Source organism: Silene latifolia, chromosome 5 (assembly GCF_048544455.1).
Source record: "Silene latifolia isolate original U9 population chromosome 5, ASM4854445v1, whole genome shotgun sequence".
Lineage (NCBI taxonomy): Eukaryota > Viridiplantae > Streptophyta > Magnoliopsida > Caryophyllales > Caryophyllaceae > Silene > Silene latifolia.
In genome coordinates this window covers 1,715,324-1,857,426 of record NC_133530.1, presented here as the reverse complement: position 1 = coordinate 1,857,426, position 142,103 = coordinate 1,715,324, and the positions used below count along the sequence as shown (strand labels likewise).

The 142,103-nt window shown below is 37.4% G+C and overlaps 14 protein-coding genes, 2 long non-coding RNA genes and 1 other non-coding gene across 23 annotated transcripts in view; 7 read left to right on the top strand and 10 right to left on the bottom strand.

Moving 5' to 3' along the window:
- LOC141656341 (rRNA-processing protein fcf2-like) overlaps window positions 1-4,164 on the bottom strand; it is a 5,055-nt gene extending 891 nt beyond the window's left edge. The window contains exons 1-5 of one of the 2 annotated variants that reach the window (XM_074463198.1): window positions 4,026-4,164; window positions 1,923-2,156; window positions 1,359-1,419; window positions 176-253; window positions 1-86 (exon numbers count right to left, since the gene is read on the bottom strand). The exon at window positions 1-86 is cut by the window's left edge and continues 30 nt beyond it. In XM_074463198.1, the coding sequence (XP_074319299.1) occupies window positions 1-86; window positions 176-253; window positions 1,359-1,419; window positions 1,923-2,152 (455 nt within the window). In that variant the 5' untranslated portion in view covers window positions 2,153-2,156; window positions 4,026-4,164. Of the gene's footprint in view, window positions 87-175; window positions 254-1,358; window positions 1,420-1,922; window positions 2,157-4,021 lie in introns of both variants that reach the window. The other variant, XM_074463199.1, reaches the window with a different exon arrangement.
- Window positions 4,165-21,110: 16,946 nt separating this feature from the next.
- LOC141656340 (phosphoenolpyruvate carboxylase 2) lies at window positions 21,111-29,061 on the top strand. Of its 3 annotated transcripts, none has more exons than XM_074463195.1 (12): window positions 21,111-21,160; window positions 21,348-21,566; window positions 22,423-22,643; window positions 23,386-23,780; window positions 23,897-23,981; window positions 25,250-25,472; window positions 25,799-25,902; window positions 26,018-26,105; window positions 26,295-26,449; window positions 26,756-27,754; window positions 27,888-28,274; window positions 28,542-29,061. In XM_074463195.1, exons 3-12 carry the CDS (start codon window positions 22,479-22,481, stop codon window positions 28,839-28,841), a joined length of 2,901 nt encoding a protein of 966 aa, XP_074319296.1. In that variant the 5' UTR covers window positions 21,111-21,160; window positions 21,348-21,566; window positions 22,423-22,478; the 3' UTR covers window positions 28,842-29,061. The 3 variants fall into 3 exon arrangements, with proteins under 3 accessions (XP_074319296.1, XP_074319297.1, XP_074319298.1); XM_074463196.1 differs by having other exon boundaries at window positions 21,119-21,151; window positions 21,344-21,566; XM_074463197.1 differs by lacking the exons at window positions 21,111-21,160; window positions 21,348-21,566 and adding an exon at window positions 21,641-21,745.
- Window positions 29,062-29,655: 594 nt separating this feature from the next.
- LOC141657935 (putative F-box protein At4g09190) lies at window positions 29,656-30,894 on the bottom strand. The gene has a single exon (XM_074465327.1). It carries the CDS (start codon window positions 30,892-30,894, stop codon window positions 29,656-29,658), a length of 1,239 nt encoding a protein of 412 aa, XP_074321428.1.
- A 2,563-nt stretch (window positions 30,895-33,457) lies between these two features.
- On the bottom strand, window positions 33,458-34,696 carry LOC141657934 (F-box protein At5g49610-like). Its single transcript, XM_074465326.1, has one exon. It carries the CDS (start codon window positions 34,694-34,696, stop codon window positions 33,458-33,460), a length of 1,239 nt encoding a protein of 412 aa, XP_074321427.1.
- A 3,213-nt stretch (window positions 34,697-37,909) lies between these two features.
- LOC141657933 (uncharacterized) lies at window positions 37,910-39,127 on the bottom strand. Its single transcript, XM_074465325.1, has one exon. It carries the CDS (start codon window positions 39,125-39,127, stop codon window positions 37,910-37,912), a length of 1,218 nt encoding a protein of 405 aa, XP_074321426.1.
- Window positions 39,128-42,419: 3,292 nt separating this feature from the next.
- Window positions 42,420-43,342, bottom strand: LOC141657932 (F-box protein At5g49610-like). The gene is made up of 2 exons (XM_074465324.1): window positions 42,706-43,342; window positions 42,420-42,532 (listed from the first exon to the last, which is right to left on the bottom strand). The coding sequence occupies exons 1-2, from the start codon at window positions 43,340-43,342 to the stop codon at window positions 42,420-42,422; spliced, it is 750 nt and encodes a 249-aa protein (XP_074321425.1).
- Window positions 43,343-45,906: 2,564 nt separating this feature from the next.
- Window positions 45,907-47,782, bottom strand: LOC141656339 (uncharacterized). The gene is made up of 2 exons (XM_074463194.1): window positions 47,560-47,782; window positions 45,907-46,773 (listed from the first exon to the last, which is right to left on the bottom strand). Exons 1-2 carry the CDS (start codon window positions 47,663-47,665, stop codon window positions 46,058-46,060), a joined length of 822 nt encoding a protein of 273 aa, XP_074319295.1. The 5' UTR covers window positions 47,666-47,782; the 3' UTR covers window positions 45,907-46,057.
- A 6,148-nt stretch (window positions 47,783-53,930) lies between these two features.
- Window positions 53,931-54,967, top strand: LOC141655783 (protein LIGHT-DEPENDENT SHORT HYPOCOTYLS 10-like). Its single transcript, XM_074462837.1, has one exon. It carries the CDS (start codon window positions 54,193-54,195, stop codon window positions 54,730-54,732), a length of 540 nt encoding a protein of 179 aa, XP_074318938.1. The 5' UTR covers window positions 53,931-54,192; the 3' UTR covers window positions 54,733-54,967.
- Window positions 54,968-57,822: 2,855 nt separating this feature from the next.
- On the top strand, window positions 57,823-57,901 carry TRNAF-GAA (transfer RNA phenylalanine (anticodon GAA)). The gene has a single exon. It is a non-coding gene; the product is annotated as a tRNA-Phe (tRNA).
- A 599-nt stretch (window positions 57,902-58,500) lies between these two features.
- LOC141656338 (peptide-N4-(N-acetyl-beta-glucosaminyl)asparagine amidase A) lies at window positions 58,501-61,081 on the bottom strand. Its single transcript, XM_074463193.1, has one exon. It carries the CDS (start codon window positions 61,039-61,041, stop codon window positions 58,765-58,767), a length of 2,277 nt encoding a protein of 758 aa, XP_074319294.1. The 5' UTR covers window positions 61,042-61,081; the 3' UTR covers window positions 58,501-58,764.
- Window positions 61,082-76,831: 15,750 nt separating this feature from the next.
- LOC141655782 (uncharacterized) lies at window positions 76,832-77,327 on the top strand. The gene is made up of 3 exons (XR_012548178.1): window positions 76,832-76,859; window positions 76,987-77,110; window positions 77,208-77,327. It is a non-coding gene; the product is annotated as an uncharacterized LOC141655782 (long non-coding RNA).
- Window positions 77,328-85,456: 8,129 nt separating this feature from the next.
- LOC141655781 (uncharacterized) lies at window positions 85,457-88,900 on the bottom strand. Its single transcript, XR_012548177.1, has 3 exons — window positions 88,763-88,900; window positions 88,554-88,686; window positions 85,457-85,865 (listed from the first exon to the last, which is right to left on the bottom strand). It is a non-coding gene; the product is annotated as an uncharacterized LOC141655781 (long non-coding RNA).
- A 2,743-nt stretch (window positions 88,901-91,643) lies between these two features.
- On the top strand, window positions 91,644-95,775 carry LOC141656336 (uncharacterized). The gene is made up of 2 exons (XM_074463191.1): window positions 91,644-91,793; window positions 93,390-95,775. Exon 2 carries the CDS (start codon window positions 93,508-93,510, stop codon window positions 95,350-95,352), a length of 1,845 nt encoding a protein of 614 aa, XP_074319292.1. The 5' UTR covers window positions 91,644-91,793; window positions 93,390-93,507; the 3' UTR covers window positions 95,353-95,775.
- An 83-nt stretch (window positions 95,776-95,858) lies between these two features.
- Window positions 95,859-104,011, bottom strand: LOC141656337 (polynucleotide 3'-phosphatase ZDP). Its single transcript, XM_074463192.1, has 17 exons — window positions 103,596-104,011; window positions 103,441-103,488; window positions 102,320-102,391; window positions 101,777-101,833; window positions 101,499-101,567; window positions 101,191-101,403; window positions 101,014-101,061; window positions 99,887-99,958; window positions 99,349-99,405; window positions 99,106-99,174; window positions 98,885-98,941; window positions 98,633-98,709; window positions 97,729-97,810; window positions 97,479-97,595; window positions 97,111-97,232; window positions 96,936-97,005; window positions 95,859-96,186 (listed from the first exon to the last, which is right to left on the bottom strand). Exons 1-17 carry the CDS (start codon window positions 103,947-103,949, stop codon window positions 96,133-96,135), a joined length of 1,638 nt encoding a protein of 545 aa, XP_074319293.1. The 5' UTR covers window positions 103,950-104,011; the 3' UTR covers window positions 95,859-96,132.
- A 1,522-nt stretch (window positions 104,012-105,533) lies between these two features.
- Window positions 105,534-112,068, top strand: LOC141656335 (uncharacterized). 2 transcript variants are annotated; one of them, XM_074463189.1, is made up of 6 exons: window positions 105,535-106,530; window positions 107,730-107,903; window positions 109,519-109,692; window positions 110,290-110,460; window positions 111,563-111,655; window positions 111,754-112,068. In XM_074463189.1, the coding sequence occupies exons 1-6, from the start codon at window positions 105,622-105,624 to the stop codon at window positions 111,826-111,828; spliced, it is 1,596 nt and encodes a 531-aa protein (XP_074319290.1). In that variant the 5' UTR covers window positions 105,535-105,621; the 3' UTR covers window positions 111,829-112,068. The 2 variants fall into 2 exon arrangements, with proteins under 2 accessions (XP_074319291.1, XP_074319290.1); XM_074463190.1 differs by lacking the exon at window positions 111,754-112,068 and having other exon boundaries at window positions 105,534-106,530; window positions 111,523-111,598.
- A 5,416-nt stretch (window positions 112,069-117,484) lies between these two features.
- LOC141657931 (disease resistance protein RGA2-like) lies at window positions 117,485-120,319 on the bottom strand. The gene is made up of 3 exons (XM_074465323.1): window positions 119,666-120,319; window positions 118,592-119,549; window positions 117,485-118,383 (listed from the first exon to the last, which is right to left on the bottom strand). Exons 1-3 carry the CDS (start codon window positions 120,317-120,319, stop codon window positions 117,485-117,487), a joined length of 2,511 nt encoding a protein of 836 aa, XP_074321424.1.
- Window positions 120,320-125,688: 5,369 nt separating this feature from the next.
- On the top strand, window positions 125,689-131,808 carry LOC141656334 (protein MALE DISCOVERER 1-like). Of its 3 annotated transcripts, XM_074463188.1 has the most exons (13): window positions 125,689-126,619; window positions 126,865-126,997; window positions 127,105-127,176; window positions 127,981-128,124; window positions 128,209-128,349; window positions 128,708-128,761; window positions 128,864-128,931; window positions 129,123-129,500; window positions 129,774-129,964; window positions 130,062-130,194; window positions 130,298-130,455; window positions 130,546-130,718; window positions 131,304-131,808. In XM_074463188.1, the coding sequence occupies exons 1-13, from the start codon at window positions 126,520-126,522 to the stop codon at window positions 131,317-131,319; spliced, it is 1,761 nt and encodes a 586-aa protein (XP_074319289.1). In that variant the 5' UTR covers window positions 125,689-126,519; the 3' UTR covers window positions 131,320-131,808. The 3 variants fall into 3 exon arrangements, with proteins under 3 accessions (XP_074319289.1, XP_074319288.1, XP_074319287.1); XM_074463187.1 differs by lacking the exon at window positions 131,304-131,808 and having other exon boundaries at window positions 125,792-126,619; window positions 130,546-130,842; XM_074463186.1 differs by lacking the exon at window positions 131,304-131,808 and having other exon boundaries at window positions 125,847-126,619; window positions 127,096-127,176; window positions 130,546-130,843.
- The last annotated feature ends 10,295 nt before the right edge of the window (window positions 131,809-142,103 follow it).

Below are 142,103 nucleotides of genomic sequence, written 5' to 3'. Positions count from 1 at the left end.
AGCTCCTCTGCCAGAGTGCTCTTCCTCTCCTTTTTAGTGAGCCTAGAAGAGAAATATTCCGATGCGGGTTCCACAACAGTGCCCATCTACAATAAGGAACAAATAGGCATCAGGTAATGGATCAGAAAGCGCGCAAGCAGAGTAAATCATAGCATTCAGAGGAACGCAAAATTACTTGGAAATATTTAGGCAATGTCTTCAACTTAGTATCACTCTTTTTGTAGTGTCTTTTTGGATCCATGACACTCCTCAACTGCAAAGATAAGTAAACAAAGTCAATACATCAACTCGCCTATCATACCGAAAAGTTACATATAGATTCCTACAAGACAACACATTTTCAACAGACCAAAGACTCATTAACCTTTTTTCTTGAGATATGATGCAAATAAAATAAAATGCCTCACCAACCTCATAATGCTACGTGTATCGTGAAGTAGCACATTGGCAATGTATTTTACAAAGCAATTTTCATTAAGATCATCCGTAGACAATTTCTCTACGACCGAACCCCCTTTACCTAGCCACAGGCAGCGTCACCCAAACTACTCCAATCCTATCCATATATTGAACTAGACCATTACCAAAAATCCTCATATTTTGGCTTAAATGAAGTGTCCAAGTGTTCAGTGTTGGATAAAGCCATAAAGGTATGCGACATACAACAAAAAGTCGAAGTAGCTTTGGCCACAACCGAGAGCAGTTGAAAAGGAACTAGGGTAGTTGTTGTCTTGAAGGGAACACGTCCTACACCTTGATGCACTGACAAACATTCGAGTAAGATCATGTACGGGCTGCGGCTCCCATCAAGGTAGTGACAAGTACAATTCAAAAACTAGGTATCACGCTCCACCAAAGTTCTGAGACTATTCACCTTCAATGACTTCAAAAAGGGTTTCAATAAGGCTGTGCAGAAAGTTATTAACTTTCTCAGCGACAGCCATCACTTACAGTCGCTCAGAAAATCTATCAGATTGTTTCCAGCAAATCAACACCCTAAATACACTTCTGAAAGTTATCAAACTTTGACTATTTAGTGCAAAGAGAACTGGCACATGACAACCAGTGAGACCTGGTGAGAAATAGTATTTACTATGTTGTTATTAAATTAGTAATAGCACTCAGAGACTCGTAGTAGTAACGATATCAGTCCCACACTATTGGCTCCGAGAATATGGAGAAGACAGTAACAAACAGCTATGTGTAAAATGGACAAAAAAGCACTTCCAAGGCTCCAACCATTCTTCCAGTTTAACCCTAGTTTTCCTCCTTTAGGTTGGCCATCAGCCAGACTCACCGAGAAACAATTCTCTATAAACACAATGAACCCTATCACTCTATAAGCATACAAGATGTACCTTTAATAGCTGTAGATCTTGTTTCATTTGCGGTGTCATGACTGGGGCAGGCATGTCAAACCTATATTTAAGTCACAATAAATCCACATCAGTGTGCAGATATTTCCATCAAACAAAGCTTCTTTAGACAAACTACAGGAGAGGAAACCAATACCAAAACACTAAGGGTGTGTTTGGATAGAGTGATTTGGAGGGAAAAGAAAGGGAGGGGGAGTAGGGAATTTAAAATCCCTTGTTTGGATAACAAATGAGGGTGGAGGGAAATAGAGGGGGAGAGATTTGGAGGGATCCAATTTCCCTCCTCCAAGCCTAATCAAAATCTCTCCACAATAGGTAAGATTTGGAGAGAAATTGTATCCAAACACCCACACTCCGTCCCCCCTCCCCTTCCCTTCTCTCCCTTTCCCTTCTCTCCTTCCCCCTCCCCTCCCTTTCCCTCCATTTTTGCTATCCAAACACACCCTAAAAGAAACGTTGATCCAATCATCCAAACACGAAAAATGAAGGAAAAGATAGCAGGGAAGCAAAAACAGAATATGGATGCCAGTCAACACGAATACATACCAACTTTTACCAGCAGTGTCTTTGATTTGTTTCTTGCGCATTATGTTGACCTTTCGTGGATTATTTGGAGGAACATACAAACCATCAACGAGCTCTGAAGTGGGCATATACAGCCCACTGCTCTCCTGAGAGATGTTGCCTTTACTTTTTGTGGATGAAGAAGAGGCCTTGCTGAAAGTTGGAAGTTTTGGCTCCCAGGTCAAGCCGATCATTGGTTTAACTTCAGGCATTTTGCTACAAGTGTGTAAAACATTCAGCAGCTTAGATATATCAAGGAACTAGCTGATTTTTTTTAAGATGTGGTATCACAAGTTGATAATGAGAAGATGTGAAAGGTAAATATGAGAATTCGTAGAAGTGTACAACAGAAACAGAGTCCCGAAATGTTATGGGGTGGTCAACTAACATGAACAATCAAATTGGAAAATTATTAATGTCTACAAGATGTGACAATTTTTCTATGGTCACCTCTTTTATCGGAGTTTGAGAGCAGCAGTGAATCGCATAAACTGGAAATTGCAGGTGGAGTTTGTATGTAACATAATTATATAACAAAATGAGCTTAAAAGGGCAATTAGAATATGGAATACAGATAAAAAGTACATTGTTCAATGGAATTTAACAACCCAGTAAAAACAATTCAGTTTCTAACTTTGTATAACTAAACTATACAAAGGCTAGACGAGAAACAAATGTTAACCAACACAGCACCTAATACTCCTCTTGAAGTGCCAAACTCACCGTTAATATAAAATTTGAAATAAGCAAACACTCGCAAACTTTACCCAAAGGCTCTGATGTTGAACCATCATATTAACTGTTAGCACACGTACGACCTCCAACCTATTACTATAGTCTCATTTGACTTTGGTGGTCGAAAGATCTCGACTTTGGCCAATATTTTCTCAAAATATATACAAAAATCACAATTTAAATTGTATGTCTAGCTATATTTGGAGAAATTAATGGTCAAAGTTGACATCAATTAACCAAAGTTAAATGGCGACAATGAATCTGGGACGGAACTTGGAAATGGCTTATCTTAGGCTCCCTAGCCTAAAATAAAATTAGAAAAAGGGACGGATAACCTAACATCTCGCATTTCATTTCCCTACCATTTCTCTAGGTAGACGTCATTGAATCAATTTGCTAGTGATAAAATCAAACCCTGTTTGACTATACTCACATAATGGACAAGTAGAATGAGCATCGGCTAAACCCATTTGCCAAAAGTGAACTTTCCCCCTTCACAAAAATTGCACTCCCTCGATCGCATTTATATCATCCCCATTTCTCTCACAAATAAGGATAATATAATGTGATGTTGGATGTATAAAAAAAGGCATATCAAAATTAATACTCCCTCCGTCCTAATTATTTGTTTACCTTTTATTAAAATCTCTCTCACAAAGAAAAATAAAGGTAACAAATATGATTAGGATGGAGGGAGTACCATGTATCACACAAGGGTAGGCTACATTAACAATCAAACGGTACCACCACTAACTATCAATCTCCTATTTCATACCGAGTAATTGTTACTAGGGTAATAAAACTCAAATAAACAAGAAAATTGAGGAAATTGACTATGGTAGAAGCTACAAACTACGACGAGAGGGTAATAATTATCCCATAATGATGAGAACAGTTACCCACCTCCCCCGGTAATCCTCCATATCGAATTAATACTTCCCCACAACCTCGTCTCTCCACTACCACCACTAACCATCAATCGCCTCCTATTTCTTCTAATTTTACGCTCTATTACTCCCGTAACGATTACCTCCGTCTCAAGCGAACCCTAAATCATAAAATTCCGGGTCTACTTAGGGGCATCAATGAACTAACAACTTTAGATTTTCAACACTCTCAACACAGCTACAGCCAAAAAACCAATTGAGCAAAATAAAACGCCCTCCGTCTCAATCGTTTATTTAAAATTGAATGAAATACCTCTCGCAAAAAGGAAAACAAATAATCGGGACGGACTAGTTTAATGTAAAATTACTAGAACTACACTTCGCAATAAAATAATACGGAGTATAATGATAAAATTAAATGTAAAGTAGCAGAAAAACAAAGAAAAATTAAAGAGATACCTACATGAACAAGAGGGAGCAGAGAAATCGGAGCTAGAGAGGGAAGAGAGAGACAGTTGCGATGGAAAATTGAAGGAGTGATTGTTTAGGGATTGTAAAATTTTGAGCCCAATTTCAATTGTGATTTTGGGTTTTAGGGTTTTAGGCTTTGGTATAGGAAAAATTTAAACTTAAAACGGTTCGGTGACGGTTTCCTATTTAGCCCATGTTCTTTTGGACTGAAATTGTCTGGAATTGAATTAAACTTTAACTGAACTGAGCTGAGATGAAGTAAAAGTTAAAATTTGTGAAGAGGAAAGTTGAATTGAACTGAACAGAACTGAATGAAACTGAACTGAATAGAGCGGAACTGAACTAAAATAAGGTGAAATTAAGTTCAAAAGAACAGGGCCTAATCGAATCGATTAATCGGTTTATTTTTTGGTTTAATTGGTAGAGGTTGTCTTACATGATAAGACAATTTTATTTTGTAATTGATATTGATAGAATTAAAGGACATTCAAGTAACTCAACCCATTAGGGTTGCATCTGACTCTTGTTAAATGGAAAGTATATGGTTGTAAATGAATAGAGTTAGCTCACAGAGCCTTTAGAATCGGCTTAGTCAAAGCTCAACATTACTTGTAAGCGAAGTCAAACTGAGCTCGACAAGGCTCAAATCGATAGCTTGTCATGGCTTGGTTTTAGTTTTTAGTTTTTAGTCAGCATAAATTTTATTATTAATTAGTATATTTAAAAATGAGTTAATGAAATGACTACAATGATAACTTGAGCTTTGAGCTTCAAAACATTGAACTCAACAACACCAAGTCGAGCTCGAGCTCAAAATTTTGAGCCTATCCTAAGCCCATTCGTGCTCAAATCAGTTTTTTTATACCCCTAAATAAGTACACTATGTTTCGGTTAAGAAGGTTGATTCATCGGAATTATTCTCCATCCTAGATAGAATACGTGTGAATTATCAATTTTCTCTTTGTTTAATGTAAACTAAGGTGTAATTGCAATTTTAAGTTTCAATATTAGGTTTAAAATGTAACAACGTTATGTAACAACTAGTTTTAAACCCGTGTAAAATTGCACGGGTATGTATTTGGGCCGGTATTAATGTTGTTCCGGGTGTAATTCCGGAGCAGGATTTGTTACCACGTAAGCTTGGTGAATGATGTCTTTGCTTGACTCTTCCTTTCGGCCTCTCCTGAAACAATGAACAAACTGAGGGCTCGGCTTGGTACCGAGCGTACTCACTCCGACGCTCAAGTCAGTAAACTTAAAGAGATTAAGTTGTGTGTTACTTGGCAAAGTATATTGTAGAGAGATAAGGGAGTTTATACCAGATGTTTAGTGAGATGAATTGTGGATTCTTTTGGATCGTTTTCTCAATGAGGATTGAGGAGTATTTATAAACTTTCACCTTTTGTCACGTAGTGGCCAAGTGGCAGAGCAGGTGGAAAGACTGTTCTACCCTCGGCCGAGGGACCCATGGCGGGCCGGCTGGCCTTGTTGACTCCATGCCGAGGGGTCTTGGATATGAGTACGCGGATATGTCTCCCGTGGGGTTTGCCTAGCCGAGACCCAGTGACAGCCGAAGCCGAGAGTCGGTTAGGTTGTCTAATACGTTGACTTGCTGTGGATGTCTTTGACCTTGCTCAATATGTTGACTCGGTCAGCGGGTGCAGAATATGCCCCATCAATTTGCCCCCAGCGTAGTCTATGCCGTGGTATGGACCTTCGATGAGTGTTGAGCATATTCTGCGCAAGTTGAATTTCTTCCCCGGCTTCTTCTTCCTCGGCTTGGTTCTGCTCAGGCCGTATCATATCCCCCCTCCACATGGATGTGTAATAGACATCAAATGTGGAAAAGAAAATGGCGCTGGCTGAGACCGAGGTTGAGAGTGCCGTGTGCTTTGATTGCCCCGGCGGTCTTTGCCAAGCTTGGTTGAACAGCGGGCCGTTTGGCAAGTAGATACCAAGGAGCGTGTTGAAGAAGATACGTCGATTGGCATTCTGTCAAGGAGCGTGTTGAAGAAGATACGTCGATTGGCATTCTGTGGCTGCATGCTTGACACGTGGCTCGGTGTTGATTGGTTGACGCTTCATGGGCTTTGCCCTGATTGGTCCGTTTCATGGGCTTTGCTCTATAAATAGAGCAGTTAGCCCCTGATTTTGGCCACCAAAAATTCATTTTCTCAAAAAAAATTATTCTCTCTAGCTTTCTTCGAAGAAACTTCTCTCTAGTCTTCAAAGCGTTACTCGGCGTAACACTTTTTCCAAGGTAAACAAACAAATTTTTCAACTTTTATTTGTCAAGTTTTTGTTGTCATTATGTCTTCTGCTGATGCTGGACCTAGTACCTCTGCGCCGGGGGGCGAACCGTCGCGTCCTGATGAAGAGGAGGCACTGGTTGTCACCCCGATAGGGTTTGGGGGTCCCAAGTCGCCTTCTCCTGAGGTTAATCCCAAATTTTTGGAGGGTTTTGAGGATGATGATGATGATGATGAGGCGACCCCTTCTGTCGTAAGGAGGCCGCTTATTTCGGGGCACGGTGATGCCTGCTCGATCAGTCCTGGCCGTGCCTGGACGAACAAGTTCGCCAGTTGTTCCGGTTCTGAACTTTTTGAACACCATTACTCCTTCGGCAGGGGGTATAGAATTGTTATCCCTGAGGAGGGTCAGGCCATCTGTTGCCCTCCCGAGGGTTGTATCGGCGTATACATCAGACACCTGGAGTATGGGCTCCGGTTTCCTCTGAACGAATACGTTGCTGCTATTATTAAAGTCATGAATGTCGCCGTGGCCCAACTGCATCCGTTGGGTATCAGGACGATCGTTGGTTTTATATGGTTGTGTCTTTTCAAAGGGGAGTCCCCAACGGTGAACCTCTTCCGCCGGCTCCACCATCTTAAACAGACTACCCTAATTGGCTCGGGGTGGTACAGCATACAGACCGAGCCGGGCTTCGTCACCGTTTCCAAGCTGACGTCTTGTAAGGACTGGAAGGGGCGGTGGGTATACGTTGAGGTTCCGGAGGACTACTCGCTGCCCCGGTCCTTTCAGAGCCGCGTCAATTTGCGGTGTGAGAACCAAGGGGGGCATGACAAATATGTCTCCCGGAATAAGCTTAAGATGGACGCCTTGGCAGGTCTATCTTAATGAGGACGAACAACGGGCAATGAGGCTGTTTGAGGTGAGAAGGATGGGACGCCGAAGGGATGGATGCCCCACGCAGATCGTTCTTCGGGATGAGCCGCTTTCTCTGCCACGTCGGCCTCATACCGGCCCTCGAACGGGGTGAGTGGGGTCGGTGTGAGGCCCATCTTTGCTTTTTATGTTTTCGTATTTTGAATCTTGGTTTATTTCTCTTGTTTAACTCCTGCTTTGTTTCTTTTGCGAGACCGATTTGGCCGGAATCGTCTGTCTCCGTTCTCCGAGGTTGGGACTTGACGAGAACGGAGAGTTGTTAAGCCGCATCCTAAGGCCCGATCACGTGATCGCCGACCGCTCCTAACGAACTCATGGACCAGCGATTGAAGGCACTTTGGATGTGACGGCGGGTCGGCGCAGATTGTCGGTAACGTGCCGCGCCGCAAAACCAAAGACAACGTCTACGGCGGCGACGACGTCAATTCCGGCTCAGTCTTCAATCCCTGTGGTCTAAAAGCAGCAGGTGGTCATCGATGTTGAGGAGGAGGTCACTGTTGCGGAGGCTCCTCCTTCTTTAAATAAGAGAAAAGAGACTGAGTCTGTCGCCGCTGCTGTTACCGAGGTCATTAAAGAGAAGGGGCCTCCAACCAAAAGGCCAAGGCTGGTACGGATCTAACCTGTGGCTCAGATTTAGCTGGTTCATTAGGCATTCCTGATGACAGGCTTTCTGACATGTCAATGAATGTTGACATGGATGCTTTGTCCGAATTTTTTGTAGATCAACCGCTGTCGGCTGTCCCTCTCACCGAACGGCAATTGGAGAAGCGGCTCGTGCAGACGGGCAATCAGAATGTCACCGTCGACTCCTCATCCCTGAAGGTTTCCCCCGCTCAGATTGTGGCGGAGGGCGGAAGGTTGTCCAGGAAGCTGGCCAAGTGGACTGAAATAGCCGGCGCCCACATTATGGAGCAAGAAAAGCTCATGGTTGAGGCTGCCCCTGCGCTTGAACGGCTTAGGCTTGAGCTTGCTGCTTCTAAGGAAGAGGTCGAGAAGGCGAAGAAGGGCTTTGTAGCCGTCAGGGAGAACCTCCTCACTCAGCGAAAGCTTAAGGAGGAAGCTGAGAAGCGGGTCCTAGCCGAGAGAGCCAAGGCTGAGGCTGCGTTGGCCGACGCTGCTAAGCTGCGGGAGGAGAGAGCGAAGCTTCAGGGCGGTTACGATGCTATGGTTAATCAGAGGGAAGAATGGAAGTCTCTGTATTCGGCTCAGGCGAAGGGGCACAAGGACACAAAGGCCATCCTTGCTCAGAGGGAGAAGGACATTAAGACGCTCCAAACCGTCATCATCCCTAACATGTGTGCTCAGTACCGGGACCAGGCTGAGGATGCTACCAGGGATGTAATCAAAGAGCTCTTTCCTGAAGGCTCCTTCCCGTGGCAAAAATTTGAGCAGCTGCTTGATGATAAGGCGGCTGCTGCGGAGGTAAAGGCTGCGGAGGAGGCAGAGGCGAAGAAGGCCGCTGAGGAGGCTGCGGCCAAGGCGGCCCATGCCGAAAAGGTGAAGGCGGCCAGGAAGGAAGCTGAGAGGGCGAAGGCAGGTGAAGCTGCCAAGTCGGCTTTTGGGTCGCCCACTGACGGTGATGCTGCTACTGCTGCCGGTGGCGAGCAGAAACAAGCATAGGGAGACGGGCGGTCGTCACCGGATTCACCCGGCATCTCGGACAGTTTCAGCTGTTCGGGGGCCAACTACTGAGCCTTTCCTCCCTGCCATCTTTTGGCGCTTCATGTCTTTATGCCTGTAACCTTTTGTTGTTCCTTCTCTTTTTTGTAAACTTTGGGTAGGTTGTGTTTAGGCTATCCCTATGGGGATGGCCGTCGACTTCTTTCTTTGTATTACCTGTAAATATTTCAATAAGAGTTTGTTTATTTTGCCTCCGGCTTGGCCGAGGTCTTTATCTCATTCTCATCTGAGTTGTCTTCTTTCGTTATTAATTGAGCGCTTTTTCTTTCGTTTTTACCTTCGGCTTGGCCGAGGCAGTTAGAATGCGTATCTCAACTGTACTTAACGTTTTTAAACATGTTGGCATGTCGGTCGCTTCCTCCTTCACTCTCGGTCTGGCCGAGGCGTTAGATTTGCGCTTCCCAACCGCCGTTGTGAACATGTTAGCGTATCGTCGTTGTGTCCCCGTCACTCTCGGTCTGGCCGAGGCAATCGGGGTTACGGCTCGACAGCGTTCGTATCTGTAGACGTGTTGATCGCTTCCTCTTTCACTCTCGGTCTGGCCGAGGCGTCCGATTTGCGTTTCTCAACCGTACTTATACGTTCCTAAGCATGTTGGTCGTTGTGGCGAGTATCAACTGCTGTTGGCAAATCGCGTTTCCCTCGTCACTCTCGGCTTTGGCCGAGGCAACCGAGTTTACGTTTTGACTGCTTTCCGTATCTATAGACATATTGATCGCTTCCTCTGCCACTCCCGGATTGGCCGGGGCAGTCAGATTTGCGTCTCAACAGTGCTTATACGCTTTTATACTTCGGTAGTGACTGCGGCGTCTACTTTGTCATGACTATGGAGGGGACAAGTATTTTGATGGAAAACTTGGACCACTTTTCATAAGGTATAATCACACGTTGGGGTGTCCACAACGGTCTCGGACACCTCCGCCGCTATATGAAATATTTCCTTAGGTTGTCTGTGTTCCAGTGGCTCATTAGAGGCACTCCCTCCATGTCTGTCGGCAGATGCACCCTACTCATTTCTTCAACCACTTTGTAGGGTCCTTCCCAGTTGGCCGTCATTTTACCATGGATGTTTCCTTTGTTGGTTGCGGCTGACTTTCTTAGGACTAGATCTCCTACTCTTAAGTCCCTTTTGTGGACCCTACGGTTGTATGCTCTTCTCATCCGGTTTTGATATACTGCCAAGTTAAGCCGTGCCGTGTCTCGACTTTCTTCGACCAGGTCTAGGGAGGCTCTTAGGCCTTCCTCATTTTCGACTGGGTCAAAGGTTTGCGTTCACGAATGTCGGCACCGCCGCTTCAATTGGCGGGACGGCCTCGAACCCATAGACAAGGTGGAATGGACTGTATCCCGTTGCTTCTTTCTCCGTGGTTCTAAGGGACCACAGGACGCCGGGTAGTTCATCAGCCCACCTTCCCTTTAGATCTTCAACCTTCTTTTTCAGCCCGTTTAGGATTGTTTTATTAGCTGCTTCCGCCTGCCCGTTGCTCTGAGGGTGGCAGACGGACGAGTATGCAAACTTGATACCAAGCTCTTCTAGCCAGTTCATCACCATGTCACTCCAAAACTCTCGGCCGTGGTCAAATACCATGACTTGGGGTAACCCAAAACGAGTTATGATGTTCTCCCAGATTACCTTTCTTACGGCCGCCGTGGTCTTGGCAGGTACCGCGACAGCTTCGACCCATTTGGTGAAGTAGTCAACGGCGACGACCAGGTACTTCCTTCCTCCGGAGGCCGTCGGAAAGGGTCCTAGTAAATCCATCCCCCATTGTGCAAATGGCAGGGGACTAAGCACCGGTTGCAGGTCTCGGGAAGGTGCATGTATCACCGGAGCATGCATCTGACAATTCTTGCACTTCTTGGTCTTAGCTCTGGAATCCTCAAGTATGGTAGGCCAGAAGTAGCCGGCTCGGAGAGCTTTGTGGGCTAGCGTTCTTGCCCCCATGTGATGTCCACAGATGCCTTCGTGAATCTCTGTTAGTATTAGCTCCGCGTCGGCTGGGCCGACACATTTCAAAAGTGGTCTTATCACCAGAGACGAAGCTACCCTTTGGCCAAATGGGCCATGGCCCGGGTGAGCTTTGAAAGATATATATTATATAAATGGATAATTTATCAATATTCTGCAAGTGGCGTAGTGGTTACAAGTTGTTCATTAGTGAGATACTAACATGCCATGGGATCTTGTGTTCGACCCTCGGATTGCTCTCATTTTAAACCTTTTTTTTTAAAAAAAAATTGTTTCCACTTTTCATTTATGCTCCATCTCGATTTTCACAAAGTGATTATTATAATTTTTTAACATTCATTTCCATCAACAATTTTTCCTATAGAGCGGGAAACCGTTTACCGTTATAAGTACTTCTTGTTTAGTGAATAATTTTACGACTTTAAGACGTTTCGCCTTAAAAAAAACTTATCTTATATAAGGCCTGTTTGTTTCTAATTATTTTTCACCGTATAATAAAACTATTGTATGTTTAAATATTGCAGAAGAAAACGATGTATAATAAAATAAATATTTAGTTGTATGTTTAATACAAAATATAATACTCTAAATACCATACTCGAACTTGCTTTGGTCCTATTTTTTTTTTAAAAAAAATAACTCTCACAAAGAATATAAAAAGTGAATAATCGGAAGAAAAATTTATCGACAATACTAAATAATGGTGTCACGATCTATGATAAATGAGAACAAACATCAACAAACTTGATCAAATCGGCCCGGGTAGCTATTTTGTCTTAGCTTCGTCCCTGCTTATCACGGACCTTCTGTATAGTTCTCCTTCGAACACCAAGTACCTTGCGGCGATCCTTCTTATCTTATGGGAGAGACTGCGGTCCTCCGGTAACTCTTTTGTTAGTTTGTATTTCATTATCGGAGTCATCCACGTCGTCTCGGCTTCTATGTCGCCCACCATGCCGACGGTCTCAGTGATGCTTTTAGCATTCCCGATATCCACCAAAGACGGTTCGGTGACATTCTTGATGGTTGAACTGCAAGTTTTGAGAGAGCGTCGTCGGCTCGGTTGTTCTCGGACACAGGGATGCATTGGATTTGGAAAGATTTCAATTTAGCGGTGTCAGCTTTTACCCTTTCCAGGTATCTTACCATCCCGTCGTCTCGAGCCTCATATTCTCCTCTGATCTGATTAGTGACTAAGAGTGAATCTGTTTTCACCACAACATGCTCCGCCCCGGCAGCTCTAGCTAGCTCGACTCCAGTTATCACCGCCCCGTATTCGGATTCATTGTTTGAGGCCGAGAAGGTAAATTTCAAGGCGTACTCAAACTCGTCCCCGTTTGGGCTGATGATAAGGATGCCGGCTCCTGAGTTGTTCGCCGTGGAGGACCCGTCGGTGTATACTTCCCACACTCCGGGATTGGGTTCTTCTTGATATGTGCACTCGGCCGGGAAGTCCGCAAGTGCACGCCCCTTATCGAGGGCCTCGGCTTGTATTGAATGCCGAAGCCGGATAGCTCTACTGCCCATTTGATGAGCCTGCCGGATTTTTCGAATTTTTCCAATGCTTTCTCCAATGGTTGGTTGGTTAGAACCGTCACGGGGTGTGCGTCGAAGTAAGGTTTCAATTTCCTTGCGGCAACGACGACAACAAAGGCTGCTTTTTCGATCAGTGGGTAATTTCTTTCGGCGGCCAGGCGGTGTATGGGCGATAAAGTAGATTGGGTGTTCTTTGCTTGTCTTCTTCTCTCGACGATTACGGCGACCGTGGCGAGGTAATCTGCTATGTATAGATATAGCGTCTCCCCCATCGGCGGCACAGACGGGGTCGGGAGAGTTTGAAGATGAGCTTTCGATTCTTGCACGAAAGGCGTGCTCTGTTCCTCCCCCCAGCTGAAGTCTTTATTCCCCTTCAACACTTTGAAGAATGGGGTGCTCTTGTCGGCTGACCGAGAGATGAAACGGGCGAGATCCGCCATCCTCCCGGTCAACATCATAACCTCCTTTCGATTCCTCGGCTCCGGTAGGTCCAGTATTGCTTGGACTTTCTCTGGATTGACATCAATTCCCCTGGCGGTGACAAGCACGCCGAAGAACTTACCTGCCCGAACACCGAAGTTGCATTTAATTGGGTTAAGTTTCATCTTGTATTTCCTTAGTGAACAAAATGTTTCGCTCAAGTCGGCCAAGTGATCGCTGTCAGACTTGCTTTTTACAATAGTATCGTCGACGTAAGCCTCGATGTTTCGCCCTTTTTTATCTTGAAACACTTTGTCCACCAGCCTAGTGTAAGTTGCGCCAGCGTTTTTCAAACCGAACGGCATCATTTTATACATGTATGTGCCGTGTATGGTGATGAATGCGCACTTAGGCATGTCTTCTTCGGCCATGAATACCTGATGTTACCCTGAGAAGGCGTCTAGCAGGCTTAACATAGTGTAGCCTGCTGTTACGTCAATTAAACTATCTATTCGAGGCAAGGGATAGCAATCTTTGGGGCATGCTTTATTAAGATTTGTAAAATCAACACACATCCTCCACCCCCCTGATGACTTCTTCACCATTACAACATTTGCTAGCCACTCACGGTAAGTACAAGGCATGATAAAGCCCGCCTCTAATAGTTTGTCTACCTCGGCCTTGATGGTCTCATCTTTCTCAGCCGAGGAGTTCCTCATCTTCGCGCTGACAGGGCGGCGTTGGAGAGTACGTTCAGCTTGTGAACGATCACCTCTCGGCTCACGCCTGGCATCTCGGCGGCCGAGTACGCGAAGACGTCTTTGTTCTTTCTCGGCAGTCTAGGAGATCGGCTCGAATTTTGGCTCCCGGTGACACACCGACGATTCACGGTGCGTCCCGGGTCAATTTCTATTTCTTCGGTCTCGGCTCCCTCGACCATGCCGACGGTGTTCATCGGATCACCCTCCTGTTGTAAGGATGGGCTCTTCCCCTTCTCTGATTTCTTCGCCACTTTGAGGGATTGCATGTTACACCCTTTGGCAGATATTTGGACATTGACAATTTCGTCTCTCTCGTCCTTTGAGACGATCTTTTGTGCCTCCCCCCGGTCCGAGACATACATCAATGTTAGGGCCCGGATGGACATTACAGCATCGGCCTCGCTCAAAGTGACCCGGCCTATTAGGACATTGTAGGCGGACGAACCATCAATAACCACGAACTCAGACCAAACATTTTTGGCCGCATCTGCTTGGCCAAACATCACCAAAGAACTGATTGACCCCGGGGTACCAGTAGGCCCCCGAGAAGTCGTATAGTGGGTTGGTGCAGGGGCTCAGGTCCTCAATCTTCAGACCGAGATTGAGTAAGCATTCCCTGAACATGATGTTCGTGTAGGCCCCTGTATCAATTAGGCACCTCTTAACCAAGTGGTTGGCTATGCCCAGGTGGACTACTAGCGGGTCGCTGTGCGGGGCTACGACTCCTTCGTAATCTTTCTTTCTGATGGTTATATCGGGGACGGTGGAAGCGGGGATCGCTGTGGTGGGCACAAAGTTGATGGCTTGGTAAAGCTCATTTAGGTGCCGTTTGTGCCCATTAGCTGACCCTCCGTTCTCGTTTCCTCCGATAACCACCTGGATCACTCCCATCCTCTGGAATACTGATTTCCTATTCGCCCCGTCGGAGCTCGTTTCCGGGGTCCCAACTACATACTTGCTGAGGGCCCCCTTTCGGATCAGCTCCTCGATGGCGTTCTTCAGATGCCGACAATTGTCGGTCTTATGGCCGGGCTGGCCGTGGTAATCGCAAAATTGGCTTGCGTCGCCTTCCGCCCTCGTCTTGGGGGGTCTTGCCCACTTCTGCCCTTCATTCTTGTTCAGGGCAAAGACCTCGGCCGGAGATTTGACCGGGGGGGTGAGACCGCTTGTCCGCTTACGGGTGTATGGTCCCGAACTCCCCGCGCCCGCCGAGTTCATTTCTGTTAAATCTCTCGGCCGTGACCGATTCATGTCACGGCGACCTTCATCGACATTGTCCCGGCGGCTCCTCCTTCTTCGGGTGCCCACTTCACCGTGGCCTACCCGGGTCTTGTGGTAGTCCTCCACCTTTACGGCTCGGTCGGCCATCTTTCGCGGAGTCCGGGTTGAGGTCCTCGCACTTGATCGGCTCATTTTTGAGCTCGCCTTTTGGGAGGCCTTTCATCGGTCGAAGGCCGCCGGTTCGGTGTTCGGCTCACGGATCTGCTGAGCTTTTGCGTCGAACCTCTTCACATAGCTTCGTAGAGACTCGTCCTCCCCCTGTCGGATAGTGAGGAGATCCGATGTCTCCACGGCCCTTCTCTTGTTACAGGCGTACTGGGCTACGAAGTTATCCCTTAGGTCGGCGTAGCAGTATACCGAACCATTAGGTAGCCCCTTGTACCAACTCTGGGCCATCCCATACAGGGTTGTTGGGAAGACGCGGCACCACACCTCATCAGGCTGCTCCCATACCGACATGTAAGACTCGAAAGCCTCGGCGTGGTCGGTTGGGTCAATGTCCCCTTTGTATGATAGGGACGGCAGCTTCAGTTTGGTCGGCACGGAGACGTCGAGGACATTGGCACTGAGGGGCTGTCTGACCACGTGTCTAATGACACGTGGCGATCGGCTCCTCGCAATCCTAGTCCGGCTTCTCTCCCCGTGGCGGGAAGGGCTTCTTGTTGTCCGACTTTGGAGAGTCGGACTTCTTTCTTCACTTCTTCGGGGGTGGCCTCGTTGGTGCCGCGGCGACGCTGTCCTCCCGCGAGGTGGGGAAAGACTTTGGTCTGCCACTGACACCACGTGCACCGCCGGCGTCCTTGTATGCCCAGCTCCTTGTATTGCTCCTGTCAAGTTGATCGGAGTCACTTTATGGGCCTTGGTCACCTGCGGGTGTGCTGCCGTCACCGTCGTTGCGGCGGGGGTGATCGGCGTATTACCCATCAGGTCCAGGAATAGCTTCAGTTTGGCTGCATCGACCACATGTCCCATGACAGTGACTTGACTTGGCCGTGACGGTAACGGTGTTTCAGTAGTATCGGCATCCCGTACGCCGGTTGAATTACTCGGCCGGTGGGGGACTGCCCGATCTCAGAATTAGGGATTGTGTCATCCTGGTAGAATGCAGTTTCGTCGCTCACCATTACTTCTTGTTGTTTTGACATCTTAGCTCTTTGAATGGTTTTTTTGGTTGTTTTTTTTTTTGTAAGGGAGGTGACTAGCTTTTAGTATCTATTTCCCCACAGACGGCGCCAATTGTTCCGGGTGTAATTCCGGAGCAGGATTTGTTACCACGTAAGCTTGGTGAATGATGTCTTTGCTTGACTCTTCCTTTCGGCCTCTCCTGAAACAATGAACAAACTGAGGGCTCGGCTTGGTACCGAGCGTACTCACTCCGACGCTCAAGTCAGTAAATTTAAAGAGATTAAGTTGTGTGTTACTTGGCAAAGTATATTGTAGAGAGATCAGGGAGTTTATACCAGATGTTTAGTGAGATGAATTGTGGATTCTTTTGGATCGTTTTCTCAATGAGGATTGAGGAGTATTTATAGACTTTCACCTTTTGTCACGTAGTGGCCAAGTGGCCAAGTGGCAGAGCAGGTGGAAAGACTGTTCTACCCTCGGCTGAGGGACCCATGGCGGGCCGGCTGGCCTTGTTGACTCCATGCCGAGGGGTCTTGGATATGAGTACGCGGATATGTCTCCGTGGTGGTTTGCCTAGCCGAGACCCAGTGAATGATAGACAGTTTGAGTCGGTTAAAGTATTCTAATACGTTGACTTGCTGTGGATGTCTTTGACCTTGCTCAATATGTTGACTCGGTCAGCGGGTGCAGAATATGCCCCATCAAATGTTTTTGGATGTATTTTTTTTTTTGGCATTTCTATTGTACTTATCTAGTTGGTCTAAATCAGTGATCTACATAATTAATGTTTAAACTTGTTACAAATACGTGTTCACATGCAATGGTTTAAGAGGAAATAACAAAGGATATTTTTTTAAAAAAAATATATCGTACTATCTAGTTTTTAAAAACTATGCATGTAATTTATTCGCATTATATGTAATTCAATCCCGTAATTAAATGTAATTCCTTCTCGTAATTATGTAATTTTATTATTATTTAATTTGTTTTTTAAAATTATGCAATTCATTTATTTGTAATTAGTTTCATTTATTCTGATTTGTAATTTATTCCGCTTATATGTCATTAATTTCATTTATTCGGAATGTATAAAATTATTTCATAGTATTTGTTCTAAGACGGAATTTGTCGCATGTTTGTATAAATGAAATTGCAAGAAAAAAAATACATTCTTGACACTAACGGCCCCACCATAACATGTATTTCCAAAAAAAAAAAAAACTGAATTAATGACGTGGTATGCCCTGGATTGAGTATTGTCTTCTGCATTAATAAAGATAAGATTCTAGATAATGAGCGTTATAAAGGTTTTTATTTTATTTTGTGTACTAAGAAGGTGTTTACGATAAGTTATTATATCATAAATTGCATAAAATCTAACTTTAGACGGATACTATCTGTCTTAAGTTTAAGACGGGTCAAATAGATACCGCTTTAGATAAGACAAAAACAATATGCCTAGATATTAGCAAAAGACTTGTGTTTTTATATGTAAGTAGTATGTTTTTGACCCGTTTTAATCTTAAGACGGATATACCCGTCTTAAGAGATAGACTTATTAATTATCACAATTATTTGGGATATTAATCAAAGTTCCTTTGGTTAAAAATCACATGCACGCATGATTTCATGATCCCGGCCTTCGTCATGACTCATAACAAGAGGACACCTGCATGGACATTACCTTCCCCTGTTGTTGTCAAGCATGCTTGGCTGCTTGCATATTGCCTCCACTCTTTTATATTGTTATCCTTAACTTTCAATAATATACATTGACGGATATATCTGTAAACCATAAAATTTTGAACCTGCGATAATAAATAAGGAGGAATAAAAAAACAATATAGAAACAAGATTTTTATTTTATAACTGAAAGATGGAGGGTTACAATTTCCGTAACTCTCTTGATTCCATCTCTAAGGGATTTAGGGTTTTGATAGTACTACGAGGGTCTAATCGACTTATTCTCGTAGGGAGATGATGGAGTCGTTTTGTGACTTATTCCATCCTACCTACAATTTGGTAGTAGGAAGACGGGGTCGTTTGACTTAATCCATCTGCTCTCCTCTTAAACCCTAAACACAAGAGCTGTATTTATAGTCTAGTAGCTTGGAGGTCAAGACGGCAAATTCTAGAATATTCTAAGATATTATCACATTATTTTCTGATAATTATCTCTAAAATACAAAAGATATTATAAAATAAATAGATACCAAAATATAAAATTTCGGTGTCTACAATATCCGTCATAAATTTATGACGGGTTAAATATCATCATATAGTGAGTAGATATAAGTCAAAAATAGTGTGTCTAGAGTCACAAATCATGTAATGTAAATTTTATTTGACCCGTTATAACTTATAAGTTTATGACAATATTGTCCGTCACCAATGAGAATTTGTGTTCAGCAAATGTGTAATATATTTTGGTGTCCAAATACGTATACAAACACCCTTTTGATTTATAAGAGATTGTCTCAAAAATTTTGAAATTTACATAAGCATTATGCTACGCAATATAACTGTTTAAAAATGAGTATAACTCATTGACTATTATTATTATCGATATTTATAAAATAACGCAAATTCATGTCTATGAAGTCATCTTACATAGGACTACGTACGATTTCATCGTGAACGGACCTTGATATTTTTTTTTTTTTTTTTTTTTTGACGAGATAAGGAAATTAGGTTGAAAAATTTCAACCTATATCATCCTTTCGGAAGAGAATAGCAACGAAAATCAAAGACTTTCGAATTACCACGAACATGAAATAGTCTCGGATGCCACATACCCGAGTAAATTTAACATGAAATAGTCTCGGATGCCACATACCCGAGTAAATTTCCTCATACAAACTTTGGTCTTGTTGCCTAAACTCGACATTTAAATAATTCGAACAGTTTAGAAAACAATAAAAAGAGAAAAATAAAGAAAAATAAATTTGTAATACAATTCAATCAGCCTTCAATTTTTTTTTCAAGAACATATATATGTTCACAATGCATTACTCCACTTTAGGGTTATTCACTTATTCCATATTATTTCTCCGGTCACCACCCCTCAAGTCAACTCATATACGAAGTAACCTATCGTTATTTAATGAAGATAATTGACCCTATTTGACAAACAACAAAAGCAAGTTTATAATACAAAGGCCCTGTTCTTTTGGACTGAAATTGTCTGAATTGAGCTGAACTGAACTGAATTGAATGGAGCTGAACTGAACTGAACTAAACTTAATGGAGCTGAACTGAACTGAACTGAACTGAACTGAACTGAACTGAACTGAACTGAATTGAACTGAAATAATAATAAAAAGATTATATTATTATTATTATTAAATATTATAATAAAAATAATACCAATAATAATAATAAATATTATTATAATATTATTCACTAATAATAATAATAATATATTAATATAATATAATAATAATAATCTAATAAGATATATTAAAAATAAAATATTAATATAATAATAAATAAAGTAATAATAATAATAATAATATATTAGTAATATAAATGATATCATTATTAATAATAATATAATATATTAATAATAATAATAACTAAAAAATAAATAATATAATAATAATAGGTCTAATATAACAACTTATTAACATAATAATATTAAATATAATAATAATAATAATAATAATAATAAATATGTGATTAATAATATTAATAATGAGTATATTAATAAAATAATAAATATTAATTAATAACTTATTAATATAATAATATTAAATATAATAATAATAATAAATATGTTTTGAATAATATTAATAATAATAAATATATTAATAAAATAATAAGTATAATATAATAATAATAATAATAATAATAATAAATGTATTAAATATAAATATAATAATATAAACAATACGAATTAATTATTAATAAATATAATAGTAATATAATAAATATAAAAATAATAATAATATAATAATAATAATAATAATAATAGTAAATATATTAACATAAAAATAATAATAAGAATATCAATAAGAATAATAATAGTAATGTTGAAATAAACTTGAACGAATCAATCAATCAATCAATCAATCGATTCAATCAATCAATCAATCAATCAATCGAATCGAATCAATTGAATTGAATGAATCAATCGAATCAATGAATGGAGTGAATCAATCGAATCGATTAGAATCGAAATTAAGTCCAAAAGAATAGGGCCAAAGCCCTGTTTGGTAAACAACGGATTAATATTAGCAGAAGCAGATTTAGAAAGCAGATTTGACTAGCATAATGATTTAGCGGGTTTGACTAGCAAATTTATTTACCAGAATTGTTTTAGAGGTGTTTGGTAATTGACAGTTTTAGATTAGCAGATTGTTTAGATTTTTTGTAAAATGACAAATAAGGATATGAATAAACTATTTATTAAATATATAAAAGGAAGGTTAGTATTTTTTAAGGGGGTAAATAAGACAATATTTTTTCTTTTTAATCCGCTAACCTAATATGCTAGTAGGAGCAGCATATTGCAAAATAGCATATTGGACCCCAATATGCTATTTCAATATGCCATTAACCAAACGTTCTAAATAACATATTCGTAAGTCAAACATGCTAAACCCTTCCTATATGCTGAAATTTGGCCAATATACCATTTACCAAATAGAGCCGTTCTAGTAGCATATAAGTTAGCATATTTTAGTAACAGATTTAATTATCAATTTAAGTTAGCAGAATCAGGAAATGATATTTGTTAATTAACAGATTTATAGGATAATTAGATTGATTTCATATTTAAATTGAATATGCCAATAGAATATGCCGAAAAAAGAGTAGATTCTGACCAATATGTTATCCGAATATGTCAATCAATCTACCAGTTAGATAAGAATATACTAATTTCACTCAATATACACTGTTTACCAAACGATTTTGTTACGGTTTTCTAAAATTGAAATTGAAATAAAAATATATACTCAACATTGCCATTTTAGCGAAGAAATCTTTAAAATATTACCTTATATAACTTCTTATCATATACTTTAGGCATACGTTTGAAAAACTGTTTAAATTAAAGACGGTTTTAGCAAGATCAACAAGAGAGGTGGATAGGGAATATACCCTCCGATTCTTCAATAAGTATAAACTGAAAAAACGGATCTTTTATTATTGCAAAGCGTCTTGCTTGTGACGGGCTAATCCCGTCACAAGCTGAAGACCTCTCACAAAAAGGGAGAGGGGACAAGGTGGGGCATCCCCCATGTGCTTCCCCACTTGCCTCTCATGGGTATTTTGTGAGAGGAAATGGTATCCGTCTTCAGCTTGTGACGGATATCGCCGTCTTCAATGAGATTTTGTGTTATTATTGAGGTAGAGCTTTTACCCAATGAGATTCCGAATCTCATTGTCAACAGTATATGATTTGACTTCAAACTGTTCAATTATTTTGATTATATTATGATTTTTTTTTTTTAACATATATTTTCTCACCAACTATCAATCAAACTCTATATAACTTCGTCCATTGTTAACAAACTCTCCACTTCTGTCTCCTTGTTCTTTGTTTATTGTTCCCCATCTCTTCATTATTCAGGTACCCTTTTGTCTAAATCTATGTTATATAACACAGTTTAACTGTCAATTTTAATCACATGAAACTATAATTAATTGCATGGAACATATTTAAATTACTCTGAAATTGTTCAAATCATTAGTTAGTCTTGTGTAAGACGATTTTATTGTTCACATAACCATGTTTTACAATAAATTTGTGTAAGACCGCTTTATACAACTATTTGTGTGTAATCATTTATTTATGTGTACTTTTTATGTGGGTGTTGATCAATTTTTTGTGGGTCAATACTGATTTCTCTGATTTATGTGTCTGATTTTGTTTTTTTGGATCTATCACATGAAAGTATTAATCTTTATAATGATTCAATAAATTTGCATGGAACTTATATAAATTACTCTGAATTTGGTGTTTAAATCATTATTAGTCTTGTGTAAGACGGTTTTATACAATCATAACCATATTGTTATACAATAAGTTTGTGTAAGGCCGCGTTATACAAGTATTTGTGTTGAATCATTTAGTTATGTCTAGTTTTTATGTGGGTGTTGATCAATTTTTTGTGGGTCAATACTGATTTCTCTGATTTATGTGTGTGATTGTCTTTTTGGGTCAAATCAAATGAAAGTATGAATCTTTATAATTGTTCTTATATAAATTACTCTGAATTTGGTCTTTTAATCATCGGCTAGTCTTGTTTAAGACGGTTTTACACAATAATAGTGTCATCATATTGCTTTACAGTAAGTCCATGTAAAGCCGCTTTATACAAGTATTTGTGTCGAATCATTTTTTCATGTGTAGTATTTATGTGGGTGTTGATCAAATTTTTGTAGGTCAATACTGATTTTTCTGATACTTGTGTGTAATTTTGTAGGGTTTGATTTGATAGGTTGAATCTTTGAGGAAAAGTGGGATTTGATTGAGTGAAAGATGGCTAGAAACATAGAAAAAATGGCATCAATTGATGCACAATTGAGGCTTTTGGTTCCTAAAAAAGTTTCTGAGGATGATAAGTTGATTGAGTATGATGCTCTTTTGCTCGATCGATTCCTTGACATTCTTCAGGATCTACATGGGGAAGAAATTCGTGAAACTGTATGTTGTTGCTTCTTTTTTATGTTTAGTTTTGTTATTTTGTTTTATGTATGAAAGATGTAATCTTTTTTTTGTGGTTTCGGTTTAAGACGGAAATATGTGATCATCCCGACCAAAAGTTTAAGCTATATGTGTTTGATAGTGTATTAGTGTGGCTTGGTAGCACTAGATTTGGTAGTCAGGTTTCTGGTGTTACTTAGTCGAATAACTTACTCTGTAACATTTGGAATAATGTAAGTTATTCATTGCTTGTTGTCAAAAAAAAAAAAAAAAAAAAAAAGATAGTGTATTAGTGTGAGATGAGTCAGATGACACTAATTTTATATTTTGTTATGATTATGTACAAAAGATGTAATCTTTTTTTTTTTGTTTTTGGCTAAATATGGGAATATATGATAATCTCGACCAAAAGTCTAAGCTGTATGCGATTGATAAGGGGGGTACACTAATTGGTGTTTTGGCTAAAGATGTGTGATATGATCATGATTCATGAATTTAGACCCCGGAAAATTACCCCGTAGCTACAAGAACATAAATGGTCTAGACTATCGAAGATTATCTAATTTGAAATCGCCTGAAAACGTAGGGATAAGGTTTCATACATCTGACTCTCTTTACCTAGTCATTAGCAAGAGTCATTGTGGCACTAGGATAATGCTGTTGTCGTGGCCGATGTGCATATTTGATTTTAATAGTCTCAAGATCTTTCCATTTCATTGACGAGTCAAATGGATTGATGTAGGTCCAAGAGTGTTATGAGCATTCAGCTGAGTATGAAGGGAAACACAATCCAAAGAAGCTTGAAGATCTCGGAAGTGTGCTCACAAGTTTGGATCCCGGAGACTCCATTGTGGTGGCCAAGTCTTTCTCTCATATGCTTAACTTGGCGAACTTGGCTGAGGAGGTTCAGATTGCTTTTCGCCGTAGAACAAAGAAATTGAAGAAGGGAGATTTTAATGATGAGAGTTCTGCTACTACTGAATCTGATATGGAGGAGACATTCAAAAGGCTTGTTGGCGAGCTTGGAAAGTCCCCACAAGAAATTTTTGATGCCCTTAAGAACCAAACTGTGGATCTTGTCTTCACTGCTCATCCCACTCAATCTGTTCGCCGATCCTTGCTTCAGAAGCATGGAAGGTCTGTTTTTTGATGATTAGAGACTCATTAAAATCTTCATGCTGGATTGGCGGTGGTCGGTATAACATTTTCTATTTTAGCATTCACTGATTTTTTTACTGTCAATTTCTTTTCAGGATAAGGGACTGTTTGGCTCAGTTGTATGCTAAGGATATTACTCCTGATGATAAACAGGAGCTGGATGAAGCTCTTCAGAGAGAGGTAAAGGCCATTTCTTACAGCTTTACTTTCGACACACATTCTGTAGACTCCGGCTATTTTCTGCATATTAAACGGACTAATAATTATCGTCTAAAAAGGTTGGTTTAATTCATAGTGACATGCTACATCAGCAGTCTGAAAAGATGCTAACTTTTTAAAGCATCTCCTATAATTGTACCTGACTCACCACTTAATGGTACAACCCTTTATGCCTTTCTGGTGTGAGTAGGAATCTGACAAACTAAGCATGTTGAGCTCATCAGTAAGTCACAATTGTAGAATTTTATTAAAATGGATAGAAAAAAGAAAAGAAGTAGGAGACATATAATGTTTTGATCCATTACGAGGCGTGCCACCATTCAATGACGGTTCTAAAGGATGATTCATGTCAGCCGACCCCAAATCATTTTGGGATTAAGGCTCTGATGTTGACATGTTGTAATTGTCTTGTTTTTATAGGATTTAATTAATTTCCGTTCCACCACAAGATATTACGTGGATTTAATGACGGTTCTAAAGGATGATTCATGTCAGCCGACCCCAGATCATTTTGGGATTAAGGCTCTGATGTTGACATGTTGTAATTGTCTTGTTTTTATAGACCTAATTTCCGTTCCACCACAAGATATTACGTGAATTTCCGTCTCACCATCTTGTACGCGGAAACCTTGTTATTATAGTCATGTAAGGACAGAAGGGCGGGGCTGGCTGTCCCCTAGACCAAATTTTGTTTTTTTGCCTTATTTTACATTTTGCTCCCCGGACAAAAAATCGTTGGCATTTTCACCCCTACAAAAATATTAGGGCCTGCCTCTTAGGTACATCGTAAATGTCAGCACGCAATCATGTGATGACTATTAAATTTTTTTGCATAAATTATTGCATTAAGTTACTGCCTGTTCCTGTCATGACTCAAGAGAAGTGTGACTGCTGATTGTTTGTATTCAGAGATAGTTACATGCTGATGTGTGTTTCTGCTGTATTATTTGACTCAACCTTTACTAAAAAATGTTAATAATTGAGATTAAAGAATGCATTGAGATTAAGTCATCCTGTATATCTTTGTTTTGAACAGTTAATCATTTTCTTGGGTTGAATCATTTGTTTATCTCGAGTTTTAGAAACGACATGACAAATAAAATTTTATATTGGCTGATCAGGTTTCTGTACAAGACTAATTTATTATGCTGTAAATAATTTTAATCAAGAACTTCGGAATAGAACTCACTATATGTGTGACGTAATATTGTGAACATGGCAATGTGCAGATCCAAGCAGCTTTCCGAACTGATGAAATTCGTAGGACACCACCCACACCTCAGGATGAAATGAGGGCTGGAATGAGCTACTTCCATGAAACAATATGGAATGGTGTTCCTAAGTTCTTACGTCGAGTTGACACTGCTTTAAAGAACATTGGCATTAATGAACGAGTCCCTTATAATGCTCCCCTCATTCAATTTTCTTCATGGATGGGTGGCGACCGAGATGGTGAATTTTCTACTGTTAAATTGCAGTATATGTGTAATACATAAATTTATTTCAATTTTCAGCTGCTCAGTAAAATGTCTGCAGCCTCTGCAATCCTTATTTCAATTTTCACTACGGGTCATCCCAAACGGCCTCTTTGAGTTTTCTAATTACAGGGGAAAGTTTCATACATCCGAACCCCTTACCTTGCCATAGGCAGGAGCCTACGAGGCATTAGGGAAATGTAGTCGACCTGCATGATTTTCCTTTCTTTTTCTATATCATTGTGCAATCTAGTGAATAATGTTCACTAAACCTGTCTCTTCACTTCTTTGGCATCGATGCAGGTAATCCAAGAGTGACACCTGAGGTCACCAGGGATGTTTGCTTGTTGGCTAGAATGATGGCTGCTAACCTCTACTTTTCTCAGATAGAGGATCTCATGTTCGAGGTACAAAGCACATGTTTCTTATTCTAACATTTTCTCTTTTTTCATTCTTTATTTAATTTGTTTATTTTTGTTGTATGCTTCATTAACTTGTGACAATTCCTGAACATCTTTTCAGTTATCTATGTGGCGTTGCTCTGACGAACTTCGTGTTCGTGCTGATGACGTCCACAGCTCCAATAGAAGGGATGCAAAACATTACATAGGTATTTCTAACATGATAAATACTGCGTTTGTCTCACCCATTTCTTCACGTATTCCTTTTCGGTCCATCTCTAGCCATTTATACTGCTCACCCATTTCAATTGCATGTACTTGCATAAAAAACTGATGTAAAAGTAAACATAACGAAACGTATACATATGCTTTATTCATATGCTTTCCTCTTCATGCAGAGTTTTGGAAAAATATTCCACTCACGGAGCCATATCGGGTTGTTCTTGGTGATGTGAGGGACAAATTGTATCATACACGTGAGCGTTCCCGACAGATGCTATCAAATGGAACCTCAGATATTTCTGTAGATTTAACTTACACAAATATAGAGCAGGTATGTGATTTTTCTCAAATTAATCTGTACTTAAAAAGTTTTTCTGAATGCAGTCTTTAGAATTGAACGTTTTTAATGCTAGAACACAAACTCTTCCTCAAAATGGTCATCAAATTTGCAACTGTTACAAGATAAATTTGTCATCAAAATGGAGCCGGGTTGAAAATAATTACGAGAAATAGTGTCTACATGTTCTTTCTAAGCTTGAGCAACATTGCTGAATCACTCAAATATCGGAGTATATTTTTTACGGAGTGATTGAACAAAGTAACTGACTAAAAAATCATCCTTTGATTGTTTGTTTAGTTCTTGGAACCTCTGGAGCTCTGTTACCGATCACTGTGTTCCTGTGGTGACCGCCCAATTGCCGATGGAAGCCTACTCGATTTCTTGAGGCAAGTTTCCACTTTCGGCCTCTCCCTCGTGAAACTTGATATTCGTCAAGAATCAGACCGTCATACTGATGTAATGGATGCCATTACTACACACCTTGAAATTGGATCCTACAAGGAGTGGTCTGAAGAGAAGCGCCAGGATTGGCTCTTGTCAGAACTAAGTGGAAAAAGGCCGTTGTTCGGTCCTGATCTCCCAAAAACGGAAGAGATTTCTGATGTCTTAGACACCATTCATGTTCTAGCCGAGCTTCCCTCAGACTGCTTTGGTGCTTACATCATATCTATGGCTACTGCTCCATCTGATGTTCTGGCTGTCGAACTACTTCAGCGTGAATGCCATGTCAAGGAGCCTTTGAGGGTTGTACCGTTGTTTGAGAAACTTGCCGACCTGGAATCTGCCCCAGCTGCTGTGTCCCGTTTGTTCTCGATTGATTGGTATAGGAACAGAATTAATGGGAAACAAGAAGTTATGATTGGATATTCAGATTCTGGGAAGGATGCTGGACGGCTCTCTGCGGCCTGGGCATTGTATAAAGCTCAAGAGGAGCTTGTGAAAGTTGCTAAGGAGTTCGGGGTGAAACTCACAATGTTCCATGGTCGTGGTGGGACAGTTGGACGAGGAGGTGGGCCCACTCATCTTGCTATTTTGTCTCAGCCTCCTGATACCATCCTTGGCTCGCTTCGTGTTACAGTCCAAGGTGAAGTTATTGAGCAATCTTTTGGTGAGGAGCACTTGTGCTTTAGAACTCTTCAACGTTTTACGGCTGCTACTCTCGAGCATGGTATGCGCCCGCCGATTCCTCCAAAGCCTGAATGGCGAGCCCTTCTTGATGAGATGGCTGTTATTGCTACCGAAGAGTATCGCTCCATTGTTTTCAAAGAACCTCGTTTTGTCGAGTACTTCCGCTTGGTGAGTATTCTCACTCTTTCTAAGATTCTTCGTTCAAAGTCGATTCATGTTACATTATGCGTATGTCAGTCTTTCGCATGTCTGGTAAATTTGATGCACTTAATTCTGTCATTTTCTCGGTTATGTGCCACAGGCCACACCAGAGTTGGAGTATGGAAGAATGAATATCGGGAGTCGTCCCTCAAAAAGAAAGCCGAGTGGTGGTATTGAATCACTCCGTGCCATCCCGTGGATCTTTGCTTGGACTCAAACTAGGTTTCATCTCCCGGTATGGCTTGGATTTGGAGCGGCTTTCAAAAATATTATTCAGAAAGACATCAAGAACCTCAACATGCTTCAACAAATGTACAATTTATGGCCTTTCTTTAGGGTTACCATTGATCTAATCGAGATGGTGTTCGCAAAGGGTGACCCGGGAATCGCTGCTTTATATGACAAGCTACTTGTTTCCAAAGACTTGTGGCCGTTTGGCGAGCAGTTGAGGGCAAAGTATGAAGAAACCAAGGAACTTCTTCTCAAGGTAAATACACTGTTAACATCTGTAGTTCTGTCTGCATCTTTTCACTGTTTATGTTTTAGTTTTGTGCGTAAGAACCTTAATGGAAGAGCTCATGACCTTGCTCGAAGGGCTATGGGTGAATATTAGGAATCTTTTTTATCGGCTGCCAAAAAAAAAAACTGTTTCGGTCCAAAATAACTACGAATCGTCTTTCTATGTTACGGCCTCTTGGATTTGCTCACATTTCTTTCGGATCTGACTTGATTTTTGTGTTTTTCCGTGTAATAGATTGCTGGACACAAAGAAGTGCTCGAGGACAACCCGTACTTGAGGCAAAGACTTTGCCTTCGTGATTCATACATCACGACGTTGAACGTGTGCCAAGCTTATACCCTAAAACGAATCCGAGACCCGTCCTATCTTTGCAAGTTGAGACCTCACATTTCTAAGGAATATATGATGTCTACTAGCAAAAGTGCCTCTGAGCTAGTCCAATTGAACCCGTCTAGCGAATATGCTCCGGGTCTTGAAGACACCCTCATTCTAACCATGAAGGGTGTTGCCGCTGGAATGCAGAACACTGGTTAACTCATCTACAGTCGCGTGATCTTTTGGTTCGAGATTGGTCAGCTCGTTATATAATGCTGGATCGAGCTCCATTTTATTTTGTGGTGAGGAAGAATGTTTTAAACATTCTGCATTCACCAGATTTACTCTCTATTGCAGTAAGTCAGTAACTGTAATGTGGTGAAAACAGTGGTACTATTCAGAATTAATGCAATAATAAAACGCTGCTCTTTTTGGGTTTTGTCTGATGTAATTGCGGCATTGAGTATTTTTTTCCGTGTATGTGTACACAAATTCTTGTATGAGACGATTTTACATGGCAAGTTATTGAGATTTGACATGATGATTATGAAACTAGAATAAGATTAGTTCAGTAATAATCAGTATATTAGCTAACAAATTTACATAGATGTTGAAAACCAGGAAATGCAGATCCTCCGTCACATTTCCGTGTCACCAAATCTTTCCTGAACCCCTTAGCCCAAGAAATCCTCCCACATTCCGACCGCATTATAAGAATGACTGAAAAATATAATGGCTATTTGGGGTCCTGGTTTAAGATTTCACACAGGGCCCCTAAAATCTCGGAGACAAGTCCACAACCATTGGTTTTCGACTTTTTGTAGTGTTGATTGAATTCTACACAGCTTTATGCAGCAGTTGCAATAACACAAGATTGAACATACACTAGAATCCATATCAAACTTTCATTACATCAGATGGAGTACGAAATTAATCGAACATAGAGTCCGGATCATCTTAGCCTCTTAGGCACATGTTCAGATTGTTAGGACCGGTTCAGTTCAGTTCATCTCATTGTCCATAGCAGATTCTGTCAAGTGAATCGGTCACCACTCTTGGACATATAATTGAAGTTCTTGGGTGAAACCAATGTGTTTATATGAGGCCGGAGGGAGCGATGACTGATGCCTATCTTCATCGGGAAAACCACCATCTTTTCGTTGACAAAATTATAACGAACCACAAGATTTTCGTCATTGATACGACGGTACAACCACAAATCTCCTCTATCCAATTTAACCGGATTATAAATCAAATTTACATATAAACCGAAGACTTTATCGAAGTGACTATGTAATGTACCTACATTGATACACGGCAACTGAGTCCACTCACCAGATTTCACGTCTGTCAATTTCCAGAGCCTCCAAAGAAATCGACTTTCTGCAAGCATAAACCCTAAACTTGTTCCAATAATTATAAACGTAGCGGAAGCTAGATTAAAAACAACGTCCTTGGGCTGAGAAAACTGATAAATAGTTTCCGTATCAATATCCAACGCAAATCCATCAGATCTACTAGCACTGGTATTATAATTGTATTCATACCAATAGATAAATCCTCCAAATGGTTGCGGTGAAAATGATATTGTATCACTTATTAAAAAACCAACGGGTATACCTTCAAGATCGAGAAATCTCCAAGCTTTATCGATGCCTATAGTAAATACTCCCATCCGTCTTCGTCTATCTTCTTCATAGAAGGTGGATACATCAAGAGCAAACACTACTTTATAATGACCGCGGGAATCTACTGATAAACTCGCTGTACTTTCATACATTCTACCCTCATGGGCCGCCAAGCGAGGCAGACTGATATTTTCTTTAGTCACGGGATTCGCCACATGAAATAATATTTCTCGGTCTGACCGAGTCGAAAACAGGACTAATCCGTTAAAACAGGACATTTCTGTAACACGGGCCGGAATTTGGATTTCGGTAGAATTAGGCGAATTGGCGTCGATATAAGTCATATGACTATCTCGATAACAACTGTCTCGAAAGAGGAAACCGGGAGTAGATATTTGATAATGGGCTTTAATGAAATCAGGGTCGTTTATTATATCGTACCACTGCTTGCACACGTATCTCGCAGCGTCAAAAAGGGATTTAGCAGGAACAAATATTAGGATTTGGAATATTACCTCTGTTGGAAGATATGGACTGTTCCGACGTAGTTTCGTGTCATGACGGAGTTTCCAGCGAGTCGGATAACGATGAGGTAGTCTTTCAACAGCGTTTACCCTTGTCGGCGGCGTTTTCTTCCCTGACATCTTTGCCCTATTTGAGTTTTTGTTTGCTGTTTTTCAACCACTCTTTTTTCTAGAGGAGCCATATATATATATATATATATAATATATATATAATCAAAGTTGAGGTGATCATTAGCGGGTTGGGCCGAATATAAACGGGCCTACACTTAAAAAGACTGTCCGATGGGTTTAATTTTACCAACATGCCAAATATTGTCGACATTTTTTAATGACTTTCCTAATCTATCCCTTTCATATTTTAACATTTTTTTTCAAGTACGACATTTCTGTCACCACCGCTTCAATTCTGCCATCAAATTCAAGGAATCGTCGACTCTAGTTTAATTTTTAAAAATTACTATTTTTTTTCCGAAAAACCGTTTTTTGTTTTGTTTTAGAAAGATTAGAGAGCGACAAGGAAAGTTAATGGGGGCAAAATTGGAATGATGTGTTAATTGTCGACAATAATTAGTAAAAGTGTCGACGATATTTAACACGATCGAGTAATTTTATTAAGCCGTGTCCATTATAGCGGACTTAGTTTGATTGCCCAAGCCCCCATCAAAATTATACAAAAAATTTGGTTGTTAGCTTAAACAAAATTACCTATAGCGGACTATGTTAAGTAGGTATTCATACTTTAACTATCAAGAAGACAAATAATAATTTAATCAGTACTCATACAATAAACCTAAGACATCATGTATTTTACGCCCCGTTTGACAATTACAAATGTAATTTATAATTCAAATCTACATAAAAAATGTAATTATGTTTTTTTTATAAATCTTGCTAATTTACGATATTAAATTATATACCCGTGCAATTTTGCACGGGTTAAAAACTAGTTCATTCAGAAATCATAATCAAAAACACAACTTGCTTGCTTAGTATTTTTCCGTTATTTATTCAAACGCGTCTTTGAATATTAACTTTGTTCGATCTCAATAGGTCTTGAGTTCGTTCTCCATTGATGAATTACTAGTTTGGATGCCCGTGCGTTGCAACGGGGTAATTAACTTAGTTAAAAAAATTGGTTATAAGGTCTTAATATTTACATCTTATGTCTAATCATTTATTTAGATATGATCAAAAGTCAAAACATGTTATTTAAGAGATGCAAAAGATGTTAGGTTGATACCTAAGTTCCAAGGATGCCTCATATTTATAATCATAAGACCACTACATCTTATGTTAATCTTTCGATGTGGGACAATTCTATTATTTTTATATAATCCTACATTATTTTTCAATGTGGGACATATAATATACTAAGAAGTACAAAATTTTATATATGTACAAATTATATGAAATCTATACGCTAATGATATCATTTTTACCACGAAACAAATTTGTTATTTTCATAATTTTCTTAATGATATTTTTTTGCCAAATGAAATGTAAAATTTTTTATATAAAAATTAGAAACATCACTTGAATATAATATAGGAAATAAATTTTATAATAATTTAAAGATTCTCCACTTTATTTTTTGCATAAAAAAATATTATTATTGTTAGCTCGTCAAATATCGCTTCCGCATTTTAAATTCGTATCACCTTTCTATTTTAAGAATGAACTTGAAGAGCAATTTGATTATTCACACTTAATTTGTTCCACTTGACATTTGGGATATGATTATTGTTAGTTTTGAGACAAGTCTTGAGACAAGACTACCAATAATCTATCATATTCTTGACAAAGTCTTAAGTTGAGTCTTGGAAATCCAAGACTCAATTTAAGACTTTGGGTGAGTCTTGACCTCACCAAAAAAGTGGAGTGGAAAAGTAGAGTATGAGGTGAGTCTGACGGATAATGTATAAAGTCTGAGGTGAGTTTGAAATGGATCTGAACAATAAAAAAATAATAAAAGTTAGTGGAAAGAGTCTGACTGATAATCTCAGCCTTAGTAATTGGTTCCTTCCTCTTTTCTTGATCTTTGTGCTAAAACCAAAGGACAATAATTAACCGGGACGGAGGGAGTATTAAATAAATAAATAAATAAATATTCATAATTCGGGCTAATTCTTGAATGAGACGATTTTACACTGGAAGATATTGAAATTTCGACATAATAATTAAAAAACTAGAATAAGATATCTGAAAATATTCGAAACTTCAAAGGCACCGCGTATAATGTTTTTTTTTAGCGCGTTATTTGGGGCGTTGGTTTAAGATTTCGCACAGGGCCCCGAAAATCTCGGAGACAAGTCGACAATCATTGGTTTTCGACTTTTTGTAGTGTTGATTGAATTCTACACAACGTTATGCGGCAGTTGCAACAACAACAGATTGAAGATAAACTGAAATCCACCGTTAAACTTTCATTACATCAAATGGAGTCCGAAACTAATTAAACATTGTTACACTATCATTGGGTAAACACAAATTCTTGTTTATATCCGTTATTATTTACAACGGAGGTATAAATCCAACCCAACCAACACCTTTTTTCAGGGTGATACATCCCTCCGTTATAATTTACAACGGTTATAAGCAAGACTAATTGATGAGTAAATAGAGTCCGGATCATCATAGGCACATGTTCAGATTGTTACACCGCTTCAGTTCAGTTCAGCTCATCTCATTGTCCATAGCAGATTCTGTCAGTGAATCCGTCACCACTCTTGGACATATAATTGAAGTTCTTGGGTGAAACCAATGTGTTTATATGAGGCCGGAGGGAGCGATGATTGATGTCTCTCTTCATCGGGAAAACCACCATCTTTTCGTTGACAAAATTATAACGAACCACAAGATTTTCGTCATTGATACGACGGTACAACCACAAATCTCCTCTAACTAATTTAACCGGATTGTAAATCAAATTTACATATAAACCGAAGACATTATAAAAGTGGCTATGTAATGTACTTACATTGATATAAGGTAACTGAGTCCACTCACCAGATTTTACGTCTGTCAATTTCCAGAGCCTCCATATAAATCCTTCTGTGAGCATAAACCCTAGACTTGTTCCGATAGTTATGAACGTGGCTGGAGCTAGATTATAAACAGCGTCCTTCGGCTGAGAAAACTGATAAATAGTTTCCGTATCAAGATCCAAGGCAAAACCATCGGATCTACTTGCAGAGGTATTGTAATTGTATTGATACCAATAGATAAATCCTCCAGATGGTTGTGGTGAAAATGAAATTGTATCCGTTATTACCAAGTCAACGGGTATACCTTCAAGATCGAGAAATCTCCATTCTTTATCGATGCCTATAGTAAATACTCCCATCTGTATTCGTATATCTTCATAGAAGGTGGATGCATCAAAAGCAAACACTACTTTATAATGACCGCGGGAATCCACTGATAAACTCGCTGTACTTTTGTACATTCCGCACTCACCGGCAGCCACGGGAGGCAGACTGATGTTTTCTTTAGTCACAGGATTCACCACATGAAATAATAGTTCTTCGTCTGAGGGAGTCAAAATGAGGACTAACCCATTAAAACAAAATATTTCTTCAACACGTGGCGGAATTTGGATTTCCGTAGTGTTAGGCATATTAGCGTCGATATAAATCATATGACTATCTCGATAATAACTGTTTCGAATGAGGAAACCGGGAGTAGACATTTGAGAATGTGCTTTAATGAAATCAGGGTCGGTAACTATATCGTACCACTGCTTGCACACGTATCTCGCAGCGTGAAAAAGGGATTTTGCAGGAAGAAATATTAGGATTTGGAATATTACCTCTGTTGGAAGATATGGAGTGTTTCGACGTAGTTTCGAGCGAGTTGGATAACGATGAGGTTGTCTTTCAACTTCGTCTACCATCGTTGTCGTCTTCGTCTTCTTCGCTGACATTATCGGTGTATTCAATCCTCTGCCCAATTTGGGTTTCTTGTTTGCTGTTTTTCAACAACTCCTATCTAGAGCAGCCATATATATATAACCCTACCCTAGTTGAGGTGATCATTAGCGGGCTTGGCCGAATATAAACGGGCTTACACTTGCAAAAATTGTCCAAAGGACCTAATTTTATTACCCGTGTCTATTATAGCGGGTTTAAGTTAGATTGTTCAACAATAACAGTTTCGGAACGAAAACGCGTCGATCCTATGTTTACAGAACTTGCAAACACAAAAAAGCTTATGCTTCAATTTTTATTAATTCTCAATCGATAACAAAATAACATACAACGACCTCTTATTTATATTAGAAAATAAACGACCTAGTGTTGCCTTACTTCAGAAGTTAATTTTTTTCCTAAAATTGACTTTCCTAAACCGAATATGGCTGAACAATTGTCATATTATTCTTATTCTGAAATTAGGAAATAAAATAAACTAATCCTATTACCTATTAGTTTATGGAAACCTTTATTTCTTCTAATAATAATCTAGTATATTACTACTAAGAGCAGCTTATTCCGCCTCGAGTTTAGTCCGTGAGCTTAGTTTGTGAGATGCTGCGTTTTATCCCCTGACATCGAATGCTACTCCATCGCCCACCTTTCTTGACCACGTCATTTTTGGATCATGTTCAGGTGCAGCTCGGGTCTGGTCAATATTAGTTCGGTTGAGTTTCAGGTCATAATTTTCTTTAGTTGAAGTCCAAAAATTAGCTTAAAGGAAAATGTACCATATACTTTTTAATTTGAATATAATAATTCATAATACCATTAATAAATAAAGAATTAATGAAAATACACAAAAAAATACGATTATTTATATGAGAAATAAATAAATATTCATAATTCATGTCTATTGCTTTAGTTCTTACTAGTGTAGAGCCCGTGCATTATTTTAGATGGTCATGTGCAGAGAACTTAATAATTAGAGCTAATAATAGTATATAAATAAATGAACTTTAAATTTTATTTTTAATTATCTACAATTGTTAATGTGCAAAAATACTAAGAATTAAAATAGAGCGAATGAACTTGCACACATGTGTACACTCGGTTCATCGTGTCAGTTTTATTTTTAATGAGCTTGCACACATGTGTATACTAAGAATTATCTACAATTGTTAATGAGCAAAAATACTAAGAATTAAATTTTATTTTTAATTATCTACAATTGTTAATGTTCAATCGAATAGCGCATGAACTTGCACACATGTGTACACTCGGTTCATCGTGTCAGTTTTTGAGTTCGTCTATACCATCTTGCATCGAACATTTGATTTCAGGCAATATTAATACTATGTAATCTCCATTTGAGATTACCTTCAAAAAAAAAAAAAATAGAGCGACTCTTTCATTTTTACTCGGAATAAGTTTATATTTAAAAAAATAAGATTGTTTACAAAACTTATGCTTATTTTTACGTATTTGAAGCATAACTATTTTTGTAATTCTTGTTACTACATACGGAGTAACAATTCAAACGGAGTAAAAAATTTAAAGAATAAAAAAGTGAAAAACACACACTGATTTTAATAAAATAAGTAAAATTTGCATACGTTTTAAATATAATATTTATGATATTTAAGAGACAAGTACATATTAATGGTCCGGATTATATGTTTGCAATATCTAACTGTTCTAAATTTACGTATAAAAATAAAGGGAAAATGAGAATGAAAGGGGTAATTATTATTTAAATAAATTGTGAGAGGAAATGGAAAGAAAGGAAATGGAGAGGATCCATTTCCATTTTAGAGTGACGCAATTGAGTCACATAGATAGACAAAAAAAAAAGGTGAGAGTGGTCATGTACAATTCTCGAAGTTAGTCTTATTGTCAATTGGTTTTGATCAAATGGAACCTTTTCTCCACTTTTAAACATGACTTGTACCATACAGTACTTATATGAGACAGTCTCACGTATACCAAAGGAGTGAATTCATTAGCACTATAGTTAAATGGAGACTATATAAGAACTCGGATTGAAGTTACAGGTGTGGCGGTCTCATAGAAGACTTCCGATATTTTGAGATAAGGAAACTTACATGTGATCTTCTTGGGTTTAGAAGGAAACTTAGGTTTGATCAAAGGAATATTAAGGGGGCGTTTGGTTGGAGAGCTATAAGAAAGAGAAAGGGAAACAAAGCTATTGATTTCCTTTGTTGGTGTTTGTTTGACACAAACAAAGAGAATGAAATTCCCTTCTTTACCTCTCAATCCATCTAATTCCTTACCCCCCACCCCCCAAGGTATGAGATTTCATTACCCTTGTTACCCTTCAACCACCTTATTTACCTACCACCACACTTACGACTCCCACCACACCCGTCACCATCAAGACGCCATCGCCACCACTACCACCACCAAAACCACCACCACAACACCACCGCCACAACCACCATGACGCCACCATTACCACCACCATAGCCACCCCACTACCACCACCACCACCACCACAACGACGACGACGCAACCACTGCCGCCACCATCACCACCACAACCACCCCACCTAAATCACCACCACCAAAACCACCACCAAAACCAACCCAGCCACCCCACCACAACAGCCATCCCACATAAATCACCACCGCAACACCACCTCCACAACCACCATGATGCCACCATCACCACCACCACAGCCACCCCACTGCCACCACCACCACGCCACCATCACCATCACTACCACCACAACCACCCGACCTTAACCACCACCCGTACACCAAAATAAACCACAAACCACCACACTTCATTTTCTTGATGTAACCAAACAACTAGTTAAGTTTTAGGTAATCCCTTACCTTTCCCCCTCTTACCCTTTCTAATTTCTTTTCCCTTTCCCTTTCTCTAACCAAACGCCCCCTAAGTTCAGTAGTAATTCTGGTGAAGGCATTTGATCTTAGAAAACAAGCTTCCATTGTATTATTAGTTCGGGCCCTGGTTTAAGATTTCGCACAGGGCCCCTAAATTCTCGATTAAACTGGAATCCACCATTAAACTTTCATTACATCAAATGGAGTACGAAACTAATTGAACGTCCTTACACTATTGTTAGGTAAATATAGAGTCTGGATAATCTTAGGTACATGTTCAGAATGTTAGGACCGGTTCAGTTCAGTTCTGTTCATCTCATTGTCCATAGCAGATTCTGTCAGTGCTCCATCAACACACTACGTGAATGGGTCACCATTCTTGGACATGTAATTGAAGTTCTTGGGTGAAACCAATGTATTTATATGAGGCCGAAGGGATTGATGATCGATGTTTATCTCCATCGGGAAAACCACCATGTTTTCGTTGACAAAATTATAACGAACCACAAGATTTTTGTCGTTGACAAAATGGTACAACCACAAATCTCCTCTATCTAATTTAACCGGATGATAAATCAAATTTACATATTGACCGAAGACTTCATCGAAATGGCTATGCAATGTACTTACATTGATAGAAGGTAACTGAGTCCACTCACTAGATTTTACGTCTGTCAATTTCCAGAGCCTCCATATAAACCCTTCTGTTAGCATAAACCCTAGACTTGTTCCGATAGTTATCAACGTAGCAGAACCTAGATCATAAACAACGTCATTCGGCTGAGAAAACTGATAAATAGTTTCCGTATCAATATCCAAGGCAAAACCATTGGATCTACGAGCAGAGCTATAGTAATTGTATTGATACCAATAGATAAATCCTCCAAATGGTTGTGGTGAAAATGATATTGTATCCCTTATTCTCAAGTCAACGAGTATACCTTCAAGATCGAGAAATCTCCATTCTTTATCGATGCCAATAGTAAATAGTCCCATCTTTATTAGTATATCTTCATAGAAGGTGGATGTATCAAAAGCAAACACTACTTTATAATGACCGCGGGAATCCACTGATACACTCGCTGTACTTTTGAACATTCTGCCCTTATAGTCGGCCAGGCGAGGCAGACTGATGTTTTCTTTAGTCACAGGATTCACCACATGAAATAATATATCTTTGTTTGAAATACTCGAAAACAGAACTAACCCATTAAAACAAAATATTTCTTCAACACGTGGCGGAATTTGGATTTCCGTAGTGTTAGGCGTATTAGCGTCGATATAAATCATATGACCCTCTCGCCAGTAACTCTTTCGAATGAGGAAACCCGGAGTAGACATTTGACAATGCGCTTTAATGAAATCAGGGTCACTAATTATATCGTACCACTGCTTGCACACGTATCTCGCAGCGTCAAAAAGGGCTTTAGCGGGAACAAATATTAGGATTTGGAATATTACCTCTGTTGGAAGATATCGAGTGTACCGACGTAGTTTCGAGCGAGTTGGATAACGATGAGGTAGTCTTTCAACTGCGTCTACCGTCGTTGCCGTCTTCATTTTCTTCGCGGACATTTTCGGTGTATTCAATCTTCTGGCCAATTTGCGGTTCTTCTTGTTGTTTTCAACAACTCCTTACTAAGCCATATAACCTAGTTGAGGTGATCATTAGCGGGGTTGGCCGAATATAAACAAGTTAACGCTTGAAAAAATTGTCCCACGGGCCTAATTTTATTACCCGTGTTCATTATAGCCGACCTAATTTGATTGTCCAAGTTTACCCATCAAAATAGTCGGGCTTACCCGCGGGCTTGTTGGCTCAAAATTATACAAAAAAATTCGGTTGTTAGCTTAAATGAAATTACCTATTACCAAGAATAAAGTCAGCGCCCTTTTGTTCTGATACGAAAGTTGCGCCAAAAATGGGATATTTGCGCGATCCAGACCTATAGATCGAACAATGGTGATTGAATCGCAAGACCTATTGCTATCAATCGGGGTAGAGTTTGCAAGACCTATTGCTATCAATCGGGTTAGAATTTAAAACGGGTCAAACAATAACAGTTTCGGAACGAAAATTACAGAACTTGCAAACACGAAAAATCTTTTGCTTCAATTTTTATTAATTCTCAATCGATAACAAAATAACATACACCGACCTCTTATTTATACTAGAAAATAAATGACCTAGTGCTGCCTTACTTCACAAGTTAATTTTTTCCTAAAATTGACTTTCCTAAACCGAATATGGGTGAGCAATTGCCATATTATTCTTATTCTGAAATTAAGAAATAAAATAAACTAGTCCTATTACCTATTAATTTATGGAAACCTTTATTTCTTCTAATAATATTACTACTAACACCAGCTTATTCCGCCTCGAGTTTAGTCTGTGAGCTTAGTTTGTGAGATGCTGCGTTTTATCCTCTGACATCGAATGCTACTCCATCGCCCATCTTTCTTGACCACGTCATTTTTGGATCATGTTCTGTGCTATTTTGAGTCGGGTGCGGCTCGGGTCGGGTCAATATTAATTCAGCTGAGTTTCAGGTCAATTTTCTTGAGTTGAAGTCCAAAAATTAGCTTAAAGGAAAATGTACCTTATACTTTTTAATTTGAATATAATAATTTATAATACCATTAATAAATAAAGAATTAATGAAAATACACAAAAAAAATACGATTATTTATATGAGAAATAAATAAATATTCATAATTCAGGTCTATTGGTTCAGTTCTTATTAGTATGAGATAATTTACACTATTTTGTACTCCCTCTGTCCCGGTTAATTGTTGTCCCTTCCCACATTGGGGTGTCTCAATCCTTTTTTGTCTTTTCTATTTTAAGAATGATCTTGAAGAGCAATTTGATTATTCACACTCAATTTGTTCCACTTGACATTTAGTAATTGGCCTTTTTCCCTTTTTCTTGGTATTTGTGCCAAAAACAAAGGACAACAATTGACCGGGACGGAGAGAGTATTAAATAAATAATAAATAAATATTCATAATTCAGGCAATTTCTTGTATGAGACGATTTTACACCGGAAGATATTGAAATTTCGACATAATGATTAAGAAACTAGAATAAGATTAGTTCAGTAATCAGTATATTAGCAAAACAAATTTACAAAGATGTTGAAAATCAGATTTATGCAGCAGTGGCAGTGTTGATTGAAAATCAGATTTATGGTCGTAGTGTTCATTGAATTGTACACAGATTTATGCAGCAGTTGCAACAACACAAGATTGAACATATACTAGAATCCATATTAAACTTTCAGATGGAATACGAAATTAATCGAACATTGTTACACTATCATTGGGTAAATATAGAGTCCGGATAATCTTGGGTACATGTTCAGATTGTTAGGACCGGTTCAGTTCACTTCAGTTCAATTCATCTCATTGTCCATAGCAGATTCTGTTAGTGCTCCATCAACACACTACGTGAATCGGTCACCATTCTTGGACATGTAATTGAAGTTCTTCGCGGTGAAACCAATGTGTTTATATGAGGCCGGAGGGAGCGATGATTGATGTCTACCTTCATCGGGAAAACCACCATGTTTTCGTTGACAAAATTATAACGAACCACAAGATTTTTGTCGTTGACAAAACGGTACAACCACAAATCTCCTCTATCTAATTTAACCGGATGATAAATCAAAGAGTAAATTAATAATTACTCCCTTTTATAAAACACTTTTCTAAAATAACTCCCTTATGAAAACTTTTTAATAATTTACTCCCATAACATGTTCTCCGTTCAAAAGTTGCACCCATTTTCACATTCCGGTGACATATTCCGTCAAAATTCAAATTTTCTATTTTAAAGCCTAAATTTATGACGATATTGCCCTTCTTTATGTTTTTATACTTGAGCTCTTCTCTCTCCCTTTTTCTCTTCAATTCATTCATCCACTTTAATTCTCACCTCAAACTCTCCTCTCTTCTCATATTTTCCCCAATTAAGTTAATGTTCATCCATTCACAAATAAACGTTAATTATCGTGCTATTAGGAACCATGTGTTTGGTCTGATTCTCCATTTGAAGGATCCAGTTGGTAAGCTTGAAGTGAATCAGGGTAGTTTTGGTTGGAACGGCTCTAGTGTTGGTCAATATGTTCAAGAGAAATAGGGAATAACAGGCGCTTTTGCTTAGTCATTCGAGGTGATGATGGTTATGCGTTGCATTTGAAGGTTGGGTGGAGGTGAATTTATTTAGTGATGGTACATTATTCCTATAAATTTTCTGGGTTTTAAATTCCAATTTCTGGCTTTATAACCTTTATTTCTGGGTTAGGAAACTCTAATTTCTGGGTTGTAAACCCTAATTACTGAAAATAAGATGAAGAATCTTACCTTAATTGGGGAAAAATATAAAAAGAGAGGAAAGTTGAAACGAATGAATGAATTGAATAGATTTGATTAACCTCTGAAATTAATTGTTGAAATGAATGAATGAGTTGAAACTTGAAATGAATGAATGAATTGAATTCACTGGCAAAATTAATTTGATTCCAAAGTAACGAGTAACAATTCCGATCAATCTAATGGGGAAGACTATGAATGAAATGATGGCAGAAGTCTAGAACACATGAGAAGATAGGAATTTATACAGGGGCAAAACGGTCATAAAAAAAGATTTTTCACCGGATTGTCAATTTGGGTGCAATTTTTGACCTGAGAACATTTTATGGGAGTAAATTATTAAAAAGTTTTCATAAGGGAGTTATTTTAAAAAAATGATTTATAAAAGGGAGTAATTATTAATTTACTCTAAATCAAATTTACATATAAACCGAAGACTTTATTGAAGTGGCTATGTAATGTACTTACATTGATATAAGGTAACTCAGTCCACTCACCAGTAAAACTCACCAGATTTTACGTCTGTTAATTTCCAGAGCCTCCATATAAACCCTTCTGTTAGCATAAACCCTAGACTTGTTCCGATAGTTATCAACGTAGCAGAACCTAGATCATAAACAACGTCTTTCGGCTGAGAAAACTGATAAATAGTTTCCGTATCAATATCCAAGGCAAAACCATCGGATATACTTGCAGAGGTATTGTAATTGTATTGATACCAATAGATAAATCCTCCAAATGGTTGTGGTGAAAATGATATTGTATCCCAACGAGTATACCTTCAAGATCGAGAAATCTCCATTCTTTATCGATGCCAATAGTAAATAGTCCCATCTTTATTAGTATATCTTCATAGAAGGTGGATGTATAAAAAGCAAACACTACTTTATAATGACCGTGGGAATCCACGGATAAACTAGCTGTACTTTCGACCATTCTGTCCTTACCGTCCGCCACGGGAGGCAGACTGATGTTTTCTTTAGTAACAGGATTCACCACATGAAATAATAATATTTCTTCGGATGACAGACTCGAAAACAGAACTAACCCATTAAAACAAAATATTTCTTTAACACGGGGCGGAATTTGGATTTTCGTAGTGTTAGGCGTATTAGCGTCGATAAAAGTCATATGACTATCTCGATAATAACTGTTTCGAATGAGGAATCCGGGAGTAGATAGTTGAGAATGCGCTTTAATGAAATCAGGGTCGGTAACTATATCGTACCACTGCTTGCAGACGTATCTCGCAGCGTCAAAAAGGGATTTAGCAGGAAGAAATATTAGGATTTGGAATATTACCTCTGTTGGAAGATATCGAGTGTTTCGACGTAGTTTCGAGCGAGTTGGATAACGATGAGGTTGTCTTTCAACTTCTTCTAACGTCGTCGCCGTCTTCGTCTTCTTCGCTGACATTATCGGTGTATTCAGTCTTCTGCCCTAATTGCGTTTCTTGTTTGCTGTTTTTCAACAACTCGTTTCAAGAGCAGCCGTATATATATAACCTAGTTGAGGTGGTCATTATCGGGGTTTGGCCAAATATAAATGGGTCTATATTTGAAGAAAATTATCCGTGGGCCTAATTTTATTACCAGTGGGCCGTTGTCCATTATAGTCCCTCCCATCCACTCTTTTCTTCCCATTTAAAGTGGGCACGGGATTAAGGGTGGGGAGTATAATATTGATAAAAATATGAGTGGAGTTTGGTAATTGGAGAAATGTATGAATAATTAGGATTAATTAAATATTAATAAAGGAGATGGGTGAGGTTTGGTTATTGGAGAGAGGTAGGAATAATTAGAATTAAATATTAATAAAGGATATGGTGGGGTTTGATGAGTGGAGAGAGGTAGGAGTATAATATTAATAAAAAATTTCTCAAAAAGGAAAGGGGAAGAAAACCTGAATAATCCGTTTTAGGAAATAGGGAAGAAAAGAGTGGATGAGAAGGAGTAGCAGGCTTAGTTTGATTTCCCAAGCCCACCCATCAAAATCGGCGGGCTTGCTGGCTCAAATTATACAAAAAAAAAATCTGGTTGTTAGCTTTACAAAATTACCTGTTACAAAGAGAATAATGTCGGTTTGATTTCAATCGAGATCGTTTCGATTAGCTACTTTAATTGTTATGTGCTATTTTGAGTCGGGTGTGGCTCGGATCGGGTTAATATTAGTTCGGTTGAGTTTCGGGACATAACTTTCTTGAGTTGAAGTCCAAAAAATTAGCTTGAATGTAATTTATACTTTTCAATTTGGATATGATAATTCTTAATACCATTAATAAATAAAGAATTAATAAAAATACACAAAAAGTACGATTATTTATATGAGAAATAAATAAATATTCATAATTCAAGTCTACTAGTTTTAAACCCGTTCAAAATTGCACGGGTATGTATTTGGGTCAGTATTAATGTTTTTGGATGTATATTTGTTTTTGCATTTCTATTGTAATTATCTAGTTGGTCTAAATTTACGATCTACATAATTTATTTTTAAATTTGTTAAAAACACTTGTTCACATACACTGGTTTATAAGAAAATAACGTAATATACACTTGTAAATAAAAATTGCATACATAAAAAACTTTACATCCGGATAAAAGAAATATAATCTAATATAATCAACTTTAACATATGTATGTAATTCATTTGCGTTTTATGTTCGATCCCGTATATAAATGTTATTCCTTCTTGAAATTATGTAATTTTATTATTATGTAATTTTGTTTTAAAAATTATGTAATTCAATTTCATTTACTCGCATTTGTAATTCATTCTACGTATATGTTATTAATTTTATTTACACGGAATGTATAAAATTATTTCATAATATTAATTCATAGAATTTCTTTCATAATATTATTTCATAGAATTTGTTGTAAGACGGAATTTATCGTATGTTTGAAAAGACGGAAATCTGAAGAAATAAATACATTGCACACTCACGGGTCCCACCATAACATAAATTTCCAAAAAAAAAAAAAAAAAAACTGCATTAATGATGTGGCGCGCTGAGGATTGAGTATTGTCTTTTGTATTAATATAGATAAGATTGGTTCAGTTTTTATTAGTTCCGATAAATTAACAAGAGTAGCATTCAACAGATCTAGTCTCTATTGCATAAATTGTAATGTGGTTCAGTGGTTAAAACAATGTCTCTACCTCCCCTTCCACTTTCTGTGCCTCGGTCGCTTTCCAATCTTTTGCCTGGACCCGCGCCTCTGACTGTCCCCTCACTGGCCCTGTCACGATTTCCACCCACCTTGATGCCTTTAGCTACCCTTTGAGCTGGGCCCCTCCGCCGCTTGGTTGGCTTAAAACTAACGTTGACGCGGCCTTTTCTCCCTCCTCTTCCTTAGCTAGCCTGGGGTGTGTCATCAGAGACGGTTTTGGTTCTTGGGTTTTAGGTTGGTCCACCCGCTTCCTTGGTCCTAACCCCTTCCTTTGTGAGGTCCTTGCCATTCGGGATGGGATTTTACGCTCTAGAGTCCTTGTGAACAATGTCTTCATTGCCTTTGACTGTCTTGATGCGGTTACCTCTATTTTATGCCCCTCTGCCCCATGTGGACCGTTTACTAACATCATTCTTGAGTGTAGGACCCTCTTGCAGGACTCCCCGCATTTGAAGCTTGTTTTTGAGAAGAGATCGGCGAACCGTGTTGCGGATGCCATTGCCCACCACTCCATTAGAGACTAGTGATTTGTCGGGTTGTTTTGAGTGGGATTTGCCCCCTCCTTTTGTTGTAGATCTTTGCACTTTAGACTTTGTTGTGGCATGTGCGCCACTTTCCCCTGACCCGCCCCCGTGATGTACTCGTAACTCCTTTTATTTATCTATATATTGCTCCTTTCTTCCAAAAAAAAAAATGTTTCTTCTATTCAGGATTAATTTTAATTTAATAACAATATACTGCTTTTTCTGTTTTTGTCTGAATTAATTGCAGCATCGAGTATTCTTACCGAGTTTACACAAATTCTTGTATGAGTCGATTTTACAAGGGAAAACATTGAAATTCGACATAATGATTAAGAAACTAGAATAAGATTAGTTCAGTAATCAGTATATTAGCAAAACAAATTTACAAAGAAATTTGAAAATACGGAACACAGATCCTCTGTCTCATTTCCGTGTCACCAAACCTTTCTCGAACCCATAAGTCCAAGAATATCCTCCCACATACCACCACTATTAACATTTTCCAACCCAATTACACTTCGGCTGCAGGCGGCCACAGTCCAGTACCCGGCCTGTATCTCGTCTCGCAATTGCTCCTTATCCCACCCACAATACCCATCAAAAAACCGAATATCCTCCATTCCGATAATACCCCTCTTCACCATCTCAGCCGCGCACCCAACATTTTCCCGCGTGCCATAACACAAACCTTTGATCACCTCATCGAACACCTCATCGCTTTGCGTGTTAACTAAAAACAACCCTTCTTGTAATGGGCCGCCAAAATACAGAGGCCGGTCCAAGAAAGTACCAGACCGGTCCAAGACCGTTGACTTGGTTTCCTTGATGGACATAAGTGAGGGTCGGTTTAGTATTAAACCAGTCGGACCTAATGGTCCGACTGCTATAATAAGAATGACTGTTCTTTCGAATATTTGATCTCCGTCGAGTTTCTCTGTGGCTATTAGGAGACACCCTCTTTCCGGCTCGTGGATCGGGTGGGCCCATTTATCGCCAGCTGGCAGCGTAGCTGGATTGGCTTCAGTTGATGATGTGGCGGTTTCGAGAGGAATTGGTGCGTTTTGGGATGCTATTAGTTTAGCTCTGAATGATCGCCAGTCTCCTGAAGGGCTAATGTTTTCTTCCGATGATGAGCTTCCTAGTTGACAAACTACATGGAATTTCAGTAATACAAAGTTAGTTTGTTTGTATAGTACTAATAGTAGTTATTGTATGAGACGGTCTTACATCGTGAGACGGTTCCATTGTGTAATAAGATTAAATGGACCGTCTTAGCTCTATAATTTTTGTAATTTCATATTACTTGCTCAAGACTCGTTAGCTCATAATCCGTATTTGATAGGGAGCTGATAACGTCACTCTGATCTAAAAATATACTCGTACAACTATTTAATTAATTGGCTCTAAAAAAACAAGTTGCGGAATATATTTTTGAGTGACGTTATTGACTCACATATATAGATAAAAAAATAGATGAGAATGATCACTATACAACACAAATTCTCATTATAGACGGACACTATCCGTCTATACGTATAAACGGATACCATTTTTCCTCACAAAATGCCCATTTGCCATAAAGTGGGAAGCACATGGGGGTGTCCCACCTTGTCCCCCCTACCCGTTTTATTATAGGTCTTTACCCGTCTGTTCACCCCACCCGTCTATACCAAGACCTATTGACTATACAATTCTCAATGCTAGTCTTATTGGCAATTGGTTTTGATCAAATGGAACCTTTTCTCGAGTTTTGAACATGACTTATACGAGACAGTACTTATACGAGACAGTCTCAACTCTCACGTACCAAAAAGGGGTGAATTATTTATTAGCACTATAGTTAAATGAAGACTACAGAAGAATTGGGACTAAAGTCACACATGTGAGACAGTCTCATAGAAGATCGACTTACAATATTTGAAGTAGGGAGACTTACATGTGATCTTCTTGGGATTAGTAGGAAACTTAGGTTTGATCAAAGGAATATTAAGTTCAGTAGTAGTTCTAGTGAAGGCATTTGATCTTAGAAAACAAGCTTCCATTATTGTATGGTAATTAAGTTGGGCTTTGAATGTTTGATTGGTTATTGGGTTTGGGCAATAGGAGATAAGTTAAGATATAGAGTACGAGGTCTACTATTAACCACACAATTGTTTCTCACCACTATCCAAATTTGGATAATGTATGAACCTTTTGAAGTACTCCTCTGTCCCGGTTATTTGTTCTCATTTTTTATTTTAAGGTGTTTCAGTTAATTATTGTCCTTTCTATTTTAAGAATGAACTTGATAAGCAATTTAACCATTCATCCTCAATTTGTTCCACTTGTCATTTAGTAATTGACCCCTTCCTCTTTCCTTGGTTTTTGTGGCAAAACCAAAGGACGACAATTAACCGGGACGGAGGGAGTATGTATGTATGTAGCCCATGGGCAATGGATGTGACTCGATGTGGCGTAAAACTATTGGTCAATTAAATTATATGGGTAAAATTGTCATACAGTTAGTCTTGCTGAATACGGGTCGGAGCAAGTGACGGGTAATTCCACTCACAAAACGGATAGGGGGACAAGGTGGGGGCACTCCAATGTGCTTCTCTCTCTCCTCTATTTGGTCATTTGTGAAAGAAAATGGTATCCGTCACTCGAAAGTGACGGATACTTGCCGTCACAAATGAGATTTTGTGATTGTCATATTAGGTATGTTTTTGTTACATTGACCACTCTTTTAGAATGACAGTACCCGTATTAAGATAAAAACGGGTTAAATATGTTCTCACTTGTATATACAACAAATCTGTTGTTAGTCCGTAGACATCCGTCTTATATCTCATCTACTATATTTGATCCGTTTTAAGTTTTAAGTTTAATACAGATATTACCGCCTTAATCAGGAATATGTGTTTCTCTATTAAAATATGGCGTTAACTCTATTTAGGTTTGGAGTCCAATCGCATGTTAAGCAAAATTAATGGCTTGCTCGACTACTTGTCAACCGACGACAAGATAAGCAAGTCGATTACTCACTCAACTACGGGTGTGCTCACGGCGAAGCTTACTACTAGAATGTCACTTGATGACATTAACGTATCCCATAACTTAATGTACAAACCCATTTGCCCATAACATGTCCCATTCTTAGGATGGGCTTGAACATATCCCCCAATAACACCAAGGTGTCATGATATCTTGATCAAAGTATCACTATGTAAAGAGCTTATAAGGGCAAATTTAATACTGACGAAATTTAAATGCGGGTTATAAATACCTTCTCTTATGACTTTAATCAACTTGTCTAAGTAGAGCTGTCTTCGGGCCGGGTTTAGGCCGAGCCGGGCTCACTTGGCTAGGCCTTGAACCGGCCAGGGGGAGGGGCGGGCTTGGCCGGGGCGGGCTGGGAGTATGTTTGACCCGGGTCAGGCCGTGGTGAGTAGAGGGCGGATCGAGCTGGCGGCTAGTGTAATTTTTTATTTTTACTAAATAGGCTGGTTAAGAGTGGACTGAGTTTGGGATTAGTGACCCGGGGCAGGCCAGAGTGGGAAGGCGGGCTGGGCGGGCCGAGTCTGGCTGTGCAGAAAGAGCTCGCAAGAAGGGTCGGGCAGGGTCGGCCCGTGTGGTTGGTCAGCTCTAGATCTAAGCGACAAAATTCTTGTGTAAAATTGAAGTTTAATTCATTGAAATCTTTAAAAGTTAGTCAAGAGTAGTGAAATTGGTAATACGATTTGTGTTAGTGATTTGCCTTTGAGACAAAATCCAAGTAGGACCATACCAAATCTGTACTATATCTCATAGTGCAATTTAACCTTTATTAAGCTTATCGATTATTGATCCTGTAATTTTAACTTACAGGGTCCCAAACTAAAGGTTGATTCTTCTTTTACAAAGCGTCTTGCTTGTGACGGGCTAATTCCGTCACAAGCTGAAGACCTCTCACAAAAAGGGAGAGGGGACAAGGTGGAGCACTCCCATGTGTTTTCCCACTCACCTCTCATGGGTATTTTGTGAGAGGAAATGGTATTCGTCACAAGCTTGTGACGCATATCGCCGTCTTCAATGAGATTTTGTGCTTCTCTTAACTCACTCTAGAACAAAAGACAGATTCAGTGCAAATGTCATATACTCATAGGAGTATCTTATTAAAAAGTTCAGGTTGATGTATTATCTAGCCAATGACGGGATTAGGATTTATCATCTAAATGAGATGAAGTTAAGGGAAAGATTATTGGTATGTTCTGATACAAGACTCACTCAAGGCTACCAATAATTTATCAAAGTTTTAACAAAGTCTTCAATTAAGTCTTTAAAATCCACGACTCCACTTAAGACTTTATATGAGTTTTGATACACATTTTTAGAGTTGTCATCCAATAGAAGACTCCCATGTGTAAATCTTTTTTTTCCCTTTTTTTTTTCTAAGACCTAATAAGAAAAGTGAGGTGAAAAAGTAGAGTTTGGGATGAGTGTAAGTGTGTAACGGATAATGTATAAAGTTTAAGATAAATCTGAGGAGAGTTTGGATAATAAAATAATAATAAATGCTAGTGGAAAGCTGATGTAGCAGAGTTTTGAGACTCACGAGAGTCTTGTCGATAATCATACCCTAAGTATTTACTGTATGAGATAATAGAAACAAGAAAAATAAAATTAAAGTATTTGTGAACTAGCTATAAAAGTCTAGTGTTTGATTGTTCAAATCTCACAAGTCACATCCCTTGCATTGTACCGATGGCGTGCCTCCTTTTAGAAATACGAATGCATACATCTATACTTCCTCCGTCACATATTGTTACGTTCTCGATGTTTTTTTTTTTTTTTTAACTGTTAAGAGATAATTTGTGAGATAATTGTGTGTCCCTTCTCATTATTCTTGAGCAATATATAGTACAAGATGGAACGGATTACATTAGTGCAAATACAATGAACCAATAATGGAACGGATTACCGTAGGTTGAATACAATGAATCTATAATGATCGGAATACCGTAAATTGACTAAGAATGGCCTATACGGCCGTAATACCCCCCCTCAAACTGGAGCATGTAGATCAAGAATGCCCAGTTTGCGAAGTAGCAAATCAAATTGAGCCGAACCCAGAGCTTTGGTGAAGATATCCGCAAGTTGTTCATGAGTAGAGACATGAGATGGAAGAATTAAGCCAGCAGAGATGGCGTCGCGAATAAAATGACAAGCGATTTCAATATGTTTAGTGCGCTCGTGAAAGACGGGATTCTGGGCAATATGCAAAGCCGACTGGCTATCACAAAACAGGCGCATGGGACGAGGTGGAGAGACACCCAAGCTGTCAAGTAGACCGAGGAGCCATTTGAGCGCACAAAGAACAGAAGTCATAGACCGGTATTCAGCCTCAGCAGAAGACAGGGAAACGGTCTGTTGCTTTTTCGTCTTCCACGAAATAGGAGAATTTCCGAGAAAAACGAGCCAACCCGAAACAGAACGGCGAGTTAAAGGACAATCACCCCAATCCGAATCACACCAACCAGAAATAGAAAAATCATTATCGGATCGTAACAAGAAACCATCTCAACCAAAAGCTTAAGCTGATTGTTGAAGTTCCTTGATTCGTTTTATATTCTAACACTCCCCCTCACACGAAGGCCCTTTTTTTTTAGGCTTGAAGTGTGGGTGCAGGCGGGATTTCCTGGCCTGTTCTGATTATCCACTTTAGAATAGAGGGGGTGGGATTCGAACCCGTGACCTTTTGGTCACCAGGCTCTGATACCATGTTAAGAGATAATTTGTGAGATAATTGTGTGTCCCTTCTCATTATTCTTGAGCAATATATAGTACAAGATGGAACGGATTACATTAGTGCAAATACAATGAACCAATAATGGAACGGATTACCGTAGGTTGAATACAATGAATCTATAATGATCGGAATACCGTAAATTGACTAAGAATGGCCTATACGGCCGTAATATTAACCTTTATTAAAGGGTGTTTTTAACATGCTCAGGTGCTAATTAAAGAAAAATTTAATAAACGAAGAAAATGAATTATAGTTGATCGAACAAATTATAGTTACGAAGTACTACATACATACAAGGTTTTGTTCCCAATTAATTTATTTTATAGTGACATACTGACATGTAAAGTGCATTAGAAAATGTTTCTCATGTACCAATTAGCTACTTGATCAATCATAGCAATTTATACTTGTATAGTTGTATTATATACTTTATTTCATACTTTTTTCCCCTTTCAAATCATTATTGGTTAGCTAATAGGAGTAGCTATATATGGGAATCCTTAATTAAAAACATAAACAATCATAGATTAATGCTCTTATGTTTCGAAATTATTGCGCGCGGCAAGGGCGTTTAAGGCCACGGGCGGCGGAACCGGGCCTCCGGTTTTAACCATCGAATTTACAAGCTTTATTGATGAAATTTAATATAAACCTCAACATATAGTACACGCGTACATTCATATTTGGAGCCTTATTTTTTTGTGATGCACCGGGCCTCCATTTATTTTAAGACGCCCTTGGCGCACGGGATCTATACTAATACTACAAGTATAGTGACTTGTATACTACGGAATAGCATTTGAATTATACGGAGTATATATATTTAGATCAATAATTACATCAAATATATATAGGTTCATGATGTACGGGGTATTTGAGTAGTTAGGTGAGTAGTTGAATGCATGCAATGATGAAAATAGCATGCTGGGCGGAACCAGGAACGACATATATCTAGGGCTAAATTTACAAACTATTGAAATTTATTAGTTAAAAAAATTTCAAACCGTTGGCATATCCATGTATGAGTTTTCGGGTTCTTAAACATTCGAAAAGTGAGTTTTTTGTGTATCCTGTCCAATTTTGAGGCTAAATAACATTATTAAATTTTTACTTTTATGCAAAAATCGCCTTAATATTTTGAATGGAATTCCGAAACAAAATTTAACAGATTCATTGCTAACCATATTGGAGTTTGTGAGGAATGAAAATTAAAAATAAGGGGGGGGGGGGGGAATGCATATGTGGGAATCAAACCCTGGTCTTCTAGCTAAAATACACATCACCTACCAACTGTGCTACTCAATAATAATGATAATCTGGTGCACTGAATTGTATTTCAAATACATCTAGGGCTATAGCCCTAGTAAAAAGTGGCTAAATCCGCCTCTGAGCATGGTCTATATATGGCGTCATAGCGGAGCCAGAATTTGAATTCAACGGGATAAAATATTTCAGCGGAACGATCAGTTCAGCATAAGAGAATTTTGATAAAATTTGGAAATCATGCATCAAATAAAAAGGTTTGAAATTGTAATCCTCTAACGAGACAAACGTTTATGCTCGACTGCTAGCTCTCCCTAACTCCGCCATCCCGTACTACACCGTTACGCATATATTTGACATCGGTTTTGATACATACAGCCCATAGGGCGGTATATAAGCATTAAATTTTCCTGGTAATTAAAGGTAATTTAAACTTTCAAGAAAATCTAACTTAACATTTATTATACTAATTAAATGCTAATTTAAATTTTCAAGAGAATCTAACTTAACACTTATTGTAAATAGCAATTAAGGTTCCAATTTACATGAAAAATATAAGAGAATTTTAATAAAATTTAATGCTTATATACAGCCCTATAGAGCTGTATGTATCAAAACCGATTTGACATTTAGTCTAGTATCTTCATAAATTATCTAGCTAAAATGTTTCACGTACATACAGTACTTTAAAGTTTCACGACTATTAGTGCCAAACAATGACGTATTGGAGTAAAAAAATTAATTGGACTTTCATTCAAACACATGATCTTAGATTAAGACATACTCGTGATTTGACTTATGGATCATTAATTATCAATTACTAGAATTAATTACATAAATACTTATTTAAGACAGTTGTAAGCATAAAATGCGTCCAAATATTTTAATACGAGTACTTGATTAGTACTCGTATTGTACGATAAATACTACCGTTACATGACGATAATTTTACACGAAATTAATTTTTAATTTAGAAAAAGATTAATGCTTACTAAGTTGAAATTAAATGCAAATCCCACCATTTCAGACCAACCCATAATACTAATGATGCTAATATTCTTGATAATGATTTGTTTAGTTGGTTGATGGAAACATAATGATAAAAATTAAAGAATAAAGAAACCATTACTTACTCCTAATCGTACAATTATTGTAATTAGAAAATTAATGTGAAGGTGAAGAAAAATACGGAGTAGTGTCCAAATTGAAGTATTTTAATTGGCCCCATCTTTTGTCTCTTCATCTATCACTTTCTCACTATGATTTAATTTCTTCTACTCTCTCTTCCTTTTTCTTCCTCTCTATTACAATTTCCACTTCCAAATTCTCTCAATAAAAACTAAAAAATTCCATCCAAAAAATATAAAATTTTAAAGTTTACTACTTCATCTATATATTAAAATAACTCAAGTTATTATATAATTTTATTGGAGTCAATTTAATTCTAAAATTATTTTGAATTAAATTAGTAGGTGTCCTGAAAAACGAGCTTATTATTACCAGAATTATATTACTTGTGCCCTTGAATTACCATATACCATGATGTCTAGCAACAACAACATCAAAGGCAAAGACATAGCCGACGACAACGACAACGAACGGGTCCGTGAACCAAGGCAATCAACGGCTCCGGTAAGCCGGTACGAGTCCCAAAAGCGGCGAGATTGGAACACCTTTAGCCAATACTTGAAGAACCTAAGGCCTCCTGTCTCACCCTTGGGTCACTGTACACCTAACCATGTCTTGGAGTTCCTAGGTTACTTAGACCAGTTTGGTAAGACCAAGGTGCACCATAATGGGTGTGTATTTTACGGGCAGCCTGACCCGCCTGCCCCATGTACTTGCTCAGTGAAGCAAGCATGGGGCAGTCTGGACGCTCTTATAGGGCGTCTGCGGGCTGCCTATGAGGAGAACGGAGGTACACCCGAGACCAACCCGTTTGCAAGCGGGTCGATCCGGGTGTACTTGAGGGAGGTAAGGGATTCTCAAGCTAAGGCTAGAGGTGTACCCTACAAGAAGAAGAAAAAGAGAAGAAATAATAATCAAGGGAGAGGTGCAACTACTAGTACTAATACTTGATTTTTGTTGTTTTAGACGGGTTTTGAACTCCGGTTATGAGTATTATATAAGCTCATATCAGCTCCCGTTGATTTTGTTATTTAAGAGAGGTTTTGAGCACCGATTATGAGTATTATATATAAGCTCATATCAGCTCCAGTTGATCGAAATATATATGAATACATCATATCGTCCTTAATTTTGTAAGAAATAGGTAATTTTCATCTATATTTCTTTCAATTTCGATATATTCATATACTAGGTAAAATACTATTTGTAGGAAACTTTTTTTTTGTTGTGCCTAGTTAATTTAGTATGCTAGATGTTTAAATACTCTGATTTGTGTTGTATCATCATACTGGTTCGTTGTTATATTCCTGAAGTACTTGCTATGATCTGATTCATTTGATTGTGTACGTTTTTCAAATTTACCGTCACATATGATGTTTACCAAGACTTGATAGGCCTTTGCTAAGCGGATTTTGAAAGAAAAAAAATAGTTCTCTAATTTTTAATTACTGTCGTGAAGTACAAATGTCAATTAGCTTAGTTGTTATCATCTATCCATAAGCGATGATATTCAATTAGTCATGACCAGAATACAAACCCCGTCGGCATCAAATTACTGCCGTGACGTAGATTGAGGTGGAAATTATGGAAAATTCTAAGAAGTAGAAAACCCTAAGTTGGTTAGGTAAGAGTGTAAGACCATGGTGGAGCAAAAAACCCTAGAAGTTTTAGGCTTTTGAACATTTCACTTATTACTTTAACTTATCTTACACAAAAGGTAGAAACCTAATTCTTACTTTATCTATCCATTTTACCAACTATGTTTATGCTTTCTTTACCCTACAATTATTGAAAGACATGAAATGACAGACATCATTCTTCATGAATTTACTAAAAATCAAAATAATTCCCATTTTGTTGATTTGCTTTTTATAGCCAATTAATGTGTTTATTCTTTTCTAAGATTCGTGCACCATCTTATGCCTGCCATGGTAAGTTTATGTATACTTTATTTGATCATAATAATGTGCTCACATGCATCATCCAAAATGATATATTTGGAGGTATTGATTTACTCGGTGCGAACCAAATGTATCAGTTGCGGATTTCCTCGTCATTTGAAAAAAAATGATATATTGATTCAAGTTATTATTATTGGAAGATAAGTTGGAGGTTCAAATTTTTACAAAATAAAAATTGGAGGTTCAAACTTCAAATGTTATAATCATCCTCGCTAATTAAAATTTAGTGTACTATACTAGACGGTCAAGTTATTACTTGCACTTGTTTTAATTAGGTCGTGTCATATCGGGTTGTAATTTTAAATATCGACTATACTAATTTTGTTATAGTTCAAGTCGGTTCAGTTTGGACTATTATGAAGTTACAGAGTAATAACTAAGAATAAGTTTGGTTTGGGTGATTATAGTAGTATTTTTTTTAAGCCTGTTATTAATATACTCCATTTTCGATAAGGAAATTAAAAAAAAAAAAGTTTTATTTGGCTCATTATTGGATTAATTACGTACTTGTTTCTATTATATGTGTAGGTTGGTAATTTCATGTTGGATTATCACAAGCCCGAACTATTTTCATGTCGTAAAAGTTGGTCCATCTCATGTAGATGACTATTTAGTTAAATAATTGGCGAGTCATCAATCTGATGATGGTGTTGTCAATCGTCTTCATATCATTTTCAGGTCACGGCGATGTCACCTTGGTCGAGCTATGCATGTTTGATAAATTAAGTAATCACACATATATAATCCATATTATCTATATGTATTATCATGCATAGGTTATAAATAAGTCGGATGATATACAGATGATAAGTTCCATAGATGACGTATGTATAGAGTTTTAATAAAATTGATATACAGATAAATATGAGTAAAATCTAATTAACCCGATTCAAATCCAATCCATTATCATCTGCAAACCACAATGGTGAATCAAGGGGCCGGGTGGGACTTAGAAATCAATAATTTTGATATTTACTCAGATAAAGGGGCCCTTGAGGTTACTTATATCGGTGATAATAAGTTGATAACATACATGACCTATTCCACTCAATTTGTAGTACATTGTCCTTGCTTCCTTTTATTTTTTGTTTTTTCATTCGTCCTACAATGTAAGGAGCAAGGACTAAGGATTCATGCATGGGCGTATTATGCAGTAGTGAATCAGGCACACGTCCACAGTTCACACTTACTATACCACTGCTGATCAGGGACGGAGTCAGGATTTAAATTTATATAACGTTATATTTTAAAAATTACTGTATGAAATAAGGTTACAATTGTTTTTTTAAAGTTCAAAAGTGATATAGGCAGTATTTGTAATCTAAGACGGAAATAAAACAATATATTGAGTTTAACAAAGTCGAAATGTATTTTTTATAAATTTAGAGTGTCTCAACAATTTTCTACTTGACACATGTTTCAAACGTAGACTTACTTGCTTATAAATAGAAGATTTAGTAAAAATATATTCAGAAATCTAAAACTTAATGAATTTCATGTAATGGTCAAGACTTAATAAGATATTTTCAGAAACCTTATTAAAAGGGCACACACTAATGTAATTAGTGGAAATTTATAATTACGGTAAATCTTCTCTAATTTGTTGGTAATAAGATCCTCTCTATTTCATTAATGTGTGTGGCTTGGGTTGTCAGTTGTCACTCCAATATTTCTACTAAAGGCATATAGTGATATAGGTATAAAGCTGAGGCTACCAAGTTCGAGCCCAGATGTGCTCAAAATCGGTTATAAATTTGAGCTCGTGTTTAGACTTGACTTGAAAATTGTTGAGACTCAAAAGTTGGACTTTGAAATCATCTTGGTAGTAAAAAGGCTCAAGCACAACTCGACTTGGTCTTATTAAATTATTCTCCTTACGTAAATATGACTGTAAGATACAACAAAGTACAAATTTAATTTAAAATATAAGATCATAATAATAAATTAAAATAGATAAATATAAAAAACAATTGATGGATGAATGAATCAAACTATATAATGGGAAACGAATCAAATTCTCTGGTAAAAATAATACGGAGTACAGTATTATATACGTAATGTTATTCTATCAAATCAACAAGCGGGGATAGCTCAGTTGGGAGAGCGTCAGACTGAAGATCTGAAGGTCGCGTGTTCGTGTTCGATCCACGCTCACCGCAAACGTTTTTATTGGTTTTTTTTTCGGATTTTTCAGTATATCTACCGCAATCTTAATCAATTTTAGTTTATTTAAAATCCCTGCAATTTTTTTTTTGGATTTTTCAGTATATCTATCGCAATCTTAATCAATTTTAGTTTATTTAAATTCCCTGCAAATTTTGTTTATAAGGCATTAAATAATCAAAAACACGATAAAAACGCATATGCAACCGACTATCTTCTGCTCCTCCGAATATTCATTGCTCAGATAGTGAGAGTAATGTAAAAATATTGTTGTTGGAAACAAGCAATTGACATGTTGATTGTAAAAACAAGAAGCTGTTCGGAACCTATGTTATTTCGACACTTCATTTTAGCCGTCTTACTAGTGTATTTCAGTAATATCAGCCCAACACACGATACGTCTACCAGAAATAGCAGTGTCCGACACTGGACTTACAATAGAATCCGAGTAACAGACTGAAACAAGCAACATTTCCCTACTGGCACAGCAGAATGCTGCTATCAGCCCACCCTAGTTTCACGAGTCTAACTTACATGTTCCGTTTGTCGATCATAAACAATGGTGCAGTTCATTTGTAAGTAATCGAGACCACGGTGAATATACATACTCAACTGAATATTATTTGCTCCAAGCATTTGACAGATTTAAAAAAACACCAAGCTGCACCGAACCTATGTTACATCGATACTTCACTTTTGTCTGTCTTACACATAATACTTCCTGTCAGTCTAAACTCTAAAACATGAAACGTGGAACATTTTCCGAAGTAGCAGCGTCCGCTGCTGAATAGTGAATACCAAGTCGGATCAGGCGCTTATAGCCGTATCAGAGTAGCAAAGACTCATACAGGCAGCTTTCCTACTCGCGCAGTAGAATGGCACTGTCGTCCGACCCAGAGACGTAGTTTCGAGTAGCTGACTTGCATGTTTTCCGTTCCTGATCATGTATAATGGTGTAATTGTAACTACTGACATTCCGAAAGTAACAAAACCCGCCATTGTCCTCATTATATTTATACACCTGATGTGTACTCCCCACTCCACCCGACACCAAATTGTTGTTCACCACCATATCTCCTTCCGCTTTCTGAAAATTTCTCAATGAACTCGATTTGATCTCAGTCCCGGAAGAGACGATCTTTTCCTCGTTGAATCCCAACGTCACATTACTTTGGTATGTGTAACTTTTGTTTCCTAGATCAACCTCGTCAGTGAACAAAAACAAAGGAAATCTGCTGCGCGATTCAATCTTGTACAGCGGAAATACATTCGTAGAAACACTGGTGTTATACTCTATCGTCTGGTTTACCACCTGCAAATTCCCGTCTTTCCCAAGAACCATGTAATTCTCAAACTCAAAACTCTGAGTCGAAGTTGTGGTAATATTTCCATGTGACGATTTTACCCACCCAACAGATGCTATAGACCTACGAGCACCAGTGAAGAATTTCCCATCTAAACCGTTAAAATCCAATCTAGACGACAAATTAACAGGCTGAGCATCGTGTTCTAAGAGACCGCCTTGCGTGACAGTCGACTTCTTATCCAACCAAAGATGCAAATTTGCATCGACATACCAAACATTCAATGCATTCGTGACACTGAACCCGACTCTATGTGCCTTTCCATCCAACAATTTCCCCAAAAACGGAGTAATCTCAATGTCATAACTAGGGAGATCAAACGACCCAATAGCAGTAATCGGCCTCCAAAGCAACGGATTAATCCCACCCGTATAAATCACAGTAAAAGGGCAAATTGCCCCGACTAACTTCCCGTCTAAATGAACTAAAACCTCTCTAAAAGCCCCATTTCCCTGACCACTTCCCGTCAGATTGTTCGCAATCAAATACTCATTTGGAAGATTACTATACCAAAATTCATCATTCTCATGGTAAGACACATACACTTCCAACACAGCTCTATACACATTCCTCGGAATCACCACCTCCTTCGACTCAACATCAGTAGAGTTCTCGATTTCAAACCACAACCCGTCTTTCAATGGCAAATCCCTCGAAATTGGCAGGATTAAATCAGCCCAATTTCCATCATTTTCACCCAAATCTCCGCCCTTTTTACTCAAATTTCCGCCATTTTTACTCAAATTTTCAACCTTTTCACCCAAATTTGCATCCTTTTTACTCAAATTTTTACCTTTTCCACCATTATTACTCAAATTTCCACCATTTACACCCGAATCTCTACCATTTTCACCCAAATTTCCAACCTTTTCACCCAAATCTCTCAACTTTCCACCATTTTCATCCTTTTTACTCAAAATTTTACTACTACTTCTCAATTTTCCACCATGCTTAATCAAAAATTCACCATTTTCATTCAATTTTCCATCATTTACACCTAAATTTCCAATCTTTTCACCCAAACCTCCACCATTTTCACTCGAATTTTTACCTTTCTCACTCAAATTTTCACCATTTTCACCCACACTCAAATTTTCACCATTTTCACCCAAATCTCCACCATGTTCACTCAAATTTTTACCATTTTTACTCAAATCACCACCATTTTCACCGAATTCACCAACAGGGTAATAATAAAAAACAGTAATATTAACATGGTAAACACCAGTATAAGTAGAATCAACAAGATTACCAAGATAAACATCTAAACTCAAATCACTATTCTTCCTCAGAAAAAGCTCACTATACCTCGTCACATCTTTCTTCACCTTCCAAAATATCCCGCCACGTGTCGGCTCCGCAGTGCATCCACGTAACACCTCGACCCCACCAAGCCAAACTCCAAAAATCCGATCAAATTGTCGGCCTTGACACGTAGCAGACCACTCAAGTACAATACTAGAATACTTACTACTTGGGCAGTGTGATGGTGGCGCGTAGGGAACATGTACGGGTTCACGCGCGTAGGTGAACGCGAAGTCGTGTGTGAGGATTTGGTGGGTGCATGATGCGATGGTTGGTGCGGTGGCGCGTGGGATTGGGTGTTTTACTTCGAAGAATTCTATTGGGTGTGACGGTGGTTGAGGCGGCTGCGCGTGGAGGTTGAATGTGGTGGTGGTAGTGGCGCGTGGGAAGTGGTGTGGGAGTGGGGTTGACTTTTGGAGGAAGAGAGTGAGTGTGGTCAAGAGGAGAGGGAGAGTTAAGGGATGCATTTTTTTTTCTATTTTTTTGAGGGAAAATGAAGTGGAGAAGTGGTTTTTAATTAACACAAAAACTTAAAACAGACGTCTTTTAATAATATTACTAGTTGAAAAGCCCGTGCGATGCACGGGGCTCTCATTAGGGTCATATGTATAAATATATTTTATAGTTGATAAAAAAAGTTCAATTATGTTTAAATCATTGATAAACAAAAGTTCGTGGTTGGTATAGTTGATCAATGAACTATTAGTGCTTTTGCATAGGAGTTTTGTCATTTAGTAGTTATTAATTCAGTTGTAAAACATCAAGTAACATGGTAAGCGTATGTAATTAGTTTTTTCATTATTGTTATAGCAAAAGTTTTCCTCGATTATCTACAATTAATTAAGAGAGTGTTTTGCTCTTTATATACCTTCTCGTAAAATCAAATCTAACTAAATTCCAATAAAATTAGTAGTCTCTAAACAATAGTACAAAAATATATGTGATTCTGTTACATAGAATGCATGAGACTCCCATTAGGATCATCTTTAACAATATGTATATTGAATGTTCTAAGAATTTGTTGAACAACAAACTGCAAACATTGGTTTACATTGTCATGCTTTGATAGTAGAAGTCAATTAAGTTGATAAAAAAAGTCCAACAATCTTGAAAATCGGAACACAAAAAACTTTTGGGTTGATTATTGATGGATCATCAGTCCCTTTAACTTAAATTAAAGCTACTCCTTTTGGTATTAATTATATCAGTTGTATAGAATCCGAAGACACAGTTGTATAATGTAATTACCTATTTTTATAGTTGTATGCACCACCGATTTTAGTTAATTTAAAACGCCATTCCCAAAAATGTGGTTTAATTCCATAAAATGAACACATGATAACTGAGGCCGATTTTATAAGATTCACAAATTAGATTAACTTACAACATTTACGAATATTCCATTTTGTAAGCATACGACCGTGTAAATGTTGAATGGTGGTACGAAAAACAACATGTATCTCAATTATATATGTAGCCTGTTTGGAGGATTTTTGTTAGATCTCTAAACAATAAAAATTTGTTTTTGATTATTAACCATTAAGACTGGTTGTTCCCTATGAACTTCATGTAAAATATATACTACGAAATTTAATTTTTTAGATGTGAGATATATTTTTAAGTGAATTAACGATCAATTTTTCAAAGTTTGACCTGTAAAAAACAAATTAGGGGTTTTGTGTGGATTCGAGGGAGTAGGATATTATGATGCTACTCTTAAAGTCGATTAGTTTTATATTAATTCTATTAAAATTACTATAATTCATTTATGTTTATTTGAAATGTTATCTATTCACAAAATCAAGTCTCATTATCTTACATTGTTATTCTACTCTTTATTTATAATAACAAAATGAACAAATTTTCAGAAAGAGTTTCAATTTTAAAAAAAAATTGCTTCAAATTACTAAATATATACGTACAATCGTTTCACTTCTTAACCAATATATATATGCAATTAGGATTTTTATCTTAAGTTCAAACTCTTAAAGTTTGACCTAATTTATTACACTAAGGAGTACTTTATATTCAACTAAACCCTTATGGGATACCCCATAGTTAACCATTAAAAAAAAATGATTATTTTCACTTTGGTGCCCTAAGGTTTAGCCTAATTTCACTTTAGTGCTCTGGGGTTTGCATAATTCCACTATGGTGCCTTGAGGTCTACTTCCCACTTAAGTGACCTATATATAACATTCTTAATATTTCATACTCCCTCCATCATCTTTTATCTCCTCGACCACTTCTCTAATGTATGTGAGAGAATTTTATTGAAATGAGAAGATAAAAGATAATGGAGGGATACTAAAAAAATATTTCGAACATAACAAATCTGGCATTTTTTGCAATATTACTATTTTGTATGTAGTTTAATATCCAATTTTGCACTTTATTTTACTGAAAATATAATTACTTAAGATAAAAGTTGACTATTAAATATTTTAGGCCACCAAAATGAAATTTTATTCAAAACTCCGGTTAACAAAGTGGAAGTAGTCGAAACCTTAGGACATTAAAGTGGAATTATGCAAACCCCATGACACTAAAGTGGAATTAAGCCAAACCTCAGGAACAAAATGTAAATTTTCCCAAAAAAAAACACCTTTGAAAGCTACCGTAAAAACTATTGCACTTTTAAATCTACAATCAATACATGGCAAAGTAATAACCAGCCAAATGTAAACCGCGGTAAATAGTTAAGTGAATAAAAACACATAGGAGAATTGGAATTTAGAAAGTAAAAATTGATTTAACCGCATAATTTTGTATATTTGGCAGTTCAATACATTTTTAACTACTATTATGGATTTGATATGAATTTGAAACCAGTTTGAAAAAAAAATTCAGTGATATAATAGTATATTATATATAGTTCTCACAATTTGTATATATATTTACACTGATTTATTCATAGTTAGCTGGTTCTTGAATTATTAGTCCGCATAAAATCGAAATTCATGACTTTGTTCATTTGTATTTATTTTTTTGGCTCATTTGACAAAATCGATATGAGATTTATTTAATATTTTTAAATGGTAGCTCAATTTTTTTAATCTTATGTGAATATTATTGGTAATCTAATCATACACATTTGATACGTTATAGAAAGTCAGAGTTAAAACGATTTCATGCCATCGTTGAAGTTGTTTATTTCTAATATTATCATTGTAGAAATTTTTCTCTGTCAAATGCTAAGTAAATGTCATTCTTTACCTCTTTTTCCTATTATGACATGTTACTTTTTCATGAAGTATTTATTTGTTTAAATAAAGTTCAGCTTTTTCCTAAGGTTTTTGTAAGACAATTACATACTACATAGTAGTTGGTAATAATTACCAACTTGAATCTTTTGTAAATATTTTAAATATTCAAAAAAGTTTCTAAATAAAATTATCTTTATTACTAAACGAATTTCACCAAGTAGTTAAAATCGAACAACTTAGATTTTTGACAATATTTATGTTTGTAAGAAATTAAGTGTATTTTATAATTTATGTTTATAAAATATACAATTTTAACATTTTTGTACGTTTATTATATGACTTTTTTTTTGCTTTATAAATATTTTTAAAATAAATATTCTTTATAACATTATTTTTCTATTATCTTTATTACTAAACGAATTTCACCAAGTAGTTAAAATCGAACAACTTAGATTTTTGACAATATTTATGTTTGTAAGAAATTAAGTGTATTTTATAATTTATGTTTATAAAATATACAATTTTAACATTTTTGTACGTTTATTATATGACTTTTTTTTTGCTTTATAAATATTTTTAAAATAAATATTCTTTATAACATTATTTTTCTATTTTTATGTTAGTAAAGAACAATCGATAAATTATTAGATCCACTTCTATTAGTTTTTTTTTCTTATAAAATATTAGATTTACTTCTATTTAGATTATGACTTTGTTCATTTGTATTTAATTTTTTGGTTCATTTGACAAAATCGATATGAGACTTATTTAATATTTTAAAATGGTAGCTCAATTTTTTTAATCTTATGTGAATATTATTGGTAATCTAATCATACACATTTGATACGTTATAGAAAGTCAGAGTTAAAACGATTTCATGCCATCGTTGAAGTTGTTTATTTCTAATATTATCATTGTAGAATTTTTTCTCTGTCAAATGCTAAGTAAATGTCATTCTTTACCTCTTTTTCCTATTATGACATGTTACTTTTTCATGAAGTATTTATTTTTGTTCATCTTTTTCCTAAGGTTTTTGTAAGACAATTACATAGTAGTTGGTAATAATTACCAACTTGAATCTTTTGTAAATATTTTAAATATTCAAAAAAGTTTCTAAATAAAATTATCTTTATTACTAAACGAATTTCACCAAGTAGTTAAAATCGAACAACTTAGATTTTTGACAATATTTATGTTTGTAAGAAATTAAGTGTATTTTATAATTTATGTTTATAAAATATACAATTTTAACATTTTTGTACGTTTATTATATGACTTTTTTTTGCTTTATAGATATTTTTAAAATAAATATTCTTTATAACATTATTTTTCTATTTTTATGTTAGTAAAGAATAATCGATAAATTATTAGATCCACTTCTATTAGTTTTTTTTCTTATAAAATACATTAGATTTACTTCTATTAGGATTACTTTGTCATAAATTATTAGATCTACTTTGATTAGGAGAATTTTCTAATAAATTATTAAGAGGAAAAAGCTAGATTTACTATACTCATTAGGAATTCTTAAAAAGTTGGACTCTCTAATATCGCTCGAAAAGTTTCTGCTTTATATATATGTATTGATTGAGAGATTTCTTATATGATAGATTGATAGGGGAGGGATTTATTAATTGTTTTTCCTTATTATGTCTCTACTATATTAGTGAAAGACGGTCTCTCTCTCATGAGACCAACTGATTAATTAAATCTCAAAGCGGCGAGACGGTTTTTAACTAATTTATTGGGACGGTTTTGACCATTTTACTGCTCATAAATTCTGATTTATGATGGGAGTATCTGTCTTAAACTTAGAATAAGTCAAATAGCATTAATAAAACAATAGTAAAATGTTTATTGTGCAAGTGAGGTTTTATTTGGTTCGTTTTAATCTTAAGATGAATATAGCTATCTTAAAAGAGACTGGCCGGTTTTAATTAACAACAAATGATTGAGAATTAACTATTAAGGGATGCATTTATTTTATTTTTATTTTGAGAACAAATTAAGGTGGTTTATTTTTGGTAGGAAATGGAGGAAATGTAAAAATATAGTGTGTTATACTTCCTCCATTTTATTCAATTCCATACATTTAATTTATACATGTATATCAATGCCCGTTTTCTTTTGTTCATATCTTTAGTTATTAGTAAAAATTATAAAAATTTGTTATTCACAATGTATTCGATAAGACAATTAAAACAAGATCTCATATGACTATATTTTATGCTATATATTAGAAGTTGTATCGAAAATTCTCCCTACTTGTGAATAGTGTTCAAAAAGGTAAATGTATGAAATTGAATGAAATGGAGGAAGTATAAATTAAGCGTGTGAATGTGATGTTGGTGTGACCAAGATTAAGAAAGTGGAAGGGTGAAAATGATATAAATTGGCAAGTGTATGTAGGGTCACAAAATCTGATATCCGTCACAAGCTTGTGACGGATACCGTTTTCTTTCGTAAAATACCCATTGAAAGGTGAGAGGGAAGCACATGGGGCGTGCCCCACCTTGTCCCCTCTCCCTTTTTGTGAGAGGTTTTCAGCTTGTGACGTAAAGACGCTTTGAGGTAGGGTAGACAATGCATTGATGTTTGTAATTTTGGGAGTTTATGAGATGATATAGAAAGGGAAGTTTTATGTTAGTATTGTCATACTTAGTGATGGGGCATATTCTGCACCCGCTGACCGAGTCAACATATTGACCTTGGTCAAAGCCAAAAGACAACAAGTCAACAAAAGAACAGCCTAACCGACGCAGCCTGTCGACCTGCCACTCGGGTCTCGGCTAGGCAACTAGCCAGCCGAGAAGCACATCCACGTACTCACATGGAGTCAACCAGGCCTGCCGGCCTGCCACGGGTCCCTCGGCCGAGGGTAAGATAGTCTTTCCACCTGCTCTGCCACTTGACCACTTGGCCACTACGTGACAAAAGGTGAAAGTCTATAAATACTCCACATCTCTCATTGAGAAAATCATCTCACAATATCCGAAAATCATAATAATCTGGTATAAACTCCCTTATCTCTCTACAATATACTTCGCCAAGTAACATACAACTTATCTCTTTAAGTTTACTGACTTGAGCGTCGGAGTGAGTACGTTCGGCCCCAAGCCGAGCCCTCGGTTTGTTCATCTTAAACAAGAAAGAGCGAAAGGAAGAGACAAGCAACGACATCATTCTACAAGCTTACGTGGTCACAACACTGCTCCGAAATTACACCCGGAACAATTGGCGCCGTCTGTGGGGATTAGATACTAAAAGCTAGTCACCTACCTTACAAAAAAAAAACATTCAAAAGAGCTAAGAAGATGTCAAAACAACAAGAAATTGTGAGTGTAGAAACTGAATTCTACCAGGATGACACGTTCCCTAATTCTGAGATCGGGCAGTCCCCCACAGGCCGTGTCACTGACACGGCGCTCGGGATGCCGAAAGAGCCAGAAACACCGCTGCCCACCGACCAAGTCACTGTCATGCACTACTACAGATACAGGCTATAACAACGGTCAAAAACCGTTGTTATATAAAAAAGCGGACGTTGTTAAAGCGTCCGTTGTAGAAGGTTTTAACAACGGTTGGCTTACTTAAGGAAATCGTTGTTAAAACTATTAACCACGGTTTTATGTATAAAAACCCGTTGTAGAAAGTGTGACACAATTTTGGGGGGGAAGTTATAACAACGGGTTTTAATATGCAAAACCGTTGTTATAACTAAAGACAACGGGTTGTTATAAAATAACCGTTGTTGTTTGTTCTTAAAAAATAAAAAAAAATAAAATTAAATATTACTAGATACATGCATAATTACGGCCTGTTAGAATTCCGATGCATGCATTATTACTGACATCACTGTACATATGAACGGATAATATGGAATGAGAAGGGTTAGTAATAGGATTTGAAGCAGCATTATTGAGAGATATGATGATGATTATGGCACAACTTCCTAACATATTTATTAATTAAAAAGCAATTAACTCAACCCACACATTGCTTAGTATAAATACATTGCATATCTCAACTAACATTTCCATTATCTCATATATTCATCTCCAAACTCTAACTGTTAAAACAAACCCTACTTAATTTTTCAAATCAAACTAAAAAAACTCTAACAAAATGACTGATTTCATCCTAAAGACTCTTACCATGATCGAGAACAACAACAACTTCATCCGCCGGTTCCTCCATATTGAGGAAAGTTTCAGGAGCTACCTTGCGGAAGCTCGATCCGCATCAAGCACGCTAAAGAAGATGGCTTGACGGAGCAAAGCGATTGCGGCTATATGACGATATAGCAAATGCTGAACGGAACCTCCAAATAGCCAAGGAGGAGAGGATGGATACGATAGAGCACAATAAGATCCTCCATGAAAATATAAGAATTGCATTTTTACATATGTAATTTTTTTTTTTAATTTATGTATTTATAAATATATATATATATATTAATTATGTTTATCTTACTTCTTCATCTTGCTTCTTCATTGTTTTAGTAACTAATTATGCGAACAATACTTAAACAAATAACATAATAATGGTCGATAAAAACACATACATGCAAAAGAAATAAATAGAAAAAGAAAATAATGACGATGAAACTAACGGGACGGCGAGATTTACCCGATAAATACGAACGTAAGACGATGAAATCACAAAGTGACAATGAGAAGATAAAGCGACGATGAGAAAGAGAGAAATAGAGAAAGAGAGAAAGAGAGTGTGTATGTGTTTTGTGTTTGTTTGTCTGCTGTTTTTGTGTTTGTGTTTGTGTATTAAGGGTTGTGTTTTGTGGTCTGCAGCAGACTTACATTTGTGTGGTTTATAGTATGGAAAGTATTGACAACGGTTATTAAACAACAACCGTTGTGAAATATGTTTTAACAACGGTTGTAAAAAACACCCGTTGTCAAATATGTTTTAACAACGGGTTTCAAAAGTAACCGTTGTGATTACTTTTCACTAACTTTGCGCCAATTTTGCGCCAAATTATTAACAACGGTTCCGCATGTGTGACCCGTTGTTAAAAATAATAACAACGGTTTTTATAACCATACCCGTTGTAATTGATTTTAGTAAAATTCGCGCCATACATTCTACAACGTCTATTGTGATTTTCGTGAATAATCGTTGTTAAAGGGGCGTTGTAGTTGCTTAAATTTGTAGTAGTGATGGGACATGTGGTTGATGCAGCCAAATTGAAGCTATTCCTGGACCTGATGGGTAGTACGCCGGTCACCCCCGTCACGACGACGGTGACGGCAGCGCCTCCACTGGTGACCAGGGCCCATAAAGTGAACCCGAACAACTTGTCCGGAGCACTACAAGGAGCTGGGCATGCAAGGACGCCGGCGGAGCCCGTGGTGCCAGTGGCAGACCAAAGTCCTTCCCCCACTCGCGGGAGGACAGCGTCGCCGCGGCAACAACGAGGCCACCCCCGAAGAAATGAAGAAAGAAGTCCGACTCTCCAAAGTCGGACAACAAGAAGCCCTTCCCGCCACGGGGAGAGAAGCCGGACTAAGGTTGCGAGGAGCCGATCGCCGCGTGTCATTCGACACGTGGTCAGACAGCCCCTCAGTGCCTATGTCCTCGAAGTCCCTGTGCCGACTAAACTGAAGCTGCCGCCCATATCATACAAAGGGGATAGCGACCCGACCGACCATGCCGAGGCTTTCGAGTCGTACATGTCGGTATGGGAGCAACCCGATGAGGTATGGTGCCGAGTCTTCCCAACGACCCTGCACGGCATGGCTTAGAGTTGGTACAAGGGGCTACCTAATGGCTCGGTATATTGTTATGCCGACCTAAGGGACAATTTCATAGCCCAGTACGCTTGCAACAAGCGAAGGGCCGTGGAGACATCAGATCTCCTGACTATCCGACAGGGGGAGGACGAGTCCCTCCGGAGCTACGTCAAGAGATTCGACGCTAAGGTTCAGCAAATCCGTGAGCTGAACACCGAACTGGCGGCCTTCGCGCTGATGAAAGGCCTCCCGAAAGGCGAGTTCAAAAACGAGCTCATAAAGTGTGAAGACCTCAACCTAGACTCCGCCAGAAAGATGGCCGACCGAGCCGTAAAGGTGGAGGATTATCACAAGACCTGGGTAGGCCACAGTGAAGCTGGGCACCCAGAGAGGAGGAGTCGCCGGGACAACGTAGATGAAGGACGCCGTGACGTTAATAGGTCACGGCCTGAGAGATTTAATAGGAAACAGAACTCGGCGGGCGCCGGGGGGGGAGTTCGGGACCATACACCCAGAAGCGGTACAGCGGTCTCACCCCCTGGTCAAATCACCGGCCGAGGTCTTTGCCCTAAGCAAGAATGAAGGGCAGAAATGGGCAAGGCCCCCCAAGGCGAGGGGGGAGGGTGACACGAGCCAGTACTTCGAGTACCACGGCCACACCGGCCATAAGACGGACATCTGTCGGCAGCTAAGGAACGCCATCGAAGAGCTAATCCGAAAGGGGAGCCTCAGCAAGTATGTAGCTGGAGGCCCAGGAGCAAGCTCCGACGGGGCGAATAGAAAATCAGTATTCCAACGGATGGGAGTGATCCAGGTTGTCATCGGGCACAAACGGCACCTCGATGAGCTTTACCAAGCCATCAACTTTGTGCCCACCACAGCGATCCCCGCTTCCACCATCCCCGATATAACCATCGGAAAGAAGGACTACGAAGGAGTCGTAACCCCGCACAGCGACCCGCTTGTCGTCCACCTGGACATAGCCAACCACTTGGTGAAAAGGTGCCTTATTGACACAGGCGCCTACACGAACATCATGTTCAGGGAGTGTTTTCTTAATCTCGGTCTGAAGATTGGAGACCTAAGCCCCTGCACCAACCCGCTATACTGACTTCTCCGGGTCCTACTGTACCCCAGGGTCAATCGGGATCACCGGTGATGTTCGGCCAAGCCGACGCGGCTAAAAATGTTTTATTTGAGTTCGTGGTTATTGATGGTTCGTCCGCCTACAATGTTCTGATAGGCCGGGTCACTTTGAGCGAGGCCGATGCGGTGATGTTCATCCGGGCCCTGACATTGATGTACGTCTCGGACCGGGGGGAGGCACAAAAACTCGTCTCAAAGGACGAAAACGATGAAATAGTCAATATCCAAGTATCTGCCAGAGGGTGCAACATGCAATCCCTCAAGGTGGCGAAGAAATCATACAAAGGGAAGAGCCCATCCTCGCAGCAGGAGGGCGAACCGATGAATATCGGCTGACGGACATGGAGGGTGTTCCTCTAATGAGCCATTGGAACAGACAAAGGAAATATTTCGTATAGCGGCGGAGGTGTCCGAGACCGTTGTGGGCACCCCAACACGTGATTATATCTTATGAAGAATGACCCAAGTTTTCCATCGAAATGCTTGTCCCCTCCATAGTCATGCCAAAGTAGACGCCACGGCCAAAGCCGGGCAGTCACGCCAAATGCAGTTGATACTCGCAAAAGCGACCAACATGCTTAAGAACGTATAAGTACAGTTGAGACGCAAATCTAGTCGCCTCGGCCAACCGAAGGCCTGGCAGAGGAAGCGATCAATATGTCTACAGATACGAACGCTGTCTAGCCGTAACCTCGATTGCCTCGGCCAAAGCCGGGAGTGACGGGGACACAACGACCGATACGCTAATAGGAACTTATAAGTACAGTTGAGACGCAAATCTAGTCGCCTCGGCCAACCGAAGGCCTGGCAGAAGAAGCGATCAATATGTCTACAGATACGAACGCTGTCGAGCCGTAACCTAGATTACCTCGGCCAAAGCCGGGAGCGACGGGGACACAACGACCGATACGCTAACATGTTCACAACCACTACAAGAAAACACGACAAAGGCGACAGACATACTACAGTCGCCAAATTGGCGACAGAAAAAAAGACACGGGCGACCACTATCCGTCGCCAATTTGGCGACTATACCTTTTTATCCAAAAATCCGTATGAAATCCACGGGCGACGCAATATTATCCAAATTGGCGACCGAAATCAGTCGCCAAATTTGGCGACCATTACCCGTCGCCAATTTGGCGACCAAAAACGGTCGCCAATCGTCTGTATATTTTTTTTTTTGCCAAATTCTTCACCCCGTCCCCTTCATTCACTCTAACATCAACTTAAAAAAAAAAAAAAAAACGCCAAGAAATCCGACGACCAGACGCCACCACCAACTACAACGACCACCGGACGCCACCACTCGCCGCCGCCATCCGCACACTACATCCCTACCGACCCTTTGTTTATAATAAAGGTTTGTTTTCGACTCAAATCGATTTAATTACTTCAATCCTTCATATTTTGTTTAAGTTGTGATGCTTATTTAGTATCTAGTTGTAATTTATACATTAGTGATGCTTATTATTGTATGTAGTTGTAATTTAATTAGCATTTTTGTTAATTAATTTGAGTTAGGGTTAGAAATTGGGGTTTTTGTTAAATTAGTAATGTGATTTGATTAGGGGATTGTATAAGGTAGTATAGTTTTATGAAGGTAGAAATTGGGGTTTTTGTTAAATTAGTAATGTGATTTGATTAGTGATGCTTAGTTTTAGTAATATTGAAGTAGTATTGTTGAAGGTAGTATAGTTTTATGAAGGTAGTATAATGTTAGGATTGTATAAATTTGCCTTATAATTAACCAAATTAAGTTAGAATGATTTAATTAGCATTTTTGTTAATTAATTTGAGTTAGGGTTAGAAATTAGCATTTTTGACAACTTGTATAATTAACCAAATTAATTAAGTTAGAATGATTTAATTAGCATTTTTGTTAATTAATTAGCATTTTTCTTGAATAGAATGAGCATGATGTATAAATTTGTTAAATTAGTAATGTCATTTGATTAGGGGATTGTATAAATTTGCCTTATAATTTTGACAACTTGTTTAATATATAATGACCTAGTAACCGTTCAAGAATTACTCATTAGGAGCAATTCTTGAATAGTCCCCATTTTGGGATCGTCTTTGTAATGTTCAAGTCACTTAGGTAGTAAACACATAGTTGTGATTTTATTAATGAGAAAAGAATTTGGTTGCAAATTTCTCCAATGTTCTCTGAATACATATGTGGAATATGTATCTTTTCCACATTGTGTATTTGGAGAACTAAGGGAATTCTTTGCCGAATTTTTTTTCTCATTAATAATTCACAAATGTGTGTTTGCTAGTGACTTGAAACGTACATTGATGGGTTTAGGTTGGAGTGATAAGGACCCAATTGAAATCTTGAAATTAGCATAAAATGGAGGATGAGATAACCATTGCTTTTTTTTGTTGAAATTAAATATTATTATTTAAAATGGTTAGTTTGCTATATATTGCTTATAGATTAAAATGAAGAGATCTGAACGTAGCTGGATGTACGAATGAAGAGTAGATAAGAAGAAACGTCCTATCGCTAGATTTGTAAAGGGAGTTCGTGGATTTATTGAATTTGCTAGATGTCAAGATTCATATGATTTGGAACAACATAAACTTAGGTGTCCTTGTACTAAATGTAAAAACTTAAAATATTTATTTGACATTGAAGTAGAAGAGCATCTTGTTACAAATGGTTTTTTTCCAAACTACTACAATTGGATCTCCCATGGAGAAAAATATTATCCCGAAGAGCCTCAAATCCAACAAAATGAGAACCCATATATAGAGAAATGGTACTTGATGCCTTTCGGTCTAATGATTTCATTAATGACGACCGTGTACCAATGATTGATGAAGAACAACCAAACCCAAGAGCAAAAGCCTTTTTTGACATGCTAAGTGCTTCCGAAAAAACCTTATATGAGGGGAGTAGAATGACATTGTTACAAGTTGCATCCAGGATAGTTTCTTTAAAATGTGAGTATAATATGCCATTTAAAGCCGTTGATAGTATTGCTACGTTGGTTGAGGATGTTATACCCGATAATAATGTTATGACCCGAAATTTCTATAATACCAAGAAAGTGGTCAAAGGTCTTCAACTTCCACATGAAAAGATTGATGCATGTCCTAAAGGATGTATGCTTTTTTGGAAAGATGATTCTTTGCTTGACAAATGTAAGAAATGTCAAAGGGATAGATATGAGACAAGTGAAGGAAATATTGTTTTGAAGGGGAAGAAGGGTAATAAAAGGAGTGGAAAGAGAAAAAACCAATATCGAAAAACACATTAATTTATTTTCCATTAGCTCCTAGACTTCAAAGAATGTATGCCACGAAAAATCTTGCCAACCAAATGAGATGGCACAAAGAAAATCCTCGTACACCAGGAAAGATGTGTCATCCGAGTGACGGGGAGGAGTGGAAGCGTTTTGATAGGTTATATCCCGATTTTGCCGAGGAACCTCGCAATGTGAGACTTGGCTTGTGTACGGATGGGTTTGACCCTTTTGGTCAGTTTGGTAGAAACTACTCGTGTTGGCCCGTAATGACCACGCCGTACAACTTACCTCCTTGGCTTTGTCTGAAAAGATAATTTATTTTCCTCTCTTTACTTATTCCCGGTCTTGATAACCCAAAAAACCATCTGGATGTTTATTTACAACCGTTGGTGGAGGAACTGAAGTATTTGTGGGAAGTTGGTGTAGAAACATTTGATGTGTCGAAGAAGCAAAATTTCCAACTAAGAGCTTCATTGTTATGGACTATAAATGATTTTCCCGTATATGGTATGCTATCAGGATGGGCAACCGCTGGGCGAAAGGCATGTCCTTATTGCATGGATAGGAGTAAAGCATTTTATCTTCCTAATTCCAAAAAAATTACTTGGTTTGATTGTCATAGATGTTTCTTACCGGATGGACATATTCATAGAGAGAACAAGAAATCTTTCTTAAAAGGTAAGGAGGTGCGTGACAATGCTCCGGTTCGACTCCAAGGGGATGAGATATGGGAGGTTGTACGTGATTTGCCAACAACTGTCGATGGGACTGAAGAAGAGTTTAAAGAGTTGAAAAAGAAAAAAAATGGTTGGTTTAAAAGAAGTATTTTTTGGGAGCTTCCCTACTGGAAAACAATGTTGATCAGACACAATTTGGATGTGATGCACATAGAGAAGAACTTCTTTGAGTTACTTATTCATACGATTATGGATGTAAAAGGAAAGACACGTGATGATATTAATTCAAGAATAGAATTGAAGAAATTTTGTGATCGTCCTAAACTTCATATTCGTAAGGATGGGGCTAAACCAAAAGCCATATTTACTCTTGACAAAGCTCAAAGAAAGGTATTGTGCGATTGGATAGGAAACTTGAAGTTTCCCGATGGATATGCATCCGATTTGAGCCGTTGTGTTGATTTGAAGGAACTGAAGTTGAAAGGGTTGAAAAGTCATGATTGTCATGTTTTCATGGAGCGCTTATTACCCGTGGCTTTTAAAAATTTACTCCCGACTACGATTTGGAATGCGATTCTGAAAATAAGTCAATTTTTTAGAGATTTATGTTCCTCCACGATATCGGTTGAGGACATGAGTCGTTTAGAAGACCAAATACCATAAATTTTGTGTAAACTTGAGATGATATTTCCGCCTTCTTTTTCAATTCGATGGAGCATCTACCTATCCATTTGCCATATGAAGCTAAAGTTGGTGGACCCGTCCAATATAGGTGGATGTATCCTTTCGAAAGGTTTCTTAATCATGTGAAGAAAAAAATTGGTAATAAAGCTCGTGTGGAAGGTTCTATATGCAATGCCTACCTAACGGAAGAGATTGCCAATTTTTGCTCTCTTTATTTTGAAAAACATATTGAGACCAAAGCAAAATACTTGAATATTGATGAAGCGGATGAACTAGACACAAGTATACCCAAGTGTTTCCAAATGCGGGATGAAATAGGGTGTTCATCACCGGGGAACAAGATTTCTGGATGACAAGGAGTATAACCGTGCCCACCTTTATGTGCTATCTAATTGTGAGGTTTTGGAGCCATATGAAGCTCAATTTGTGACAGATTTCATTAAAGACCACCCAAATGTGAACAGAGAGGATGTTTGGCATAAGCATGAGGATCAATTTCCAGCCTGGTTTCGGAAGCATGTATGTAAGCTAAATATTCAAGATGATGTGATAAGAATCTTGGCTTTGGGTCCTTCTCGAAAGGTTGTGACGTGGAATCGATATTCAATTAATGGGTTTAAGTTTCAAACATTTGACTATGGCAAAAGTAAGGCTAAATGCAACTACGGCGTTACTATTTCTTCTCTTGATGGCAATGAATATTATGGCATATTAGAGGATATCTTTGAGTTGTGCTACAATGGCCGGGATCGGAGTTATAAAACCGTCTTATTCAAGATTCAATGGAGGGATAATTCCGTAGGCTGAACGAGAGTCCATGATCGTTACAAACTCGTGGAAGTGAATCATACTCGAACCTACTCTCAATATGACCCATTTATACTTGCACAACAAGCTCATCAAGTTTATTTTGCATCTCTTCCGAGCACAAGTAATGATAGACAACAAAAGCAATGGTGGGCCGTTTTTAAAACAAAGGCACGATCGTAAGTTGATACATCTTTTTTCCAAGAAGAGGTTGTATCGAAAATGTTTTGTCCCAGTTGATCATGATGAAATTATTTATACAAATGAGATAGAAGCGGAGGAGGAGTTAGAAGAGGAAGAAGAAGAGAATGATAAGGAGAGGGATGGGATAGAAGAGGGGGAAGAAGAAGAAGAGGAGGAGGAGGAAGAGGAAGAAGAAGAAGAAGAAGAAGAAGAAGAAGATGAGGATGATGATGATGATGAGTAAGAGAAGGTATTGAAAGTATACATATCAAAATTTGAAAACAATTATTAGCGTTTTATTTTTTCTTTTATACCTGTTTATTAGGTTTTATTTTTTTGTATCTTATAATAATTATCCTGTAATATTTGCTAACACTTTTTATTCAATTGTAGTACACATGGCTCGTGGAGGAGGTAGGCAGCGCGGAGGCTATAGTGAGGGAGGTAGTAGCTCCCGAGAGCAGGAGGAGGACGTTGACCCTTCTACTACGGAGGTGAGTGAGGAGGAGGAGGAGGAGGTTGGTGTACCCCGACATACATGCCGACGGGATGATCCTTGATCCGAATGGTCTATGGTAATTTTTTATTCATTCTATTTTGTAATTTTTTTATTTAGTAATAAATGACTTTTTTTAGACATATGTTAATTATACATTATTTTTTATTCCTATATAATTATGTTTTTAACATGTTTGATTTCAGGTTTAGAAGTCAAACAGTTGTTCGTGGTGTGACTAATAGCACCCAAGAGAACATGACACACGGCGTTACTTGTTGGAGTAACGCTAGTGATGAAGATAAGGAGATGTGGTTCAACAACTTCCGGGTATCTATTTATAAAATATATATTATTAAATATAATTTATTTATTCTTTTTACCTTATTATTAATTTGTTTCTCATCTATGTGTTTACTTTTTGTAGCGTGTGTTCTATTGGCCAACCGACCTTGAGCGCCTAGTTTGGCAAAGGTATAATGACATTGGCAAGAAGAGGCTAAGGGACAACATGTATAAGGTGTCTAAGAGGAAGAAGGCGCCATCTTTCATGTAAGGTATTTAGTTTCTTTTAATACCCGTAATTAGTTAAAATTCATTACATATTTTGAAAATATATTAATTAATAATTGTTATTTTATTGATTACAGGTTCGTCATATGAGGAATATACCAAGTACCGGAACAGTCCTGAGTTCAAGGAAGCATCGGCCCGGAACAAGATCAACAGGAAAGGAGGAGATAAGGACGCGGAAGTTGAGCCTACTCATTATGGAGGGTCTCAATCTTTTCATGATCGTGTGGTGTTAGATGTAAGTTATCTGTCTTAGCTTTTAATTTAATAGTCTTCTAATTTAATTAGTCTCATTAATTATCATGTTTGAGTAACAATTTCCTTGTTTTTTTTCCGGAAGACCAAGAAGAATAAGGGTAAGGTACCCACGATTGTTGATCTCTTTGTTGACACTCACGCAAAGAAGACAAGCAAGGGCAAGTTGATCTTCGCGAAGGAAAAAGATCAACAGTTATATGTAAGTGTCAAAAAATAGAAATTTCTTAGCTTTTTAAAGTATATGTTTTATCAATTTTTAGATAAGTAACCTCTAACCATTAATGTTTTATCAATTTTTTAGGAACAATTCCTTGTCCGTAGGAAGAACAACCCGGAAATTGATGACAATGAGCTATGGTTTGATCTTGTTGAGGGGTTCCAAAGAGGAGATGTGTATGGAGCCGGGTCGGCAAAGGAGATTTTCTACCCTCCTACAAGAAGAAGAGGGTCAATTTCCTCCCAACAACAACCTTATACCCCAAGTGTCGTGAGTGTGCTCCAAGCTCAATTAGCCGCCAGGAGAGGCGGGATGCCGAGAGGGAGAGGCGGGATGCCGAGAGAGATGCTGAAATTCGGAGGATGAAGGAGGAAATGGACCGGATGAACTCCTTCTTCGCCAATTGCAACACTGGGTGGCGCCCGCAACCAAAGGATCCTAGAGATCCTAATCATGGAGGTGGTAGTGGAGCGGGAGCAAGTTTCCCTGTTATGTAGTTTTTTAGAAAACATGTTATTCCCGGATAATGTTAGATGACCAAAACTCGTAGAACTCGTAGTTGTGTGTATGGAACATGATTTTCTTTATCAAGTTTGGTTGTGTTGGCTTCCCATGTGTTCTCTGCTGGAAGTGTTGGTTTATTTGCAGGTTTTTACGTATTTGGCTAGGTCAAAAACGATTTTTATGCTAAAAAAAATGTAAATTTGGCGACGGATACTGGGCATTTGGCGACGGGAAACCGTCGCTAAGTCTCTGATCATGAATTAATTTTAGGGACATTGGCGACTGAGAACAGTGGTTTTGGCGACCAAAATCTGTCGCCAAAATGGCGACCAACATCTGTCGCCAAAATGGCGACCAAAATCCGTCGCCCATTTTGAAGATTTGGAGATGACGTGGATTTTAGGAAAGCGACTAATAGCAGTCGCCTTTTTAGCGACTAATGACAGTCGCCAATTTTGGCGACGAATTTCGGTCGCCCGATTTAAAAAAATTCAGTCGCCAAAATTGGCGACGAACGCCTGTCGCCAAAAGCGACCAAACCTAGCTACGAAGTGCGGGCGACGGGTCTTAGTCGCTTTATTCTTAATGGCGACTGTTCTCAGTCGCCTTATATGGTCGCCAATTACCTTATTTGTTGTAGTGAACAGCGGTTGGGAAGCGGAAATCTGACCGCCTTGGCTAAGACCGGGAGTGGAGGAGGAAGCGACCGACATGCTAACATGTTGAAAAACGTTTAAGTACAATTGAGATGCGCCTTCTAACTGCCTCGGCCAAGCCGAAAGTAAAAACGAAAAAGCGCTCAATATGTTAAAACGTAAGAAGACAACTGAATGGAGGATGAGAGCAAAAGCCTCGGCCAAGCCGAGGGCAAATAAGCAAACTTTATTGAAAAATGTTTACAGGTGAGGCAAAACAAAGTCGACGGCCGTCCCCATAGGGATAGCCTAAACACAACCTATCAAAGTTTAACAAAAAAACAAAAGGTACAACAAAAGGTTACAGACATTAAGACTTGAAGCGCCAAAAGGATGGCAGGGAGGAAAGGCTCAATAATTGGCCCCCGAACAGCTGAAGCTATCCGAAGGGCCAGGTGAATCTGGTGACGACCGCCCGTCTCCCTATGCTTGTTGCTGCTCGCCACCGGCAGCAGAGGCAAAGATCACCATCGATGGGCGGCCCGAGCCGACTTGGCAGCTTCACCTGCCTTTGCCCTCTCAGCTTCCTCCCTGGCCTCCTTCACCTTAGCATCCCGGACCGCCTTGGCCTCAGCTTCCTGAGCAGCCTTCGTCGCCTTCGCCTCATCCGCAGCCTTGGCCTCCGCAGCAGCCGCCTTCTCATCAAGAAGCTGGTCAAAATCTTGCCACTGGAAGGTACCTTCAGGAAGGAGCTCTTTGATTACATCCCTGGTAGCATCTTCAGCTTGGTCCCGGTACCGGGTACACATCTCAGGGATGATGATAGTTTTAAGCATCACAATATCCTTCTCCCTCTGAGCAAGGATAGCCTTTGTGTTCTTATGCTCCTTCGCCTCGGTGCCAGGCAGGTCCTTCCATCTTCCCCTCTGCTCGACCATGGTCTTATAGCCGCCCTCAAGCTTGTCCTTATCCTCCCGCAGCTTGGCAACATCAGCCAACGCAGCCTCAACCTTGGCCCTCTCAGCCAGGACCAGCTTCCCAGCTTTCTCCTTAAGCTTTCGCTCAGCGAGGAAGTCCTTCATGGCGGCTTGGAAGTCCTTCTTCGTCTTCGCGACCTCCTTCTTAGAGGCGGCAAGCTCAAGCCTAAGACGTTCGAGCGTAGGGGCAGATTGAGCCACGACCTTTTCTTGCTCAATAAGCTGATTGCCGGCGGCTTCAGCCCACTTCATCAGCCTTTTGGCCAACTTTACGCCGTCCTCCCTGAGCTGAACACAGGAAACCTTCTGGGATGAGGAGTCGGCGGTGACATTTTTATCACCCGTCCCGCACAAAGCCGCTTCTCCAATTGCCGATCGGTAAAACGACAAATGGCGACGGTTGATCTATAAAAACCCGACAAAGCATCCATGTCAACATTCATTGACATATCGAAAGCCCGTCATCGGGAATGCCTAAAGAACTTGCTAAATCCGAGCCATGGGTTAGATCCGTACCGCCTTGACCTTCTTGGATAGAGGGTCGGCCGAGTCCTTCTTTTCCCCCCTCGGTAACAGCATAGGATTGTTTCTTTCCTCTTCTTTGAAGGAGGAGGACCCTCCACAACGGTGACCTCCTCTTCAACATCGACGACCACCTGCACCTTTTGGACCACGGGGATTGAAGATTGAGCTGGAGTTGACGCCGTGGCCGCCGTAGACGTTGTCTTTGGTCTCCGGCGCGGCACATTACCGCCAATCTCCGCTTGAATCGCCGCCACATCCATCGCCTTCATCGCCTGCTCCATGAGTTCGTGAGGGCCCGGTCTGCGATCACGTGGCGCGGCCTTAGGATGCAGCACAACAACTTTCCCGTCCTGGTCAAGTCCCAACTTGTTAAGGATGGAGGCAGACAGATCCCGGCCAAATCGATCTACAAAAGAAACAAAACAGGAGTTAAACAAAGGAAGAAAACCGAGGCTAAAACATCAAAGCATAAAAAGAGGGGCCTCACACCGACCCTACTCACCCTGGCCGAGGGCCGGTATGAGGCCGACGTGACAAAGCGGCTCGTCTTGAAGAACGATCTGCGTCGGAGGCATCCACCCCTTCGGAGTGCCATCCTTCGTCGCCTCGAACATGCCCATAGCCCGCTCTTCGTCATCCTTAAGATAGACCTTCTTGGCGTCCATCTTAATTTTATTACGGGAGACGTATCTATCATGCTCCCCCTTACTCTCGCACCGCAAATTAACGCGGCTCTGGAAGGACCGGGGCAGCGGATAGTCCTCCGGAACCTCGACGTATACCCACCGCCCCTTCCCGTCCTTGCAAGATGCCAGCTTGGAAACGGTAACATAAACCGGCTCGGTCTGAATGTTGTACCACCCCGTGCCACCTAGGGTGGTCGGCCGAAGATGGTGGAGCCGGCGGAACAGGTTAACCGTTGGGGCCTCCCCCTTAAAGAGACATAACCACACAAAGCCAATAATGGTCCTAATGGCCAACGGATGCAGTTGTGCCACGGCGACGTTCATGGCTTTAATTATGGCAGCAACGTGTGCATTAAGAGGAAACCGGAGCCCGTACTCCAGGTGTCTGATGTACACGCCGATACAGCCTTCGGGAGGGCAACAGACTGCCTGATCACCCTTAGGAACAATAATTCTATACTCCCTGTCGAAGGAGTAATGGTCTTCAAAAAGTTCAGGACCGGAACAACTGGCGAACTTGTTTGTCCAAACGCGATCAGGATTGATCGAGCAGGCGTCGCCGTGCCACAAGAGATGCGGCCTCTCCGAATCAGATTGGGTCGCCTCATCATCGTCATCATCAAAACCCTCCAAAAATTTCGGATCAATTTCAGGAGAAGGCGACTTGGGACCCCCAAACCCTATCGGGGTGACAACCAGTGGCTCCTGTTCATCAGGATGCGACGGTTCGCCCCCCGGCGCAGAGGTACTGGGTTGAGCATCAGCAGAAGACATGGTAGCAACAATTACTTAACAAATAAAAAAGTTGGGAAAATTTGTTTGTTTACCTTGGAAGAAAATGTTACGCCGAGTAACGCTTCTAGAAATTAGAGAGAGAAAGAAACTCTTCAAAAAACTAGAGAGAAGAAATTTTTTGAGAAAATGAAATTTGTGCGGAAAAAGAGGGGCACACTGCTCTATTTATAGAGCAAAGCCCGTGAAGCGGACCAATCAGAGCAAAGCCCATGAAACGTCCACCAATCAATGCCAAGCCACGTGTAAAGCATGCAGCCACGGAATGTCAATCGACATAACAGTTACCAATCTTCTTTGACACGCTCCTTGGTATCTACTTGCCAACGGCCTGCTGATCAACCAAGCTTGGCGGCACCGGCCGGGGGCAATCAAAAGCACACGGCACTCTCAACCTTGGTCTCGGCCAGCGCCTTTTTCTTTTCCACATTGGATGTCCATTACACAACAATGTGGAGGGGGGATATGGTACGGCCTGAACAGAACCAAGCCGAAGAAGAAGAAGAAGCCGGAGGAAAAAGTTCAACTTGCGCAGAATACGCTCAACACTCATCGAAGTTCCATACCACGGCATAGACTACGCTGGGGGCAAATTGATGGGGCATATTCTGCACCCGCTGACCGAGTCAACATATTGACCTTGGTCAAAGCCAAAAGACAACAAGTCAACAGAAGAACAGCCTAACCGACGCAGCCTGTCGGCCTGCCACTTGGGTCTCGGCTAGGCAACTAGCCAGCCGAGAAGCATATCCACGTACTCACATCCAGTCCCCTCGGCATGGAGTCAACCAGGCCTGCCGGCCTGCCACGGGTCCCTCGGCCGAGGGTAAGATAGTCTTTTCACCTGCTCTGCCACTTGACCACTTGGCCACTACGTGACAAAAGGTGAAAGTCTATAAATACTCCACATCTCTCATTGAGAAAATCATCTCACAATATCCGAAAATCATAATAATCTGGTATAAACTCCCTTATCTCTCTACAATATACTTCGCCAAGTAACATACAACTTATCTCTTTAAGTTTACTGACTTGAGCGTCGGAGTGAGTACGTTCGGCCCCAAGCCGAGCCCTCAGTTTGTTCATCTTAAACAGGAAAGAGCGAAAGGAAGAGACAAGCAACGACATCATTCTACAAGCTTACGTGGTCACAACACTGCTCCGAAATTACACCCGGAACACTTAGAAATTAGATTATCTTTAATTGAGATGAAGATTGTCAAGATTTCATTCTCCATGGTATTTTAGTTGCATTTTTAATTAACACAAAAACTTCGGAGAGATGGTTTCTCAATAGCGTTATTAAGAGACCTCTCACATGATGGGGTGATGGACCCACTGAATTTCTTTTTTACCTATTAATCTATTATGTCTCTCACTAAATTAGTGTGAGACGGTCTCTCATGAGACCTACTGATTAATTAATTTTTGTATCCCAATTTTGTAGTTATTTTCTAGAGATTTTTACGAGTCACATGTTATGTCATATAGTGATAGAGTATATTATTTTTAGTATTAAAGTCATACTCGAGTTCTTATAATTTCTCAAAAAAAAAAAAGAATAATGAGACTTTACACAAAGCGATAGGGATACTAGGTAATAGCCTGATAGGGATACTTATTTATAATTGGTCACAAAGTGATAGGGATACCAGGCCAATTGGTCATAGTAAGATTCATATGACCCTTATTTATAATATTGCCGATGTGAAACAATTAGCGGGCCCCACTCTGCCCCTTTAATTCACAACAAGACATCTATGAGGTAGGATGCCTTCTTGCAAGGCAAAGTGGGGCTTGCCAAAATGGCGATGCATCCTAACATTTAAGCACACAAAAGTAAGTAAAATGATGCATTTACAAAAGAATAGCCACTTTCCTCATCTAAGTGGCGGGAATCATCTAAAAGGGGAAGCAATTTAAAGATACACATTCCACATAGATATTAGTTCTCCAAGTTACTAAGTCCAAGAGGATACAAACAAATCACCTCCAAATTGTGTTAAACTAGGCTACTTTCGTCCACAATTGCTAAATGCTTTTGTCAAGAGCCAATTCCCTATGGTGTTAGAAAACACTGTAGGATCGCGGAATTCCCCCTCTTGCCTATATATACAAGAAAATGGTCGTCCCCTCTCCACCATGCAACAAAGATAGGATCATCAATGGGATTCGAAGTATATGAGTTTCATGATAGTTGTTTGCTTTTGGGTTTATTTCCCCCCATTTTTGTAGCATTTGATGAGTAAGAACATTTCGTGTCATTTTAGTTGCGATTCATCCACGGTAGCAAACTAGTAAAAACATGTGAATGTTAATCTGTATACTCGAGTTTTTATTAGGGAGTGCATATTTATATGTAACTATTTAAATTGATTTTACTTCATAAGTTTAGGAAATAAAAAAAAAGGATATTCTTCATGGTGATTTTATTTTTGTTTTTCATGAGTGGTGTATTGGTGAATTTAAACAAAGTTTATCTTTAATTCTAGTGAAAGTTTATTTTTTATTATAGTGAGATTTCAAGTATCTCTATCAGATTACCACCTAGTGTTTCTCCTCTACAAGCAACCAATAATGCATGATGGCATGATCAATTCCAAGATTATACAACTGGATGTACAATGTTATTGTATCATTGTACATCTAAGGTTATTTTAGTCTTTTTTTCAAACAGTTTTGCAAAAAAAATAAAAAAATAATCCAATTTTCAATTCAATCCCCATTTTTTTGTCTGACTACTTCCATATTTTTCTAACTCCTCTCCATCTTCCTCAATCATCTAGTTAATGATTCATCTTCTTCCTTAAATTATTATAATTAATTGACTACGCGGAACAAATCATATGACGTGACTCGTGAGCATCATCTTAAAGGGTCGAATCCACAGGGATGCGAGTTTAATTGTTCTAGTTTGTTTATATTTAGATTCATCTTAATTAAAGGTAACAAATTTATGGGGTTTGTTTGTTGGTTTTCTAACAACTAATAGCAAGTGAAATAAAGATGAATAACAATAATATTAAAAGGTCTAAGGATCGGGTTCACTAGGTAGTCATCCAAGGGTGAGATTTAATTCATTGATTGAGCAATTTATATTGTTGAAAGTCATATGATCGGTCTATTCTAATATGTCTTTTTAGATCTAACTTAACATGCGATTACTATTATTAAGTAGGTCTAATTCAATTATCGTGGCCTATACTAGTTTTAACCCTGTCGGTGAAAATCCTAGTTTGCAAGACTAATTAACTAATTCTGACCAGTAATTAATTAACTAGATGTAAGACAACAATTGAACAACAATCAAAAGCAATTTAACAATGAATTCATTAGTTAACCATTTTCTAACAACCTAGATCCCATTTCACCCTAGATTATGAAATTAGCTACTCACCCTAATAATAATAATAACAATAATATGAATGAAAGCCATAATTGCAAACATAAACGATGAACAATAACAAATAAATAAGTATTGAAGAAAGATTAATACCGTAATAGAGGAATACTTAGATCCGAAAGTAATAACAATAAACTAAACTAAACTAAACTATGAGTTTTAGAGAGTTTTCTAGAGTAATTGTACGTAGCTAGGTAAAATAAAACGTAAATAAGGCGTAGGGTACGAATTAGGTATTTATATTAAAACATAACCGACTTAAGGAAATTGCGGAAAACTGCGAAAATAGTGTGTGCTCGATCGAGGCTATGTGCGCTCGATCGAGTACACTACTTCCTCGATCGAGTCTATGTGGGCTTGATCGAGTATCCACTCTGTTTCAGCTCTTTTCTTTGTGTTGTCTTCTTAACTTCTCTTCCTTTATTCTTCTAGATTCCCGTGTCATGCTTCGTGTTTTCCTTCATGCCCACTCCGCGATGTCTATTTCATTTCTTTGTTCCTCAAATGCGTCGTTCCTGCATTAAACATCAAATAGTGGAAGTAACAACATTCCAACATAAAAGACATGTAACTAATATAAACTAGCACGAAAACCGTATCAAAAGTAATTAAGGGGAGGCATAAATATGTATATAATTATTATGACTCATTAGTGATCATTTTAAACTCATTTTCTTTCTGCATTAACTCATATTATTATCTTAATAGCCGTATTTGTTAGCTTATATTCTTTTAATAATAGTTCGTATGATTGGTGTAGAAATTTACCTCAAATTATTGTTAGATGCATTTTTCCTTAATTATTGATGATGATGCAAATTATTTCTCGTTCGCCGAAATACTGATAGATGCGTTTTTCCTCCTTGACGATGATGTCAATTGTTTCTCTTTCACCATTTTAAAATCATAATTATGGAGAAGGGAGATTTGCCGACTGTCATTTAAGAGAAATTTAGAGAAGGAAAAGATGAGGGTTTGTCGACTGAAGAGAAATCAGAATTAGTGTAAAAGGAGATGTGTAGATTTTTTTATTTTAGTTTTTTGCAAGAAAGGTATTATCCATATATTTCAAATGAGAATTACATGGATTTTTCTTAAAAAGAGCTTAACCCCTAGCATGCTAACACTATATTAAATGCCCAATTAGGCGTTTAACACCTCAACTAATACATCAAACAACGGAACCGATGCACGACTTAATAAGACAACACTAGTAGTTAGCACAAATTTTTTTTATTGAGCTTAAACAGTTTAATATATAATATATGGCCCTGTTGTACAATGCTATTGTACAACAGGTTGTAGGATCCTATTTGTGGGGTCATGAGGCTAAAAACAAGTAGACAATGAGAAGTATCTAGAAGACTTCTCTTTTATATATAGAAAATTTTGTGAAATCGCATTGAGTTTACATGTATTTTTCTTTCAACATGCATCATCAAAAGTCAACATCAAACGAGTATAATATTTAACTTATTATTTATAAATTTCTAATGCCTAAATTAATTTTTGTCTATAAAATTATTTTTTATATCTCCTGAAACAATTCTTTAATTTTATGTTTCTAAAATTATTTTTAATAATTAATTTTAATCTATTAAAAAAATATGAGTATATGACCAAACATCTGTCAATTTTATGATTAAATCATGACTCAAAACTTAATTTTTTTAATTGTCCAAGCTGGAAATAAATGTAATATATAGAAGCTTTTATTTTAGTGTCATACTTTGTAATTTATTTGATCTTATTTTTTATTATATGTAATTTTTATAGATAATTTTCTTTATGATCTTTGTAATTTATTTGATTGTTACTTTGTATTATATGTAATTTATAATGGGATGACATGATTGAGTGCTTTAGACAACTAGTTTTAATCTCGTGCAAAAAAATGCACAGGTATTTTTAATAAGGAATTTTACTAAGAAATGTGAAAAGAGTAAACATCACGTTCATAAATACACTAAGCTATATATAAAAAAACATTACTTTACAAAGATTGAAAAGTAAAATTACTTAAAAAATTGTAAAATATATAATATACATAATCTGAAATCACATTATATTATTTCTATTCAAAAATCGGTTTCCTTTTGCAAGTTAATTTTATTTGTTGACTTAAATTTGTACAAAATTAAAAGTAGATTTTTTGTTGAGTATTGTAAAGTAATTTCTTAAATTTTAAATTGCGGGGGCGCATAAAGTAAATTTGAAATGACAATTTTATTAATATAATAATGTAACCTTGCTCTGGTGTTTTATAAAACTTAGTGAATAGTCATATAAATTTGTAAACCTACAAAAGAAAAGAACTGAAATTAATTAATTTATTTTTTCAAATGGGATCCACCACTAACAAAACAAATGCATGTTTTTTTAAATTCTCTCGGCCAATCAAAAAACTTAAAAAAACTCAGCTTTTATACTATATATGTAGATTATGCAAATAAATGGTTTGATACAAACGTGGTAGAAAAAAATTGTCAATTCTTCCTTAAAATGAGGAGCCAATAGAAATGCTTTAGAAAAACCCATCTTTTATACTACGTATGTAATAATTATGATAATGAAAAAAAAAAAAAAAAGATAACAACATCAATAAAAGCAATAGTCGTGGCAAAATACTAATAATTGTGGCAAAGTTTTATTATATTGTGGTAATATATACATAACATACGTATATTAGCAAAAAAATTATTAAACGGTGATAATATATACATAACATACAAATATTAGCAATAAGTAGTGACAAATTTTTAATAATCATTCTAAACAAGCCGATGTCCTCTTCAACTAATTCCTTAAACTTTGGCATTCTCATTGGTGGTTGGTATAGCCTTTTAGGAGCAATATTAACTACCAAACCTAGGTCGTCGTCGTAGTAAATATACCAAGGCCATGAAATCAGGACCTTCACAAGTGAAGGTGTGAAATTCATACAGAACCTGTTGATGTGGATGAAAAAAAAATTCATCAGTTTTCGTTTACTCCAGATTTAATGACTACAACTGCAAAAAAACAATATTTACTACGACGACGACCTAGGTTTGGTAGTTAATATTGCTCCTAAAAGGCTATACCAACCACCAATGGAAATGCCAAGGTTTAAGGAATTAGTTGAAGAGGACATCGGCTTGTTGATTGAATTCGTATCCAATATTTGTGGTAGAAAGGAAAATTTGCCTATTATGTTTGGTCACCTGATTGAGACGATGAAGAATCTTGAGTCTTGGATTGAAAATTTCAGCTTTATTAGGAAACATCCCGTCTTTTGGTCACCACACGATCTAAAGGAATTTTGCAACCATTTGAAGCACAAGTTGCGGGAACTCCCTGAGAATGATATGACAAGAGTTGTCTTCTGAGCTCAACATATAAAAACACTAACAAAAAAGAGAGGCATGCATACCTATTGAAGGCCAAAGATAGATCGATGAAGATACAACCATTACAAGTTTATGTTGATGCTTATTGATGAAGAGACAACCATGTAGAGAACAATTATAAGGAGAGAAAAATTTTATAGAAGGTTACTTCCCAATTAATATTGTTGTATGAACTCTTCGTGAGGTCCAAAGGTTACTTACTAGATGAAACGTGTGGCTTATGGAAAATGCCATATGTCCAACTCTCGCGCGTCTCAACATGCATGTTTTCGTACATATTTGTATTAAACCTACAACAACAACAACAACAACAACAACAGTGCCTTAGTCCCAAAATGATTTGGGATTGGCTGACATGAATCATCCTTTGAAACCGTTTATGGGTAAACGCACACCTCAAAATGCGAATAGAAAAGGGAAAATGAAAAACAAAAGAGAGCGAAAATGTAATGGAAAATCGAGGTAAACTTAGAGGTTTTAAAATCGAATTCCGGATTTCTTTTATAAAAACTTAAAATTTTAATTGAAAGAAAAGATTAAAACGATTTTGAAGACCGAAATAGAATTAAGGATCCGGAATGCCTTAAAAGTAAACCAAGTAAAACATATAAGAAAGTGGTTGATAAAAAAACGTAATAAAGGAGAGAAGAACAAATAATTTAATTTTTTAAATGAAATAAAAATACTAAATATGTCAAAAAAACATCAAATACTAAAAATCTCCGCCCTTTTTACTCAAATTCCCGCCATTTTTACTCAAATTTCCACCCTTTTCACCCGAATTTCCACCCTTTTTACTCAATTTTTTACCTTTTCCACCATTATTACTCAAAGTTTCACCATTTTCATTCAAATTTCCACCATTTACACCTGTTTCTCTACCATTTTCACCCAAATTTCCAACCTTTTCACCCAAATCTCTCAAATTTCCACCATTTTCATCCTTTTTACTCAAAATTTTACCACTTCTTCTCAATTTTCCACCATGCTTAATCAAAAATTCACCATTTTCATTCAAATTTCCACCATTTACACCCAAATTTCCAATCTTTTCACCCAAACCTCCACCATTTTCACTCGAATTTTTACCTTTCTCACTCAAATTTTCACCATTTTCACCCACACTCAAATTTTCACCATTTTCACCCAAATCTCCACCATGTTCACTCAAATTTTTACCATTTTTACCTAAATCACCAACATTTTCACCGAATTCACCAACAGGGTAATAATAAAAAACAGTAATATTAACATGGTAAACACCAGTATAAGTAGAATCAACAAGATTACCAAGATAAACATCTAAACTCAAATCACTATTAAATTTATGTATTTTTGCGTAAATTTATGTATATCTAATCTCTCCCATATTTTCTAGAGATCTTTATAAATTTTTTTGAAGTATTAAGGTCATTTAACTTGAGTTCTTATAATTTGTCAAAAAAGAACGAAAAATGATAAAGTCTTTACACAGATATAGCTAAATTAAACATAGGTACGAGTCGTAGCTAACTACTAAAGACATGAGAATATTACCCTTTACTCAAGTTATTGATCTTTATTATATATTTATATGTAACTATCTAAATTGTTTTTACTTCATAATTTTATGAAAGAAAAAAGGGATATTCTTCATATGGTGATTTTATTTTATTTTTCTTGAATCCTCTATTGATAAAATTTAAATAAAGTTATATCTTTAACTCTAAGCAAAGTTATCTTTTACTTTAGTGAGATTCAAAGTATCCCTACCACTTCGCGTTTCTCCTCTACAACTCTACAAGCAACAATGATGCATGAATCATGATGCTACGAATTAAGTGAACAAAAGCTAATTGAACTTCACTCATATCACAAATTGTTGTTTGAAACGGTGATATTCGACTTAAAAATAAAACGTACATAATAAAGTTATTTAGAATTAACAATTTTTATTGTCCTTTTAAAAGCCAATTTAGTTCATTTTATTCAATCCAGTGTAACTAACTACTAAGGGTTTTGTAAAAATACGGATCAAATTGTGTAAGGTATAAGCCAATTTTAGACTTGTTATTATCAGCTTAATTTCAGGTCATTTTATTCAATTCAGTTTAGTTTAGCCCAGCTTCATATAGTTCAATTCAGTTCCATTTAGTTCATCTCTTCACAAATTCCTAAGTTCAATTCAGGTAAACGGAGCCGAACTGAATGAAACTGAACTGAAATTAAGTTCAAAAAATTAAGGCCTTAATTATCAATCACAAGTTCACAACATCAAAACATCATAAATCCGATAAAATTATAAAAATATTATGGCGCTCCGCATCCAATGCGCATCGAAAATAGCGGTGCAAATTCCCACCTAACCAAAAAAAACAAAAAAAAAAAAATACATACTCCGTGAATCCATTTTTGAAATAATGGTCAAAAATAAAATATTTGTCGTTTTGGGTCGGTTTTGAAAATATTTGTCAAAATGGTGTCCACGTAGGCTCGGGATTTCTGGACCTAAAACACGCCACCACCAATGGCGTGTTTATAATGAGTAGGGAAAGAAATTTCATTAAAAAATGGACTAAAACAAACACGCCATTGGGAATGGCGGGTTTCGGAGGGGAAACACGCCACCCCCTATGGCGTGTCTTATGTAATTTTTTTTTTTTTTTTTTTTTTTTAAAGTTTAGTCAGTTGAGGAAAAAAATTATTGTAAAGACACGCCACTGCTAATGGCGTGTTTCCTTCACAAAACACGCCATTAGTAGTGGCGTATTTCAGGTCTAGAAATCCCGAGCCTACGTGGACACCATTTTGACAAATATTTTCAAAACCGACCCAAAACGACAAATATTTTATTTTTGACCATTATTTCAAAAATAGACTCATACTCCGTAGACAGTAGATAATAAAATACTCCGTTAAAAAAGAAGATAAAACGAAAAATGTTGTAATTTACACTTCACTTGAACTTCCCTGACCTCTCAAGCTCCACTCCCTTTCGTGCTCCTCTTCAACCCTAATTCTTCTTAAACCCTAATTTACTACTCTTGCAAATTGCAATCGATTTCCTCATTTAAGGTAATTCAATTTTACTACTTTTGCGATTAATTCAGTTGCGAATTTGAGGTTGTTTCATGAATTGCCACTACAGATAGCTGAATTTATGATTCAGTAGTTAAACTGTTGACTATTACCTGCGTTGCGAAACATGATAATCTCAAATCTGTTTAAGGTGGTTGTAGATTACAGTTTTGAGATTTCTGATGTTTTTGATTTTATTGTGAGTAGATATGTTATTCCGATACCGTATTCTTGTCCGAAGTTTTCGATTTTTTTGTCTGAAATGAAGTGTCGAAGTGTTGCGTCTTATGCATTTCTTATCAGAGTGTATGAAACGCGATAGGTAACTTAAGTGAAGTATTGGCGTAACATAGGTCCGTAGATGTTGGTTTAAGTAAGTGTTTCGGCGAAATTGTGTAATTGAGTAGAATTTGGAGCTTTGAATGTGGTTTATAGCTTAATTCTTAAAGATTATGGGAGCAACAGGGGTGTTTTATTCTTTTTTTCTGTAGTTATTTGATAAAATACCGCGTGTTTTGGAGATGCTGATTTGCGGTTTTGGTGATAATGAACTGATATTTTGAGCTTAATTTGTCGGATACAGAAGTAACTTGATTGAGTGTAAGAAATTTGATTGTTTGGTGGAAGCGTTTCTGTTATAGTTAATTTGATCACTGGCATTTTTATTTAGTTTCAAGGAAGTGACCGCATTCTCTTATTCAAGTAGAAAGGTAGATAAATGACTCGAGACCTCCCAAATAGAATAGGTAAACTGATGAGTGATGAATGAGACCGAGTGAGCTCTTTTCTTAGATTTTCAGGCTTATGGGAAGTTATCTTATTGTCATTAGTGAAAAGTCGTAAGGCCCAAATTCTTGTTTGGAATTCACACACTGGGAAAAACTTGGATATGAGCATCTTGCTGAAATCATGTTACTTTCTGATTATCTTAAGTATTATCTCAAATGCAACCTCGTCTCTTTCATATTTCGTTAAATTCCTTTTGTTTTTACCTTAACTGTACGCCAAGGAGCTAATTCTCTAGCTCTCCCCCAAATCCGTTTAGTCTCTTGTAGACACATTACCTAATCTTCCTCCTTTTCGTAACCTCCACCACTTTTTTTTGATTTCCTGTTAAAGTCCCAATGTTCCATGTTCCAAAGCGCATCTTACTAGTTACTACCCTTGGCACAGCATGAGCCAGAGTTTTTCAAATTAGGTTCATGTCTATAAAGTGTGATGAGAGTTTGGTACGCTGGCTGCCACAAACCTAACAGTGCTAAATCACACATGCTTAGGTTTGTAAGAGGTAAATTGGATCCCTTTGCTCCCTGAACCTCAGTTGCTAATCAAACTTCCATCAACTCGAAGCCTTTGTCCGCATTTTTTTTAACCGCTAGGATCCTAGAACTCTGGAAGTGATACTGATGTTTCATCTAGCAGTGGACAGGATGATCCTTGTAATGTTTGTTTGAATTTGTCTGCTGTTAGTTTCCTTCAATTTTTATAGCTTTGCGGTCCTACCCTGTTATCTGTTAGCCATTTCATGAGATTTTGATGGATGGTATTTTATTGAATTTATCTGTTCTAATATACATCTTTTTCCTACTGTAGTGCCTCCCGAGGCGACCTCTTGATGATTCAAGTATAAGCAAAGCAATTCTCTCTTCATTGTCCTTCAATTGGTGAAGCAACAATATCTTTGCTGTTCTCTTTAGTTTCTGAAATCAAGATGCTATCACTAGATCTCTCTTTCTCCACTGCCCTGAACCCTTCTTTCGCCAATCCCATATGGCGTCGGCATAAAAAAACGCTGAACCCACACCGTACTCCTACAACCCTCACCTATTTCCATAAGCCCCTTGAATCTTTGTCTGTCCAAAACACCAATCACTCATTTCCATGCCAAAAACCCAACTCTCACCGTCCTCTTCTCCACCCTCCTGCTGCTGGCCGAAGTAAGAAAACCCCGTCAACTGGCCGGATTTTAGGCAGTGCTGAGCTTCGCCGCGAAGCAAAGCAAAATGCTAGAAGAAAATCCAGGAAGCTGGCTGAAAGCCTATTTTACAGGCTAAAAAATCCGCATAAAAACCATCCTGATAATTTTTCAGAAGAAGAGCTCCAAATGATTGGATTAGGATATGATAGAATGGTCAGATTTATGGACAAAGATGACCCGAATCTGAAACACCCATATGATTGGTACAAGTATGGAGAATTCGGACCTTACTCTTGGCGTGGGATTGTTGTGGGGGATCCTATTCGTGGTAGGTTCTCGGACGAGTGTGCCACGATCATTGGTACTGTTAAAGACCATGAGGAATGGGAGGTGATTGAACAGCATGATATGGCTGTGGATTTTGGGGAGAGGTTGAGATCATTGAGTAAAGATGTTGGGTTGCAAAATTATTGGATTTTTGTTCGGCATCCGAAATGGAGGCTTAATGACTTGCCATGGGAACAATGGACATTGGTGAGCGAAGTGGTGCTTGAAGCCGGGAATCAGAGGTTGGATAAGTGGACTTTGATGGGTAGGTTAGGGAACAAAACACGGGAATTGATTACTAAATGTGCTGCTTGGATGAGACCCGATATAATCTATGTCAAGAAACCCGTCTTTCAGTGTCGGTTTGAGCCTCAAGCTAATTTCTTCAAACCATTATTGCCGTTTCTCAACCCTGAAACAGAAGGAGATTTTTTGTTCGAGTTGAAGGACGACGAAGGGAGGGTTGAGTTGGTTACTTATTTTGGTGGGTTGTGTAAGATTGTAAGGGCGAGCCCAAAGGCATATGTTGACGATGTGGTGAAGGCATATGATAAGTTGAGTGATGAAAAGAAGTCTAAATGTCTCGAGTTCTTGTTGATGAACCATCCGGTGCAGCTCTTACATCCTTACACCAAGGAATGGAAAGCCAAGTTAGAAGAGATGGAGTTGGGGTGTGATGCTCCCGATGACGACGACAATGGTGCTAAGGATGAGATAGAGTTTACAGATTGGGTTGAGGATGAAGGGGATGGGAAAAATGACGATGGCGAAGAGGATGGTTCTGTTTCGGATGATGACATTGTGATGGAATCCAATGAAGGGGACGATGAAGAGGATGATGAATCGGAACCAGATGAAGAGGATTCAAATCCAGAAGAGGACGAGAATTATTGGAAAGAACAGTTTCAAAAGGCGATAAGTAGCAACGATGCAATGGAGAAACTTGTAAAACGAAGTGCTGAAAAGTCAAATAAGGTTTACGAGAAGCAGCTGAAGGAAATGGAGGAGAGAGAAATGGAGGAGAGGAAAAGGGAGGATATGGATATGGCGAAGATGGAAATGGTAGGGAGTGATGATGATGATGATGATGGAGATGAGTTAGAGTTTAGAGGCAAAAGAGCGAAGGTAAGTCGGGAAGAATGGAAGGTTGTCGGATTGGGTCGGTGGAGGAAGAGGGTTAAGAAGAGTAGGATACCTCCTGAGATGTTCTTGAGAGCTGCAGTTAGACCATTTACCTATAGAAATCTTGTGAAGGAGATTGTCTTAACCAGGCACGCAATCATAGACGGTGAAATTGATCTGAATAATTAAGACGTTGGATACCTGGTTTAAGTATTTGCATCCCTTAAGATCAGAGACAAGAGCGATAGGCTCGTGTTCATATGTCAAGCAAACAAAAACATGTGGCCAGTTTAGTGAGGTACCGGTTTTCAGTGAAGTCTTGAATATATAGCAATCAGAATCAGCTGCTATTATTAATGCAATTTTTGTTGGGGATCACTCGGAAAGTCGGAAGCAGGATTTTTACATGTTTTCAAGGCAAGCATGCTATGTGCCTGTATGGCTTTATGCATACAACCCCCGCCTACTGTGGGCATATGTGGGCCCAGCCCAATCCCGCATAGGCCCAGCCCATGATCACCTCTAGTAGTAGTGTAATACTAGTGATGACGTTTGTATTATTGAACCAAGATTAATCCTCCAGGGCAATAGATTTTTGTTATAAACTGTCAAGATGTGGTCGTAAATAGAGTCTCTGTATTCGCCATAATTTTACGACAATTCATCGTCTGCTGTACAGAGTATAGTACGGGAAGTGACGAGATTCCATAGAGGAAACATGCTTAAAAATCACAACAGGGACCAAGTAATTCAGGTTTTACAGGAACAAGGAAAATTTTGGCCTCAAGGTTCAATGTCGATAGAGGTCACTGCAGTAAACGAATCAGCAAAACCTGATGGAAAAGCGAACTACCTTAGCATAATTCTACAGTTCCCATTTACAAAATAGACCGATATCAGAATGACCATTGCAGAGTCAATGTACAGTCAGCAACAGACAACGGTTGAATCAGTTCATAAACACTCAGATTAAGCCTTCACATCGAAAAATTCCTCTGGAAGATAAAACTTCAGTCCAATGGCCTGCAATTCCAGTAGAAATACGGTTATGTAAATTCAATCGGCAAATGGTATAATTGCAGTGTACAATCTAATCACGTTTAACGCAAGTGTATAACCAAAAAGCAAACAATATTACAAAGTGCTACCCAGATCAATGCAATTTTTCCATCTTGCGAGCATAACAGTAAACTATCATACAGTATAAGCTACGCACGCCATAGAGTATAAGGTCCCAACTCCCATGTAAATCATATGAGACCCTCCCTCCACTCCCAAAAGGAGGTACATACAGAGACTAAACAGTTGAACGAATTAAATTTTTATCGTGGAGAAATAAGAGAAATTTGGAGAGTGGGAATGGTACGTCTAATTGACAAGATCTTAAAATTGGTTGGTAGGCAGTACAAAACGATTGCAGATGACAATACAAGTCACTGCTGTGAAACCACCTATTTATGATGTCAACTAAGTCCACCAGCACTAAACTAAAAAACGCAGGTCACCGGCTCACTGATGTATGTGGGTCTACGAATTAGTACTCCCTCCGTCATGATTGTTGTCCTTTGGTTTTGGCACAAAGACCAAGAAAAATGGAAGGGGCCAATTACTAAGTGACAAGTGGAACAAATTGAGTGTGAATGATTAAATTGTTCATCAAATTCATTCTTAAACACCCTAATATGGACAAGGACAACAAATGACCAGGACAGAGGGAGTATTAGGCAATATAAATAACGGTAACTAAATTTAGTGAAGAATCTTCAGAATACCTGAGCAAACTTAATATCGGCGTCACTGTGATCTTTCTCTCTCCCCGCTGCATCACCCACATAAAAGGATCTGCTCACACAAAAAATTGCATTAGCAGTATGAACACTATACAGTACTACTATAGAAAAACAATATCTTGAACCTAAGCACAAAACATGAGAGATGAGGAATTACTGATCCATATCAATCGCAATGCCAGAATTGAAATGTTTTTCCATTACTCGCCACATTCCTGGTTGGGGTTTACGATATGCATCCTTTCTACCTTTTGTATCAAAACCACATGCTATAAAAACCTGCAAACGATGTGAAATACTCGGTGAGTATGCCTTATACGATACACTTACTAACAACCATAAATATTCATCATGCTATCAAGTATTTAGTAGGCTGGGAAGCATGGAAGTGAAATCACAAATCTCCAGATAACAGCAAACACTTCCCCTGCCTATAAATTAGTCGTCATTAACTAGTACTAGACCCATTTTCATTATAATCCCGTTCACAACAAATTACTTTGATATATTCATTAAAATATATACCTGCATTGGGACATTAACTTTCTTGATAAAATTGTTGAGCCGTCCAACTTTTGAGTCCACAGCCTTTTGTCTCTTTTTAGTCCAGCGATCTATGTTAGATTCATTAGTGAATACGACCTGAAAGAGTAACACTCATAGTCATACATCCACAAAATGAAGAAATCCCCTACATTAGAAGCTACAGCTTCTTTTTTTGGGGAGGACAGAAGCTGCCACATAAAAATCTGCAACGTGTGAAGTGAGAGCACACCAGCTTGAAACCGTCGTTATACAGCTTTTGCAACTTGTCAGGTATTGATGGATACATCAGGGACCACTTATCTGCACCAGATCTGAACCCCAAAAATAAACGAAAAAAGAAAAAAAATATTTAAATTTAAAATCATAATTTATGGAAGACTATATACAATTCACTAGAGCAATTATAACAGACAATAACAGACAACCTGGAAGCATGCAAGATAGACAGGAAAAAAAGTAGCCTGCGCCCTGCGGGCTCCTTCTAATAAGGTACAAAAGCTTTACCCATCAATAAAAATGACAGATCTTCAAGCCTGTTTTATAAAGCTCACAGCAGTACCAAGCACAGAAGAATTGACTACTCTTAGAGTCTTATGTTGCAGCCTAACAAAATTGGATAGAACCATGACCTAAAATGCAGTAACTCTTAATGCTTTGTTTAAGGTGCACTGATGGACACAAATTTATGATGTACAAATTTCAATGTCTCTAATTATCTTCTTTAGCAGTTCAGGGTATCAAGGTAGCAGTTTGTTAGTAACCATAAACAGATCAAATACAAGATCATACATATAAAGCCCAGTGATACATCCGCAACTCTATTTAGGTTAGTAAGTAATCTATGTTTCATCACAACCATAAACAGATCAAATACAAGATCATACATATAAAGCCCAGTGTTACATCCGCAACTCTGTTTAGGTTAGTAAGAAATCCATGTTTCATCACATCTTTTCCTTTGTTAGCTTTTATTCCATTCTCATTATCTCATGCATAATGCCTGATTTTTGTGATCAAAACCTTACTCTATTAGCAGAAATGCTCCTAAATTGCAACTTAGCCCATCCATATAAATAATGACGCTTCCATGTTTATGAAATCTTAACAAGAAAGTGGATGAATATTTAACATACACTTTAACATCCGTGTTTGCTAGACACCCATCAAAATCAAATGCTGCAATTTTACTTGAATCATTTAAGCCATCATCCTACAACGAAGGGGAGAAGAAATTAGAGACAAATGATTATAAGTGACATGAAAAAACACAGCAATAAATATACCTATAAGGCATTTCAAAGTAGCTACGATTAGATATTAACAACTACTAAGATTTGGAATAAGCATAGAAAAATAGCATGACTGTGTTTCATATAATGCCTCACCTTCTCCAGAAAAATGATAGAGTGGAACGCTCTCCATTTTGGCTGTAAAGTTGCATCCTGAATACAGAAAGACGTCCGGAAAAAAATTAAGCAAAGAAGAAATAGATTTAACAAAAACTTACATGACTACACAAAATTAAGAAAAACAACGTAGAAGTAAAACAAGAAAACTACAATGACGGAAAATTATATCCTGACTTGAACTTCAAGAAATTTCTCACCTTATATATATCCTTTATATCAGATACTTCAAGAGCAATCTCAATCTCTGCATCGTCACTCACAGAAAGCTGAGAAAAAATGTGTTAAAAAGACGAAAAATACTTTGAATTGTATGGTAGATCATCGACTAAACCTCATATTCAAGGCATGTTCCAGAATCACTCCCCGGGAAGGTAGGCTAGTGTATCCTTGGTTAACAATACATGGAGCCTTCAAAAAGAAAAGAAAAACAGACATCTTACCTGCAATTTCTTTGGTTCTTTTTCCACTGAATCCACATCCCCGTCTCTATCTTTAATCTGCAGTACAAAATTATAATTGCAATCAAGATCTGTGAAGTATTTTCTTTCCATGTAACAATGATTACATAGAGGACTTGTCAGAAATGTATGACTAAACAATTTAGTATCCAGATGAAGTACGACCTCTTATCCTTATATGTCATTTCGCAACTAAACAATAACAGTCTATTTATCCAAACATGGTGAGTACTCAACACTCTAAACAAAACGGAAGTGCTCAAAAACCTCTTTGTTCTTAATTTACGGATTATATTGTCCACTAAAGTACAGACATCCTGAACACGAGAGGTTTGCCATAAACATATAAATTAAGCTACTCGTAATCTCGTATCAATACATCAAGCTGTAGCATTGACATCATTCAATACAAGCTATTTTAATATGAAAAGAGTGACTTTGCAAACTAGTGATAAATTTTATGACTAACAATTTTTATTGTCATAAGTACGCATAAGAGCCACTGAAACATGTGAATTACCTTCTTTTTCTTGTTACTGCTCTGCTTCTTTTCGGCAACTACATTCTCAGATTGCTCACCGGTATCCTTCACCTACGGAAAACCAGTTCTATTTTAACAATTGAAGTAGGTCTAACTATGAGAAACTGTCACATGAAAGATTAAACAACTAAAAATCACAAAACAAAGAACGCTAATATGAGCTGCAAAAAAGACAGCAGTCGAGAATCATCAACCTCCAAATTCTAGAGCGAATTAAATGAGAAGAAATATCACCAAAATTCCATAATAAATCATTATATACTCAACTCATTTTTGAAGAAAAAACAAAAAATCAAGCGTCAAGGATGTAATCCATTTTTAGTCTTATCTTAATAAAAGAACTCTACTCCATATTTCATTTACTCTCTTCGCTTTCACTTGTGCACTAAAGCTCAGAGAGCTGCAACAAATGGCAAAGTTCTTCAGTTAAGCATCATCAACATCCAAAATCACAAGCTAACTAGACGAGATGAAGTATCTCCATTATTCTATACATCATAATACACAACTCATTCCTCAAGGATAAACAAAGAAAATTGAACCTCGGCCTAAAATGAACACAGAACACTATATCTATCACACGTTAGCATACAGAAAAACTACAAAATTAGCAAAAAGCAAAAAACAAAAGCTAACAGACTTCAAACAAATCATCATAATCAATGTCCAAACTAGCAACCGAATTAGAGAGGAAATAACCATTATTCTATAATGCACAGTATACTCGACTCATTCCTCAAGCATAAACGAAGAATTGAACCTCCGGCTCATATGAACACTAAATTAATCGCACTTAAGCGACATAAAACTCGGCAAACATAGCAAAATGCAGCTAGCACACCTCAAACAAATCATCTTAATCAACATCCAAAATCCAAGCGAATTAGAAATGAAACAGCTCAGTCTAATATGTACGCTAAATCAATCGCACATTAGCGTACCGCAAAACTCAGCAGAATTCCCAAAATGCAGAAAACAAATCATCTAATCAATTTCCACAAAATCTCGTCATACAAACTGTAAAGACTATAACATTTTATATATACTCGCATTTCAATTATCGCAATACAAAATTTATCGTTACATAAACATCTAAAACCTCTAACCTCAGCGCGCTCGTCGACAATCTTCTTCAGAGCTTCCTGATCATCACTCTACATTCATTCCAATCAACAACAAAACTATTTTAATTAATAAAAAAAAAACATAAAAATAGGAAAAAAAAAAAAAAAAAAAAAAAAGAGAGAGAGAGAGAGAGAGAGAGAGAAGTAGTGAACACGAACCTTGAGCGAGTCAAAGCCAGTAATTGACTCAGCCGAGTCAACAGAGAGCGAGTCAAACGACAAGCAATGGAAATGATGCCATTTCGTCAAGTCGTAACCTCTATCTTTAGTGATGACGCCGAGCCTTAGTGTCTTCGCTTCGATTTTTTTGTCGCAAGTTTTGCATGCCGAACGGTTTGATTTCGCGTACTCGGCGATGAGAGAGAAGAATGACTACACAAAATTAAGAAAAACAACGTAGAAGTAAAACAAGAAAACTACAATGACAGAAAATTATATCCTGACTTGAACTTCAAGAAATTCCTCACCTTATATATATCCTTTATATCAGATACTTCAAGAGCAATCTCATTCTCTGCTTTGTCACTCACAGAAAGCTGAGAACAAATGTGTTAAAAGGACGAAAAATACTTTGAATTGTATGGTAGATCATGTTAAGAATTTTTCTTTTCCAAAATACCGATTATCAACTAGACCTCATATTCAAGGCATGTTCCAGAATCACTCCCGGGGAAGTTAGGCTAGTGTATCCTTGGTTAACAATACATGGAGCCTTCAAAAAAGAAAAGAAAAACAGACATCTTACCTGCAATTTCTTTGGTTCTTTTTCCACTGAATCCACATCCCCATCTCTATCTTTAATCTGCAGTGCAAAATTATAAATGCAATCATGATCTGTGAAGTATTTTTTTTTTTCCATGTAACCTTGAGACTACATAGAGGACTTGTCAGAAATGTATGACTAAAGAATTTAGTATCCAGATGAAGTACGACCTCTTATCCTTATATGTCATTTCGCAACTAAACAATAACAGTCAATTTATCCAAACATGGTGAGTACTCAACACTCTATACAAAACGGAAGTGCTCAAAAACCTCTTTGTTCTTTATTTACGGATTATATTGTCCACTAAAGTACAGACATCCTGAACACGAGAGGTTTGCCATAAACATATAAATTAAGCTACTCGTAATCTTGTATCAATACATCAAGCTGTAGCATTGACATCATTCAATACAAGCTATTTTAATATGAAAAGAGTGACTTTGCAAACTAGTGATAAATTTTAAGACTAACAATTTTTATTGTCATAAGTACGCATAAGAGCCACTGAAACATGTGAATCACCTTCTTTTTCTTGCTACTGCTCTGCTTCTTTTCGGCAACTACATTCTCAGATTGCTCACCGGTATCCTTCACCTACGGAAAACCAGTTCTATTTTAACCATTGAAGTAGGTCTAACTATGAGAAACTGACACATGAAAGATTAAAAACTAAAAATCGCAAAACAAAGAGCGCTAATATGAGCTGCAAAAAAGACAGCAGTCGAGAATCATCAACGTCCAAATTCTAGAGCGAATGAAATGAGAAGAAATATCACCAAAATTCCAAAATAAATCATTATATACTCAACTCATTTCTGAAGAAAAAACAAAAAATCAAGCGTCAAGGATGTAATACATTTTTAGTCTTATCTTAATAAAAGAACTCTACTCCATATTTCATTTACTCTCTTCGCTTTCATTTGTGCACTAAAGCTCAGAGAGCTGCAACAAATGGCAAAGTTCTTCAGTTAAGCATCATCAACATCCAAAATCACAAGCTAACTAGACGAGATGAAGTATCTCCATTATTCAATACATCATAATACACCCAACTCATTCCTCAAGGATAAACAATTAAAATTGAACCTCGGCTAATATGAACACTCTATCTATCGCACGTTAGCATACAGAAAAACTACGAAATTAGCAAAACGCAGAAAACAAAAGCTAGCACACCTCAAACAAATCATCATAATCAACGTCCAAACTAGCAAGCGAATTAGAGATGAAACAACCAGTATTCTATAATGCACAGAATACTCAACTCATTCCTCAAGCATAAACGGAAAATTGAACCTCCGCCTCATATGAACACTAAATTAATCGCACTTAAGCGACATAAAACTCGGCAAACATAGCAAAATGCAGCTAGCACACCTCAAACCAATCATCTCAATCAACGTCCAAGATCCAAGCGAATTAGAAATGAAACAGCTCAGTCTAATGTGTACGCTAAATCAATCGCACATTAGCGTACCGCAAAACACAGCAGAATTCGCAAAATGCAGAAAACAAATCATCTCAATCAATTTCCACAAAATCTCGTCATACAAACTGTAAAGACTATAACATTTTATATATACTCGTATTTCAATTATCGCAATACAAAATTTATCGTTACATAAATATCTAAAACCTCTAACCTCAGCGCGCTCGTCGACAATCTTCTTCAGAGCTTCCTGATCATCACTCTACATTCATTCCAATCAACAACAAAACTATTTTAATTAATAAAAAAAACATAAAAATAGGAAAAAAAAAAAAGAGAGAGAGAGAGAGAGAAGTCGTGAACACGAACCTTGAGCGAGTCAAAGCCAGTAACTGACTCAGCTGAGTCAACAGAGAGCGAGTCAAACGACAAGCAATGGAAATGATGCCATTTCGTCAAGTCGTAACCTCTATCTTTAGTGACGACGCCGAGCCTTAGTGTCTTAGCTTCGATTTTTTTGTCGCAAGTTTTGCATGCCGAACGGTTTGATTTCGCGTATTCGGCGATGAGAGAGGAGGATGACGGCGGCATTTTCGGTGGAGGAAGGTGGCGAGAGGTGAAGAATACGGTGAGGCTGAGTTTAGGGTTTCGGAGGCGAGGAGAGAGGGAGCTTGGAAGGGAAAGAGGAAAGGGGAATTTGGTTATGGTGTCGGCAGTTAACATGCAGCTAGTTTGGTTTTAGGATGGACGGGGTTTTGTGTTTTCGGCCTTTTCCCGCCAGACTTGTTAGAGTGCTAGACACGAGTTTTGGCTTAAATACAATAGGTGGATTATACATCTGATGTACTAGCATCAGATGATATAGTTTTTAAGTATTAAGATTAGGTTTTTGAGTTTAATTTAATTTAAAAAATTTGAGTTTTATTATAAAGTTTTTGAGTTCATTTACTTAAACATTAATCTCAACAAGTTAAATTATAACTCGAAAAAATTACATATAAGCTCAGAAAAATTTGATTTTTAACGTCATAAAACCAAAATGTAATTTATAAGCTCTATGAAACTCAAAAAAATACACAAAAACTCAAAAACTAATTAAGTATGAGGTAGTACATCCGATTTACGATCCTTTTTCTCACTTAAATCTGATCTCAATACTATAGGTATATTTTAAAAAGTATTTAAAAATGAGGTGGTTGTAATAACATAATGACAAAGCGAGAGCTCGAGTTTCAATTTTTTGAACTCAATGAGCTAGAAGTTGAGACTAAGCTTAAAATTTTGAGCCAATCCCGCTTTTAGAGTTCTGAACCGATCCTTAGTCAACTTGAGCTACTCGTTTACATTCATACACTCGCAACAAACTATTAGGTTAACGACTTGATAGAGTTAGTTAAGACTTAAGACTTAAGAGAGACAAATCAATTTAGTGATAATTGTATTCTTGTATGGTTAGGTTATATTGAGTCGGAACATGTTTCTGATAGGCGTGTGATTGAGAGAAATGGAATTTCTATCATCTTGATTCTTGTCAAATTAGTTTTACCAAAATACCGGTTATTAAAGAAGTATGAATGATGTTACTCGCCTCGACTCACCCAACCAACCTGTTGACCTTATCCCACCCAACGTCTTGTTCTTTTGGACTCAAAGTCACTCTCATTAAGTTCAGGACAGAAAACTCAAGTTCTTATAAGCCTAGTTAAGCTCTGTTCATATAAGCTCAGATATGAAAATTTTAGTTCAATTTATATTTTTTTCCCCTTATAAGTTCCAACTTTTATAAGCTTAGTTCAAAAAACTTAAGCTAAGCTCCGTTCAACTCCTATAAATTCATTGAAAAGTTCAATTCAATTTATACCCTGTATTAAACTTATATTTTTTTTAAATTTAATTAGGTTTCAATAAATTCAAATTAAAAAAAGTTTAAACTCCTATAAATTTAATTCAGTAAAATTAAGCAAGGTCAAATCTAAAAGAACATGGAATAATTCCTCTCTTGGCCTAGTTAGACCATTTGACAGTATCATGATCGAACTTTCTAACCCTAACTCGACCTACTCATCAACCTCTTTGAAACTCCCATTTATTTAAAACATTCTTTAAAAAAAAAAATACTCGACCTCGACCTCAACCCGAACCCCACCCAACTCCCAATTAATTATTAAGCATCGGTTCAAACCAGAATATCTTAAAACTAACCCGACCATCGCCCTCCCTAGTATACCGAGTTAGGGTTGGTCAAGCCAATTCGGTCTCGTGCCCAGCTCTCCGCCTCCCCGCCTCTCCGCCCGACTCCGACATACGACCACCTCTACATTTTTATTGACATATTGTCACTATTCAAATTTCAAACACGCACTCACCCGAAAAATTAAATTCACACTCCATTACCATGACAAAAAAGAAGAATAGACATTTCTCAACAACCCACCACCACCATCACCACCCACCTCACCCACCACCGCAATCTCACCACTACCTCCACCACCTCCCTCCTCCTCCACCACCTCACCACCCCTTACACCACCACCACCACCACCAGCCCATCCACCAAGCCCAACCCAATTACCCACCTTATGAAACAACCCTAATTCAAGAAGTCCTCTACCTCCACTCCCTCTGGCACCGGGGCCCACCTTCTGGTCCCACCACCAGAACTAACCAATACCTAAAACCCACCCCTACAACCCACTTCAAGAAAAACAAACACGTGTCAGACAAGGAGTGGCCAGTCTCTGAGGTGGTCCCGGATCCACATTCCGGGTCGGAATGGCCTGCATTCCGAAAATTGAATACTCCAATTACCCGGCCCGCTACGGAGGAGGAGAAGGCCAGGGTGTTGGGGGTTAGGGTTCAGATGAGGGGGGTGGAGGCTTGTTCTTGTTTGTTTCAGAAGCGAAACGAGGACGGTGAGGATGAGGAGGATGATGAGGAGGAGGAAGATGATGGGGATGATGAGGAGGAAATTGATTTATTTGAGAATTTGTTTGAGGAAGATGGGGAATTGAGAGAGTTTTATAAGAAGAATTGTGAAGGTGTTGGTGGGGGAGGAGAGTTTTGTTGTTTGGTTTGTGGAGGTGGGAATGTGGGGAGGAAGTTTAAGAATTGTGTAGCACTTGTGCAACATTCGATTACCGTGTCGAAAACTAAGAGGAGGAAGGCTCATAGGGCTTATGGGAGGGTTGTTTGTAAGGTTCTTGGGTGGGATGTTGATAGGCTTCCTTCTTTGCCGGTGTCGGTTGGGGATGGGGTTGGAGTTGGTGGTTCAGAGTCTGTGGGGAAGTCTAGTGAGGTGATGAAGGTATATATGCTTGTTTATTTGATAGTATTTGGAAATATGTTGATGAGTGATGTGTAGTTTATTGTGGAATGTGAAGTAGTAATGTAGTATTGTTGCGCTGTGATCGTATTGTGTGATTCTAATTGCTAATGTTTGTATGTTTCTTAGTCTGATTCTGTGTATTTAATTACGTATGTATACCGTATGTTGTTGTTGTGTAAGGTAGTATAGGTTGCCAGGTTGGTGATGTAGATAACAGAAATGCTTTTCTCGTTCTCAATGTATGTTTAGTTCAGTCGAGCTAGTTTTAGTGTCGATGAGTGTAATGGGTCTGAAAGTTGAACTGTGTAAGGTAGTATAGGTTGGTGATGTAGATAACAGAGACGCTTTTCTCGTTCTGATTGTATGTTCAGTTCAGTCGACCTAGTTTTATTGTCGATGAGTGTAATGGGTCTGAAAGTTGAGTTGTGTAAGGTAGTATATGTTGGTGATGTAGATAACAGAGATGCTTTTCTGGTTCCCAATGTATGTTCAGTTCAGTCGAGCTAGTTTTATTGTCGATGAGTGTAATGGGTCTGAAAGTTGAGTTGGGTGTTCCAGTTGTCTTTGAGAAAAGAAGTTGGGTATTACGGAATACAACAGAGGTCAAAATGCTTTTGACGGAAGGAAACATTTAAGTTAATGCTAGAGCTGGTCCTCTTCAGTCTCTGAAGAAAGTTACTCCTAATGCAGGTCAAAATGCTTGTGACTTGAGAAAATTTGTCTTTAGTGTGATTTTAGCTCTAAAATGGATTAGCAGGTTGATGTTAGCTTGGAACGTTATTATAGGTCCACCTACGTAATAGTTATGAAATTGTTAGAAAAAGCCTGAATAAATATTCATCCTCTTGCTTCTATTTACCATTGTCGATGCTTGACAGGATAATTTTAACCAGTATGTCACAGTCAAGTTCATCGTTAAGCCGGTTTACTAGTATTAACAATGTTTGTTTGTTACTTTGTTACTGTGGCTATCTCCTGACAATAGCGTTATGGTTACAAGTATTACGTGCATTGCATATTAGCTAAAAACCACCACACTAGCGTTATGTTGTCTACTGAAAAAGTTTTAAATCAACATTGACCACATATATAATAGAATATATGAATTTTAAAGTCCTTGGACATTGCTCCCAGCTACATTGCAGTGTGATGACTTTTAAACCTACATAATGTTGCAGGGTGAGGTCAAGAACGATGCTGATGGAGGTTCTGTTGGTGTTGAAATGGAGAGAAATGGTGCATCTGCTGAACCGAGCCAAACAGAGATGGAAACCATTCCTGATGCACTTGAGACGGAAAATGTTACAAGTACAGGTGTTGGACATACTGCAGTAGAATTAACTCCTGGTTTGGTAAGTTATATCTAATTTCTACAGAGTATCTATTATCCATTTCGGACAGTCGACTGAGTCCAGTAATTAGTAATTGCTGATTTGCTGGTAGCGATTTCGTAACCAAATAAAAATCCTTGAAAGTTGAAACATGGGAACAATTTGGAACGGAAGCACCATGTCTCTATTTGCCTTCCCCCCTCCCTGTCTTCCTCTCCCCACCACCCCGAGTTCCCGACCCCTCTCCCCTTCTACTTTAGTATCAGAATAAACCCTACAAGAATATCTTCTTTCACAGCTATGTTCATTATTGGAACCCATGCACAAGTTTAAACAGTGGTAGTTTTCTATTGCCTCTATTATTGTGATATTTGTTGAGGATATTTCCTTACACGATACATGTCAGATTGTCAGCATTACATGCACTGCACATCGTTTTCATGGAATCCAAAAAATCATAGCTCTAGGTTTTACTGAAGTAGTTATATACCACCATAGGTGGGCGGTTCACAATCCATGGAAAAACCTAGTGAGGTGATGAAGGTATATGCCGGTTTCCTTGATCTTCGGGTTACTTGTGTAATGTGAAATTAGTGTTTCATAATCATCATCTTGTGTAATTTTAGTTGGAGCGATTTCCTTGCTCTTTTGGAAAATTGTTGGTAATAATGCGTGTTTTGTGGTGTAACGTTGAATTATAATTGTTGCATAATCATCATTTTGTGCGATTTTAAGTCGAGTAGAGTCCATGGTTGTATGTTTCTTGGTCTGATTGTTTTGTATTAATTACTTATGTATGTCTTATGTTGTTGAGTATAAGTTAGTCTGTTAGTTGTGTGTTTAGGCTACGGAACACTAGCATTAGTACTGGCCTTCATTCTTGAGCCTTTGGTGATGTGGATAACGGTAGCAGCTTTTTCCTGGCTACCTCGAATGATATCAAGATTGATCGATTCTCACTGCGTCTCTACTTCAGTTGAGCTAGTTATATAGTGGGTCTGTGTAATTGGGGGTTGAAAGTTTAAGCTACCCTTTTGTGAATTGGGAAGTTGAGTTAGGTTTTCCTGTGTCGTCTTTAGAAAAAAGTTAGCTATTGCAACAGATCCGTCAAAATGCTTGTGACTGAAGCTAAAAATTAGGTTAATGCTAGAGTTGGTCTAATTCAGTCTCTGGAAAAAGTTATTCGAGAAAAGTCCTCTTTAGTGCGATTTTAGCTAAAAGATGGGTTAGCAGGTCGATGTTAGCTTGTAACGTTATGTTATAGGTCCCACCCAAGTGCTACGATACTGTTTGACAAAGCCTGAATAAATATTCGTCCTCTTGCTTCTATTGGCCATTGTCGATGTTTGACAGAATAATTTTAACCAGTATGTCTCAGTCATGTCCATCTTTGAGCCTATTTACTAGTATTTACAATGTTGGTTCGTTAATGCGCCCAATTCCTGACAATATACACGTCATCTTCATATAAGCCAAAAACCACCACACTAGCGATATGTTGTCTACTGAAAAAGGTTATATATCAATATTGACAGCATATGTAATGGAATATATGAATTTCAAACTGTCAAAGTCTTTGGGCATTGCTCCCATCCACATTGCAGTGTGATGACTTTTGGCCTACATAATGTTGCAGGGTGAGGTCAAGAACGATGCTGATGGAGGTTCTGCCGATGTTGAAATGGAGAGGAATGCTGCACTTGCTGAACCGAGCCAAACAGAGACGGAAACTATTCCTGATGCACTTGAGACGGAAAATGTTACAAGTGCAGGTGGTGGATGTACTGCAGCAGAGTTAACTCCTGGTTTGGTATGTTATGTCTAATATCTACAGAGTATTAAATATGCTTCTCTCAGTCATTGAACAGTCCAGTTATTGCTGGTAGGAATTTCTTAACCAAATCAAAATCATTGAAGCATAGGAATGATTTGAAAGGAAAGCACCATGCGTCTCTTTCCCTTCCCCTCTTCCCTTCGTCTCTTCTCTCCCTTCCATTCCGGTCCCTTTCCCTTCCACTTTAGTACTGGAACAAACCCTAGAAGAATAATCATAGCAATGTTCATCGTTGGAACCTATGCATAAGTATAAACACTGGTAGTTTGCCATGGCCGCTATTCTTGTGATATTTGTTGAAAATATTTCCTTACTAGATGCATGTCAGATTGTCAGCATTACATGCACTGCACATCGTTTTAATTTAAGCCAAAAACCGCCATCGTAGCTCCATGTTCTACTGAAATGGTTATATGCCACCATATGTGATTAGATATACACACTTTTAAGTCTTTTCTGAATTGCTCCCCGCAACATGCCTAGGAAGGCTGACATGACAATGATATATGGAGTAAAACTTGTACAGTGTGATACCTTTTTGACTAATATCTACGTAAATACATAATACTTTAGAGTGATGTCAAGAGCCACGGTGATCAAGATTCTGCTGTTGAAATGGAGAGGGATGCTTCACTTGCCAAATTGAACCAGACTGGAATGGAAACAACTCCTGATTCTCTTGAGAAGGAAAATGTTACAAGTACAGATGGTGGATGTATCGCAAAAGAGTTAGCTCATGATTCGGTAAGTAATTTCTAATCTCTTAGTATCCTTATCTCAGTCGTTGTAGATGTCCAGTTATTATTTGTAGCATTGTTGATTCTGGTATAGTGATAGAAGTGTTTTGAAGTATTCAGTGGTGTCATATAGTAGAGCAGTAAACACCACCACCGCCACATTGCTGTTGCCATCACCAAAGGATATACCCCAAACATAATTTACCAACCAATGACAACAGCATTAGAATTATGTTGGAAAATACCTCTTAGGCTCTTACAGCGTTCGTTTTTGCATCAAAAATATGTTCTGTGACCGTAACGCCCGCAAGGCCGCAGGTATGAGAAAAGAAGAGAACTCTGCATTTTTTTTTGTAATTTTAGTGAGGGAGGTGAGGCCAAGATGAAGGAAGTCATGAGGTGACGGATTCGGGGTTGGTGCTTGCATAGTTGCATGGTGCGCGGATTCCGGAGAGGTCAGTGATGTTGGTCTTGAGTGCGGAAAAGGAAGACATTGATGAGGTGATTGGTCAACTTCTTCAGAGAAGGAGAAGAGAGAGGGCTCAGGATTGTTGTTGAAGATGGTGGAGTGGTAGGAGACGGGGTCAGAAATGGTGGTTAGTCGAACTGAAGCGGAGTGGCGGTGGTAAATAAGTAAGGGGGTGGCTAATTAAGAGTAAATTGGGGAATTTTACATCAATAGGCTTATTAGAAGTGGAAAGAAAAAAAATGTGAGAAGAAAAAAGAACCTTCCAAAAAAGCAAAGTGGGAAGGAAAAAAAAGAATAGAGGGAATTTAATACAAAAAAAATAAATAGTTTTTCATAGTGTCGAGAACCTCGAGTCTTTTTAAGGTAATCCCCAATGCATATGTCCCTGCCGAAGTGTGTATAGGTGGAGATTAAGTAGGAATGTAGGATGGGAAGGGGCATTCATCAGGACTTGTGAGTTTAAGCAGGGACAGCCTGCGGGGAGGCCCATCCCATAGGCTGGTAAACACTGAACACTGAACAGGCGTCAATCTTGACTTCCAATTTTTTCTTTTCATTCTAATCAATATGCTATACTGAATTATTTATTGCAAAGTGAAGGGAAGATTTTGGCACTAATGCCGAGAGTGTCGTGTCTCAGCGAAGAAATGATCCCGAGTTAGATCAGGAAGAGGTTGTAAATAAAAACGAGGAAGGATGCCCGGTACTTGAGAGCAAACCAGTTGAATGTGAGGTAAGTACACAAACCTAAATTTTGGCTTTCATGGTTTTCATGTTGAGAGTGTAATGTTGCCCTTTTTGTTATTATAATTTTCATTTTACGTGTTACAGTCGGCAGTGGCGGTGGATGATGATCCCTTTGAGCAGTTGCCATGTCTCCCGGGAGCATTTCAGATACCGGAATAACTCTCTAGGCTACAATCATGCGAGTGTTTTTATCATGAAGACCGGCAATTTGTGCTCTGTACAGGTTATTTGTCGTACAAAATGATCTGATTTTCATTTCTAGTCTGTTACTTTGATTTTTGTTTCTCTAGTTTAGGTAAGTATTTGCCATACCAAATGACCTCTATGGCCTTGCATTGTTGTAGGGCTTGTTTTAACCCCTAACTCAAATGGATATAATAGTAACCTACTTCCTCTCAAGTCCCCTGGCTCAACTTGCAAGTGTGTAATTTACTACATTCTGCCAATGCCTCCTTTTTCTTTCTCAGTAAGTCTCCCTTAAGACTGCACTATCCGTCTTAAGCTTAAGACGGGTCAAATACATACCAGTATACCACTTGTATGTATAAGAATGCATAGGGAAAAGAAATATATTTGTCTTATATACACAAGCGGTATGATACTTGACCCGTCTTAAGCTTAAGACGAATAGCGCCGTGTTAAATGAGAATGTGTTTCTGAATTGGGCAGTCGGAGGTTTTTTTTTTCTTTAATTAAAGAAACGATAGATTACAACAAGGCCGTCTTGGCAGTCGAGTTAGGTGTGGAAAAAGGTCAGTCTAAAGCTAAACTGCTTGCGACTCAAGGAAACTTGTCGTCTTTAGAGTGATTTCTAGCTCAAAAACGGGTTAGCACTTGGCGGGTTGAAACACGAGTAGCATACATAAGGTTGAAGACTTGAAGTTACGTTGGAGTCTTGGATCATCTAATCTCAAATGATTAGGATGCAAAACAAGTTTCGGAAACCAGCCGGGCCATCCTAAGAGCAAGGTCCGGCTACCCTTGTGCAAGGTCCGGTGGGTGGTGTTCATGGTCCCGTGCCAAGGGGTTCGTATAGGAGTGTTTGCTAGCTTTGTCGCATGGTCTGGCTAGTGTTAAGGTCTGGTGAGCAAGAGGAAGGGTTGGTACCTGCCTTTTCGTCTTAGAGCATCCGCGGAAGGTTGAAACGATAACAAATCCCCCCACACTAAACTCTTATTCGTCCTCGAGGAAGCTCACACAGTTAGTTGTAAGACTCGGCAATTCGGGTCATTCATCTTTCCACAAGAATGCATCACCCTACTACGTAAAGATTCCAAATTCCACACATACACACCCTTTTTCAAAACTATTTATAAAATTGATAAAAATATGACTTGGATTAGATTAACATGAGTAAATCCCCCTAACACTTCACATTGTTCCTTCGACCTAGACAATCGCACGCTAGACTCTCACACTCAATCAAGCATCGGGATTTTTTAAAGTAGCGCTCACGCTTCAACCAATGGGTAGAATGTTATGCGCTCGCATTGAGGGTGGTAAGTCCCCTCAACCCCACCATGAACAAGTTAGACAAGTAAGCATACAAATGAGGTCTTTAGGGTTGTATCTTGGTTAGGGAGATGAGGAAGAACGGGGTAAAAATTTGGGAATGTGGAGCTCAAAAGCCATCGCTAGTTGTCACCCGACTACTTATATAAACCCAATCACTCATTTTCCAAGACCCAGAACCACCAAGTACTAGTACTTGTTCGACATTATTTACAATGCACTAGAAGGACTCAAGACGTTCTCCATCCTTTACAACCAACTATAAAGAGGTGAACTTTGACCAAAATGAATTACCTGCAATTTTTTTTTTCCTCGACAACCGGAAATAAATACTCCCTCCGTCCCGGTCAATTGTTGTCCTTTGGTTTTGGCACAAAGACCAAGAAAAAAGGAAGGGGCCAATAAATAAATGACAAGTGAAACAAATTAAGTATGGAAATGACAACAATTGACTGATACACCCAAAAATAGAAAATGACAACAAATGACCGGGACCTTATACAATACTTCCTCCATTCAACTCCACTCTACCTATTTCACTTTTGTACACTATTCACAATTGTATATTCAATTTCGATTTTCTCTCGATACGTAAGTGGAAATATATTCATGTGAGATCTTGTTTGATTCGTCTTTACAAGTACATTAAAAATATCTAACTTTTATAATTTTTGCAAATATGTAGCTAATGATATTTAGCGCGTAAAACACGCGTTGATAAACGTGAAAAAAGAAAGTGGTAGAGTGGAGTTGAATGGAGGAAGTATAACATACTGTTACCAACATGACAAAAGTAGCCCTAGCTTTTGTTGTTTGTATTCTAGTGCTACTTAGTAGAATAGCTTACGCTAAGACGTGACATATTTTTGGGCTCTTCCCTGCTAATGTAGTAATGTATTGAGAATTTCTTTCTTTCCATTTTTCTTCTTCTTTTCTTTAATCACCCAAATTACATAAATGAAGTCCAACCTTTACTCCTCTTTGTTGCATTACAAAACTTATCATGTTACTAGTGACAACTAACTTGGCCAGGGTGGGAAATACTTGGACATGTAACTAATTTTCATGAGGTTATTGACGGGCTAAAAGTCATAGGTCTTGGTATAGACGGGTGAGGCGAACAGACGGGTAAAGACCTCTAATAAAATGGGTAGGGGGGACAAGGTGGGGCACCCCCATGTGTTTCCCACTTTATGGCAAATGGATATTTTGTGAGAGTAAATGGTATCCGTCTATACGTATAGATGGATAGTGTCCGTCTATAATGAGAATTTGTGAAAAGTCATATGCCTATTAAAGTAAATTTATTTCACTTACTCAACTACACTACTAAGAATAGTAGTAATATAACGGAAGTAAGGGTCGAACCCACAGAGAAGGACTAATTAATTAAAGTGTATTCTAATGTATGGTAAAGTAACTAGTTTGGGGGATTTATAAGTTTGGTTAACTATTGAACTAAGACTAAAGCAAATAATAAGCGTAGATTAATTCAGATGATTTAAGGATTTAAGGTCTTGGGTCAACTTATCTCCACTACCAATTAGTCAATTAATCAGCGAAAGACTCAAATACCAATTTACCTTCAGGTATCTATGGCGAAATAAATATGCAATATTAATTTCTGTTCCTTCTTAAGAGTAGTCAAATAATTCGATCAACGATATTAAAAGACCCTAACTATCAAATAATCCAACACACGCGTGCGAAATTCTACCCAATAGCAGCAATAATGATTAAAGGAACCGATAGAAATAATAAACACAACCACGGATAAGATGAATCAATTAGTAGGATAAATGTTGCTACTTTAATTTAGTTACCAAGCAAACTGAGTTGATAATCTAAACTAGCAAAAGATTAATAAATACTAACACTATTGATCGATCAGATAATGAAAGTAAATAATAATCAAAGGAATAAAGAACAAGAGATTAGAACAATACTTGAAAGATAAAAGCAAAGACAATCTCACAATCAATTAATCGGTAGTTTCAAAAGGTAAACCAAGAAGGGAAGAATTAGTTCCTCAAACTATATCTAGAGTAATTAGGTTTTCTGAAAGAATTGCAAAAGTGTTTTCTAAAAACTAAAAACTAAGTTTAAATACCTTCTTTAAAAAGTCAACTAAAAATAATAGTCACACCAAATCTCGGAACAAACCAAGTGAAATAATAAAACGAGACATAATAAGGCGAGCTACACTCAAGTCGAATGTAGAATGTAACTACAGATCTTGAATGTAGCTCGAATGTTGGGCGAATGTGACAAAATCAATATGACGCACATGCACTTGTAGCTCGAATGTTGGGCGAAGTAATTGCTGAAATTTCTCTTCCTTCAATTCGACCTACATTCGCCCCCACTGGTTGCGTGTAGGTTGCGCCTAACTTCTTCTTCTTCTTCTTAAACCATCAATCTTCACTTTTCCTTTTGGTCTCACATGGCTTCAAAACCCGACTCCATTAACAATCTCCGTGATTAATCAAAGTACCAAATTCATCCTTAAATCTCATAAGTTGCTCAGAACAAAGTTGATTGACAAATTACTTCATAAAGCACATCAAAGACAGTCTCAAAACCTCCAATTCGCACAAATTCAACCAAATTAACTCCTACTAAATGCGTCTTGTCAACTTTCCCACATTTAGTTCTTTACTCATCCTCGAGTAAACTCAAAGGACTCAATAAAACTCAAACCAACACCGATCCACAAAAGTGTATGGAAACTAATAAGACTTACAATGAAACTCTTAGAGAAAGACGGTCTCCAACACAATAAATAGAGATGAAAATAACATCGGAATAATTTCTTGTTTTGACCTAAATCCCTCATTTTGCCTAGAGTGCCCGCCCTTGCGGGTTTTCACTTTAGCTTTTCGTTTTTTTATTTTCAATCTCACACTACTCTCAGTGGCACACAACTCTATTCTTCTTTTTACCCGGAGCGCCCTTTCGGGTTTTCACTCCGTCCTCGGCCACATCCTAATTTTGCCTAGGCGCCCTTTTGGGTTTTCACCTACCCGGGATTCTTTTTTTTTTTTTTCATTTGTTTTCATTTTTTCATTTTTTTTTCTGTTAACAGAAATAAAACACACCACACAAGTACAATAAAATACAATCGGAACGATTCTCCTCCTCACATTTGAATTAAACATTGTCTTCAATGTTCCATAGGACACAATATTAAGAAAGGAGAAAATACACCTCATGGAACGAAGGTCAGACGACTTCTCAAGTACAACGATCTTCACCTCAACAATGCACAGTCATGTCAATCCACTCTCCACACCTCCTCCCCACACTTAGCCAGTATCATCTCATCAAAAACAACTCCACCGACAAGAACAACAAAGGACAATAATAATCAAATGAACATACTAACGCCCCTTATCGCTCCAATCCCAACATAACCAAATGACAAAAGACAAAGAGCTATACAAAACAAGCTCAAATGGTCATTCCTAACCTTCTCTACTCTGACACACAAGTCTTCCAATCGCAATAAGAAGATACCCACACCATCACACCGCGATTTCTCCTCACCTTAGCAACTATCCTACCCAACCGGCCTTCTACGTCGCCCTTCTTATGACCCCACTCCATAAAATAATCAACGAAATTTGAGGTGTTGGTCCAATTTTCTCTTTTTTTTTTTTTTTTTTTTTTTTTTTTTTTTTTTTTTTTTTTTTTCGGACTTTTTTTTTTTTTTTTTTTTTTTTTTTTTTTTTTTTTTTCAAAAACAGTAATCTACGGGTTGCCTCCCGGGAGCGCTTTTGTTAACGTCGTTGGCTCGACATCTCGCGGAATGGTAAGACCACCCGACTTAAGCTGAGATAGAAAGCGTACCTTAACTTACCAATGAACCAAGGAGAACAAGTGGAATGTCAATTCATGAGCGGAACAACTCAATGCCCTTAGTAACCGATCAAGTACACTTGCACACAGGTTAGAAAAATGAGAATTAACAGATATAAATCAATTGGCACCACATATAAACAATCCTAGGTAAAGTCAAGTAGGGAAGGGGGTAAACAATGCCCTCATTGAAATAGTACATTGACATGTTTTCAAGATGGAACCAATCTCGGCGCCACCCTCTCACATGTAATAAGTGGGGACCTCTTCAATAAAGGATGCATGTGAAAGGGTGACACCCAATCTCGGCGCTACCCGGTGGCTCCCTATCTGTCTATGTTTGGCGGATTCCTTAAAATCACGAAGGTTATAATCTATTCACACGGGATAAAATTATACTCGTAAAACACACACATACACGCGCGCACACACACACACATTGTCACTAAATATAGATTTGTGGGATATGTTGGATTTTAGGCCAATCCTCACCGTTTGGCCTTTGGCATATTTGTTTGAGGTCTGGACATTGGAATATCTTAAGTTCCTGGAGAGATTTCAGTTTCGACATTGCTTGGGGAAGAAATTTAAGGGCACGACAAGATTCAATGCGAAGGGATTGGAGAGACTGAAAGCAACTAACCCACTCTGGTAGTACACTCAATTTGTCACAACCATATATATGGAGATGTTTGAGGCGGGTCAAGTAATGCATACCGTAAGGCAGGACCTCCAATTTGTCTAGACACTTGAGGCTTAAGGAGCGAAGGTTCTGAAGAGGTCTCCAAGGTATGCATCTTCCTCCATTGTCATCGTCATCCAACTTTAACTCTCCGCAATATCCTAAAGTGAGGGAGTGCAAGGATACGAGATGCTCCAACCCTCCATGTAGACTCGTAAGTTTGGAGCAGAACTCAACGTTAAGGGTGTGAAGAGACGAAGAACAACTCCTAAACAACTCTTCGACATCTGATAACTTCTCCAAACTATGATCATTAGATATAATGAGGTTGGTGGGTTTTTGAGGGACCAGTAGTGATTTGAGATACGCCACAGAGTCGACTTCCACCGTTAAATCTAAGATTTTGTCATAGCATGATGAAGAAGACGAAGGAATAATTTGGGTTGTTCTTATCCTCAAGGCTTCGTTGTTCCCTTGTAAATAGAGTGTTCGTAGAATTGAACAGGGCGGAAATGAGGCCAAGTCGGGGCAATTTTTGATAATCAATTGAGAAAGACGAGGAAAGGCATCAGCCGCCCATGATCTCGACCATCCTTTCAACTTAAGAAGAGACTCGATCTCAAGAAATTCAAGGGCGGGGAAGAATATGACTTTCGATGATCCTAACAGGCATATAACTCAACTCATCGCACCCATCTCGATACAAGTGTGTAAGATTAATCAATTTATAGAATTTCCTCGGCCATTCTTCCAACCCATCGCAATTGCTCAAATTCAGAGTTCGCAAATTATATAATTTTACTATAGAATCGGGTAATTTCTTGATTTTATTGTTGGCAAGACTGAGGAATCGTAAATGCAACAAATTACCTATCGAGTCAGGCAAAACTTCAACGCATATGCGATTCAAGGCCAGTGCCCTTAAATACGTCCACTTCTTGACCATTTCTCCTACGGGAAATGGCTCAACATCATGGAAATTGTACTCTCGAAACCTTAGATATGACCGAGTTCTACTCTTGGTGAAAAAATCGTCTGTAATATTGTCCCTAGTTTCAAATATATGACGAGCATTATTATTATTATTATTATTATTTTCTTCGTTGCTAATTATGTTGGAATTTATTATTACGTGAATTTCATTTTTTGTTACGCTTTGAGCAATATCATGCATAAGGTCGTGAATTTTGAATGAGACGACATCACCATACTCATTCTTCTTGACATCGTAGAAGAAACATCTACGTAACAAAATTACAAATTGTTCTTCACGAGCACTTTCGATACTTTGACCTTCATCAAAAGGAAGAATGTATCCTTGTGCATCCCAGAGGTTCATTAGCAACTCCTTATTTATCACAAAATTTTTAGGAAATATGGAACAATAAGCGAAACAACTTTTTGAACAAGGCTCGAGATTATCATAACTAAATTTCAATATCGACATAAGTTCATTCTTGCCATTAGAGATTCCGGCTAACCCATTTGTTTCAATCGCGTGCCATTTATCTATGGTATGCCCACAAAGAAGACTACCTACGACCTTTATAGCGAGAGGAAGATTAGAACATTTCGCTACTATCCTCTTTCCAATATCGACATAAATAGGTGCTCCACACTCGAAAGCATTCATCTTGAATAAACGCCATGAATTCTCATCAGAAAGCCCTTTTAAATAATGAGTATTATGAGTACCATTTCCTATGATTCTCGCCGTTATATCAGACCTTGTAGTTACTAATATCCTACTTCCCTTTCCACTAATCATCAATATTTTTTTCAATTTATTCCATTTTAACGCGTTTTCGTTCCATATATCATCTAAGACCTGGAAAAACTTTTTCGTTCCTAATATATGTTGATATTTAGTTTGCACATGTTGAGCTGTTGAATTAATTTTTTTTTTTTTTTTTTTTTTTTTTTTGGTAATGAGGTAACCCGTACCTTTGGTACGCACTGGGTAAACCCGCAGGTGTACATGATAGCTTGTAAACCATGTATACCAGGTAAACCACCGACCCTAACTATAGTAAGGAAGGCAACATCCTCGTTCGAATCTAGCAACTTACTTACAATTTCCGCGGTCTCATCCTCCCTCCCAACTATATCATGTGCATAGAAAGAAGAATGGGTATCCTCCCTTGTCCTTCTAAGAGGCTGAACGTCGACACGAAAACCAAATCTAGTATGATCATCAGCAGTAGCTATCAAATTATTCCTGACCTTTTTAACACCATGATAAATTTGTAAGGCAACTTTAACCTGGTTTTGAGATGAAAAGAATTTGTGTACCTTGACCGAGAACTTGCGATGTTTGAGCAGCTGATTGCGCTCAGCCACAGTGCGGAACTTGTCGAATAAATCATCAGCATCGTAAACCGCCTTGTCTAGTGTCTTTATATAGTTCTCCTCGAACTCTGAGAGCTTTATTCTTTGCCCTGCATCAATAAGCAAACTTTTAATACTTATAATTGTTCTCTTAAGGTCTTCAAGATTAGATTTGTAGCGGAAAATGGAGCACGCTTCCTTGAGCGATGAAGAGTCTACTGCGGCAAACAATACTTGCGCCGCACTAAGTACTGTTCCCAAGTCCCCCATGCTTATTCAAAAGCTTTATTGTTTTTACGATCTGGATCCCTTATTCATTCAATGAAAAACGCTTGCGGGATGTTCTCCAGATAAAAATCAGAATACGGTTGATATAGTATACATATATATATTTTACTACAAGGAAGGAATAGACGATTGATTTTGTAAAATGTGGTTTTGCACCTAATGAATTTATACTGGTCACGGATATATAGTATACATATATATATATATATATATTTGTTAAGCTGAAATGGCAACATGAAATGAGGTAACTATCTTTCTCCCATCTAGCGTGTCCGTGTTTGACACAGATACTTGTACGCCACACAAAAATACGTGTTTAGATAGTTAACAAACCGTGTCTAATTTTTTATACTTCAACCCGGTATAATATAGAGATACTATATGATTTTAAGGCCTTTTCATAATCAAACCAGCATGATTATCCTTTGCATGACATTTTCAGTATATGTTGGAATATGATTTATTACGGAGTATTAATATATATAGCCTTTAGATTTTAATTTAATTAATTAGCATATATTCCCTTCATTTATTTATTTCCTTTAAGTTTTATCATTAATATAATCTTTATGATAATCACAAATTCTTAATGAGAGATCGTCTCTCTTAAAAATTTGTGATTATATACTTTATGTCCTAGAACATAGCGTGAATTGTGCAATATTTGCTTATCTTATTTAGAAAGTGGGATGGTACGGGAAATAGCTAGAGTTGCGAGACCTTGTTCTACAAGGAAGAGCTACGTATTGAATACTGGTCAACCGGATGTGGAATGAGTCCCTTACTTAACCATGGAGGAAGAAATTAAAAAGGAAATTATCCATGCAAATGCCTTTACCAGGCTTACACCGCGTCTATGATTGCGTGAGAAGATTTTACACCGTAAAATGGTCACATTCTGTAATAAAACAACCTATTCATTAACTCAAAAATAAAAGAGTACCAAATAGTGGTATCTCAATAACGTAATAAGATACCTCAAAATATAGCAAGAAACCGTCTCTCCCAATATGTTAATAAAGAGCTATGCCTCTAGTTACTTGCACACGACGGACGCCGACTGAGTCCATCCACCAAAACTTTGGAATATGTCTCAAAGTAATCTCAAAGGTTTTACGAGTAAATTTGTGGCGAAATGCTTGTCCTTTTTAATATATAGTTTACTCCCCATTTGGCTAATATAACCCTTGATATTAAGGAATGATTAATGTTAGGGTGCAAACCCATGTCCCACATCGGTAGAATAAAGATGGAAGATCATCTTTATAAGTGTCCAGAAAATATAATAGTACGAGGCCTTTTGGGAAGGAGCCCAAGAGTAAATCCGTGAGGGCTTGGCCCAAAGCGGACAATATCGTACTATTATGGACTGTGGACACCGGTGCAGCAGAGGCCCAACACGGGGATATTCACGCTTCCGCACAACAATTAAAATATTAAAATTGATAAGTGAATTGCGTCAAATAAGCGTGTACATGTCATTACGTGAAGGCCTATTTTTTATTTTTTTTTTGGTCTAAACCATCCGGTAACCCGAACCACATTGGGCCGACTAATCCGGATTTCAGGGCGTGTTCAAAGATTACAGTATTTAAACCCCTCCCAATCGCAGTTGTGGGGGATTGATCCGCAGACCTCCCTACCAAGCGTAGCCCCATGCTACCATTGCGCCAACCAACGATTGGTTGAAGGCCTATTTTTTATACATGCTTCTTATATAACACAAAGTTAAGTCTAAATGTTTGACGGTTAAGAAGATAAGTAAATAAAATCCGGAGAAGTGGTAAAGAGGCCTAAATGTTTGACATTTTATGTAATTTAACCCTATATCTTTTAATTAGTGTAAATAATCTTAATATCTTCAATTGGGTTTAATTGCAGGTCTAGTAAATCTATGGAGTGAAAGGCAAGGGCCGGGGTCGTTAAACTGCAGGTAGTAATAGTATCAAACGTTTGTGACCTATTTGCCACTTCCCCGATTAAATTCGTACAACAGTTTGACTAACAAATCATCCGGCATTGCCAGGGAGGAAGATCGATCAACTATCCTATTTGGTGTCCTATCTTCTTTCCATGCTATCTACTCTTATTCAATTACAATATACAGTAGAAAATAAATAAATAAACCATAAATATGTTTTTTATTTCTATGTGTTAAAAGGATGGTAAATGAGACACGAGGTAGAATACAAAAGTGAGACAAACGATCTAATCCCTACATAGTACATTGCAATGTTGAAAATAATCTAAGTAATAATAAAAAAATTGTACGGAGTAATAATTATAACACTCCATAAGGTTATGAGATTAAGTTATTTCACATCGGGAAAATAAAAGGCTTGTGATATGTTTATAAAAGATTTCACTCACCACTTACTAATAAGGTATTGTATTTTTGGTCTCAAATGAGGACAAAATAATGGCATTAAGGTGCACATCTCATCTTATTGACGTTGTATTACGATGGTTGCTGGCCGGGAGGTTGTGTTCTTTAAGTACTAGAGTTTGTAACACTCCTTGAATTTATCAATTACGAGATTAAGAAGGTGACGGATCGAGTTATTATAATAATAAAAAATTTCCACCACAAAAGATTCCTACAATGAATATGTCCTTCCTATATTCACTATCCTTCATGCTAAGAACAAGTCAAATGAAAAAAAAATCATCATTATTATGTATTAGTTTACCACTAATAAAGCATCTTACATGACATGCTAAATTTTTAGATATGATAATGACATCCTCATACAATATAACGAGCTAATAATAATAATAATAATAATAATAATAATAATAATAATAATAATAATAATAATAATAATAATAATAATAATAATAATAATAATAATAATAATAATAATAATAATAATAAAGAAACTATAATAATTAAAAAATTCCATCCTAAATGTGTTCTTCACTTCTTCCCATATCTATCCTTAGATTCCAGGATACTACACGCTAAGAAGAAAGAACATGTCAAATGAATAAATATGCTAATACAATGTAAATTTTTTATGATCTTTATCCTTCCTTTTCAACACTTTATTACAGCTTAGAACGCAAAATTAAATTAAGCTAGGAAATGCTAGATGCATAGAAAAAGCACAAATTCTCATTTGGAACGGCATGGTAGGAAAAATGACAACTACTCGTAACAATTAGTCAATTACGTAGGACTACCATGGGTGTCGTTGTTCATTTGTGTTCTTCTTTTGATATTTATAGTCTTTTTCTTTCGGTAAAGAGAGCCAGAATACCAATTTTAATGTTGATGGGGATCAAACTAAGGTCACGACTATTACCATTAATCATGACTTTACTAACTAAAATAATTGACATTTACTTTTGATATTTTTAACTGGGCTCTCATAATGATTAATAGTTATAAGTCATAACTCATGAATATGTGGTGGAGCGAGGGTGATAGCATAGTAATACATTAACTTATAAGTATAATGAATTATTTTAGCTTTATTTTACCATATTTTAAAGATGTAATTAACTATTAATCGGATTTGAAACTAAACCAAAGTTCATAGTTGACAATTTTTCACGAATCATTTCGAGAAATTAAGTGTGTGTTTGGCCTAGCTTGTAAAAGTGTTTTTGGACTCAAAAATACATTTTGGCCAAATACATCATTTTCTAAAAGTTAAAACAAAAAATTTTCAAAGCTAAAAATCCATATTTTTGCTCATGGAAATAGAAGCAACAATTTATTACTTCTGCTTTTAGAAAACACTTTTGAAAAATTAAGCTTAATAAACAAAGACTCATTTTTTAAAATCGAGGTCAAATCTTATCTTTATTAATTCAGAAGACAATACTCAATCCAGGGCGTGCCACGTCATTAATTCATCTTTTTTTTTTTTTTTGGAAATTCATGTTATGGTGGGAACCGTTAGTGTGCAATGTATTATTTCTTCAGAATTCCGGCTATACAAACATGCGACAAATTCCGTCTTAGAACAAATACTATGAAATAATACTATGAAATAATTTTATACATTCCGAATAAATGAAATTAATGGCATATAAGCGGAATAAATTACAAATCGGAATAAATGAAACTAATTACAAATAAATGAATTACATAATTTGAAAAAAATAATAATAATAAAATTACATAATTACGAGAAGGAATTACATTTATTTACGGGATTGAATTGTTAATTGCTAATTGTTCATGTTAATATTTGTTAATTCAGATTGTTAATGTTAACATTATCTATTACACATTAATCATGTACATCACGGAATGTCATCTATTGCCCAATTATTATAATAGAAATGCAAATTTAAATATTCATCAAAAAAATATGGGTGTTGATTTTCGTAGTACAACTTTTACTCAGTATAGTACACTTATTCCCAAATTACCCTTTGCATTTCCCCGCATGTTGTATAGTTTGTGTACTGCTTGGAGAAAAAACAAGAAATGTGTCTTCCTTCAACCTTGAGTCCTTGACCATCAATCCACCACCCCCAGGCCCCAAACACCGTTCCTTCTGCTACCTAGCTTGCCACCACTCCCTCCGATGTCACCGCACCATCTCACTAATCTACCATCGCCACCCTTACTCAAACTCCTCTACCCCGACCCGATGTCATTGCACCATCTCACTCAACCTCCTCTGATGCCGCCGTGCCCTCCTCTTTCCCTCACCGACGAGACCACATCCCCCATGGCATCATATCAACCGTCGATCAGCCGACTGACTTGCCATTTTCAGGCCGACAACCGCCGCAAAGTTGCACGCACACTCTATCAATCCATCCTCTGCTATGCGCGCTCTCCCACGTCCCCAACCGAAATCCGACGGCGAAACCCCACCCCCAATACACCCGAACTAAGCCGTGTATACTGTCGTCCGTTACCTCGTTGCCGACTACTTAACCACCCTAAATGCCCAAACCAATTATAAAATTGAAAACCCTAAAATTATACAAAATTTCAGAACAAAGAGAAATTTTTGATAAGAATTACTCTAATAATGATCAAAATCGTGTTTTATCATTGAATTGTGATCCATGATTGAAAAAGTTGAATCAACTTGAAATGTGTATTGAAATCGCTTGAGAGAGAGAGTAATTTTTGGGTTTTTTCCAGACAGGGGTAACAAATGGAATTTTTGGAAGAATATGTACTGAAATGAGTAAAAAACGTATTGCGAAAATAAATTACGTAAAATATTTATATCGATCTAATACATACCCGTGTAATTTTGCACGGGTTTAAAACTAGTATGTTTTAAAATTAAATTCTTTGAAGTACGGAAACTTGGAATAAAATAAAAAAATTTGAATGTGAGACTCTCCTTGACCCCACCGAAATCCGCGGGAACTTTAAAAGTAGTTAGCCGCAAATAACGGACATTAAACATAGAATGTCAAACAAAAAATAGAGCGCTAAAATTTTGAGAAACCTAAAAAAAAAAAAAATCAAAAACTATGGAGAAACAATCATTTTGTTCATGGTGTCCATATTTTCTCTCAATTATAATCTGAAAATTGAAACCCAGATAATCTTTTTTGATTTTTAATCTTTTTGTTTTTCATAAAATATTTCTAATCGATTTTTTTAGTTCAAGCATTTCATCAAACACTTGGTGTGCGAGGAGTTTTTCCGTGTTTCTTGAATAATTTTTTGATTTATTTTGTTTTCTAGATGTTTTTTTGTTAATTTGGGATCGACCCATATCGGAATTACGAAGATTGGTGTGAATTTTTAGCGAAAGTTTGTATTTTTTTCCGTAGTACGATCCCTTTGTTTACATTGTAAATAAAGTTCCTGAGATTTACCTTCTTCTTCGAGTATTTCGTTTATGTATGTTTGTTTCTCTTCGAAGACTCCTTTGATATCGAAAGAAAAGGCTTCAAGTATGATTAACACCATGCATGAATCGGATTTTCCGTTAGAGGCGAATTTTTATGCAAGGAACAAATGAATGAGATGAATCATTTTGGAAGATATTGCAATGTGCTATGAAGTACCGACAAATTGCGGTTTTTATGCAAATTAAGACATGTTTTGCAGAAGTATGTTGTTTTTATCAATATAAGAGTTGAGAGTTTGAGATGATTCTAGTGTATAGCAGCAAACATTATATGAGTTTCGGCCGAGTAAATGATCCACATGATTCCTTACAAGGTGTGCTAGAGGTTGGGTCATCTAGAAAATGGTAGAGAGGTGGAACCCTTATGAAATCCAGTTATCTTGCTTCATTATGTTAGCAGTTCTTTCCGAAATTCGAAAGTGTGATTCCCTTAATCCTGAAGGTAGTTCTTGATCCTTGGCTTTCTAGTCTGTCCATTTTTCCAATGTATGACCTTTTTTTTCGTTTTTTTAGGATGCGGTGTGGCTTTTTATTAAACCAAAAAAAAAAAATGAAACTTTTAGCATTATATTCGTATACTCAACTACTCAAGTGTGATCCTTGAATTCTCTGTGTATTTTCAGCTGCTAAGCTCATTTTTGTTCACTGTATGGTGTATTTTTTCTGCTTAACTTCCTTACCTTGTAGGATTGGCGTTGCTCGAGTTCAGGGAAAGAATAGAAGATGACCCTTTTGGAGCTTTTGGAAACTGGAATCCTAATCATTCCGATCCATGTTTGTGGTTAGGTGTCCAGTGTCTGGATGGAAAAGTAGATACGTTGTAAGTGCACTGATGATGTATTGTGAATAGTTAGCTTTGATTTCCCCCCTTATTACGACTCAGGAACCGTGTAGGAACATTATGTTAATTTGCTGCAGCTTTTACAGGGATCTCAGTGGATTTTCTTTGCAAGGAACGTTGTCACCAGCATTGAAGAACCTTAGATATATGAGATCATTGTAAGTCTTAGGGCTTATCTTTTGGTTTTGACGTTATTTGGGATTTTTAGTATTTGAGGTTATTTGAGATATTTAATGTTTTTATTTAATTTTTAAAAAAATTATTTCTTTTTGGATTTATTACACCTTTTTACCAACAACTTTCTTATATATTAATACTTGGTTCACTTTTAAGGTATTCTGGACCCTTAAGTTTTAATTCGGTTTTCAAAATCGTTTTAATCTTTATTCTCGATTTAAATTCTAATTTTTTATAAAAGAAATCCGGACTTCGATTATAAAACCTATAAGTCTACCTGACTTTTGTATTATGTTTCACTCCCCTTTTGTTTTTCACTTTTTCTTTTCTATTTTTTCGCATTGAGGTGTGCGTTCACCCATGGACGGTTCCAAAGGATGATTCGTGTCCGCCGACCCCAAATCATTTTGGGATTAAGGCTCTGTTGTTGTTGTTGGTGGTGGTGGTTTTACTTGCATGGTTAATGTCTAGATGAATTATCTTCTCTTAATACTAGCTCCATTCAATTTTTATTGTTTCTAGTCGACTTTAATGCTCAATCGATATTAACTTTGATGAATAATTTCTCCAAATTTATTGTTTGGTTTGATTTATAGAATCAACTACTTTCGAGCTTTCTTCAAAGGTCATAGTTAGTGTATAATGTAATCTGTAATGTGAGATATTATCGTCGAAGTTGTCAATTTGTGGTTGCATACCAACATGAACTGAATATATGCACCATATCAATTGTTGTTTTCTTTCTTGGGTTAAGCTCAGTTCTCTGCTTTTGTTTGCATTGACAGTGTAATGAGTAGGAATCGTCTGTCAGGTTCCATTCCTAAGGAGATCGGAGAGCTTAAGTTTCTGGAGTTGTTGGATTTGAGCCATAACAATTTAAGTGGAATAGTTCCTGTAGAGATAGCGGTGATGCCATCACTGAAGTGCCTGTGAGTGCCTTGCTTACGAAATATTTTCCGAGATTTCTATTCAAGTAGCATTGTGAGTCCTTTTGCTATTCTATTGTATTACAGGTTCCTTTGTGGAAATGATCTCCATGACGGTATTACTTCTGATGTTGGGATGCTTGATTATCTTCTGGATTTAGAATGTAGTCAACAACACTTGTCGTTAGTAACGGGAACAAAAGACTTCATCCAAAGAAGTGGACAATGGTGAGATTATCTCCTTGTATGTGTAAAGTTTATTTGTGGCAGAATGTGAATATTTTCTTGGCAAATTTATCTCCACTTTTATGGGTATTGCTGTTAATATCTTCCATTCTTCCGCGCTCCAAATTCATCTTCTGTTGTTTCCACTATTAAGTCAGTTACTTTTAAGAATCCTTTTACACTGGATTTCCTTTTACGAATCCTTATTATGGTTCATAAGCCATTTTTTGTGACTCGGTTATTTCACCGTGATGACTGATGAGTGATCAGAAAGTACTATTTAATTCATAATGTGACGAAATCTCAGCATATCTTGAGTTTGTACTGTAAAAACTAATGCTGTACAATATATCTCTGTCAGTTTCTGGTTGCGTATTTTAACTCAACTGAAGAACTATTTTGGTGTCGACTCTCAGTAAGTTCATACTTTGTTTCTAATTGCACCCTATTTGACGTCGTTCTCATATTTGAGTTTCCCTGTAATGATTGTGCCTTTTCTCTTATACGCACTTCTCAGTTTGAGGACCCGACATCAAAAGTGTTGTCTTCATACTGATGGAGAAAACTGCTGCCACAGTATACCAAGTCAGTTACTCTGAATTACATATTTTATTTTTAATCTATTTTTTTCTTTCTTGGCAGAATGATATGAGACGGATTTACATGTGAGACCAACTCATCAACCCTAGCGAAAAATACAAAAAAGGATTTGTGTTGATCTCGCATGTTAGACTATCTCATACAAGACTCACTGATACGTATACTTTCATTACCAGGTTCAACTGAAGATAATACACGTCGTCGTTTATTAAAAGAATCAAGCAATCTTGCCGCTGCACCTGTAAGTAGCGCCAAGGTCTCACAACAGGGAACACCAGCTGTCTTAAGAAGTGGAGCTTTTCCTGCTGTACTAAAGCAACATATTGAACCGCCTCAACGTACAATTCCTGAGGTCACACAACACGAACTAAAGAAAAATCCTACACCTAATAATCCTCCAGCGAAATTTTTCATTTTTGGAGCCTTACTTGTATCATCCTTGGTTGCTTCTTTGTGCGTTGCTTTCATTGGCTTGAGGCGTTACCGTGGAGTTAAGGCTGTAAATGCTCAAAATTCAGCACTTTTGCATCGATTGAGCAAGGTATTTGTAACAGGTAAGTCTTGTATTGCTTAATTTGTAGGATCCATGCTTTTTATTCCGCGTTTGATACATTAACTCCCAAAAAAATTGAGAGCACCATTTTTGTAAACTAAGTTTTGTATGACGAGAAAATGAATATATACTGTTGGGGACTTGGACCTTACGCGATATTTGCGTGGACAATTAAAGTAGTATTTTTTTTATGGATGGTGGATACTAATGATTAAGATTCTGCCACTGCACGAGCAATACGTGATTGATAAATCCTTTTTACTTTGGTATGCAGGAGTCCCTAGGTTGAATTCAGGTGAACTGCAGACAGCATGCGAAGATTTCAGCAACATAATCGAAACTTTTTCAGGATGTTTGATGTATAAGGGAATTTTGTCAAGCGGGGTGGAGATTGCTGTCTTATCCACCTCAGTCAGGTCAGCGCGACAATGGTCATCCCATGCCGAAAGGGAATTTAAGAAAAAGGTATATATTCCCTCCCATGCTTGTCGAGTCTGTTGTCATTAAAATCTTTTGTCTGCTTATCTGGTTTACTAAAATCTTTCGTTTTCTTCTTGTTCAGCTAGAAACACTTTCAAAAATAAACCACAAAAACTTCGTAAACCTTCTTGGTTACTGCGAGGAGCAAGATCCATTTGTGCGAATGATGGTCTTCGAATATGCTCCCAATGGGAACCTTTACGAACATTTGCATGGTAAGATATACTAGTAATAACTAGCTAAAATGATACTCTGTAAGATTTTACTGAATCAGAGACGGTATCCTGGCTAATGCTCACTGATTTTTTATACTCCCAGTTAAGGATATGGACCATCTTGACTGGACGACTAGAATGAGAATAGCTATGGGAACTTGTTATTGTCTTGAGTACATGCATCATGAATTTGACCCGCCTATCGTTCATCCAAATCTACAGTCAGATGCAATTCTTCTTACAGATGACTATGCTGCAAAGGTTAGCCAAACTTTCGGGATAAACCTAAATGGAATTGTAAGATGGTTTAATGGTGACATATACTGAATTTCTGAATGATATTAATTTCAGGTTGCAGACGTTTGTTTCTGGGCCGATATTGGAGTTAAGGCAAAGATATCCGAGGGTGAAGAGTCGGAACCATTGCATTCACACCCTGGCCCAACCTGTGAAGACAATGTGTACAGTTTGGGGATTTTGTTGCTGGAGATAATTTCAACCAAGTCTCTTAATATGCAGGAAAGGTCCCTTAAACTTATCAAATTCTACAATTAGTCTCACTTTAGACGGGTATATCCCTCTAAAGTGTAGACGGGTCAAATATGTCACCACTTACATAATAAGACAAAGTGGTGACATCCCACTTGTTTATCTTATTATGAAAGTGGTGTGATATTTGACTCGTCTACAACTTTAGACGGATAGTGTCCGTCTAAAGTGAGAATTTGTGCAAATTCTATTTACATTATTCTCTGGTTGCTTACCCATTTATATGCCCTTTCTTACATCGAGGGAGAACTTCTTCATATACGGGTCAGTCTTGTGATAATTTTAGTATGAAACCGTCTCATGTGAGATTTTATTTGATCTGATCATAAATCCTTTTCTCCAGTTTTATCTATGTTCTTATCAAAATGCGGGTTGTTTCCCCCTTGTGCTCCTAACCTATGTTGCTCGGACTTAGCTGCAAGCATAAGTGTGGAAAGTTTCATGTTTTAGCCCGAGAACCGTGTCATATTAGAATGACTTGTCTCAACAAGCTGTGCAAATGTTCGTTGTGAAGTTCAACATTTTATTGCCTCTTACTGATACTGTTTTGATCATTTCAGACTCTGGAGTATCTGAGTGATAAGAAAAATTACAGCAACTTGGTAGATCCCAGTTTGAAATCCTCTAAAAACGACGATCTTGAGATTATTTGCGAAGTTATCAATGACTGTATAGCAGAGGATCCCAGACAAAGACCGACATTGAGAGAAATAACCACGAAACTGAAGGGTGTGATAAAGATCTCACAGGATGCTGCTACTTCTCGATTTTCACCATTATGGTGGGCAGAGCTTGAGATCTTGTCTATGGAGTCCGGTGAATCCTAATGACTGGACTCCATGCAGCATTTGCAGGATATCTGGGGATTTCATGGATTATACTGATGAAGTCTCTTGGTGAGGTGTATTGGTCATCTTCTTACGAGTTATGACCCTCGTAAATTAGATGGTGCCCGTTGTAACAAAAGTCGATTATTTTTGTCATCGGAATAGAGAAATAAACTGTGAATCTTTCTTGGTATTAATGTGCAAAACATTATTTTTGTGTCAACGATGATGATTTTGACCGACTACGATGTTGATTTTGACTGAATTAACGAAGAGTCAAGACATTACTAGATAGTACCGAAACTCGATACCACCCTCTTGCATATTACATTGCTTCAACATTTTGATAGATAGTAGTATCATCATTTAATTAAACTCAACCAATCATAATTAAAACTTTTACCTTTGTTTACACTTTACAGGAGTAGTTGAGTAGTATCATTATCATTTTTTCCTCGCAACAATTTTTATATAAAACGGTTTTTACATAAACATTATATGATTCCGAGCTAAATAGTAATGAGTGTTCCCAATTTGATGATGGGATTTTAATTTTGATAGTATTTAAATACGTAAATGGACTATTATACCGTTAGAGTAATAAATTTAGGAAAATATAATTTTTGATGTAAAAAATAAAGTGGAGAATCTTTTAATTATTATAGTATGTATATTTCCTAAATTATATTCAAGTGATATTTCCAATTTTTATATCAAACTTTTACATTTCATTTGTCAAAAAAAAATATTGTTAAAAAAAATATGAAAATAATATACGAGTGGTATAGAAATGCATAATGAGGAGCATGGCAAGAATAAGCATGGTAGAGGAAAAGAGGGAGAATGAGCCGATAATAGAGAGTAATCGAGTATGGAAGATAATAGAGAGTATTGAAAACAGAAATGGCACGGATGTAATAAAAATAAAAGACAGGGGCAAAATGGGGAAAATAGTTAAATGTTACTGTTACAACAACAGTAACGTGAGTTTAGACTTTAACTGTTACAGCAACAGTAACGTGAGTTTAGACTTTTTAAAGGTTATATATAGATATAGATAGATTATAGATATTTAAATATTTTGTTATTTTTTTAGATCAATATTAGTATTATAATTAGAGTGTTTTAAAAAACTTGGAATCTCTAGAATTGCCTGAAAAACAAAGTCTCTTTTATATATATACTAGATTTAATGCCCGGGCGATGCCCGGACCAATTTGTAATCTATATCTATCTATATATCTATATATATATATAAAAGAGAGTTTTTTCGAGCGATCTGAGAGCGTCCACATCATCAAAAATAAATTTAGGAAAGTATAATTTTTGATGTAAAAAATAAAGTGGAGAATCTTTTAATTATTATAGTATGTATATTTCCTAAATTATATTCAAGTGATATTTCCAATTTTTATATCAAACTTTTACATTTCATTTGTCAAAAAAAAATATTGTTAAAAAAAATATGAAAATAATATAATTAGCTTTGTGGTAAAAAATGCTATCATTAGAGTATAAATTTCATATTATTTGCACATATTAAAGATGGTGTACTTCTTAATATGAAAAATTGTGTACTTTTTAGTATATTTTGTCCCACATTGAAAAATAAGTAGGTGTGGCGAATATACTACATATAAATAGTAGAATTGTCCCACATCGAAAGATTAGTATAAGGTGGGTGATTCTATAATTATAAATAAGAGGCATACTTGGAACTTAGGCATCAACCCAAAATTTTTTGAGTCTCTTAAGTATTGTCTTGGAGAGCTCTTAAAAGTTTATATCATTATATTTTCTACCTATAGATTTTACATGTCCCACATTGAAAAATAATGTAGATGTGGTAAATATACTACGTTTAAATAATATAATTAGAATTGTGTTAAAAAAATTCTATCATTAGAGTATAGGTTCATATCATTTGCACATATTTTAATTATGATAAAAAATAAATAAAAAACAAACCTATGAATATTAATAGATAATATAGTATTTGATTATTATTAAATCGGATTGGATGTCGAATTAGGTTCAAAAAATATGGTGTACTTTTAAATATGTTATTCGTCTCACATTGAAAAATAATGTAGGTGTGATAAATATATATTACGTATAAATAGTTGAATTGTCCCACATCATAAGATTATCATAAGGTGGGGTGATCCCATGATTATAAATAGGTATCACCCAAAATATATTGAATCTCTCAAATTATACTTATTATATAAGAGACTTTAAACATAATCTTGAATTAAATGTTAAATTTTTAAAGTTGTAACATTTTTTTAGGTGGGAGAAAGATCGATAAAATGGTCAATATTATAACGGAAATTTTTCATGGTACACTCGAATTTTGTTAGATTACACATAATACCCCTAATTTTAAGTTTGTACATATAATACCCTTGTGTTTACTTTTTTCATAACGCCGTTACTCCTTTGAGTAACTAGATGAGTAATTGAGCATGTCATGCTATTTGTGTTTTGTTATTTAGGTATTAAATGTTAGTTTATTAAATAAAATATGGATTTAAGAATTACATGATGAAGTGTTTGTGTAATAGATAACAAAATTAAAGAAAAAGGCGTCAAAAGTCATAGGAGTAATGACGTTATGACGGGCGTTGTCAAATGGTATTCTGGGAAAGAAAAAGGTGAACACAGGGGTACCATTTGTAGAAACTTAAAATTAGGGGTACCATGTGTAATCTATCAAAATTCAAGATTACCATGAGAAATTTCAAATATTATAATGATATAGTTAATTAAATTTTCATTTAAAAGAGAGAGATATTCGTACCAATAAAACAATAAAGAGGGTATTATTTTTTAATTGTTATTTTATTGCCACGCCATCAAACTTAACGTCTATTTAACAACCTTTATATTAGGGGGTGTCATGGGAAAAAAAATGGAACTTCAAGGATACCATAGGCAGATTCTTAAAAGTAGGGGTAACATGGAAAATCTGACAAAATTAAGGGGTACCACGGGAAATTTCCGTATCTCAATTATAATAAAAAAAAAATGAAGAAAAACAACGACAAATATTAATGGAGAGTACTTAATCATATTATTAAATTTAAATATAACTACTAGATATAATGAATAACAATTAACCGTATTCGGGATCTGGTTGAATGTCGAACTAAGTGCAAAAAAGATGATGTAATTATGAGTATGTTATTTGTCCCACATTGAAAAACAATGCAGGTTTGATGATATACTACGTATAAATAGTAGAATTGTCCCACATCAGAAAAATAATCCAAGTTTGGTAAATATATTACTTATAAATAGTAGAATTGTCCCACATCGAAAGATTAGTATAAGGTGGGGTGATTATATGATTATAAATAAGAGTTAACCCACGTATATATTAATCTTTTATTTTTTTTGAAAGAAATATTTTAATAATATGTAAACAAATCATTAGACATAGAATATAAACATTAAACCCTTATATTTTTTTTTACATTATAAATAAGTTAATTACCCCGTTGCAACGCACGGGCATTCAAACTAGTAAGCTATAATTTGAAAATAAGCTACCTCACCGACTGATGTGAAATCTCAACGTTGAATACAAACGAGTATATTTTGGAAAATAAATTAGCCGCCACCGGGTGGGAACCCAATTGCAATAAGTGGGGACCCCGAGAGGGTGGTACCGGGATTGGGTATCACTTGCTGGCGCCCTATCATTATCCGTATATTTTTGCCGAGATAGAGTGAAAAACAGAGCATGGCAAAAGCTGGCAAAAATTAGACTAGTAGTGCTTAAAAACATCTCCCTTTACTACTAAGAGAATAAAACTGTAATTTTCCCGCCTAAAAGAGTACTTTCAAATGGGCTTATTTAATTGGATACTCACTGGAAATGAGATAAGCAATGAGATTATTAACAACCCACTATATTGAATTTCAATTATCACATTAAACATGTGCCAGAACTATATGGAAACAATAACAAATTTATAGTCATTTATATTTTACCTCTATTACAAGAAACAATCACTATCCCTAATTTATTATGCAATCATTTCCATTTCCATAAATATTATTTTTCATCATTTACACTCTAAAATTACGCAAATCTGCTTCTTATGCAATCTTTAGTCTTTACCATAATTGTTGCCATCACTCACACTCTAAAATTACGTAAATCTGCTTCTTATATTATTCTTCATCAGTTACACTCTAAATATGATGTATTTTTTAAAGGACGTAACAATTTTTATGTATTTTTCTATTAGAAATAAAAAAAATATTAGTTTAATTATTTGGAAATCGTCTTTTTAAATGCGTGGTATAGTGTTTTTACATGTTTTGGTCATAAGGTTAATAAGCGTTTTAATTAGATTTTACATCACTTAATTGTATTTTAATGTCATAAATTAGTTTCATGCAACGATATAGCATTATAGAGTTAATTTTTATAGTAAATTAGTTTCATGCAACAAAAATAACATAACTTTCTTTTGATGGTAATAAACTTTCATTTTCTACCCCTTACTAAGATTATATTAGTACATTATAATATTAAACTGCAAATACAGTTAATTTATGCAATTAATTTAATGAGAATATCTCTTTATAAAATAAAACTAACAAATACTGTGCTGTAGCACAAAGGTCTACACTAATTTCATGATTACATCAAGAGATTTCTTCTTTTAACAACTAAGTTTAACAACAAACCATAAACCAAAACATAGTCTAAAAAAATCCAGAGCGACTACTGCATTAATTGAATCGCGGACGTCCGGAAAGAGGTAGTGTGACTGGGGAAATGGGTAGAAATAAGGAGACGTGGTATCAGAAAAATGTTGGAGACAGCCAAAGATCGTAACCGCCCCTGGCCAGAAGTTGTGCTCAGTTTCCTCCTCATGGTAGTGGTCATTCTCTAAATAAGAGGGGATATTCGGATTGGGCTAAGACCCAAACAAGATATGTCGTTCGAAACTAAAACGTAAACTAAAATCACGCCATGATCCATAGATTCTGGGTTACATAGGAACATCATGGGTACCAGCCGATTCGAATGAAATACCGTTCGCACGCCTGTAATGCAGAATACGGACAATGTGTTGCATTGTGGAACATTGAGATGGCGTACACGATTACGTAGAATGTCGAACCACCCGAACACGATACACGCATTTACACTACTAGAAACCTTCTTGATAGGAGTGGTGTGTATGATTGATTGATAATCCTTGATTATGGAGATAGAATCCGAGGATAACAAGACATTCAGGCCAACAATTATCCTGATTCACAACTGGATTAAAATGCAAAGCCCGATGACGGAGATTTAGATGAACAAAAACACCATCGTCATCCCCATAACTATGCTTAAATTCCGCACGAAAAGGTTGGGGCTGGGATAATTCTGTCCAACCAGAGAGGAGTCGAGGACTCATTTCAAGTAAAGCAAGTATTCTTGGGCTAAAATGCAAATGTGGCTAAAATTGCTGATAGAGAATATAAGAGGTAGATTCAGCTAGTGGTGCAAAATTTAAAACATTTAAGAAAACACCAAAAAATTCATCATCGTTAACTTCATTTTCGTCACCAGCCAAAAACGCAGCAATCGCATTGTGTATATGATTGAAATTCATAGAATTTTGAGACCCCATAGATTCATCGTCGACTACCACAAATTATAAACAACAAAATCAAATTAAAAACATAAACAACATACATAAAGAACACCAAGAAAACCAAAAATATCATCTTTTTAATAAGAGGATATATATATACTGTATTAACTGCCGTGAAAATTGTAAAAGCAGAGTCAATATGTTAATCTAAATTACCCTCATTAACAAATATTCCTACACTCACCTTTTAACTCACCAACTAGTTCTATTTCCCGTGAAATTCACAGGACTAGATATGTTGTGATGTTGGTAGTGTTATGCAAACTCAGATTTGCGGCCGCACAGGTCCCGGGGATATAATAGTTTTGCAAAGAAAAAAATTATATTAGTCAATGCGTTTATTGACATAATATATTGGTAAAATATAGTTATGTTATGTAATTAACCACAATTTACTAAACTTTTGCCACAAATATTGCTACGATTTTTGTTATTATTGTTGTTGTCTTGGATTTTTTTCGTCTTTTTTTGTTATATTAGCTCCATTCCGATCATTTGTTTATCTTTTATTGTTCTTCCATTAAAAACAGTTGAGCTACGTAATTATTTCAACTAAAAAGAAATTTTTAAAAATAGAAATTTCTATATTTTTATTTGCGAATTATAATTCAAGGTAGATTGAACGGTTAACATTATTTTGCAAGAATATGGTGCTAACTACAAATGCTGAAAAAATAAATCATGATTTTGTCCGTAAAATTTATTCTAACAATAAAATCCCAAAATTTGTTTAGTATTTGTTTTGATGTTTAATTTATTTTTAAAATAAAAAATCAAATTTTAATGATTGTGTTTAATGTTACAATTTTTTTCAACATATTGTTTGTTTTTTTCTAAATAAAAAAATGACTACTTTTTATTTTGGGTTATTTTCACTTTGGGTGCCTAAGGTTTTGCCAAATTTCAATTTGGGTACCTCACATTTACAAAATTCCACTTTGGGTGTCCAAGTTTATAAGCAAATGTATTTTAGGTGCCCAAATTTTGAGTAACTCTATTTTAAATGCTTAATTCCTACTTGTGTGGTTTTGCTAAGCTAACATGCTCAATTAATCCTAAGTTTATTGGCTCCTAAGTTTGCAATATATTATTAGTGTAATTAATTGTGCATGTTAGCTTTGCAAAATCACACAAGCAAGATATTTTTTTTTTATCTAATAGAAGGTGAATATATAACTTACATTATTGTAACCAATACAAAGTAAGCTACTCGACTAGTATAGCACCAGATACTCGACAATAAATCTAGAACTACAGAGCCATACATAGAGGTTACATAAGCATAATTTAGAAGTAAAGCTACAACATTAAGATAAACTAGATTAACGATGGTATGATGGCAAATGATGGTAGCTTGGCCACGAACGTTGATATCATCTTCATTAGCACGGAAGACCTCCAAGTACCGTTGATACATACAAACGACGGAGTGACAATAACACGATGTACTTACGCTTTTACGAAAAGAGCCTAGAAAGAAAAGATGATAAGCAAGACAAAGTCGGCCATCGACAGAGAGAAATATCCTACACCTTAGAGATGACACCCATTGATTATAGGACAAACAGATCGAGAATTCCAACATGCAATGTGTAACACGAACCCCCAGAGACACAAGCACCGCAACACCAACACCATTTATTCGACTTGGCTTACCACTAGATAGATGACTAAAACCACAAAGACTCTTATAGAAGGAGGTTATTAGAAAGTAAAAGCAAGACAAAAAAGTAAACAGAAAAGACATCAATTAAAACAAAACCACCACCTCCAAACCATCCAACCCCACCAAAACCCAACTCAAAACCAAACAAACTCCAATTAAAATCAAAATCACCTAGAAATACCAATCCAAAACGAACCAAGAAGAACCCGAAAAGCACCATAAACCAGCAACAAACCCCAAAACCACCATCAACCAAGCCAGAAATTCCAAAACTCCAAGGACCCAAAGACTCAAGTTGCGACGGACATGAAATCACCAGAGAAACACATGCATGCAACAAAAGTGGTAGATGGTAGCCCAACAATTAAACCTTCAGACTGACCAGAGACATATGAACCGATAAGCGGTGCGAGGGGGAGGGGAACGCCATATCGGCCCAAGTACCAGAAGGACAGACCTGACCCATAAAGAAAATCCAAAGATGAAACCATCATCATCGACACCAAAGACCACACCACTTTGCCAGGGGAGATAGGGGAAGGGAACGAGGGAAGGGGGGAACACCTCCCCTGATGCATGCACGGCAACCTTTGAAGAGGACAGACGCCGAGAGAAAAGGGATCGAAGGAGGCACCACCATACCAAAACCGAACCTACACACCACGGGATCAATCGCATAGACGATGAAGAGGCAAGTTGAAGAAAAACAAACTGGATTAGATGAACATCTTGGGAAAGAGAATAGAAAATGAATTTGAAAGAGCGGCTGTCGCCGAAGATAGGCCAGGAAGACCCCATCTCCGACGACAGAGATGGCAGAGAAGCAGTGACGAAGCATAGGCTGGGCCATGGCCCGGGCAGCCTTGGAGAAGAGCTATATGTATATCTCATTAGATAGTTAGCACTGATGGAAGTTGGCAGAGATGGCAAATGGAGGAGGGATCCTTTGGACTAGGAGATTTGGCGTTCGAATCCCCAGGATGACGTTTTTAATTTTTAGCATTAATATTATTTTTCTTAATTCTCAATATTTAATCTTAGATAAAATTGTACTATTAAAGAAAATTTCTTATTCAACCAAAACGAAAATTGCCCACAACTCAAATAATGTACTTTGAATTTCTTTTATTTTATGCATACTCCTTTACCTTATAATCTTTTATTTATTTATTTATTACGTGGTTTAATTTTTCTGCCACCTAATGAATATTTGATAAAATTGTTCAACAATAAAATAAATTTTGTATCTACAAAGAAAATAAACTAGTGTGAAATTTCATGATTACTTTGAAAAAAGCTACTATTTACTCTGTTAATTTATAAGCTTCTAATAATAATATCGTAATTATATAATAAGGGTGTGATGCTAATAAACAATGCTAAAATATCGGAATGTGATACTTCTTAAGTTTATAAATCGGCCCCTCTTACTATTTTGTTCTAGCTTCGTCCCTGCAGAGAAGGTGGGATGTGGGAAGTGGTGATTACCAAGATAAAATTAGGGGTTTTCTTTTTTAGAGAGAGATAGGAGATTTTTTTAGAGAGAGAGGTAACTTCAATTTTGTGTGTGCGCGCGTGTCAAGCAAGATAATTATTAGACACCTAAAATAGCGTTACTAAAATTTTGGGCACCTAAAATACATTTACTTATAAACTTGGGCACCCAAAGTGGAATTTTGTAAATGTGTGGTACCCAAACTGAAATTTTGTTAAAACCTTGGGCACCCAAACTAAAAATACTTGATGATGTGGTGTATTGGTCATCTTCTTACAATTTCTGACCCTCGTAAAGTAGATGGTGCCTGTTGTAACAAAAGTCGATTATTTTTGTCATCAGTGTAGAGAAATAAACTGTGAATCCGTCTTCAGCTTGTGACGGATATTGCCCGTCTTCAATAAGATTTTGTGATCTTATTAATTCTTGTATATGAAGGCCTAATTGAAAGTCATTTATTTACCATTATACAATGTAGCTAGCTACATTGAGCACAGTTGAAGAAAACGTACTCGGATCGATACATGTAAGTAAGGTTCCATATAAGTTAATTACCAGATTCTATACCACCAGGAGGCAGGAGCCAAGAATATGACGAAAATATAAAATTTACACGATGATGATTCTGTCATTCTGACCAACAACGATGTTGATTTTGACCGATATTAACGCATGCATGCATTACAATACCTAAACTACTGAAAATCTACTCATATAGTACTAGAAAGGACGAGTGAAGAGTCAAGACGTTACTAGATAGCACTTGAGACTCGATATCACCCTCTTGCATATTACATTGCTTCAATATTTTGATAGTCAGTAGTATCATCATTTAATTAAACTCAACCAATCATAATTAAAACTTTTACCTTTGTTTACACGAGTAGTATCATCATTTTCTTCTAGCAACAATTTTTATATAAAAGCGTTCCAGTAGGTCTCATGAGAGACCGTCTCCCACTAATTTAAAGGGAGACATAATAGGGAAAAAAGAAATTATGTGGGTCCCTCACCCTATTATGTGGGAGGTCTCTCAATAACACTATTGAGAGACCGTCTCTCTAAAATTTTTGTGAAAGCGTTTTAATAAGCATTATTGTAAAACTAAGGGGGTGTTTGGTTGGAGCATTTGGAATGGATTGGAATGGATTCCATCCATTCAAGTGTTTGGTTGGCCCCTTTTGGAATGGAGTTTGATACCCAAGGGGTTCTAAATCCATTCCAACCCCTTGGAATCCCATACCCAAGTCTCTTCTCAAGATTCTAAATCCATTCCACCCCATCCAAACCCTAGAGCTATAGAAAAAAAAAATGGTACTTCTCCATTGATATTCCTTGAAACTTCATTGTCAGGTATGCTTAATTTGCCTTCAATTTTCATTTTTATTTGCTTTGATTAAGGCATATGTACGTCAGGTATTCTAATACCAAGAGAGCCAACCAAACATCCCATAAAAAGTATGGGGTTCTAACTCCATACCTCCTTGGTATTAGAATCCATTCCATTCCATTCCAACTGTCTGAACCAAACGGCCCCTAAGTGATTATTCGTATTTATCTAAAAATTTCCCACTAAAATAACTTTTAACCAATCATCACTTTCCATAATTACATAATAAAAGCAGATCTTTTGTTATATAGTTTTACAATGTGTTGAGACTTACTCTGTCATATTAGAGTCATCCGCTTTCCCTCGACCTCTC

What these genes read in the sequence shown, in the direction of transcription:
- LOC141656340 (XM_074463195.1), top strand. Translation starts at nt 22,479, where the DNA reads ATGGCTAGAAACATAGAAAAAATGGCATCAATTGATGCACAATTGAGG. An exon ending in TAGAGGATCTCATGTTCGAG is followed by an intron (nt 25,903 to 26,017) that starts GTACAAAGCACA and finishes ACATCTTTTCAG; the next exon opens with TTATCTATGTGGCGTTGCTC. An exon ending in CTTACACAAATATAGAGCAG is followed by an intron (nt 26,450 to 26,755) that starts GTATGTGATTTT and finishes TTGTTTGTTTAG; the next exon opens with TTCTTGGAACCTCTGGAGCT.
- LOC141657935 (XM_074465327.1), bottom strand. Translation starts at nt 30,894, where the DNA reads ATGTCAGGGAAGAAAACGCCGCCGACAAGGGTAAACGCTGTTGAAAGA.
- LOC141657934 (XM_074465326.1), bottom strand. Translation starts at nt 34,696, where the DNA reads ATGTCAGCGAAGAAGACGAAGACGACAACGATGGTAGACGAAGTTGAA.
- LOC141657933 (XM_074465325.1), bottom strand. Translation starts at nt 39,127, where the DNA reads ATGTCCGCGAAGAAAATGAAGACGGCAACGACGGTAGACGCAGTTGAA.
- LOC141657932 (XM_074465324.1), bottom strand. Translation starts at nt 43,342, where the DNA reads ATGTCAGCGAAGAAGACGAAGACGGCGACGACGTTAGAAGAAGTTGAA. An exon ending in GAGATTTCTCGATCTTGAAG is followed by an intron (nt 42,533 to 42,705) that starts GTATACTCGTTG and finishes TTTATGATCTAG; the next exon opens with GTTCTGCTACGTTGATAACT.
- LOC141656339 (XM_074463194.1), bottom strand. Translation starts at nt 47,665, where the DNA reads ATGGAAGCTTGTTTTCTAAGATCAAATGCCTTCACTAGAACTACTACT. An exon ending in TAATCCCAAGAAGATCACAT is followed by an intron (nt 46,774 to 47,559) that starts GTAAGTCTCCCT and finishes AATTCCATGTAG; the next exon opens with TTTGTCAACTAGGAAGCTCA.
- LOC141655783 (XM_074462837.1), top strand. Translation starts at nt 54,193, where the DNA reads ATGATGTCTAGCAACAACAACATCAAAGGCAAAGACATAGCCGACGAC.
- LOC141656338 (XM_074463193.1), bottom strand. Translation starts at nt 61,041, where the DNA reads ATGCATCCCTTAACTCTCCCTCTCCTCTTGACCACACTCACTCTCTTC.
- LOC141656336 (XM_074463191.1), top strand. Translation starts at nt 93,508, where the DNA reads ATGCTATCACTAGATCTCTCTTTCTCCACTGCCCTGAACCCTTCTTTC.
- LOC141656337 (XM_074463192.1), bottom strand. Translation starts at nt 103,949, where the DNA reads ATGTTAACTGCCGACACCATAACCAAATTCCCCTTTCCTCTTTCCCTT. An exon ending in GCAGTAGCAAGAAAAAGAAG is followed by an intron (nt 101,834 to 102,319) that starts GTGATTCACATG and finishes TTTGCACTGCAG; the next exon opens with ATTAAAGATAGAGATGGGGA. An exon ending in AAGAACCAAAGAAATTGCAG is followed by an intron (nt 99,175 to 99,348) that starts GTAAGATGTCTG and finishes ATTTTTTCTCAG; the next exon opens with CTTTCTGTGAGTGACGATGC.
- LOC141656335 (XM_074463189.1), top strand. Translation starts at nt 105,622, where the DNA reads ATGACAAAAAAGAAGAATAGACATTTCTCAACAACCCACCACCACCAT. An exon ending in AGTCTAGTGAGGTGATGAAG is followed by an intron (nt 106,531 to 107,729) that starts GTATATATGCTT and finishes ATAATGTTGCAG; the next exon opens with GGTGAGGTCAAGAACGATGC. An exon ending in TAGAATTAACTCCTGGTTTG is followed by an intron (nt 107,904 to 109,518) that starts GTAAGTTATATC and finishes ATAATGTTGCAG; the next exon opens with GGTGAGGTCAAGAACGATGC.
- LOC141657931 (XM_074465323.1), bottom strand. Translation starts at nt 120,319, where the DNA reads ATGGGGGACTTGGGAACAGTACTTAGTGCGGCGCAAGTATTGTTTGCC. An exon ending in TTACCCAGTGCGTACCAAAG is followed by an intron (nt 119,550 to 119,665) that starts GTACGGGTTACC and finishes AAGTTTTTCCAG; the next exon opens with GTCTTAGATGATATATGGAA. An exon ending in AGTTTTGCCTGACTCGATAG is followed by an intron (nt 118,384 to 118,591) that starts GTAATTTGTTGC and finishes TATGCCTGTTAG; the next exon opens with GATCATCGAAAGTCATATTC.
- LOC141656334 (XM_074463186.1), top strand. Translation starts at nt 126,520, where the DNA reads ATGGTAGAGAGGTGGAACCCTTATGAAATCCAGTTATCTTGCTTCATT. An exon ending in GATGGAAAAGTAGATACGTT is followed by an intron (nt 126,998 to 127,095) that starts GTAAGTGCACTG and finishes AATTTGCTGCAG; the next exon opens with CTTTTACAGGGATCTCAGTG. An exon ending in GAGCAAGGTATTTGTAACAG is followed by an intron (nt 129,501 to 129,773) that starts GTAAGTCTTGTA and finishes TTTGGTATGCAG; the next exon opens with GAGTCCCTAGGTTGAATTCA.